At 36.2% G+C, this 144,179-nt stretch overlaps 2 pseudogenes; both read right to left on the reverse strand.

Annotated features, from left to right (window-relative positions):
- Positions 1–2,443: 2,443 nt before the first annotated feature.
- On the reverse strand, positions 2,444–99,709 carry LOC103106159 (2-oxoisovalerate dehydrogenase subunit beta, mitochondrial-like; annotated as a pseudogene).
- Positions 99,710–118,380: 18,671 nt separating this feature from the next.
- LOC100617450 (asparagine--tRNA ligase, cytoplasmic-like) lies at positions 118,381–123,635 on the reverse strand (annotated as a pseudogene).
- Positions 123,636–144,179: the final 20,544 nt, after the last annotated feature.

Genomic DNA, 144,179 nt, shown 5'->3' on the forward strand with positions numbered 1-144,179 from the left:
AAGTGAATTTATAACTTTTCTGTTTTGATAGGGTATTAGAAAGCAGAAAAATGGTGAGCCCAGGAATGTGAGGAAAGGATATCACTGAAGGAAGGAGTCTAGAGTCATGAAAGAAAAACTTCAAAAAGTTAACAATCCTCTTTGTCTATAGACAAATAGAAGCTTTATACAATGATAAAATAATAATGATGATAACAATAATTCTCACTATGTAGAACTTTAAAATTTGAAAATTATTTTGCATATTTTTGGAGCCTTACATCGCTGTGTTGTTTTACAATTAAGGAAACTGAGTCTATGAACTCTTAAGTGGATTTCCCAGCAACATAGATCTCAGAAGTATCCAAGGAAGAATTCAAACTTGATTTTTCCTTGCTCCAACTCCAGAGCTACCCAATATATACTACCCAAAACTTCCAGTCATTTGTGACCCTCTCTCTGGAGCTACGTAGAAAATGTACATCTGGATGCCATGGTTTCAAGAATAGTCTATGCATAGCTTTGGATCCCAAAAGACCCCAGATGATTACTGATTTCTTCCCCTAATCAACTTTATGACAGACACACATAATTAGGGGCCAAAAGCCGAACTGTATAAAGTCCATGCTTATAAGTTGTACTTAGCACTGCTGAATCTAATAATAAGCAGCAAGCCTAGGTCAGAAGTCACACTTGCTAATTTTTCAGTCCTTTAGGATATAAATAAATACATATTTATATTACAAAATATTATTATATATTTAGCATCTCTACATTGAAAAATTCTCCTCTGGGCTTTGTGTTCTTTTTAAATATATACAGATATCAATACTGATATATTTAAATTTGAGCAATGAAAAAAGAAATTTTAAAGACATTTTTAAAATGTAGAAATGGCAAATAAATATGAACTCCAGGGGAAGAAAGACTTGTAAGGGTTTAGACTGCCTGTCCTCTTCCTTAAGTGACTACAGATAACCATTCTTTGACTTTCTTCCTTCCATACCCACTCTGTATGTACATGTTGTCTCTCCCAGGGACTGTTTTCGTTTTGTTTGCCTTCCTAGTCTTTATCACAGCACCAAGGACTTGAAAAATGCTTGTTGAATGAATGATTGATTATTTGGGTGACACTATTCATTCTTGCCCTGTCCATGGGTAGATCTCAGATAGGTCCTGATGTAGGCTAGGGATAAACATATTTTATAATGCATGAAAAAGCCTACAGTTTTGGTGGTAGGGAAAGAAAAACTGGAGGTATATACTATGGCAAGACCCTGAAATGGTAAACAGGTCATATCAAATTGGGGTTGGTTTCTAGGGATATAGGGTGGACAGAAGCAAAAGGTACTGTCTGGATCAAAAAAAGTCTATAGAAGCATCCAGAATATGATGCCTTCAGATGCAATCAAATGGGTAATCTAAGAGGTTTAATATTAGAAGAGTAATTTTATCTAACAAACATTCCATTGATCTAGAGCTTGATGGTGACTGAGGGGTCATCTAGTTTTTTTGACAGTTGAGGAAATTGAGGCCCAGAAGCATCTACATGTATTAATCATGTATTATTGTTCAGTTTTTCAATCATGTCTAACTCTTCATGATCCCATTTAGGGTTTTCTTATCAAAGATATTGACATTGTTTACTCTTTCTTTCTCAAGCTCATTTTTATAGATGAGGAAACTGAGGCAAACAGGGTTAAATGATTTGCCCAGGTTTACAAAGCTAGTAAAAGTCTGAGAAGTCTTCCTGAATCTAGGTATAGTACTCTATCCATTGTGCCCCCTACCTCCCCAAGTAGGTACTAATTACTTATTAAATAAGGATTAACTGTATAAAGTCACACAATATCTTAATTAATAAATATATATAGTCAACTAGGAGTAGGAAATTGGAGGTAGGATGGGGATCCAGGAGTTTTCCAGCTCTTGTGTCCAGTAAAGTTCTCAGGTTATTATTTTTCCCCCAACGTTTCATTTTTATTATGACAACCAAATAACCAATTTATGCTTTACAATTTTGGGAATATGCAAATATGGATTTCACCAGAAACAACACTGGGGACAAAAACCTGGCGAGCTGAACACATTTTTTTGAAGAGAGTCCCACATCGCCTATTAACACAGAAGTAACTTAAAGATGTAAATAAGCAAGTTTATTCAATCTTAATAGTATTTATAGTATTTGGAAAATTTTATAATACCCATCTTAAACTCTTCACTTCTTTTTGTATGTGCTAATAATGTGGATTCTGAGTTTTAGCTTCTTATTGACCAATACCTGGATAAATAGTTTTTAAATAGTTTTATATGAAGTCCATGTAAAGAAAAGACAAGTTTGAGTAAATACCAAAGTTCATCAAGACTTTCATGTCTGGTTCTATTCTTCTAATCTCCAGTCAATCAATAATTGATAATTTTGAAGGGAATCATACCATTTCCATTTGTTATTAATATAAATATTTCAGAAATGTGAGAAATGGTGTATCATATCCACACACTTTGGCATTGGTGCCACAAGATTCAAGAAACATTCTTCCTGAAATGTAGAATTGATCTCTGAAACAAGGCCTCATGACTGTTCAGAAATCACCCGGTTTGGGCCACTGACTTACAAATAATCTTTAAGTAAGTTACTTCACAAGAAACTCCCAACTTTTCTTGAGCCATGCTTACCACTTGTTTGAACACTTAAAACTGAGTCCCTCAAGCAACTAGAGTAACATCACTCCCCTTTGCAGTATGCCAGCTTGGGACAATGGGATGTAATATCACTCCACAAGCACTTGTTTCTCTGCTACCCTATAAAGGATTTTAGGTTAAAAAAATATACAAGGATTGTTGTTTTCTATGCACCACAAAAGTCGTACCTTGACTTGGAAAGGGCTTTTAGGTACAGCTGCCTTTATTCCTGGACAATGAACAAAAAAGGCTTCAGGCCTATGAGAATGATGAGGTGCTCATCCATGACCTACACAGCTCCAAGGCTTTCACAATTAAAGAGATCACCAGAGTGATAATGATATTTTGTTGCTTTATTAGCAATCTGATCAAAAGTAGGGAAGATATACTGTGCAAACTGAATTTCTGTGTGGAAGTAGCTCCATTAACAGGAACTCTTATACCAAATTCAACTTGTTCATATGATAGAGTATTAAAAATTCTATCTTTGCCATATTTCTCTCATATGCATTATACAGTAGGGTCCCAGTATCCACTGATTAGATTTTTGCTGACTTAGCTACCCATGGGTAACCATGGAAAATTTTTTTTTTAAATTGTAGAATTTGGATAATTCCAGAAAACAAACAAACAATCCTGTTTCAAGCCACTCATTAGGTGAGTCCAGGTTATAACATGGTGAAGTCTATTTGCCCAGCCTCTTTAAGAGACAGAGAACAAGAGTTGTTTGTATTTTATTTTCAAAGAGGATGAATAGCATCATAGAGTAATGTCTTGTCTTGTGCACGAACTGGATTTAAGTGAGATTTAAGTGAGAAGCACAAAGTTATCAGCCGCACTCTTTTTTTCCAGAGCCTTTGAAATCCAATTGCAAGACAAAAGTCAGAATGATTGGTGATGGCCTGGGGTGCAGTGCATGACCTTGGCATCTTGGAGAGCTCACCAAGCTCTAAGTGCTCCACAGTGCCTGCTTCAATTCTCATTCACACATTCCACTGGCTTTTATATGCCTGGGATAGACAACCCTCTAACTCACCAATGGGTTTGTGGCCCATTGGTTACCCTCAACCTGGTTTGGTTCACCTGCCAAGATGGTTTTACCTACTTGGGCCTTTGCATATGCTATACCTTCTTGGAGCTACAGGCAAGAGTTGAGTGTCAGGTGGACACCAAAGGTGAGTGAGCAGTCCTGAAAAGAGTTCATCAAGCCCCAGATTAGAGGTGCTAGTATTTCTTGAATATCTATACAAACCAATATCAAGAGTATAGTACTGTATAGTAATTTACATTATACTTTATTATTATTGTATTTAATGTCAGTAATGTCACAGTGTGTTTAATGTATTAAAGTTTATTATACATATGTATAGACAAGAAAATCATATTGTATGTGGCGTCAACAGTTCCTCTTATATCTGAAGTTTCAGCAATCCAACATAAATCTTGGAACATATTCCCTGAGGATATGGCGGCCACAATGTATACTTGGTACTTTGAAGTGAGTCCTTGATCTGGCAACTATAGAAGTTTTATTTTACAAACCTTTTATATTTATGTTTTTTTAGTCTTTAATTATTAAAGTCATTTTTAATTGGATTTTTAACTCACAAATCCTTGTTACTTTAGAAACAAATCAAAAATAAGTTGAACTTGCTGGTCAAAAGTAAAATTTAGCTTTAACCTATAATATTTGGTACTATGAGCTGGTGCTTTTTCTTTTCTTTTTGTTTTTATGATGGATCCCATAATTTATTCTATTATGTAATTTCCCTTTTGTGGATAGTGAAGAAAAATTGATAGCACGTAGAAAAGAAAAGTGAATTATTAGGAGTTGAATAATGTCAGATTGACTATTACAATAGCCTAACTGATCTTGCAGCCTGGTGAATAAGAAATTCCAGTCCCTAGATAAGCAGTATGGTGTTACTGACCTTACCAGTGCCTTCTCCAACCCTATGACTAAGACCTCTAGTTTTCTTTTACTTGGGAAGCAGCAGATTAGGACTTCCAGAGGCAGAACCAAAATAGTGGAGTAAACTAGAGCCACTCCAATGTCACCATGAGAATCCTCTCCAACACATTTAAATATCGGCACAAAACACATATAGGAGTGAAAGAACCAATGAGGAGACAGAATGAAATAACTTTCAAGAAAAGAAAAACCCAAATGATAGCTAGAGAACATCTGGGGCACTGTGATAAGAGGGGAGCAGAGTTATCAAAGAGGCTGTAGCAAGGAAGGAAGAGCAAGCCAAAAGCAAGCCACACACCCTCACCCCATTCTAACCTTCTGCCCCAGGTTAGAAACCTAAGTCCAACCTAAAATTCAGGTCCTGAGATCCTGCCTGGACAAATAGTGGTTCAAACAAATCCACACCCCCTGAAATTTTAAACCTGTGGATAAGTCAAGATTCCCAGCCCAGGGCAGCCTGGGCTGAAGAGGGCTGACCTGTGTGAGCCCAGAGTGAACCCAGGAGTTTCAGTCTGGGCTTAGGATGAGAACATAGTTCACAGTTTGGGGTGGCTGATAGAACTAAGGGTGAATACTGCATGGATCTTTTTTGCCTAAAGCTCAGGGCAGAACTCTAAGACAGGGCAATCAATTAGAACAAGTACACAAAAACTTACACCTAAATCCAAGGCTACAATTTAAGTGGTTCCAGATCTAATCAAGATCAAAGTAAGAACAAAAGTTTACAATAATCTTTGAGCTATCAGGATCTCAAGGGTCATTTGAATCAGCATGGGTAGGGGGCTTTCAGAGTTCTCAGCCCTCAGACCATCACATTATCCTCCAAGAACTGAAACTGGTAAAAACTCAGAAAATAAGCTGAGAAAATAGCATCAAGGAATGACTACAGTTTAAGAGGGTACCTTAACTCCCTAGAAAACAGAGCCTACCTATAATTAGATAGGAAAAATGAGAAAACAACAAAAAAGCACCTAACCCTAAAGAATTTTTATGGAGACAAAGAGCAAGGTACAGACACAGAAGGGGACAGTAAAAGTAAACCAAATCTACACAAAGTCCAAAAGAAAAACATGAATTGGACACAGATTCTAGAAGAGCTCAAAAAAGATTTCAAAAACCAATTAAGAGAGGCAGAGGAAAAGTGGGGAAAAGAAATGAATGTGATATAAGGAGGAAGGAAAGAAATGGGTCAGACCAAGAAAGAGTTAGAAAAAATCACAAAATGTAAAATAAATAATTTTGATTACATCAAATATAAAAGTTTTTGTACAAACAAAATCAATGCAACCAAAATTAGAAGGGAAGCAACAAATTGGGAAACAATCTTCATAACAAAAACCTCTGACAAAGGTCTAATTACTCAAATTCATAAAGAGCTAAATCAGTTGTACAAAAAAAAAATCAAGCCACTCTCCAATTGATAAATGGGCAAGGGAGATGAATAGTCCATTTTCAGTTACAGAAATCAAAACTATTAATAACCACATGAAAAAGTGTTCTAAATCTCTTATAATCAGAAAGATGCAAAAGAAAACAACTCTGAGGTATCACCTCACACCTAGCAGATTGGCTAACATGACAGCTATGGAAAGTAATGAATGCTGGAGGGGATGTGACAAGGTTGGGACATTAATGTGCTTCTGGTGAAGTTGTGAATTGATCCAACCATTCTATAGGGCAATTTGGAACTATACCAAAAGAGCGATAAAAGACTGCCTGCCCTTTGATCCAGCCATAACACTGCTGGATTTGTACCCCAAAGAGATAATAAGGAAAAAGACATGTACAAAAATATTCATAGTTGCGCTCTTTGTGACGGCAAAAAATTGGAAAATGAATGGCTGAACAAATTGTGGTATCTGTTGGTGATGGAACACTATTGTGCTAAAAGGAATAATAAAGTGGAGGAATTCCATGGGAACTGGAATGACCTCCAGGAAGTGATGCAGAGTAAGAAGAGCAGAACCAGGAGAATATTGTACACTGAGACTGATACACTGTGGAACAATAGAATGTAATGGACTTTGTCATTAGTGGCAATGCAGTGATCCTGAACAACTTGGAGGAATCTTTGAGAAAAACCACTATGCACATTCAGAGGAAAAACTGTGGGAATAGAAACACCGAAGAAAAACAACTGCTTGATCACATGGATTGAAGGGATACCATTGGGGATATAGACTCTAAATGATCATCCTAGTGCAAACATCAACAACATGGAAATAGATTCTAATCAAGGACACATGTAATACTCAGTGGAATTGCACATTGTCTATGGGAAGGGGGGGAGGAGAGGGAGGGAAAGAATATGATTCTTGTAACCAAGGAATAATGTTCTAAATTGACTAAATAAAATTAAAAAAAAGAAGAAGAAATGGGTCAATTGAAAAAGGAGAACCAAAAACTTACAGAGGAAAATCAGGTCTTAAAAGTCAGAATTAACCATCTAGAAACTAATGATTTCATTGAAATGTAAAAAAATAATAAGGCAGAATCAGAAGAATGAAATAACAGAGGAAAACATGAAATACCTTACTGAAAAAACAACTGACATAAAAAATAGATTTAGGAGAGACAGTCTGAGAATTATTGGACTACCTGGATGCCATGATCAAGAAAAAACTATGGACATCATGTTACTAGAAATGATCAAAAAAACTTCCCAGAGATCTTCAAACATGAAAATAAAATTGAAATTGAAAGAATTTACAGGTCACCTCTAGAAAGAAATCCTCAAATGAAAACTTCCAAGAATGTAGTAGCTAAATCCAGAGACACCAAACTAAGGAAAAAATTCTCCAAACAGCCAGAAAAAACAATCCAATACCATTTGAGGTACAATCAGGATCACATAGAACTGAGGGGCTTCTACATTAAAGGATCAAAAGACATGGAATATAGTATTCGGGAAGGCAAAACATTTGTGTTTACAACTCAGAATTACCTATCCAGCAAAACTGAGTATATTCTTTCAGGGGAAAAAATGGACATTTAATAAGATAGATTTCGAAGCATTCCTGAGGAATAAGCTAGACCTAAACAAAAAATTTGAAGTCCAAACATGAGACACAAGAGAAGACCAAAAAGGTAACTAAGAAAGAAAAAATATAAAAGACTCCTTAAGGTCCAAATGTTTATATGTCTACATAGAAAAATGATTTCTGTAATTCTCAAAAATTACTTTCATTATAGAGAAGATAGAAGGAATTTATTCTGAAAGTGGGTGGCAAAGTAAGTTGATTATGATGATATGATATATATGTAAATATGGTGAAATATGATATGAAATGATATGTATATATGATATGTATGCATATGAATGATATATAAAAAAATCAAGGGGTAAAAGAGAGGGTTGCTCTGAGAGGAAAGGGAAGTGAGAAATAGAAAGGGGTAAATAATATAAAGTGGTGTGAAAATTCATTACAGAGAGAGGAAGATAAGGGTGGCAACAGGCGATGCTTAAACTTTACTCTCATTTTAACTGGTTCAGAGAGGTAAAACCAAGTATCCTTGGTGGGGTATAGAATTCTATCTTACCTTACAGAGAAGTAGAAGGGGAATAAGACAAGGGAAGAGGGAGTAATTGGAGGCTGGGGGAAGTGGGGGGTCACAAAAATCAAAATACTGGTGAGGAAGAACAGAATAAAAGGGAATAGAGCAGGATTCAAAAGGGATAATATGATAGAGGCAATTCACAGTAATCATAACACTGAATTCGTGAATGGGATGAAGTCACCTATAAAATTGAAATGGATAGCAGAGTGGATTAAAAAACAGAATCCTACAATATGTTGTTTACAAGACACACTTTTGAGGCAGGGTAACACACAGATTAAAAGTAAAAGGCTGTAGCAGAATTTATTGTGCATCATCTAAAGTAAAAAAAAAAATGCAGGAAAACCAACTATATCAATAATCAAGCCAACAGAAATCACATGATTATCTCAATAGATGCAGAAAAAGCCTTTGACAAAATACACCTATTCCTATTGAAAACAGAAACTAGAAAGTATAGTAATAGAAGGGCCCTTCCTCAAAATAATAAAAGTATATATTTTAAACCATAAGCAATTATCATCTGCAATGGGGACAAGTTATCACTTTTTGCATACTTAACTAAGTATGATGGTATAGTTAAAGAATCCTAGAAAATCAACTAAAAGGCTAATAGAAATAATTAATAACTTTAGCAGAGTTGCAGGGTACAAAAGAAACCCATATAAATCATCAGCATTTCTATATATTTCCAACAAAACTGAGCAATGGGGGTTAGTTAGAAAGGGAAACTCCATTTAAAATCACTTTACTCAATATAAAATATTTAAGAATCTATCTACAAAGACAAACACAGGAATCAGATGATCACAACTAGAAAACACTTTTCACACAATTAAAACTGGATCTAAATAATTGGAAAAAACATTAATTGCTCATGGGTAGGATGGCCTAATATAATAAAAATGACAATCCTTCCCAAATTAGTTTTACTTAATCAGTGCCATGCCTATTAAACTACCAATATAACTTTTTTATAAAATTAGAAAAAAAAGTATAACAAAGTTCATCTGAAAGAACAAAAAAATCAAGAATATCAAGGGAGATAAGGGAAGTAGTAGTTTAGTGTCTTTTCATTGTCCTTCCTCAGAATACTTCATACTTCCCTTTGTATTGAAACAATTTAATTGACATAGACCTGAATGAAGTCCTGCTTCTCGAATCCACTGATGTCTAATATTATATTGATTATGTAAATGCTGACTCGGCTGAATGAGACTACAGTGGCAGAAGATCTAGATGAGATAATGTCTTTCTTTTATGATAGAAAAGGAATAGGAGAGTGAACAGAAGAAAATTCTATTGGATATTGGGTACATCATGAATCTGATAATGGGGGTATGCTGATGAAACATGGTGGATATGGCATCATTTATTTACCTTAACTAAGTATGATCTAGCACCTTCTGTATAACAGTGTTCATTGAGAACATCTACCTTTGAAGGTTCAATATGAAATGATCCCACATGGTTCTTGATTTTTTTTTTCATTTGTCAGTTTGATTATATTGACCCTCATCCTTCATCAAAGGGTAAAGAAATTGCCCTCATTATAATTAAAAACCTATTCAGGATATGGGCTACAGTACCTGGTAAGTCTACCACCTCAGCAGCCATGATAAAGGCCCCTAGAGAACACATTCTTCTTTCTTTTATGATTACCTTTGATGAGGCAATGACCCATTTTACTGCAAAGTAGGTTTGGGATTGGGCCCATAGTAACTATATTCACTAAGTTTTTCATTCTCTATACTATTCCCAGGTAGCCAGTAGTGAGGATATGTGGAATGAACTTTTAATACAACAGCTTTGTCATCACACTCTGAATGCTGCGGTTCAATGCCCTATCCTACAAATACTATGTTTTTGATAATTCAAAATTATCTAAAGAAGAACTCATTTCCACCATTTTGGGGGGCTCACTCTTTAAGAGGGCTTGACCTGAATGAACTATTTTTGTATTGTCCTGTTTGATTCACTCTAGTCTTTCTTTATCTCATCCTCTAAGTGTGGGCAGATACTACTTAATTGGAAAGTTCTCTTTTTCCTAGGATGCTTTGGGCAGAAAGGATTGTGTGGAACATAGATTGGAATTGTTGGGAGGCACTTTGCTTTTTGTTACTTTGGAGGTTAAATATTTTTTTTCTAATCATAATGAGAAGGAATTTACTTGAAAAAAGGCAATCATTTGCATGTTTTGATGATATTTTAGTCTCTGGAGGATGATGAATTTTCCAAAGATTAAGTCATCTTTGAATCAATTCCTCATGAAAAAAGTGATTTATCCCTTACTAGAGGTTGCTGAATGGCCAGAATTTAGTGACATACCTCTTGTGAGAATCTTGGGAAGGGATAGTGTGTTTTGTATGGCAGGCCTGGTAACACTGAAATAGCATGATTGTGGGATTAATATCATTGTCGTATAAGGTCCTGCTACACGTGACATAAAAGACCTAAGATCCCTCCATTATTTCAATTGAAATGGTCTAGGCCTATGATGGCCAAAAATAACAATGTGGGAAACCTCACTAGTCTTTCAAGGGATTTCATTTATCTGTTACTGTGCCCGGCAATCACAAATGTTTAATTACAGAAAAAAACAACAACTTATGAACTATCCTTAATATCACATTCCTACTGTGTCACAATTTATAGATTTATAGGCTGAAATAAAATTATAGCTTGTTTCAGTCCCTATTTATAATTTTTAAGATTATTTGGAAATGTTTCAAATAGAAAAAGTTTACTTAGAAATCTTAGGGGATGTTGTTAAACAAGCTATATGGAAAGGAAAACTGAATCAAGCATTGGCATTTCTGTCACAGAGGTGGAGGAGACAGTAGTTGGAATGTTAGAGTGAAGATTGTTGGACAGCAAAGATAGTTGGAGAGGGGAGGGGTGACTTGGAGAGTGATAGTTGCTCTTGAGGGTTACTCTTTCCTGGCCCTTGGCCTGGAAGGAGTGCTCTCTCCCTAACTTGGGAAAGAAGTACTTCTATTCCTGGTTTTTTCCTAACTGTGTGCTCTACATGGAGTCCCCTGGATTATATCATCAAAAAATGGATTTAAGGGGAGTAGCTTGAACTTAAGGCTGGTCTTTAGGGCACTAGCCTGAAGAGACAGGCCCAACCAGCTCTGAAGGTCAGAATATTTTCTTCTTCTTGCTGTCTACTGCTAAAACTTTAAACTTAAAAAAGCTAGCACAGATATAGCATAGACAGGAATAAAAGAAATATTCCTCCACCAGCCTATGAGGCCTGATCTCATCTCAAAAGCTGAGAAAGACTCAAACCAATCTGTGGCAAAGTATAGGGAAACCCCTATTCCCTCTACCCTGATACCTTCCCAATTTAAACTTGTTATTAAATTCATCTTTAGTAAATAAAAAGAGTCAGATTATCTTTGTAAGAACGAAGGGACCCTGATGTGAGTAAGGTTTTTTTAGGGAAGAAGGTCCTCTGTAACCTCAAGTACCCAAATCTTGAGGTTCCCATCCATGCCTCTCTCTTCTTTCACTCGTGGTTAATATCTGTCCTCAGAAAATTTCCTTACAGATGAGATATAATGTGTTTTAGTGAGCTACTAGAATTTTTTAAGGTATTGTGTTGAGTAGTCATATTACAGGTTGTTGGCTCTACCCCTTCCCCTGAACCTGGTGACTTAAACCATATGGAGAGCTCATCATAGGTCATTGAATACTTATTCTAGTAGCTTAGGAAGGAGAGTAGTATTATAATATCTTTTTTATTCTTAGATTGTATGATTTTAATATTTACCTAATCAAGTAATTTTAATGAAGTTTTATGGCTCATGAATGCTTGTTTCATTTTTCAAAACACTGGAACTGTTAGACTATATTAAATGTAGGCTTAAAACACATAAGGAAAATATCCAATATGTATGGGGTGACATGTGAACTAAGATGAGAAAATGGTCTTAGAGTTTGAGAAGGAAGAGAATAATTTCAGCTGAGGGAAGATAGTGAAGGGCTATGGCATGTGAAGACTGAGAAGGAAGTTAACAAAGTATATGAGCTCTGAATAGAGTTTACATAACTCACAGGAGTTGGTATGTTACTGACAGGTGTTTTTAATACTTGGCACAGTTTATCCAGCCCTACTTTTCCAGATTTCTCCAAATTAATTGCAGCCATTCCACTGGGTATTACATGTATCATTGTTCAAAACCAAATAGTGAGTTATTTATCCAAAAGAATGAACCTTTGGTTTGTTGAACACTAAGTTGTTATGGACATCAACTACTGTGTGTTGCTAACCTAATCTATTTTATTGATCCACTATTCTATTTCTTAGCCAGTACCAAAATGTTTTGATGACTACTGCTTTGGTTTGGAATCTGGTATGGTTAGGCCTCCTTCCTTCATATTTGTTTCATTAATTCCTTTGATATTGTTGCGCTTTTGTTCTTCCAGATGGATTTTATTGCTATTTTTTCTAACTCTATGAAATAATTTGGGGTTATATCATTGGTATGACACTGAGGGAATGTTTAAGTATTATTTTTGCCTGAATTATATTACTTCAGGTCCTGTTGCTTTTTTTTCTAGGTAACTGGTACTATGTTCATTAAGAATCTTGAAGGTAGCCCAGACTGGAGAAATAAAAGCTTTTAGTACATTCAAAGCTGTCTGATTTGGGTGAACAATGGAAGATCCCATTATTATCTGAGTAGTTCAGACGCTTGACTCTGGTTTAGATCTAGGTAGCCCAATTTTAGGGGAAATTAGGTGGTGAAGTGGAGTCAGAAAGACTCATCTTCCTAATTTCAAATCTGACCTTAGATATTTACTAGATGGTTGAACCTGGGTAAAGCTTTATCCTGTTTGTCTTAGCTTCCTCACCTATAAAATGAACTGGAGAAAGAAATGGCAAATGACTCTAGTATCTTTACCAAGAAAATCCCAAATGGAATTAGGAAGAGTTGGACATGACTGAAATGACAATACAACGACAAAACAGCAATAATAACATCTCATTTGATCACCCAGGATCAAATCCTGGAGATCTGAAGCATATAGAGAAATCAACATGACTGACCTGGGTATTTTTCTTAAAATGGAGATCATAGGAGAAACATACCAATCAGAGGAAGGGGATACAAGGGTTGAGAATATTTCCCATTTGAGAAATTCAGATGTAGATAGTATTTACAGGGCAGGGAGCCTTCTGTATTGTAAAAGAAAAAAATAGAGAGAGTCATGAATAGAATCCAAACTGAAATCATGACCTAAGTTTTGGCCTATTCCTACTGAATCTGTATAAATGAATTCTGTGTCCTATAGCTAAAATTGTCCATTCAGATCTAGACTTTCTCTGACCTTCTAGTATTCCTAATTAGTACCACCACTGCTTCTTTGACCTCATTCTTAAACCATTCCCTTTTCTACTAAATGTATGTACTTCCTTTGAGTTCTTTGTGCCCCTACGAGATTTTTTAAAACATATTTATAATTTTTATCCTTCTAGGCTCTGTATCTCTTATCATTCCCTATTATTTGTTTCTTATTTCTACCCCTCTTCATTTTGTTTCTTTCTCTTTGCCAAGGTAAGCATCCTTACAGCTGTTTCTTGTTCCTCTCTCATCTCTGTGTGTTCTCCCCGTGCCTGCCAATCTCCTTGGTTTTGTCAGCTAAGTGACCAAAATCTCTTTCAAATCCCTCCTGAAAATCTCCTTCTTCTGTGAAGCTTTTCAATATTTTTTTCAGTGAAGATGTTTACCATGTAAAGAAAGCCACAGGGTTTCATTCATATCTCCTAGCTCTATTAGTCATCTTGTGAATTTTATATGAGTTGCATTATCTGCGTACTTACTTGCAGCTGGAGTGCACTGACTGTATCTTCCCATGCATAGCTCGAGGTTAACTGCTAATATTCAGACACTAAAAAGAAAAGCTACATTGAACATCCACAATTTTAACAGGAAGAGTCGGGTTTATAAGAATTAAAGAGCTATGTGGCAACAAGAGCATACACTGTAGCAGGAGAAAATTTGTGAGACACTAATAGAGCATATTTACATTCCTGAGTATACTTCATTTATCTTTTCCCTTTGCAGAATATAGTTCAGTGTAATAAAAATCATACTTATTGGCAATCGTGCAACAAAGGAAGCTAAGGAATCAGCAAATGATTTCTAGAGGAATCAAGAAAATAGACTAAGGGGTATTTCAATGCATTAAAAGGAGATAATACGCCACTGACACCTTTCTTGGGATGAAGTTATCAGGTTTGTTCTAATCATCTTAATCATAGTAAGGACCTACTATGTGCCAGACACTGTTAAATCCAGGGAATGCAAAAAGGAAAAGACGATCCCTGCCCTCAAGCTTCTCACAATGGAATGGGAGAGACAACATGCAAACAAATATCAACAAATAATCTATATTCAGGATAAGTCTGGCCCAATTGAAGGTTCTTAGAGAATGGAACTTTGAACAGAAAAGTCTGAGTGGAGATGTGTGTGTATAGCTGGGAAGGTTATGGGTAATACTGCATCTTGGGAGAGATTCATCATAAGCCACAAGAACAATGGAAGGGATTTTCCAAATTTGAAGAACACAATTATGTATTGACCAATAATTCCAATCTTAGAATATTATAGAGATATAATCCCGGATCTTAATAGCCCGCAAACATTTATTAAGCACCTACTGTGTTCCAGACATTGTGCTAAGTGCTGTGAATACACAAAGAGGCCAAAGACATTCTCTCTTCTTGAGGAGAATATTACAATCTATTGGGAGAGACATTTGTTGGTATAAAAGTTAGGGATAAGACTGGTTTTCTAGGATTAGTGGAAAGAAGGGAATTTTGAGATAAGCCCTGGGAAAAGATTCTGGGTAGGAAGGAATTGTGGGAGTGTAAAATTGAAAATAACTGAACTTCACTTCCTTATTGGATTTCATTTGAGCTGGGAGTGGGTTTTGTCTCTGCCTACAGTTTCAAACTGAAGGAGGAGGTTTGCTCTAAAAGATTCTCCCTGAAAAGTCAGGATTTTCGTGGAGAAAATCTTTGGCATCAAGGTAGAGGGTTTACTTGGAAAAAACAAATGTTCCTGTCTTTATCTGTCAGTGACCCATCTATTGGAATTCCTATTAGTTAAGATAATTCAAAGCTTTCCATCTATAACTTTGAGTTCCTTATTAGAGCAGCCAAACACAGAGGTTTTCCCTTTCTTTCTTTATTACTAGTGGGAAGAGTAGGGTTATGTCAGATAGTCTGGGAAATGGTTTTAGATAGCATAAGAAGGTGTAAGTGAGGCCTAAAGAAGAACAGAAGGCTCTCCTTTTACAGCAGACTTAGGAGCTGGTGGGGTAGTTTAAAGAGTATTAGGTTCATATTTACCAGGTCCCCTTATCCCTTTTGTTAAAATAAACTTTGTTTCTATAACCAAAGTGGTTCTTAATTGGTCCTGAAGAGTTCCTAGGTAGGTTAAAACATTGTATATCCCTCTGGGACACTTCCCCATTACACATTGTTCCAACATATTTGTAGAAGCAAGCTATATTCCAGAGAAATAGGAAATAATTAATGCTTTTGAATTAAGAATGATTGGAAAAAGCTTCCAAGGTGTAATTTAAGCTGAGATTTGAAGACATCCAAAGAACCTAAGGATACCAGGAGTCAGAGATGAGAAGAGGAAGCATTTGAGGTATGGAAGACAGCCATAGAAAATGTCAGGAGCCAAAATGTGACATGTCATATCATTGGATTGAAGAGTTTGTGATGAAGAGCAAAGTGTCAGAAGACTGGAAAGATGAAGGAAAGTCTAGTTTTTGAAAGGCTTCAAATGCCAAACAGAGGATTTTTGTATTTGATCCTTGAGATATTAGGGAGCCATGGGAATTATTGAGTATGGAGGTGACATGTCATATCTGCACTTTAGGAAAATCACTCTAGCAGCTGAATGGTAGATAGATGGGAGAGACTTCAAGCAGGCAGCTTGTAATGCTAAGGGTTACATTTGCAGCTGCTTAACTCTTTGTGGGTCAAGATGTGATCCTATAATAAGACACATTTCTCCATATTAGTTTTTAGTAAAAAGTTTAAAAAAGTGAGTTGTTTATTATTATGCAAAGATCCAGCAACTTAGCTTACAACATAAAGCACAAATAAATATACAGATAAGAGAACAACAGCAGTAATAATGAGGCAGTAAAGAAAGATACCTCACCGAATGGGAAAGCACCTATACCTGAATATTACAGCTGGGGAGTCTTGGGATATAGCATTCAGAGTGTCCCATTGAGGAAAACGACCAAGGCAAAGCACCCTCTCTATGGGCGAGACTCTAAAATCTACTTTCCAGAAGGAAACTCAAACCAAGAAGACTTTTTGCCAACTGTTGTTTGCATAACTGTTTCCAGGGCTTCAGTGACCTGACTAAGGGCTCAAGTTCCAAGAAACAGCCAGGCAAAATGTCTCAAAATTTAATCAACAGTCATGAAGGCAACACATTCTCTGAGACAAGGGGTAAATCTCACAGAAGTATGTTTATCTTCCAGACAGTCAGAGACCTTGGGAAGCTGCTGAAAACTCTGGGCAAAGTCCAAAGCAGTCCAAGTTTCTGTTGGTAAATAAGAGTCCTATAATAATAATAAAAAAGAAGAGATTTATTAAAATTTTCTTTAACCCTTCTCAGCTTCACTACTGTGTTATAATAAATAATCCACAGATAAAGGGATGAGAGGATCATGGCAATATCAGAGGAGAAAATAGAGATGTTGCAAAAATGAAATGATAGATCAATTTTACAGATGAGAAAACTGAAGCTGGCCTCAGGTGACTTTTCCAGGGCCACATAGGCATTAAATATTAGAGATAGGATTTGAAATGAAGTCTTCCTGATTCTAACTCTATTTATATGCCACACAGGTACTTTGGACAGAAATAGGAAGTGTAGAAGAGGAGAGTATTTGGGGCAAAAGACAAAGATTTCTGTTCTATAAACATTTTATATACACATCTACACACACACACACACACACACACACATACCCCTTTGATATTCGTTTGATCTTAGAATGATCGGTTAATTTGGAGTGATATTCTTCAGATTTGGGAAAATTCCCTCTATTGTCCCTATGACATGATATCTGAGTTTTTAGCAAAGTAGATAATCTGGCCTATCATTTCTACTTCTACTCACTCCTGAGAGTACTAATTCTGTCATGTGTATATGCATAAATGTACATATATGTTCAGCCACAGTTCTTCCTTTGAGCTTCAGTACTTTATTACCAATTGCCTATTGGAAATCTGAGTTATATCGATGAAGAAGAACTAAATGTAAATGTGTGGAAGCTGAAAGTGATTGAGGATAGTTAAAGGGAAAATAAAAAGCCTTTACTTCGAGACTTCAGAGGTGAAAATCACATAAACACTAAAAACATTATTGAACGATAATTAAAAATATATGCATGGTGCTTTTAATTCATGGTGTCTTCATGTTTTTTCTGCATGCATACCCCAAAGAACTGAGCCAAATGTTTGTGAAATTCAAGGAGAATTATAATGATATTTTAATTCCTCATTTATAGATGAAGAAACTGATAGTTAAAATAGTGAAGTGAAAAGTGGTCAAGCTAATAGAAAATTGTACTAACAAAAAGTAGGAAAATCTATTCATGGAGATGATATATCCAATAGCATTATAATCCTACACTAGGAATGGGAATGGGCATGAAGGATTGGTAACTCTCTCCAGTCAGAATACTAAGTAGTAGCAAAGATAAAAATTACAAGAAAATTGGATGACAAGACAAAGATGAGAAGGCAACCCAAAGTCAAATAATTAACCGAGGTTAGTGACCAAGAAAACTAGATGCTTTCTCTCAGTATATATTCTTGTTAAGTGAGGCAGAGATGGCAATGAAAGGCAATATTGGGCCAAATTACAAAATCATTTATAAAGCATTAGGGACATAGGATAAAAGTTAAGAGTACCATCACCTTGAAAAAAATAATGAAAATCAATGGAAGGGTGACAAAAAACCCAAAGAAAGCATTCTATGAGATCCAGCTAAGTCAAATTATTCTGAAAATGCATAGATTTCATGAGCAGGAGACAAGAAATAGATAGCAAATAGGTTGTATATGGCAGCCTTTCTCTAACAGGTTCATTTATAACATCTTATTCAACAAAACCAACACATTTGGGTTCAAATACCTCAAAGGCCAATTGGTAATAGGAGAAAATGCTATATAGAATGTACCATATGAGAAAATTAGTAGAAAATTAGGTGACAATGAGAAGGGAAGCTGCACTCAAACAAATGTACAGAGAAAGCTAAGCTAAGTGCAAAGAATCTTCAGTCTTTTGAAGGCTTGATTTTTAATATCTCAATTGGAAGATAATTAATGAGAAAAATTAAGGCTGTGAAATGTTGCTAAGTTGATATCATGAAAAGTTGTCTTCTCACAGAAACTTCAGAATTTCTCCTGATATCTACCTTTCTTATAGCTTTCTTTGTATGTATTTTTTGTATGTAGTGTCCTGCATTTGAATATAAGCTCCTTGGAGTAAGGAACTATCTTCTGGCTCTTTTTGTATCCCCAGTGCTTAGTACACTAACTTTCACATCATAGGGTCTTAAGAAATGTTTATCAATTGACTCACAGGAATGCTAGGAAATGCCTGAAAATTATTTTTAAAAGAGCAATGACAAAGAAAAAAGGAGAGAAACAGAATCTTCTTCATTTGAAATGATAAAAATAATAGACTCAATCTGGTAAAGGCTGGAAGCTGAATGACCACAGGGAGGCTAGTATAAGATCTGGTAAATTGACTTGAAATATTGAAGTACCAAGACAGAAAATGTGTCAGGGAAGCCAGCAAGTTCTAGAAAATGAGACTACACTATGTAGGTTCTCTGAAAGAAGATTCTTCAGTGCAGGAAAGAAGTCACAGGAAAGCTTGAGCTCTAGTAATGTTCCAAGTGATGGTATCAATAGATAGAGAATGGGGTTTTGCAAAATATAAACCCATTCATTAAAAAGTGGAATATTCAAAGAATGACTCCTTAATAGAGTAAATAATGTCTAAAAAAAGCTATCATTTTCTGCAATGGGGAAATGCTAAAGCCTTTTCAATAAGTACAAGGATAAAGTGAAGCTATCCATAGTCACCACTAAATATGTAATGCTAGAAGTGATAGCTAAAGCAATAAGACAAATAAAATGAATTGAATGGATAAATATTATGTGTCTTAGACTACCAAACCCACAAATGAGTAATATTAATATAATAATATTAATATAAATAAAAAGCAGTCAGTGATATTAAATAATTGTGCTTAGTATTGTGACAGAGGATGGCACATAAGAAAAGTGCCAGGCTGGAGTGTGTGAAACTGATAACCTCAATGGGGGAGGGTCCCCAGGAGGATGGAATCTTGAGGAGGAGCAGAAGGTTCCCTTGGGAAGAGTAGTTGGTCTCTCAGTTTGGGAGAAGCTGAAGAGGGAGAGGTGAATAAGACTTTCTCCTGAGGGTTACCCAACTTTTCCTGCTTGTGACTTAAAATCCTTCCCCAACATTTCCCAATTGAAGAGACTCAGTGAAGAGAAACCTGAGAAAGATATTTTGAATCTCTGTCAGAACTGTGGCCAAGGGGCCAAACCCAGAGTCAGTGAACCTGACTTTCTCTCAGGGGGCTTAGCCTGCCAAGGTCCAAGTTCCTCCCAAACTTGTGGAGGGAGGAAAAGGGTTTTAGCTAGAGAAAGGGACTCCTTTTCCCCACTATGCTTTCCCATTCTTTTCCCTGCTAGTTATTCCTCTCTGTATTACCCTGATTGAGTTAATTGACATTAAAGTAGTTATCTTATCTCCAAACTGTAAATCAAGTGTGAGTGAACAGATCAAGGGAAGAGGCATCTTACTAAGAAGAAATATTTAAGTCTCTAGTGGTGGAGAGGGGACAAGAGGGACAAGAACAAATCCTGGAGAGCAGCCATAGTTAAGGAGGGAAGGAAGAAGGGGGGAAATGTTCAAATCCTCTCTCTTCTCTCTGAGCCAACCCTAAACATCAGCTGTCCACTCCTAGATCCTGTTCCCTTTACCATCCCCAAACCTTTTCTCCATTACAGTATATATCAAAATAATAACCAAAATTAATTCAGGAATTCTAAATTAATTCACAGATTAAGAGTCATACAGATTAAGGTGCCAAATTTACTTTATAAAAGTAGAAGCAAAGCATACAGTAATTGCATTCATAACAAAGTTTCTCAAGAATCCAAAGAGAAACAGTGAAAAATAAAAGGCATGGAAGGGAACCCATCATCATCAAAACTCAAACTGTAGTACAAAACAGTAATCATTAAGTCTTTTGTGATGGCAAAAAAAAAAAAGTAAATTGATAAAAAACAGAAGATCTAGAGTTAGCCAAATAGAATTGTATTGTGTTTAATAAAACCAAGTGGAATAAGAATTAAGAACTAATGACAAAAACATCTAGGAAACTAGCACACAGTTTGGTGGAAATTAAGTTTTGACCAGTATCTCACAGCAGAGAAAATAATGTAAACCAAATGAATATATGACCTAGTAATAAAAGCTCTCACATATCACAGAGAAGCAAAAGATAAAATAACTTTCACAACTATGAATAAGGGAAGAATTATTTACCAAACAGGTATAGAAGTGGATCATGGGAAACAAATGAGTAATCATGATTATGTAAAATTTCAATATTTTTGCACAAAAAAAGATCGGTGCAGTTAGAATTAAAAGTAAACATTTGACTGGGGGAAAAGAAATTGTTGTAGTAAATTTTTCTGAAAAAGTTCTTATTTCCAGGATGGAAAGGGAATTGATATAAATACAAAAGAACAAGAGCCTTACCCTAAAGGATAAATGCTCCACACAGTTTGTAAAATAAGAAAGATAAATAATCAATAACTGTGAAAATTCTCTTTCTTTAATAACAAGAGATATACAAACTAACTCCTTTGAGGTTCCATCTCACATGCATCTGATTGAAAAAGATATTATAAATGTGGGAAGTGTTGGAGTGGTATGGGAGAGGAGGGAATTTGATATATTATTGGTAGTACTGTGAATTGATCTAAATTTTCTGGAAAACAGTTTAATAATAATTATTTAGATTTATTTTAATATCTTATATAATATTATTTTATTCAATATAGCCTATAACATTTACTTGATAATATCTAATTAATTACATAGTACTTACTATGTGTCAGGCACTGTGCAAAGTACTATATAAATATTATCTCTTTCAATCCTCACGAAAGTCCTGTTAGGTAGGTGTGTTTTTATCTCTATTTTTTTTTTACAGAAACTGAGGAAAATTAAGTTATAGTTAAAACATCCTTAAACTGTGGATAACTTTTGTCTCACTAATAACCCTAGTATTCACATACTCCAAAGAGAGGAAAAGATTTGTAGTGGTCCTTTTAATGTGAAAAATAGCACTGAAAACAAAATGAGGAAACAATTTAGGAATGACTGAAAAATATATGGTGAATACAATGCAATATTATCAAGCAGTAAGTAGTAAGTAATGATGAGAGGGATATTATGAGGAAAGCCTGGCAAAATTTCTATGAATTTAATCAGAATGAATTAGGGGGAATGAGAGTAATTTATATGATTATACAATTTTTAAAGGGAAAATATTCTGAAATATAAAAGAATTATTATCAATATAATGATCATTCATGAGTCCAGGAAACTGATGATGTGATGATGACTCATGCTTCCTACTTCTTGGTTGAGATGACTGAATTCAAGTACAGGATTTAAATATATATATAATTGTGTGTGTGTGTGTGTGTGTTGGAAGTTTAAAAAAACCCTTCTTGGTTACAAATTAAGATTTTTTTCAAGGAAGATTGAGGATATGGGTTAGTAAGGGGGTAATGTTATACTAAAAAAAGAAAAGAATGAAGAGAATTGATGAAACACAATAGAGAAGGAAGCTGAAGGAAGTTTAGAGAAAGAATGAAGCAAGAAGGACAATATCAGAAATACTGTGTTTTGTTTCATATATAATTTAAACACATATTGTCAATAGAATCCTCTTTTTCTGTATCTTGTATCAGGAAAAGTTTGTGTTTGTTGATGTAGTGCTTGTTATGGCCTCCTTTTTGCAAATGTAGGTAGGTTACATTTCCCTCTCTGATTACTAGTGGCATACCTAAAAAAAATAAAGGGTGTCTTTAATCCCATCAGCTTAAGTCCCCATGCACTCCATCAGTCAATAAACATTTATTAAACATATATTTTGTGTCAGGCTCTCTAAGTGCTGGGACTACAAAGGAAGGTAAAATACATCCCACACCTGCAAGGAAATGGCTGATATGTTTCCCCCAACTACTAATCTCTAGTGACTAATTGACTAATTCCACATAAGTAATTAATGTCAATTAGCTTTTTAAAATAGATATTTACTTTAAAGATATAGAAGGAAAAGAAATACAAACATCCCCCTGACCCCAATACCTAAAGTATGGAGGGCATCAAATCCTAATGGAATTTCCATGTAATATTTCCCCTACCCAAGGTAGGGGAAGGTAACTTCCAGATATAGTGTCTGGAAGTTACAGATACAGCATGGCAGATGGATGGATGAGTCTGCATCTCTGCTACTGCTAGACTGAGCTGGGAAAGTCACTTGGGACTTGTTCCTCACAGTCTAGCATACTGCCAGTGCCAGCATAGATTCCAACTCCCAGGCTTGATGACTCATGCTCTTAACTTTCTTGAAACTCATAAAGATATGTTCAATTCAAATCTTCTTCACCTAAAACAGGAAAAAATGTGCACTCTCCCCTTCCCAAAGTATTGTGTTCATGGGCTTCAAAGGGATTCTTTTTCCATCTCATCTCATTGGAATGCAGACAGGCAGGAAATTAATGATTGCTCCCCCTTTTCTGGCTCTATCAACAATAAAAAAACCCTTTTTAATATAATGATTTGTAGACCAGAATCAGGTATAGAGTATCTATACATGCTCCAAATTCCACTTGGGAATTACATAGGCTGAGTACTTTGCACATAATAATGAGGCTGGGATCACTGGCCAGTCAGGGCAGTATTGCAATAATATTTTCCAAATTCATAATAATAAAATGGCTAATGTTTATACACGAAGAAAAATTACATATGGAGTTATTATCAAGATGAAGTTTGTGAGAAGACATCTGCAATTCCTAATAGATAGGCCTACTTTTTCATCTCCATAAAATCATTCTGAAAATGTTGTATTAAAAGTAATAAGGGTAGTATTAATGAAAATTTGAGAAAGGAATGGACTAGTTTTCATAGGAGACTAAATCTTCACGGTTAGACATTGATTGAAAGGTTTATGAAAATGACATTTCATAGGAGATAATGTCTAGCAGTCTGCACAAAAATCCAGTGGATAAAGAATGCCTAGATTATAAAATTCAGTTGGATGGTCAGTTCAGTGGGTTAAACCATCACTACATGTGTCTTGGATGGACACTGTACGTTGTAAAAATTAAAATTAAATCTCAATAATGAAAATATTTTAGGAGATTAATTAAATGATCATTAGAAATAAAGGAATATAAGGGATACAAAATAAAAACCACATGCCCATAACTGATCAGCCAGTTCAAACACCCGCCTTACCACCACCAAGCTTGGGACAGGAAGCAAAGAGGCAAGACCCTCCACGTCCCCTTCTACAGGAAGTCCATAATGACAGGAAGTCAGTGGGCTCCTAGGAAATGTAGTTCTTTTTTAGGGTAACAGATTTTCAACTATACATTTCCCCTGAGATCCATAGAAGACAAGTCTCTCCAATGGATCTTGTAAACATAATCAATTTTGAAATTATAATAATTTGGGGATAAAATGAAAAGAGAACAAAACCAATGATTGCTAGGCATATTGGCAAAAAGTCAGTTAGGGGGCAGTCCCCTTCGGCATAAGAGTATACATACAAAACAAATGCATTCAACCCCACACAATTCAAATCACCACATCCCAAAGTTCACTCTGGATCTTCTAGTATAGTGTGTGCTTTGTGCAGGCATCTTAATGATGTCTTCTCCAAACAGTTCACTTTCTGGATTCAGAGAGGTAGCGTGTTTCTTATCCTAAAATTACTCTAAAAAAGAATTTAAACTTTGCATTTTAGAATAATAATATATTCCCTCCTGAAGAAGGTGTTGAAAAACATAGGGATCACTTAGGGATGCATGGCTAAGTTATGAGGTATATGAATCAATTGACAAGGGAAATCAAAAACATCAAAAAAATACAAATAAGAAATAATTTCTGGTTGAAATATAGACTATCAAAGTCTTATGTGTAAGAATTTTAAGTAAAGGAAAATAAACCTTTGACATGTAGTGATGGTTTAACCCACTGAACTGTCCATCCAACTGAATTTTATAATTTAGGCATCCTTTATCCACTGGATTTTTCTTGTGCAGTCTGCTAGACTTTATCTCCTATGAAATGTCATTTTCATAAACCTTTCAATCAATGTCTAACCGTGAAGATTTAGTCTGCTATGAAAACTAGTCCATTCCTTTCTCAAATTTTCATTAATACTACCCTTATTACCCTTAATACAACATTTTCAGAATTATGTATTTATCCAATAAGCATCCAGGACTACAGAAAGTTTTGCCACACAATGAAAGACAGAATAGGGACTAGATTATAGGAGCCAAATAGGAGCCAAATTTAAGATACTTGGTAGAATGAGGAACAAGAAAGACCTGCCTTTGACTTATGTCAAAACAGCCCCAACATTGAACCCCAAACAAGTTCAAGATCCTCTTGTCTTGGCTCAAATCTTCATCAATCCCATTGGGATTGGTTGGTCTCTTTGAACTTGTGCTCGATTGGCATTATGCAGTTTAACTTTGTGCTTCAATGGCTCTTTTTGTATTCCCTTCTCCTGGAATCAAACAAATCATTAAGCAAAGTCCCATATTTTTTAAACAATCAATGTCATCATTTTTATAGTCTAATGCTTTTTGAGTATGCATTAATATTAGAACAAATGTATTTTAAACTTATATTACTGCAAAATTAAAAAAAAATTAAAGAAAAACCTTCTCAATATTTTGGCATGTGCTTCAAATACAAAAAAAAGAGAGAAAAAGTAAAATTCAGCTACTATATTGCACATGCAAGAAAAAAATAATAAAAAAGTGTTTTAAAAATAAAAAATATATAGCTTACAATCATTGACATACTGTGTCAGCTAAGGAAAAGTATAATACAAAGTTTTCTCACTCAAAAATGATATTCATTTCCTTTTCAAACTTGGCCATGATCCACTGTTTATAAAGTAACAGTTTTTTTTATATAAAGAACAATAGTACAACATGTAATGCACATTCAAAGAAATACCAAAGTCCCTAAAATTCACAATAGCCCAGTTAATTATAATAGCAAACAAATCCACTATCATATTTCATATAAATTGGTGTATGACATAAAAAAACCTATGAACTGATGGATATTTGTCACAATTTTTACAGAACTAGCAAATATTTTAACCTTGGCAAACATATTTTTAAACAAAGTAAAACTTATTTGGGTCTAGAACATCATCAAGAAATCTAGATTGTTCTGGTGAAAGTAAATAAAATGAAGAGTTTTTAAGAGCTCTTTTTTTTGGCTTCCTGCTTCATAGAAACACCTTGGTAGGAACATCTCTTTGGTTATCTACCTTTAATACAACTTTCTTTATAATATAAATAGAAAATATCATGCATTCAGAAACCACTAGTTATCTAAAATTATTTCTGAAGATCCCTTAATATTACAATTCAGTTCTTAGCTCATTAAATTCTCTAAAGGTTGTTAGCCAGGTTGAGTTAATCCATCATTTATGTGACAATTAACAAATGCAAAGTAGAAAAAAAAAACTGCTTATGGGCTTTTACAATATTTTGTTTAGTAGCCATAGTGAAAAGGTAACAGAGTATCTCTAATAGTTAAAACACAGTAGATTAAAATGATTCAGTGTAACAGAACAATATTGATCAGATTAATATATGAACTTAAAACTAACCAAATGAAATTGTAAACAAAACAATCAGCAAAATACAACAAAATACAGAGACCATCATTTAAAAAACAGAGTACAAAAAGGCTTAAAATCTTCACCTCCAGTCCTGTTAAAGTTCCTTTCTCTATAAATTCAGATACCTTTTGTCAGGGCTCTGGGATTTCCCATAGGAAAGGAGAACATGTTTCTGAGGAATCCCAAACTAGATGAATCTTAGAAACTGGACAGGCCCAATTGGCAAAGGGTTGTAGAAAGATGAATTTATCCCCTGAATGTCAGGCAAGATAAATGAAAGGATCAGTGCCCTTGTGAAAAAATATCCTAAAACTGCAAGTTGTTTAAAATAAGTAATGCACTGCTCTTTCAAAGAGTGCACCATGCTTATAATTTACTTCCTGTTTGGAAAAGTAACTTCCTTCTTCCCTTCCCCTCCTGAGGTCCCCTGCCACATGGAGGCTAATTATTGCCTAGGGAAAACACACCTAGATCTTTTTACCAGCTGCCTGGAGAGAGGCTCCAAGGACTTCCAGCTTCTTGGTGGCAGCAATCAGTAGAACCAAAAGGATCAGCAATAGGGGAAGCTACCAGGTTCAGAGCCCAGGCCTGGGGCTGGGGCTGGTGCCAGAGCAGAAGGAGGAGTGATTGGGATCAACAAGGTCAGGAGCAGATAGTTGGGACAACCCAGGAGGCTGGGCTGGCAGCAGTATCAGTAACGCCAGAGGAAGCATCAAGGAACTGAGAAACATGGGCTCAAGCAGATGGGTGAGAGAGGTGACTTATCTCCTCTCCGCCAAGAGTCCCCCAGCAAAAAATAGCCCAGCTGGTAGGGAGAGTGACCAGACAAAAATAGGGAAGGAAAAAGGCAGCAGCTCCAAAGAGAGTTTGGAGTTTGAGAGGGTGGGTGGGGTGGGAGAAAAGCCTTGGCAGAAGAAACATAGCTTAAAAAAATTATCTAGGCTATCTTTTAAAAAATTGAGTTTTTTCTCATCCCTTCTGGTTGACATAAATGTAAAAATTAAAATTAAATCTCAATAAAAATATTATATTTTAGGAGATTTATAAAATGATCATTAGAAATAAAGGAATAAAAGGGACACAAAATAAAAACCACGTGCCCATGGCTGATCAATCAGATCAAACGCCTGCCTTACCACTACCAAGCTTGGGACAGGAAGTAAAGAGACAGGACCCTCCATGTCCCCACCTAATATCCCCTATCTATAAGAAGTGTGTAATGACAGGAAGTAATTGGGCTCCTGGGAAATGTAGTTCTTTTTTAGGGTAACAGATTTTCAATTATACAACATTAATAATGAGTTGAATTCAGTATCAAAGAAGAGAAAGGCTGGACATGTTTTGAAAACCTTAAAGTGATATATAAATACAAACTATTATTAGCAACATTTAGGAAGAGAGTGATCATGAGTTGCAATTTTAACATATTAGCAAAATTTCAAAGATCTCAAATAGCAACCCACACTTTCTCCTAAAAAATTATTCTCAGAGATGGGTTCAAATCTGACCTCAGACACTTCCTAGCTGACCCTGGGCAAGTCACTTGACCCCCATTGCCTAGCCCTTACCACTCTTTTGCCTTAGAACCAATACCTAGTATTGATTCCAAGATGGAAGGTAAGGGTTTAAAAAAACAAACAATATTCTCCTACTTTTTGTGTGGTTCTAGAAATACTGAAAAAGAAAGAAATTGCAGGAATGAGCATAACCAAAGAAGAAATGAAATTGATTGTTGTACAATCAACTAAATATAATCTAAGCAATGAAATAACTAACAAATTTGTAGGATGTGAAATAAATCCATGTTAACTGTTAGCATATTAGTGTAAAGGTAAAACCCAGAAGGAAGAGATAGTATTTCCACATAAAATGACTACAGAATGTATAAAATATCTTGGAGTCGACCTACTGAGATATGCAAAGCAACCTGTGACTATACAAAATTTTGTAGTAATAATAATAATAAGTACTAGATAATTGGAGAAGTGTTCATTGCTTCTGATCAGTCAAGCCAATTCAACAAAAAATACGACATTGCTTAAAATTGGTTTACTTATTCAGTGTCATATCAATTAAACTACCAAATGATTATGCTATATGATTAGAAGTACTTCATTTGGAAGAATTAAAGGTTGATAATCCCAAAATAAATAATGGGGAAAAGGGGGAAGAGAACAGGAATTGGGTAGTTCCATATCTGAAATAATATTCCAAAGCAATAATTCTCTAAAATTTTTTCAATCATCAAAAATAACAGACATTAAACAGAGGGATATGTTAAGTACATAACATTCAGAAGCATAATAAATATAATAGCTTGGTTGATTAATACAATATTCCCCACCCTAGATAGTAGAATAAGTACTCAACATTTAACAAAGAAATACTTGGAAAACTGGAGAGTAGTCCAGCAAAAGTTAGATTTTGACAGACACCTCTAAAATGTGTTAAGATAAATACCAAATGGATATACAACTTTGAAATGAAAGAAAGCATCATAAACAAATTAAATGGATATTTTTTAGAACTGATAGATTTATAAAGTGATCAAGGATTTTTTAAAATTTAAAGCGTATTATTAACTGATTGATAAATATATATTAAAATATAATTCATAACTGTTATTAACTGATGGTTATCATCTGAGAATGTCAAATTAGAGCATCTTTTAATTTACCTTGTTGAAGTATGTCAATAAAATTTATTAAGAGAAAATTAAATGTATAAAATTATTTAGTCCATTTTATTTTTTAATTTACAAACATTTATTTTTTCTTCCTCCTATCACAGTCCCAAAATGAAATAAAGTAAAAACAGAAGTGTCATTAACAAGTGTGCATAGTCAAGGAACACGAATTCTGGTGGGGTATTTGATTGATGAACTTAATGCACACCCATATTTACATACACAATGACCACAACATAAATAGAAAGAACAGTAACCACAAAACAATGAAAACAAATGGTATGAAATTATAAAAGAACAGGCTCAGTCCTCAAAAATGCATATAAGAAGATACCTATAACAGCTAATTTTCATAAGTGGATGTCAACAAGTTTGATACATTTGCTGAACTTTTTTATGTATTCCCCAATATTTATTGTAAAAAATTATTTGTCCTAAAGGATTAGTCTTGGGGGTGGTGAATAGACAGTTCCATAAATTCTTTGAAATATCTGTATACACAATTTGGAGGTATCTGTGGATTTCTAGCTAAAATTTCCTTGATACAATATTTTAAAAATATTTCCAATCCTGTTTAAAATCCTAATTGGTAACTTTTGAAATATATTACTAAAATTTCTCCCAATATACCTCTTCCTTATCTCAGAGAATTAATCTATATAATATTTTAATAATAAACTAAAAAGAAGAGTAACCATGTCTTCCTGCAAACCAACCAATAGTTTGAAAATCTGAAATACATGTAATTTTCTACACTTGTGAATGTCCATTCTCTTCAAAGGAGTTAGAAGGAGGTACTTTTTAATATCTTATTTGGTTCCATGATTGTTTTTCATAATTTGAAATATTCACTTTTAATTTTGATAGTTATTGCTATTTCTATTTGCAGTTAGAATCATATATATAACATATATATAATTTTGCTTTGAATCAGTTTACTCAAGTCTTTTAATATTTCTTTGTGTTCTTCATATACATAATTTCTTATAGCAGAATAATATTTCATTACATTGACTTACCAGAATTTCCGTTCCCAAAATAATTGCCATATATTTTATTCTTCATGATTTTCTACAACAAATTAACTATTATATGTGAGGCTTTCTTTTTATTCATAATCTTCTTGGATTATATATCTAGTAGTGGAATATGCAAGTCAAAGAATATGGACTATTTAGTTACTTTTTTATATATAATTCTAAATTGCTTTCTAAAATGTTTGTGGTGATTTTTAGCCCTACCAACAATTCACTAGTTTGCCTATGTTCCCAGCAGACATTCAACATATTCTCATCTTTTTTTCATTTGTTAATTTGTTGAGTAGAAAGTGAAATCTTAGAGTTGTTTTAATTTAAATTTCCCTTATTATTAATGTTTTGGAAAGTACTTTTATATGGCTACTAATAATTTTCTCTTCTCTGAAGAAATGTTTTTTAACATTCAACCATTAATCTGCTGGGGAAAGGCTTTTGGTCTTATATAAATCATTTAGTTTTCTATATTTCTTAGATGCCAAATTCTTATTTGAGAAATTTTACACAAAATTTCCCTTATTTGGCCAATTCCCTTCTTAACCAAAATATGTTTATTTTGTTTATTTGGAAGCCTTTCAGTTTAAAGTAAATAATCAAAATTATCAATTAAATTTTTATAATTACCATTATCTCTTTTTTGGTTGAGAATACATCTCTTACCCATAGCTATTAAGGTATATTATCTACTTTTCTTCTAATTTTAATATATGATAGTTATTATTAAGGTCATGTATTCATTTTAATAATAATAAACAACTCTGAGGTTTCCCCATATACCTTCGAAATGGGTAAATAAGAGAAAAAAAATGGTAAAATCAATGTTAGAAGACCTGAGGAAAGACAAGAACATTCATTCATTGCTGGTGAAACTCTGAGTGCTTCAACCATTCGGAAAACAATTTGAAAGTAAGCTAAGAATGTGGCTAAAATTTCCATACTTTTTGACTCAGAAATTCCCCAGTTGGATATATAGCCCAAGGAGGTTAATGAAAAAATGAAAGGCCACTCACGCACCAAAAAAATTATAGCAGCATTTTTGTAGTGACAAAAGAACTGGAAGCAAAGTAGATTTGCATCAACTAGGAAAAGGTTGAACAAGTTATTTACAATTACTTTTTAAATAATACTTTATTTTTTCCAAAATTACAGGAAAGAAAAACAATTTTTGAACCTTCGTGTTTTTAAAAGTTTAAGCCAAGTTCTTAACTTCATCCCCAATATTCTCCCTATCTGAAATGAAAAGCAATATAAATTTTGCATATATAATAATGTAAAACATATTTCCATATTAGTCATTTTGTGAAAGAGAACTTGAACAAACAAAATAAAAGTGAAGAAATAAAGTGAAATATGGTATGTCTTTGTCTGCATTCAGATATCCTCAGTTGTTTCTCTGGAACCTTTATCAGCACGTGTCATGGAGGATTCTCTTGGAGCACTGCATTGCTATGAATAGCTAAATCATTCATCAGTGTTCATTATATGTTATTATTATTACGATGTACAATGTTTTCTTGTTCTGCTCACTTCAATTTGCATCAGTACAGCTAGGTCTTTCCATGTTTTTATTAAATCATCCTTCTCATCATTTCTTCTAGTACCATTACAATCATGTACCACAACTTGTTCAGCCATTCTCCAATTCATGGACAGCACCTCAGTTTCCAATTCTTTACCATAAAAAAAAGTTAATATAAATATTTTTGTACAAGCAGTTCCTCTCCATCTTTTTTTGGGGGGGGGGATGAATTTGGGATCCAGATCTAGACATGATATTGCTAGATAAAAGGGTATGCACTGTTTTAAGGCATAATTCAAATTGTTCTTCAGAATGGTCATATCAGTTCACAACTCCAGCAACAGTGTATAATGGCAAATTACTTTTCTGTTGCATTAATATGCTATTGTTGGAATTATAGATTTGTCCAGCCAGTTTGGAACTATGCCAAAAAATCCCACTAAAATGTATATACTCATTGGCCCCATGATACCAGTATTAGATTTATACCATAAAGAGAACAGAGAAAGAGAGAAAGGATTCTATATACAATAAAAAAAAATTCCAGAAGCTCTTTTTGTGGTAGTAAATAATTGGAAATTGAAAGGTTATTCACCAGTTGGGCAATAACTAAACCTTATAGGATATAGAGATACATAAATATAGGGAATATAGAAATGTATTATGATAAAAGAAATAATGAAGGGGACAGTTTCAGAGAAACCTGGGAAGATTTGTTGTACTGATGCAAAGAAAAGTGAGCAAAACCATGAGTACAAGATATACAATGACAAAATATTTTAAAAGTAAACAACTTTGAGAGACTTAAAAAGAAATAATCTGTCACAATTCTTAAGGACTGAAGATAAAACATTATTTGCCTTTGGATCAAAAAATGATGAATATAGAGTTCAGTTTCAGGTTTATTTTTTCCCTTACAGCCAACAAGGGGATTTGTTTTGCTTGAGTATACATATTTACAATGGATTTGGGTTTTTTTTTTCCTTCTTAATGTGGAGAATGTACAGGTAAGACTGAAAGGAGTGAATTAGGATCTGAAAATAAAATAAAATTGCATTTTTAAAAATTGCTGTGCTGTAAGAAACAATAAATATGATAAACAGAACAGCCTGAGAAGACATACAGACTAATGAAACATGAAGTAAATAGAATCATACTGAAATATACATGACTACCAAAAAAATTGGAAAAACTATAAGATCAGAATAGTGATTTCCAATTTTTTGTAGTTAATTACAAAGGAATTTAATAATTTTCAAGAGGTGCATGATTAGTGTAATAAGGGATTATTTGAATGATAAGTGATAACTAAAGATCAGATCTCCTAATCTCCTCCCTTCCTCCCTCTTTCCCTTCAAACCCCTGGTTACCTCCCTCCTCCCTTCTTGTCCCTCCTTGTCCCTCCTGCCTTCCTCCCTCCTATTTCCGGTTGTTTCTTCAGTTGGTCTCTCTCAATCAACTCAGAGTGGTGTATCAAATAAATCACTCCTTTCTCTTCTATAAGATTGAGTAAGGGGGTTATTGGGAGAGAAAGGGAAAGATAAGCAATGGAGAGAAAGAGGGTTTGGGGTTTCTCTAATACTAGGATAGTTCCTAGGTAGGAGGTTGGTGGAATATAGTTCAGATTGGGAAAAAGGATTAACAGGTCTGGAAATTCAGTCACTGTAACACAGCAGAGACATCAGAGAGAGCTGGACTTTGTCCTTCTTTCTTTATGTCCCCAAGCTAAGAGACCCCTTCTCCTTTCTGTTTCCAATGCAAAGAAACTCCTTCTTCCTGTCTCAAAGGCAAAGAGACCCAGTTTTCAGTTTGTTCTGATCCATTCTCAACAGTTTTTTCTAGACATCATTCCAAATAGAATGTTCTCTTTTGAATGATAGCTCAGCAGTCTCAGCTATTGCATCTCTGTTGCAAGCTTTTCCATTTTCTCACATCCACAACATCACATTAGGGACACTCTCCTCCTAAAATTCCTCAAATAAAGTTGCAATTGCATTAAATTTGCAATATGCATTAAGAATGCTCAAGATGATGTTTTAGATAAAGTACTTGATCCCAATACAATCCTAGGATTCTGGATATATAATGAACCTTAATGGTCATATAACCAAAGGTTAGATCCCTTATAAAGTATCCTTGAAGATAGTTATCCAGCTATTGTTGAAAATCTCATCAGTGGTGAAATTCACCCTCTATTGGCGACAGGTAATTTCATTTTGGAAAGCTTTAATCATTAGGAATTTCTTATCTAAGAGAGAATAAAAGATAGAAGGACTTTGCAAAAGGGGCTAAAGGCAAGGGTTTGCAAAAGAGGGTCTGGTTACATACACACAACTGAAATAGCTATTCTAGAATCTGGGAACTTCTTAAAACTGGACACCCTGAGGCATTTGGGATCTGAAGTTCCTGTTCTTCAGGGGAAGCAGAGAGGTAACTTCCTGTTGGTGGTTCTAAGCCTGAGGGAAGTGGCTTACCTGTTTCCTGAGAGCTTCAGGTTCCTGCTTTCCAGCTATCCAGAGATCCTGAGATCCTGTCCATCCCTGTCTCTAATTTCCATCTACCTGTTTTCCTGTAAAATCCTGGGTCCTGAGAGTTTCCTGACTGCTGAGAGAGAAAGGGAGCTGCGAGTACCCAGTGAAACCTATCTGTGAGAAAGGCCCAGCCATCTTGGCCTTTGGCCTAAGAGGGTGAACTCATAAAGAGTTCAAACTATTATATATCTAAAGAACTTTTAACTTGTCGACCAGTAATTTGGAGGACTAGTAGATCAGATTAGATAGCTATTGTGGGTTTTATAGAGAGTCAGTGTAGAAATTGGCTAACTGGAAGACTTTGTAGACAGTGTCTTGGGAAACCCATAGGAATTTGGGTGGAGTATACAGATTTTAAGCTTAGGGACTCCTTTTCCTGGTCCTCCTTCCTTCCATTTTTACTTGGATAATAATAAACCTAAATTATTTTTTTTAACAAGTTGTCATCTAGTCAAATAGCGTTTTGAACTTACAAGCTGCCTCTCGGTCCTATACAGGCCTATTGGCCTATTACTCTCTGATACAACAAGTCAACAAACCTTTCCATCTATATTATCCACCTATTTCACTTCCCATTGTGAAATTTTAATCTGTATCTCCCTCACTTAGTAGTTGTACTAATTCTTTCCTCTAGACTCAAGGGGAATAAGTTCGATCTTTTTTTTCCCACATGACCAAGAACCCACAAAATTGTACTCCAAATTCCTTCATTTCAAACTACAATTCTCACAAACTTCGTTCATCAATTTAAAATATTGTCAATACCCTTCAAGAGTTCCATTGGGCACTGAGCATTGTTATGACTCTATTGAATTCATGATTTCTTATAACTTATAAGTTATGTTATTACTTATATTAGATGTAAGAAATTAACTTCTTTTTAAAAAGTATCCCTGATTAAGCTACCTATGTGAAAGCACTCTGCTGATGAGTGTAAACTTTTAAAAATATGCTTATTTAGTATCTGGGGCATTCTCTGCAGTAGTTAGACTATATCTATATTCTTTTCACTTTCTGCTCTGTAACCCATAATAAAATGTAAGGTTTAATCGTATATAAGTACATGTCCCTCACTTTAATAAGTCCATGTGTAAAAACATAAATTCATAAAATATTAATTACCTATCATTATTCACATGAATTATTCTTTTCCATAAAGGGATCATGGCAATTTTTCTTTCAAGGGCAATCTTTGTCAACACACTTAAGTTTAGATTTACACATCATTAATTGCTCAAGATCGGAGTTAGATCAAGAAGAGAAACTGGGAGATTTTGTGAGTCACTCCAAATTGAAGATCTATACAAAATTTACCTTAAATGTGGAACAGAAATAAAATTAAATGATTCAAATTATGGACATTAGAGAACTATATTTAAAATATGAAATATGCATCTAATTTACCCAACTGAAATACATTTTAGGAAGTTAGATTTTATAATTTTTTAAATTGTCTTCTAGTCAGAATTGACTAACCAATAAATATCCAGCTACTCAAGATTTGTGATCTCATTTAAGTGTTTTCTCTGGTGACATATATATATATATACACATATATATATATATGTATGTATGTATATAGTGCTTCATCTATGCTTGCCTTTTGTAAGCAACTTTTGTCCACATTCTCCATAAAGTTCACCACAAGACCCCTATTTACCCATTGTGGTGGAGGCCTTCCTCACTTTTTGAGAGTACCATTGAAACACTCTGAATATCAACTTTGCCGTACCATGAGTCAATTTTATCTTTTCATCTCATTGTACAATTCCACAACTACATCCTTTATTATTCTTCTCCAGAGTTTCTCAATCAACATCTAATCAACTTATACTTATTAAATATCTCCTAAAAGAGTAGCACTATCATAGGAACTGGAGGAGATATAAAGTATAGATAAAATACAGTAGTTGTCCTCAAGGAGCTCTGCCAAATAAGGAGATGCAACACCAAAATAGATATATCAGTCAATACCTTATGATATATACATTAGAACAGAGGTGTCAAACACATGACCCAAGAGATGCATGTGTCGAAACACTCCCAAGTGCTGCCCACATTTTGTAATAAAATTTGTAATTTTACAACAAAGATAAGAATAAAATGTTGCTGTTAAAAATGAATAATATGGAAATATGATTTGTATGATAATACATGTATAACCCAGATTAAATTGCTTGTCAGGTTAAGGAAGCAGGAGACAACGTGGACCATATAACTTTGGAAAATTTACATATATGGAAAGTTTTATTAAAAGGAAAAAAGAAAAAAATGTTATTCAGTCATTTCAGCCATTTGGAATTTTTTTGATAAAAATACTGGAGTACTTTGCCATTTTCTTATCCTACTCATTTTCCAGATGAGGAAACAGAGGCAAACAGGATTAAGTGACTTTCCCACAGTCATACAGCTAGTATCTGAGGTCAGATTTGAACTCAGGTCTTCCTGACTCCACACTGTCCACTATACCACCTATTCCTTATTATGACTAAGTCAATATGCAGTCCATAGTAATACATATGTATGGATTAGTGGCCCCCTTTTCTATTTAGGTTTGATATCACTGCACTAGAGGGTTACCCCAAACGTGCTACATGAAATCAGAGGGGAAAGACTTTCACTAACTATCTGGATTAGAGAGGGGTTTGTTCCTGCAGAGGCTATTTTAGTAAACTTTTAAAAGACAGGAGTTGAACAGGTGAACATCACCAGGAAGAAATATGGAGAACATGCACCAAAACCTGTGGAACAATTGCAGCAATATTAAAGGTGACTATTGATTCTTTTTCACTGTAAATTTTCCGGCATTAATTTAGAGGATACGAGGTATTACAGAAGTCCATGGCAACTTAATACTCCTACAATCACAGGGCTGTGAAACTCAGATCAATATCACACAGAGGCTTTAATCAACATGCAGATTAATGAATAAGGCCATATCCACTGGGGAGCCCTAGAACAAAGACTGGTTGAGCATTTTAATTGCCAAGCTACTGCTAAGTCTCAATTCCCTATCAATCTCCATCCATTATGACCACTGATGCATTACAGACATTTAGGGAAAAACAATACATAATGATTTATAAGTGTGAGGGTGCAAAAAGAATGGTTAGCTTTGGGAAAAAAAAATATGGCTCTAATTATTGTGTAGCTCAGATTATATAAGAGATCTGAAGGATCATTTCCAATTTTCATTGTTCTCAGGATCTGACCTGCCTTTTTTTTAACCCATGTTAGAGTTAACAGAACTAATAACAGAGCAAAAAGGTTATTTGAACTATCTTTTTTCCCGTTCCCTTTGAAATTTGGCTTTGCATTGTTTCTTGATGCTAATTTCTCAATTCAGAAAAAAAAATCATCACTCGGGGAAACGAAAAATAGAAATAGTTCATCAGGTCATTTCTTCTGTTATTCTTCTGACAAAGACAAGATAGTTTCTCTGATAGTTTAATCTTGTCTCCTTGATTTGGTACCAACCAGCTTTTACTGCTTGCATACTTTTATTCAGTATGGACTACTTTACTTTTGATTTATTTGCCCCATATCTCTATCCATGAACTGCTTTGGGCATCATTCCTGGAGACCTCCCTATACAGAAGGAATGCCTCCCTGCAAAAAGACTTCCTCTCAGAAGCTTTTAGATTAGTGGAAATTTCTAGTATTCTTCAATATTTCTAAATTCCAAGATTCTTCTAGTACAAACCAACCTTCTGGGTTATTCTGACCATAGCACACTTTTTTACTCTACTAGAAGCCATCCCTTAAAATTAATTTCTTTATAGAAATGCATATATAGAAAATATACAAATATACTCAGAGTAAATAGTGCTGGCTTTAGAGTCAGAAAGACTTGGAATCAAATGTTGGCCACTGAAACATATTACTTATATGACTAGGCAAGTCACCTAAACATTCTTGAACCAATGGAGCTCTCTAAAAATTATTTACTTAGCTTTTATTGAGATAACTACATAGAATATTGAGCCTGGAATCAAGAAGATTCATCTTCATGAGTTCAGATCTGACCTCAGACACTTCCTGGATAAATCCCTTACCCTTGTTTGCCTCAATTTTCTTCTCTGTCAAATGAGCTAGAGAAGGAAATGGTGAACCACTCCAGTATCTAAACCAAGAAAAACCCCAAATGGGGTCACAAAGAGTTGAACATGATTGAAACCACTAAAAAACATCATTTATGTGAATGTAACCTATTAATAATTATATCATGACTAGAGAGAGACTGTTAAGAGGGTAAATAACAGGGATTTATTTAGTAGACATTGGGTTATTAGTACCTGAAGGTTGTCTTTTGATTAGGAAATAATGCAATCAAAACAACATTTAAGAAAAATAATCTTGCATTGAAATGGAGTATAAATTGGAGCTTCAAGAGAGTAGACTTCAAGAAGCTGGTTCAAAGGCTATTTTTAACAACTTAAGCAAGAGACAAGAGGTTTGAAAGAAAAGATGTGGTGTAGATATATCTGAGATATTTTAACAGAGGTAAAACTCACAGGACTTTGCAACTGTTTGGCTATGGGGCATGAGAGAGAAAGATGTGTCAAAGATGACTGAAATGTTAATCAAGCCTAGACTGTGGTAAAAATGATAATGCCACTCATAGGAATAGAAGAAAAGTTTGGTAAACATTTTGTATAGGAAAGCACTATATCTGTGTCCCTAGCCAATGTGCCATTAACCTTAACGTACTCCTCTTCCATAAATTTTATATATGAAAAGAGGCAAAAAAGAGGGTTGGGAATTGGCACAATGTCAAAAGTAACCCAGGACAAAACTATACTAGAAAGAAAAGGACAGAGGAAGGAAAGATGGGCTAATGGTGCTGCAACCATTTATGCATGCTTCTCCTTTGGTGATGGACAGGATTGAGAGACCTGGACCTGTTGTAATTTATGCTATTCAATACTCTTCCTGAAGTAGAGAAAAATAATTTTAAAAATTCTAAGTTATTAGAAGCTGGGAGAATCCTCTTCATTCTTCATTCATTAGATCAAATATAATAAATAGATCAAATTCTATTACTAGAACTCCTGGGTTATAGATTTATTTTAGGCTGTTTTTGATTCGGGAAGAGATAGAAATACCTAATCTGCATTTCAATAAGTTGCTTTTAGTTTTTGGGGGGATTTACTCCTTTTTATGGTTACAAGTAAAAAAAAATTGTAAAATATTATTGTAATAAATTATATCATTCCCAAGTCTCTTGATCTGAAGTACAATCAACAAAGAGTAAGGAGGCATTTTCTTAATAGGGAGAGCTGAACCAAGAGTCTAGTTCAGTAAGTTTACACAGATCATACTCCAAAATTATGAGATAAGTATTTACATCCACAAAAGAGACTGCAATTAGACCATAAAGGTAGCCAGCTTTAGGAATACTTTAGAGAGCTGATATTTTCCCTAGGTAGGGGACATAACTGCCAAGATGAACAAGGCATTGCCAATGTCTGGTCCTGATTTTTTAAACAAGGTCAGGCAAGTGACTACTATTGTCTCCTGGGTTAAAATTCGATTTGTGAAGTTAGGAAAACTGATGTAATTATAGAATAGGAATTAGAAATGTGAATTAGATAGTTAAGAAATCAGATCTAGGGAAGGACATTTGGGAATCATCTACAGAGAGGTTATCCTGATGTGAGTGAAATAACTAGGTAGAGAGAATAAAAAGAATGCAACATGGAGCCAAAGAAAGGGCCATAGAATTATTTTTATTTTATTTTTTTTCCTTTTAAACATTATTTTATTTGGTCATTTTCAAACATTATTCATTGGAAACAAAGATCATTTTCTTTTCTTCCCTCTCCCCCTCCCACCACCTCTCCCACAGCTGACGCGCGATTCCACTGGGTATCACGTGTGTTCTTGATTCAAACCCATTTCCATGTTGTTGGTATTTGCATTAGAGTGTTCATTTAGAGTCTCTCCTCAATCATATCCCCTCCACACCTTTAGTCAAGCAGTTGCTTTTCATCAGTGTTTTTACTCCCACAGTTTATCCTCTGCTTGTTGATAGTGTTTTTTAGATCCCTGCAGATTGTTCAGGGACATTGCTTTGACCCTAATGGAGAAGTCCATCACCTTCGATTGTACCACAGTGTTTCAGTCTCTGTGTACAATGTTTTCCTGGTTCTGCTCCTTTCGCTTTGCATCACTTCCTGGAGGTTGTTCCAGTCTCCGTGAAATTCCTCCACTTTATTATTAGTTTTAGCACAATAGTATTCCATCACCAACATATACCACAATTTGTTCAGCCATTCTCCAATTGAAGGGCATCCCCTCATTTTCCAATTTTTAGCCACCACAAAGAGCGCAGCTATGAATATTTTTGTACAAGTCTTTTTCCTTATTATCTCTTTGGGGTACAAACCCAGCAGTGCTATGGCTGGATCAAAGGGTAGACAGCCTTTTAGCGCCCTTTGGACATAGTTCCAAATTGCCCTCCAGAATGGTTGGACAATTCATAACTCCACTAGCAATGAATTAATGTCCCCACTTTGCCACATCCCCTCCAGCATTCATTACTTTCCTTTGCTGTCCTGTTAGCCAATCTGCTAGTTGATTTGCATCTCTCTGATTATAAGAGATTTAGAACACTTTTTCATGTGCTTATTAATAGTTTTGATTTCTTTATCTGGAAACTGCCTGTTCATGTCCCTTGCCCATTTATCAATTGGAGAATGGCTTGATTTTTCATACAATTCACTTAGCTTTTTGTAAATTTGAGTAATTAAACCTTTGTCAGAGGTTTTAGTTATGAAGATTATTTCCCAATTTGTTGCTTTCCTTCTGATTTTAGTTACATTGGTTTTGTTTGTACAAAAATGTTTTAATTTGGTGTAGTCAAAATTATTTATTTTACATTTTGTGAATCTTTCTAAGTCTTGCTTGGTTTTAAAATCTTTCCCTTCCCAAAGGTCTGACGTGTATACTATTCTATGTTCACCTAATTTGCTTATAGTTTCCTTCTTTATATTTAAATCATTCACCCATTCTGAGTTTATCTTCATGTAGGGTGTGAGCTGTTGATCCAAACCTAATCTCTCTCACACTGTCTTCCAATTTTCCCAGCAGTTTTTATCAAATAGTGGATTTTTGTCTCAAAAGCTGGGGTCTTTGGGTTTGTCATAGACCTTCTTGCTGAGGTAATTTACCCCAAGTCTATTCCACTGATACTCCTTTCTGTCTCTTAGCCAGTACCAAATTGTTTTGATGACGACTGCTTTATAGTATCGTCTGAGATCTGGGACTGCAAGTCCTCCTTCCTTTGCATTTTTTTTCATGATATCCCTGGATATCCTTGATCTTTTGTTCTTTCAAATGAACTTTGTTATGGTTTTTTCTAATTCAGCAAAGAAGTTTTTTATTAGTTCAATGGGTATGGCACTAAGTAAGTAAATTAATTTGGGCAGGATTGTCATTTGTATTATGTTAGCTCTTCCCACCCATGAGCAATCAATGTTTTAACTGTGTGGAGAGAGTTGTGTAGTTGTGTTCATATAGTTCCTGTGTTTGTCTCGGCAGATAGATTCCTAAGTATTTTATATTGGCTAGGGTGATTTTAAATGGTATTTCTCTTTCTAATTCTTGCTGCTGAAATGGGTTAGAGATATATAGAAATGCGGATGACTTATGTGGGTTTATTTTTTATCCTGCATCTTTGCTAAAGTTGTTCATTATTTCGACTAGCTTTTTGGTTGATTCTCTAGGATTCTTTAAGTAAACCATCATATCATCCTTAAAGAGTGATAGCTTGGTCTCCTCATTCCAAATTTTAATACCTTCAATTTCTTTTTCTTCTCTAATTGCTACTGCTAGTGTTTCTAGTGGTAGTCTCTCAGTGACCGCAAATGACTTTTGTCTTTGTGCAGTTTCATCTATGATGTACCCTCATGTGGCTTTGGAGTCCAAAGGCTGAGGTGCACAGTTTGTGGCACATGGGGCCTGGGACGCCAGTTGTGACGGGAGGTGCGGCTGTGGCCTGGTGTCGGCGTTCACACGTAGCGGCAAGACGTCGACGTCGCTCATCTTCAAAGGTGGTGGTGGCATGGTTAATGTGGGCTCGCCAGCTGCTTCTGTCAGAGGCAGCGAGTTCTAGTTGCTTTGGTGTGATGCCAGCCCTCTTCAAGTTGGACTTTAGCTGATCCTTGAATCTTTTCTTTGATCGGTCTTGTTTCCTGAGTCCAGCTGACAGTTCACCGTAGAATACCTGTCTTGGTATTCGCTGTGGGTCCATGCGGATGACGTGTCCAGACCATCATAGCTGGGTTTGAGGACCAGGACTTCGATGCTGGTGGAGTTGGCTCTGTCGAGGACTTCCTGGTTGGTGATTCGGTCCTGCCATTGCATCCTCATGATTGACTGGAGAGAGCGTTGGTGGAATTGCTCCAGCTGTTTCATGTGCTTCCGGTACAGTGTCCATGTCTCACAACCGTACAGGAGCGAGCTGAGGACCGCTGCTTTATACACTTTAAGCTTCATTGCAGTGCTTGCACCTCTGTGTTGGAGGACTTTGCAGCGCAGCCGCCCGAGTGCCTGGCTGGCCTTTTGGATCCTGGCATTAATCTCGTGGTCTAGGGACCCGTCGTTGGCGATGGTGCTGCCCAGGTACTTGAAAGTGTTGACGCTGGAAAGCTGCGTGCTGTCGATTGTAATGCACGGCTGGCTAGTTGTCCTCCTTGGTGCAGGTTGGAACAGCACCTCTGTTTTGCTGAGGCTGATAGTGAGACCAAACAGTTTTGTTGCGGTGGAGAACCTGTCCTCAATGGTTTGAAGATGATTTTCTTGGGGGGCCATGAGAGCACAGTCATCTGCAAAGAGGGCTTCCAGGGTGAGTTTCTCTGTTGTCTTTGTTTTTGCAGTCAGGCGGCAAAGGTCAAATAGTGAGCCATCCAGCTGGTATTTGATATAGACACCCAGTGTTTCTAGTACAATGTTAAATAATAGAGGTGATAATGGGCATCCTTGTTTTACTCCTGATCTTCTTGGGAAGCCTTCTAGTTTATCCCCATTGCAGATGTTTGCTGATGTTTTAGATATATACTGTTTATTATTTTTAGGAAAAGCCCTTCTATTCCTATACTTCCTAGTGTTTTCAATAGGAAGGGTGTTGTATTTTATCAAAAGCTTTTTCTGCATCTATTGAGATAATCATGTGATTTTTGTCAATTTGCTTCTTAATATGGTCAATTATGTGGATGGTTTTCCTAATGTTGAACCATCCTTGCATTCCTGGTATGAATCCTGCCTTGTCATAGTGGATAACCCTTGTGATGACTTGCTGGAGTCCTTTTGCCAGTATCCTATTTAAGATTTTTGCATCTATATTCATTAGGGAGATCAGTCTATAGTTTTCTTCCTCTGTTTTTGACCTGACTGGCTTTGGGATCAGTACATGTTTGTGTCATAAAATGAATTTGGTAGAACTTCTTCTTGGCTTATTCTGTCAAATACTTTGTTTAATATTGGGATTAGTTGTTCTTTGAATGTTTGATAGAAGTCACTGGTGAATCCATCTGGACCTGTGGATTTTTTCTTAGGGAGCTCTTTGATGGCTTGTTGTTACAGACAAAAGAGTGGTTGCCATAAACTTTGACTGTAAAATTATGGGTTTCAAGACTGTGAGTTGCCAAGAACTGTAAGATAATTTTTAGTGTCTTGATTTAAACCAAAAATAAGTGGTCGCCATGGGAAAAATTCCCAAATATGAAATACCCAAGTCAGCTGGGTTTTATGGAGATTTTAATTAATATAAATGAAGGAATTAAAGAAAGGGAGAGAGACAGAGTAAGAGGAAATAATAGGAAGGTTATGGCCTTGGCCAATGGCCTAGGCCTTTCTTTTAAGAGAGAAAATTAAGTCAGTCTTTAATCACTCACCAAAAGATTTTGTCCAAGCAAAACTCTAGTGTTCAGAGAGTTTCTCCAGTTCAGCTCCTGAGCTCAACTAAGTTCAGCCACCGAGAGACCCCAATTCAGCTACCTAAGCTGAACTAAGTCCAGAGGCCTCTGACCTCCTTTTAAAGAGAATTTTCTCCTATGTCACCTCCCCTAAATTTTCACATCTATCAATCACAGTAGATGTTTTCCAAAGGACTGACCATTCTTAACTCACATCTTGTTATAAATTTCTTAATTTGCACCTTGTTATCACCTTCTCTGGGTAGACTAAAACTTCTGAGTATTTCACACCACTTTGCTAAGGTTGTCCCTTGCAAGTTGCTGGACCTTTTAGTGATTAATTTGACCTTCATAGGTACTTAGCAACCTTTTGTATTAGATCTAAAAATAGACCTAGCTTAAGGGCTTTTGCCTCACTATAAGTATGGGTTAAGTACTTTTTCATTGTTCAGTAAGGAGTTTTACAACTTTATCTTCCCCTTAAGGTATGCCTAAGTATGGGTGGAGTAATTTTAAAGTTCCCAATACATTCCTGATAAAGTACCTCCACTTTTTAAATGGGGAATAACCTTAAGCATAACCTTAAGATAATGTTCCAAGGTAGAGTCTGAGAATTTCTAAGATTCACATTGTTCAATTTCTTTTTCTGATATGAGGTTCCTTAGGTAATTTATTTCTTCCTCTTTTAGTCTAGGAAATTTATATTTTTGTAAGTGTTCATCCATATCACCTAGATTGCCATATTTGTTGCCATATAATTGGGCATAGTAGTTTTTAATGATTGCCTTAATTTCCTCTTCATTAGAGGTGAGGTCTCCTTTTTCAACTCGGATATTGTCAATTTGGTTTTTTTCTTTCCTTTTTTTAATTAGAGTGACTAGTACTTTGTCTATTTTATTTGTTTTTTCAAAGTACCAGCTTCTAGTCTTATTTATTAAATCTATAGTTCTTTGACTTTCAATTTTATTAATTTTTCCTTTGAATTTTAATTTGCATGCCCAATTCATTGACCTCTGCCCTTCTTAATTTGTTAATATATGAACTCAAGGATATAAATTTCCCCCTGAGTACTGCTTTGGCTGCATCCCATAGGTTTTGAAAGGATGTCTCATCATTGTTATTTTCTTCAATAAAGTTATTAATTGTTTCTACGATTTGTTCTTTAACCAATTTTGGAGAATTGTATTGTTTAATTTCCAATTAATTTTTGATTTACCTCTCCATGTTCCCTTACTAATTACTATTTTCATTGCCTTGTGATCTGAGAAAGTTGCATTTATTATTTCTGCTCTTTTGCACTTGTTTGCAATAATTTTATGCCCTAATACATGGTCCATTTTTGTGAATGTACCATGTGCTGCTGAAAAGAAGGTGTATTCCTTTTTGTCCCTATTTATTTTTCTCCACATGTCTACTAACTCTAATTTTTCTAAGATTCCGTTCACTTCTCTTACCTCTTTCTTATTTATTTTTTGGTTTGATTTATCTAGTTCTGATAGAGGAAGGTCAAGTCCCCCACTAGTATAGTTTTTCTATCTATTTCATCCTTGGGTTCCACTAGTTTCTCCTTTAGAAATTTGGATGCTATGCCATTTGGTGCATACATGTTGAGTACAGATATTTCCTCATTGTCTATACTGCCTTTATCAGGATGTAATTACTTTCCCTATCTCTTTTAACTAGATTTATTTTTACTTTGGCTATGTCAGATATCATGATTGCAAATCCTGCCTTCTTTTTTTCAGTTGATGCCCAATAGATTTGGCTCTACCCTTTTACTTTCACCCTATGCATATCTGCCTTCCTCATGTGTGTTTCTTGTAGACAGCATATGGTAGGGTTTTGGATTATACTCCACTCTGCTATTTGCTTGCTTTTTATGGGTGAGTTCATTCCATTCACATTCAGAGTTATGATTACTAGCTGTGTATTTCCCAGCATTTTGATTTCTACTCCTGGTCCTGCCTTTTCTTCTTTCACTATTTCCTTTTACACCAATGTTTGTTTATAGTCAGTCCCCCTAGTTCCCCCCCCCCTTATTTTATTTCCCTTTCTAACCCCCTCCCTTCTTATCCCTCCCTTATTTTCCCTGTAGTCTTTCTAAAATTAACCCCTCACCCCCTCCCTCCCTTGTAATGCTTCCCTCCCCACGAGTCTATTTGCTACCCTTCTACTCCCCTATATGGCACAAATCTATTCTCTGCCCCAATAGATTGGATTGTTCTTCCCTCTTTGGGTCAATTTCAAAGCATGTAAGAGTTGAGTATTTCCTATCTCTGACCTCTTTATCCTTCCAGTGTATTGATGTTCTGCCCCCCCCCCCCAACCATGAGCTTCTTTGTGACATATAAATTTACCCCCATTTGTTTCTTTTCCCATTTCTTTTAATATTAACCTATTTTTAGCTCTAGTTATACACACACACACACACACACACACACACACATACACACACACACACACGCACATACATACACATGTGGATTTATTTATACAGGCATATATCTATATACCTATTTATGTTTTGTCCTTTCATCCTATACAGCTTGTTACTGTTCCCTCTAATTGTACTTCTTTTTGCTGCCCAGGTAATAACAACAGTTTTTAAGAGTTACCAATGACCTCTTTTCTTATAGGGATACATATTATTTTAACTTATTGAGTCTCTTGAAAAAAATTTTTTTTGTTGTTTTGTTTTGTTTTCCTTTTTTCCCTCTTTTAAAATTACCTTTTGATGATTCTCTTGAGTTTTGTGCTTGGACATCAAATTTTCTGTTCAGGTCTGGTCTTTTCTTTACAAATTCTTGGAAGTCTTCTATTTTGTTGAATGATCATACTTTCCCCTGTAAGAATATAGTCACTTTTGCTGGGTAGTTGATTCTTAGTTGTAGACCTAGTTCCCTTGCTTTCCAGAATATCATATTCCATGCCTTTCAGTCCTTCATTGTGGATGCAGCCAGATCCTGCATTGTCCTCACTGTGGTTCCGTGGTATCTGAATGACTTCTTGTTGGCAGCTTTTAATATCTTTTCTTTGGTCTGATAGTTCTTGAATTTGGCTATAATATTCCTGGGTGTTGTCAGTTGGGGATTAAGTATAGGAGGTGATCTGTGGATTCTTTCAATTTCCACTTTTCCCTCTTGTTCTAGGATATCAGGGCAGTTTTCTTTAATATATTCCTGTAGTATGATGTCTAGGATTTTTCTTTTGTCATGGTCCTCTGGTCGACCAATGATTCTAAAATTGTCTCTCCTTGAACAATTTTCTAAATCCTCTGTTTTGTGAATGAGATGATTCATATTTTCCTCATTTTTTTTCATTCTTTTTGTTTTGTTTTATAGTGTCCTGCTGCCTTGTGAAGTCACTTATATCTAGTTGTTGTATTCTGGCTCTTAAAGATTGGATTTCATCCCTGGCTTTTTGGTCATCCTTTTCCTTCTGGTCTGCGGTTTTTGGAGGTCATCTTTCATCCTCTTTAACTTCTCTTTCATCTCCTTTTTCTTATCTTTCATCTTTTTCACCTCATCTTTCATTTCCTTTGCCTCATTTTCCAGCTGGTTGATTTTGGCTTTCAAGACACTTCTTTTTTGTTTCCAGATGACTTATCTTAGTTTTTACATTCTTTTCCCAATTGTCTTCAGCCTCTCTTAGTTGTGTTTTGAGTTCTTCCACAGCCTGTATCCAATTCACTGAGATTTATGATTTTTCCTTTGATGATCCCTCCCGCTCTGTTTCGTGCCCTCTTTGCTCATTACCTGTACAGAAGCTGTCTATTGTAATTTCTTTCTTCTTTTTCTGTCATTTGCTTGTATTTACCCCTTCTTTGCTCTCTGTATTTGTCTGTGCTCTTGTTCCTCTCTCTTTTTTTTTGTTTTTCTTTTGGGGCTGTCACTCTCCCCTCTTGGAGCTTTGTCAGATCTCTCGGTATAGTCTCTGGGGGAGGAATGTTGGCTTCCCTGTCCTCTGGAGGCTTTTGATCAGATTAAGTTCAACTGGGTTGGGCTGTATGTGCTCTGAGGCTGAAGACTCCTGGAAGGCCGGAGCCAAATGGAAGGTCTCAACCACCCAGTTCTCTCCAGCTGCTTCCCTGCCACCTGCATTCCATGCTCTGAGCCTGGCACAGCACTGTCTGCAAGGTACACCCGCTAGACCAGTGCCTTTGCCTGATCAGAAGTTCCTTTCCTTGCCAGAGGCCCTGCACTCTAGGGGAGAGGGGTCCTGGCCTCCCTGAGCTCTGAGGACTCCTGAAGGGATTAGGTTCAACTGGGTTTGTCTGGATGTGCCCCAAGGCAAAAACCTCCTGTGAGACTGGAGCCAGATGGAAGGACCCAGCCACAGGGCTGCAGGCTCTTCAGTATCTCTCTCTGGCTACTTCCCTGCCACCTGTGTTGGATGCTCTGAGCCTGGCACAGCCCTGCTACAAGGTATACCCTCTAGACCACCACCTTTGCCTGCTCAGAGTTTCCCACTGCCACTGGGGGCTCAGCGCTCTGGGTTGGGGGGATGGGTCCTGGGACCATCCTTCTTCCTTCCCCTTAGACCCGAGTGTTCTTGGATTCCAGCTTTTTTTTGGGGGGGGGGTGTACCTTTTGAATTGATTCCAGAAGGAGGGTTCCCCACCTCTGTTCTGTTATTACATTTGAATTTCAGTCTCCTAGGAGCATTCAGTTTGTGATCTGTAAGGAAGGGTTTTCGGAGGTCTGAACATTTGCTGCTTCTAAGGCACCATATTGACTCCACCCCCAAATTATTTTTATATGTTTCTGTTATTTTAACTTATCAACTCAATCCTTAAGCTACTATTCATTCTGGATTTGTTAATTTCATATCTTCTGCTGCATATTCATGTTACTCTGAATACAGTCTTGAAGATGGCACTAGGGAGTATCACTTGCCATCTTTTGAATTATATAGTATCCTTCCTTCATCATCCTTTCTCATAGAATTGGATTTTTGTTTTCCATTTTAAATTACAACATAGTAAATCATTCTCATTTTGTATAGTTACTATAATTCTCCCAATCTTTTAGCAAAAAACCTATCCCAAATTGGTCTCTCTATAGACTATTTGATTTTTAGACCATTTTTCTTCTAAAGAATATGTTGGCATTTTACATTCCATGTTGTATGTCCATTTATGTCATGTTTTTGCAATTATATACACACATGTATATGTATTTCTACATGTACACATTTATGTGTGCATACACATAAGTACATATTTGATCTATATTATCACTTTTCCCAGACTTGCTACACCTTTCAATTTAAGAATAAAATAACTTTTCAAATTCTTAAATTTGGGGGATTTAATTAAAGTGTTATTTATTCCTACCCTTTTTGCTGTCATTAATGAATTTGAGTAATAGAAGACTATATTTTAACATCATCCCGAAGATAATTCCCCTATTCTATGTTTAATTTAGCTTAACCATTAAATTGCATTTCTTTGTAGAAGTTCTCATTATATCATTACACAAGTACTCAGGAGTTATGAGTTTATGGGGCTCTTTATTAAATGCTAAGATTTTGCCAAAAGATTACATTTGGTGAATTTTGTTTTATTGACTTTTTTATGAGCATTGTGATTCCCAAGGATTCCTTTGAGTTAGCAACATGGACATCATGAGTACTTCCAGAAATAGTACCTTTTGAAAGGACCAAAAAGATTCTAAATTAATTACTTTCTCCCATCCCATTTAATCTAGAAAAAGAGAGGAAAAATATACCTGATGTAGAATATTTCTTCTCTACACTAGAATGTAGATATCTGAGGAGAACCCTGAAAAAAGAGGGTTTCTTTCCAGTGAATAGGCACTTGATGCCCCCCACCAGTTCCCAACACACCTTCTTTTTACATTATATTTTTCCACTCCACTAGCATCACAATAGTTCAATCAAAAAGGTAATGATGTGTAGTAGGATAATAATATTAATGAAAAAAGAAGGAATGAATTCAATGAATACTGCTAAGGTGAAATGTAAACTCTTACAATGTTTTGATCTGGCATCTACTTGAAAAAGTGGAATGTGAAGGTGAAGTAAAAAATGATTGAGGTTTTGTTTCTGAATCACTAGAATGGTGGGTAATTAGTAGAAAAAGGGAAATGTGGAAGACGTTTTGGAGGAATGAAGGCAACAAGTTTGTTTTTAGTCATGTTGAAGAGCTCATAGGATACCTGGGTAGACATATATAGCAAAGATGTGAATAAATATATTGCACAGAAATTAGTTTTAGTATCAGTGTTTGCATGTTTATTAGAATTTGACTAACTGCCTCAAATATAGACTGAATTATTTCTGGAAAGCTATGAGCTTTCTATTTATTATTATTATTTTTTTTACTATTCTTCAAAAAACCAGAGAAGGAAAAGTCTGCTTTCCCAGAGAGTTTGTTTAAAGGAAATTGTTATATTAAAAGAACTATGAGAGGGAATGTGCTCATGTATATAAACAGCAAATACAGATGGAACTTCAAAAGAGAGGTGACAAAGACTGACCTGCTTGTGAAAATGGAGTTTCAAATTATGTGGGTCCTCTACAGTCTTTTAACAAGCTCCAATAAGATCATTTTGTCCCCACATTTCAGAGCATTTCTAAGATCTCCCAAATTATAACTTTGAGTGTCTTCTCTATTCTCATATTCACCAGAATCCTAGAAACAACTATAGAGTAGTTGTAATATTCACCATCTAAACCACTGTGTTGGGACACTTGCCACTTCAATAATATAATAACAGTAATTACCATGGCTCTTGGCTACATTTCAACATAAAAATGCGATGGATGCATTTGTATTTCACTCTTGCCTGGCAAATTCTCAAAATCAAAATGTCAATTTTTCAAGGAAAACATTTTGTTTGTGGATTGAAATTCAATTTCAAAACACCAATAAATGCTTTCTAAATTCTTGATAGTTTAAGACTTCACATATTCCCTCTGCTATTACCCTCTGGCCTAATTATTCATTATAGTCATGATATATATGTAATAGTTTTGGATGCCATTTGTAATAATATTATTAATTCATTAAAATGATACTTCCCAATTATACCCCCAATTCATGTTCAAAGGAAGCACTTTGAGGTCCTGGTTGAGAGGGACTACCAACGTATTAGAGGGATTCTCCAAGTCTCACCTTCTTAAATGATAGCTCGGTAGTCTTACAAAGAAGTCTTCACTGGTAGGCTTATCATTCTGGGGAGCCAATAGACAGTGTGAGTTTAAGTGAAGACATTGTTATGGAGATAGACTGCTAAGAACACAAACCTGGAGAGTACAACTGAAAATAGCAATAGTGGAAAGAGTGGCCACACGTACACACACACACACACACACACACACACACACACACACACACACACACCAGGAACACGTCTGGTCAAAGAAACTCAGACTTCTAAGCGTTCTGGATCCCAATGTGTCTCATATTACTGGGATATCATCAAGTGGCTCTCTCTGCTGCCACATTTCTGCTGAAAAGGTCACCCCGCCAGCTTCTCTGGACCAGTTTTATTCAGTAGTTCAACTTCCAATAGTGATAGCTGGCTCTCTTCTTAAAATTCAGAGCTCAAACTCCTCCAAGTTGTCTTTTGCCTCAATTGATAGAGTCTCGTTTCATATAAATGTGCTGTCTGCTCCCAGGTGAGTTAATTGATTAAGGGTACTTTGATCAATACCCCAATATATAATTGTGCTCTGTCCTCATGTTAGGGTTGCCCATTGCAGCCTCTCTTACAAGTCTAGACTACTCAAATGTGCATCTTCTTTTTAATGTTTTATATATATATATATATATATATATATATATATATATATATATATATATATACCAGAAACCAGATATTCAAAGATAGCTATAAATAATTTTTTTATTCATAAGCCTTATTCACAAGGTAAGGGAGATCAGCATCTATTAAATATACACTATGTGCCAGGTAGTATACTAAGCATTTTGTAACATAATTTTATAATTTAAACATATACATAATTTAAACATAACATGACTCAAAAACATAATTTTAATTGGTCAATAACCCTGTGAGGAAGGTGCTATTATTTTCCCCATTTCAAATCTGGAAAAACTGAAGTAGATATAACTTAAGTGACTTTTCCATGATCATATAACAGATAAAGTATCTTTTAGAAAGAATTTGAACTCTAGTCTTCCTGATTTCTAGCCCCAGGCCTCTATCTACTGCATCACCTTCCTGCTGTCTCCACTAACAACAAAGAAGGACACCATCAGAAGAGCTACTTATGAGACAAAAAAGAGAAAAGAGGAAAAAAAACTTTTAAAAAAGTTTGTCTAAGTTCCACAAATTATGATTTTATCTTGTTTTTTGCCCTGATGATCCATGGGTTTTATCCCAACTCTCTTCTTCTACTTAGTGTACTGATATCTTGTACTTCCTTTGCTATGCTTCTACAAGAAGATAAATTGTCTATTCTCTGGTTGTGTTACGCCCTGTTATTCTTTGATTTTTGAGAAACCTTATCTAAAAGAATCTTTTCCAATCTAACTCCAAGATCTTATGAAGAGGGTAAGCTTCCCCTTTCAGTCTATACAAATGTCTCCTCTAAACCCCAAAGATATCTTATTGATATCTTCTCCTAATCCTTATTCTGGCTCATCAACTCCCAAATGCAAAATAATTTCCCCATAATTTTCTTCCAGTATAAGCAACTAGCTAAAGGTGATACAATTGAAAATATTAAATCCTAATTCTTCCAAAGGCTATCTGTGTGACTTTGGACAAGTCACTTAAATCCATTAGACCTTTATTTCCTTTAATATAAAGTATAGTTCTGGATTAAATGATGTTTTATATTCCTTTTGGTTCTAAATATATGATCATGAAACACTTCCAAGACAAGTTCATATTTACAAGTATCAGTTAAATACCTATTCTGTACTAGACACTTGAATTGCAGTTTAGGGTGCTCAGTGGTCTTTTTCAACACTTAACAGCCAATAATCACTAAATGCCTAGCTCCACTTATGCAGACATTTTCCCTGGAAGTGCTACCGAAAGTTTTGATTATAGACACAAAGGTATTGATTATTTGAATGTACATGTACATTGGGCTATTGTATATGTAATTGCATTAAAAAAGGCCCAATTGCTGAAGCCCCAAGACACTTATATGGTGGTTGCATTTCACAATTTCAATACCAAATAGCAAATTTTGTAAGCATCCAGGAGTAGAGGCTTCAACTTCAAAGGAACATTAATTTAAATAACTCAGAATGTACTCAATTGAGAAATTGCAGATAAGAATGAAATAGTATATTTTATAAAGCAAAGGAGCTTATATGGAACACAAAATAATGTCTTTTGAATATGAACTGAATCACCAATGAGAAAAGACTGAGTTTCAATAAAAGAGAAGCACTTGAGAAATTATGTTTTTAATCTCCAGGAAAAAAAATACAAATAAACAGATGGATTGAAAGAGAAAGAGATTGAGAGGGAGATAGAAACATAGAGACAGAGAGACAGAGAGACATAGAGAGACAAAGGGAAACAGGGAAAGACAAAGAGACAGAGAAAGAAAAAAATAAGTAAAATGAACAAAGAGAGATTAACCAATGGAATCAATTACTTCATGTTCATACAGTGTCATTAGTGTAGTGAGGATTTATGGTCCAGACACTATCACTTTATTAGCTATTTCCGTCTTTCTGTGTGGAGGGTATTAGGGAATTTGCTTTTGAGAGAGTCATAATAAAATGTAACTAATTCTGGTTGGCTAACTGTATGGTGAAGAAGATGCTCTCAGACTGCCTTCATTTACCAAAAGGCATGGCAGCTTTAGCAAATTCTTCTGTTTCATATTTATCTTGGAGAGCTCAGCAACTCATAATGTCTGATGAGAGACCATTGCTGTAAAGGGGGAAAACCTTCAATCCTTCCCTTTGTGGCTAGAGAAATAGAAGAAGGAAGGAAGGAAGGATGGATATTTGGTTGAAGAATGAAAGAAAATATAACAAAATTTGCCATGTCACAATGAGTCTAGGTAATAAATATTCAAGGGAATCTTAAGCAATGAATAGAAAGTAAATCTAAATCCATATTCCATGTATTAAATTCAAATCACTAATAAGTGAATCAATAACATATTAGGAAGGCCCATAATTGGGAGAAAGAGAAACAAATTTTAGAGGAAGAGTTGGAATTCCATCCCTACCTAGCCCACAAAGGATGAATAATTTCCTTCATCATTCAACAAGAATAAGGAATTTGTGGGGGGAAAGGAGACAAAATGGAGAGAAAAACTGGGATAGGGGATTGGAAAGGAGTTCTTGATCTAAAAGAGGAAATTAAGGAGTACCATTAAAACAGGGTCTCATGGTGGGAGAAGAAATCTATGTCCCAAATAGGAGGTGGAAAATTGGTTAATCTGGATGAATTGAGAAGAATAGAAAACCACAATAGTTGTCCTTTGTAGGACTGCATCTTACTCCAGGATGTGAATTACCATAAGGAACCAGCACCTGGTTGGTAGTAGGGGGTATAGAACTCCATGTAGAATAAACTGGTTTTAGAACCAATGAGTAGGACCTCATAACTTGAGATATAAAGTCATTCCCACCACATGGCATCCTTCATGAAATGATGTTTTTAAGATAGAAGTATGGAAAAGAAAGGAGTCACATAATAAAAAATAATAAATAGACAAGGGGAAGGGAAGATTAAGATCTTCAAATTCAATTTCACAGCAATGGCATAGAGTAACGATCTTCATGAGGGACATAAAGAGAATGAGGAAAGGAGGAAAAAGACATATAGACTGTGAATTGAAGGACAATCTTTTAAAAAAGACTTGAAGGGGATATAAAATGAGGATGGAGACTAAGTAAATGAAAATTTCTTTTATTTATGTCAAAAGGAAAGATATATAAGCTAATAAATTGGAATAGACAAAGTGCCCAATTTGAGCAACTTTGTAAGTTTATGAAAAGGAAGATTCAAATACATGGATAGTGGGGAAGTTGGAGAGAGAAAAAATATATATACATATGTGTATTACATATATATGCATGAATACATATCTAAAATATAAACTAACAAATTAAATTCACAGATTTTGAAAAAGGCAGGGAAATATAAGAAGGGGTGGATAGGTGGAGAAGGGCCTTTGAGGATAGATCAGTGGTATTAGCTCAAAGTAAGCAAAACTAATCATAAAAGCAATTGATTTGAAAGGGAAAGGATATTTAAATCAGTATAAAAGAAATAGATAAAAGATAACAGAATTTAAATGTGAAGAGATTAAATAATATTGAAATAAATAATTCAATTAAATTAAAAGCAAAGCCTATTAATTTAATATGTAAGAGAAACACACCTAAACAAATGGATACAAAAAGTAATTGTCTTTAAAATAAAAAATTTAATGAAAAAACGGAGAGTAGGAAAGAAAAGGCGCAACATATTCTTTTCATTGGTATATTTAAAAAAGATAAGGTGAATTTGACATAGGAGAGGAAGTGTACATAATTAGTTCTATTTTGTGGAGGATGATATGGCACAATAGATAAAATACTGAACTAGGAGTTAGAAGCACCTGGGGTTAATTTATGAAAGTTATGTGACCTTGGACAATTCACTTGTCCTCTGTCATCCCTGGTTCCTCATAAGTAAAATGGGAATAGTAAGTTGTTTCTCAAGGTAATTATGAGGATTATAGAATATGTTTAAAGTACTTTGTAAACCTTAAAGTCACATATTATTATGAACTATTATTAGTGTTTTGAGGCAAGATCTAATAATGTCCAGTTTGATGGAAAGAGATCAATTGAAGAATTTTTTTCTTCATTCATGAGATAAGCATGTACATGTTGACCTCCTATGTCTCTCTCTCTCTCTCTCTCTCTCTTTCTCTCTCTCTCTTTCTCCATTCCCTCCTTCCCTCCTTCCTCAGAATTTAGACATATGGAAAAAGTACAAAAGACTTATTTTAATATTTTATACATTTTGAGGTCTTTGATCTATAAGATGGATACTCCACAAGATAAATAGACCAGGAAATTAACAATGTGCATAGTCTCAAGGCTAGACAAATTTCAGATAAAATGGGCTCCTTTAAAAAACCACTACTACAAGGCATTCTGCTTCCTGGAATTCCTTATAATTTTAGGTTTCTAAATATTCAACTTTGAGACTTTTATATTTTAAAATTTGGATGCCTATGGATGAAAATCATATTTTGCATAGGTGTTAGGAATATGTTCATACTTGAAATATTTCTTTTTAATATTATATGTACATACATTTTATATAGATTATTAAAGTAATACTTTAACCTCATGTCATTTTAATATTTATTTTATGGTAATTAAATTTTTAATGAATATTGCTATTAGGACTATCTCACTATTTCTTTTTTGCTTTATTTGAACCATATAAGGTTTGAATTGACATTCTATCTTCTTTCCCATTGGCCTTTGGATGATATTCAAAAAAATGCTACTCATTAACAAGTTCATTAGCTTTCCAGTTCTTACCTGAAGATCCTAAAATGCATGTTATTCAGAAACCCAATCATTATTTTTTAAGTTCTTTCTTATGTCAATACTTATGACCACATTTCTCCCCCAAACTTTGCTTTTCTGCTTTTATAAATTGGCTAGGGAGCAAGCACATTGGGAGTGATTAGTGCATTTTATGATGTTTTACTTTCTGTTTGAGAAGTAGGTAAGAACTTCTGGCTCCAGGAAAAGAGAATTTTCCCAGGCACATTAGAATCTATTAACATAGCACATGGTCCAACAATCAAACAGGAGATTAAAATTAATAGTAGAAATTGTTATATTGGGAGAACAAAGAAGAGCCTAGAGAGAATGGCAAACATTTTGAGCTCTTTATATGTCTCAATATGTTTGTTCTTTCTTTTTTGAGGATTAACCTTTAAGAAATTTGAGGTTTAATCTCCTGATTTTAATCCAGACCTTTTTTAGGAGAGAAGGTAATTCTGGCCAAAATTCCTTTTAGTAGACCATTTTTCCCCTTTGGGTAGAAAGTATCCTACTTTAGAATTTTTAAAAATATTTTTCGAGGGGCAGAGTCAAGATGGCAGCTTAGACTCAGCAAAAATCCAGACCTCTCAGGAAAACCCTTCCATACCAATCAAAGACAAAATGCTTTGAAGGGACAGAAAACCAAATCTAATAACAGTACAGAGCTGGGAGACCCTCCTGCTGGATTCAACTTAAAAGGTATGCAAAATAAGACTGAATTCTTGAACTCTCAGGTTTAAGGGAAAAGAAGAAGGAAGGTCCCAGGACCCCTCCCTCACCTACTGTGCTGAGTTCCAGCAATCCCTGGAATCCCTGGGCAGGTGAGGACTCTAGTCCAGAAAGAGAACCTTGCTGGCACAGCTGTGCCAGGCTCAGGGCGTTGAACACAGGTGGCAGCGAGGCAGATGGATGAGAGGCACAGAGAGGGCAGCCTAGTCACAGCCAAAACATTCCATTTTACCCTCCCTTTCTCAAGATTTTAGCCTCAGAGCACATCCAGCTCTGCAGATCAACTCCATCCTGGCTTAATCTTATCAATAGGGCAGATAAGAAGCCTTCAGAGGCCAGGGAAGCTCAATCCCCAACACACCCTGACCCTATTGACTCCACTGAGACCCTTGCAGACTAAGTTAACAGGGCAAAGGCTATAACCACTTTTTTTTTGGGGGGGGGGGTGGAACATCACTTTATTGGTATATCACCAGGAGTCACCACCATCACTTGGATCAACACAAATATACAGGATGTAGCCAACACAGGGTCTGAGAGTCCCTCTCAGGCAACCAGACAGGTGGCCAAGGGCTGGTGGGCAAGGAAGGGATCTAGATACCCTGGGGAGAGCTCGCCTAGAGCTGACCATCCTTTACCACGCTCACATCCACTCACACACACAGCCATACCCCCCACATATATTTGTATAGTCTTATATTATACATCTCATATATAGAAAATATAGATATTTATACTATACACAGGCAGTAATGCTGCAGGGGTGATAATGGGATTGGGGACACCCCAAGGATGTGGTCAGAAGGGGCATCATCGGGAGGCAGAGGGACTGGTGCCTATCCTCCCAACAATTCTTTTAGTGATGAACATTGCCCCAAAGAAGACCCTGGGGACACCTTCTGTTTTCCACAAAAGATTCTTGGACTCAGATCCAGCCAGGACCAGGGCAGAAAAGCAAGGTCTAAGGAGGGGAAAGGGCTGGGGGCCCTTGGTGAGTTGAGGGAAGTCTAGGGAGCAGCAAGGACCTAGAGATACTTTGAAAGTGAGAAGACACTAAGACAGGGATGGTGGAAGGCAGGCCAGGAGGTGAAAACCTTGGGCTCACATCAAAGGAAATAGAGTATTGGGACATCACAGTCTTCTTGGAGAACTTGGACCTGCTAGAGGCATCCCAGGAAACCTATAAATCTGAGGTCCCTCAGAGACTCCTGGGAGCTAAGTGAGAATCCCAGCTCATTTCAGCCACCACACCTTCACCTATACCTTTAGGTTCTACTGCCAGCTGGGGAAGATCTACCTCAGGGCTCATTAACACCATCAGCCTACCCTAGTCAATCAGAATAGCAGAGAAGAAGCCCTTTCAGGACAGAATGGCCCAAACCCACAGATCTAGCAAATGATCAGAGGAGCAAGATTACAGTCAATGACAGGGGGGGAAAGAAGGAAAAAATATGAGTAAACAACAGAAAAAGAAAAAAGACATTGCAATCTATAGCTTCTATCCAGGCAATGAACAAAGAACAAATGGAACAGAGGAGGACCAAGAAACATGAAGCAAAAACATAGAAACTCTAGCAAATTGGACATATGCTTTTGGAAGAACTCAAAACACAATGAAAAAAAAAACAATTAAGAGATGCTAAAGACAATTGAGAAAAGAATTTAAAAAGCAAAATAAGTCATTTAGAAACAGAGACGTATGAACTAAAACAAGAAAATAGTTTCTTGAAAGTCAGAATTGAACAGTTTGAAAATGAGGCAAAGAAGGTGAAAGATGACCTACAAACAAAAATCAGACCAGAAGGAGAAGGATGACTAAAAAGTCAGGAATGAAATTCAGTCTTTAAAAATTAGAATCCAACAACTAGAAGCAAATGACTTCACAAGGCAGCAAAAGTCTATAAATCAAAAGAATGAAAAAATAAAGGAAAATATAAAACACCTCATTAAAAAAATTTCAGACTTGGAAAATTGATCCAGGAGAGACAATTTAAAAATTACTGGACTATTGGAAGATCATGATAAAAATGTTTTTAGACATACACATACATGCACATGTACACACACATACATGTCTGTATTCTCCTCCTGAATGAGAAATATTCCACCACACTATTTTTTTTAAAATCCTTACCTTCTGCCTTAGAATCAATACTAAATATCAGTTCCAAGGTATAAGAATAGTAAGGGCTAAGCAATTGGGGTTAAGTGACTTGCCCAGAGTCACATAGCTAGGAAGTGTCTGAGGCCAGATTTGAACCCAAGAACTCTAGTCTTGGCTCTCCATTCACTGAGCTGCCTAGCTATCCCCATCCCCACTGTTTTTAAAAATGTCATTTTCAGAGTTTTCTTTTCTCTTTCTATTAAGCTAAAGTATGACAGATTTAGGTTAAAGGCAAATCTTTTTGAGCTGAACTTATTTTCAAGTCAGAGGCTTGGATCCTGTGTCTGAGCTTATTTCCAGTGGCTGAGAAGTCTCTAGGTGACTTAACAGAAATATTTCAATTTTAAGCTGATACTCATAGTACTTAAGTAGAAGACTATAATCACTGAACACACATGGACAGTGCTTAGTGTTATCAAACAAACCTTTCAACAAAATTAATCTGATAAATATTTACGCTATGTAAAGCTGCAACTTTGCTGCATTATAATCAGTTATTCATGGAATTAGGAAGATATGCTTCCACAAACCCTCTCTTTCTCTCCACTCCTGTAGGGCTTTTCTATATAAAAGGGATTATTCTGAATAAGATTACTGAAGGGAAGATGCTTCACCCTCCTCCCTTTTCATAATATGGTCTCCATTGACTCTGAAAGAAATTCTATATAAAAGAAGTTCATTTTCACTCATAATTAAATACCCTTGAAAGGGTTAAGAAGCAGGGACAAGCAGTCATGAAACATCCTAAGTTTTGTCTGAAACAGCTAATATGTCTTGCTGTTGTTTGGATTGAAAGAACTGTAAATTTGTAGACTATAAATTTCTTGAAGGTAGGTAATGTGAATGGAGATGTTTTATTTGTCTGATTTTATATAAAATTATAAGACAAGAGCTTTAGAGCTGGAAGGAAACTTAGACTCTTGAGTCCAACACAGCAATTTCCCAAATGATAGAAGTGAGACATAGAGAGATGAAATTACTTGCTCAGGGTCACGTAGCAATTTTCTGAGATAATATTAGAATCCAAGTGTTGCTAATTCCAACCCCAGTTTTCTATACCATAAAATGCAAATAGTATTGTGGCTTGCAACTCCCACCAAGTGTTAAAAGGAAGCTACAATGATAAGAGCACATGGGTAGGCAATCTATTTTATATCCTCAGGTTCCCTCAAATTTCATTGAACTCTGAAATTGAGCTTGTCCTGACTTTTTTTTTTTTTAATTCATCTCTTTTCCATACCTGGTTGTTCCAACTTATTCCTTCAACTTCACAATGAAAATGCTTGTCATTATGTTCCATTCTTATTCTTTACCTAAGTTGTTTTACTGTAATCCTTTATAACTATGACTTTGATTTTGGACATCCTGACAAATGTCACAGCAGCTAGTGTAGTCATAAGACATGACATTGTATGTGTGCAGCTTAGCTGGGAATAAAATGATGGTAAATTTGATGTTTCTGAGCATATGATTATAATGGAAACGTCTTTTCTTTCTCATGTCATTTTTGGACCTCTTGAAGAGACTGTGAGATGTAATGGAGGAAAGGTTTCTTTTGGAATGAGGAATTAATTTGGAATGAGAGTTAAAATCCTGTCTTTGACATAAAGTAGACATTTGACCTTGAAAAAGTCATTTAATCCCTTAGTGTCTCAGGTAGCTCTTTAAGACGGTATTACCAAGAAAATGTTAATCTACTTTAGTGGAAAGAATTTCCCTGCTGGTAGTTGCCTATGTCAATGACCTCATAAATCTGAACAACAAAAAAGTGCCCTTGATTAGTAGTGCCTATATAATTTTTTTCATATTGATTATGGTTTATTATGATTCTTATATTCTTTTCTATTTTGGCAAAAATGAATATAAGCAATTGATCAATAAAGAAACATTTACCAAGAGCTTCCTGAGTACAAAACAGTGCCAACTTTAGAGATAGAAAGAATAAGCACAGCTAGTCCTTGCTCTCAGGAGCATTTTACTGGGGGGATCTAGGTGGCATAATGGATAATGCTGGTCCTAGAGTCAGGAAGACCTGAGTTCAGATCCAGTCTCAAATACTTAGTAGCTATGTAGCCCCAAACAAATCAATGAACCACTTTTTGCCTCAGTTTCCTCAAATGTAAAATGAAGATAATATTAGCACTTAATTCCCAGTATTGTTTTTGAGGATCAAATATGATAATATTTTTAAAGGGTTTAACACAATATCTGGCACATAGCAGCACTCTGAAAATGTTAGTCATTATTGTACACATAAAAGAAAAGAAACACATATACACAAAAATCTCACATTCTAATTGGACACAAATTCTGCATGTGTATAAGATGAAGTGTGTGTATATATATATATATATATATATATATATATATATATATATATATATATATATATATAAATGCAAAGATCCAGATAAGATATATAGAATTTAACCTTAGAAGGGAAGTTATTAATAGCCTAGGGGTCTGGGAAAGGTTCCATGTGAAAGAAACCAAGCATTCTAAAAGGTTCAAGAATGAATTTTACAGTTGATACTAGACGTGATAATTAGTCATTAGACTTTATCTTTTAATAAGATTGTGTATATTTATATTTTCTTGCTTCTTTGAAAACTATTTCTTAAAATCTAGGTTCATTTAATTCCCTTGATTTTTTTTTTAAACCCTTACCTTCCATCTTGGAGTCAATACTGTGTATTGGCTCCAAGGCAGAAGAGTGGTAAGGGCTAGGCAATGGGGGTCAAGTGACTTGCCCAGGGTCACACAGCTGGGAAGTGTCTGAGGCCAGATTTGAACCTAGGACCTCCCATCTCTAGGGCTAGCTCTCAATCCACTGAGCTACCCAGCTGCCCCCAATTCCCTTGATTTTAAAGAATTATTTTAGAAGCTGTTAGTGATTTAAGAATCACTAGCATTTTTTTTTCCCAGATAGTAAATGCACTTTTGGGATTTTCATACATTTGCAAAACTACCTCTTTTTCTCTGTGACCCCTTTGATCACTAGCACCAACCTTCCAATTACCCTTATGCTCTCAATCAATTCTTTTCTATTAGTTAGAGCAAGACCAATATATGTGTGTTTTTACTTTCTGATTTTCTCCTCTTAGACCAAAAATGTTCTCTAAATTAAGAAGTTCAGAAACACTTTAATTATTCATAGAAAGATATATTCAACAGTCAACCAATAGGAGGTTGAGATGCCCAATGAGTGAGGTTACCCATGGAGTCTTTTAATTATATTATGATATTCATAGAATCATAGAATTAAAGGTGAAAGATATTATACAGATTATCTAGTTCAGTCTTCTGACTTTACAAAAGAGGAAACTGAGGCCCAGAAAAGTAAAGTGATTTGGCCAAGGTCATATATGCAAAAGAATGGAAGTCTACCTCACAGCAAATTAACTCGGGTATTCTGACTCCAAGTCTGCCTCATTAAACCTAGAAAATCATCTATTCCAATAACTTCATTTAACAGAAGAAAAAAAATGACCCAGGAGACAAAATGAATTGCCCAAGATCCCACTTCCAACTGAGGTAAGAGGGAGACTGGCCATTTATCTCCAGACTCCTGATTCAGTGATCTTTTTACTATATGACAAAGTATTCAATAAATATTTGTCAATTGAGGCTCTTTTTTCACTATCACCATCCCAATGACCCCAACCTTTCAGCTTCAATGTTCTTCTTGCCAACTTTTACACATGATTGATCCCTGTTTTTTCCTATCTCTTGGCATTTGAATTCTAGCCATTCAAAATGCTCACAGAGATCTGAAGGATCTGGGGATCATTTGATATATTGATTTGATTATAATTCTGTTTTAGGTGTTATAAATATGATTTTTCTCCATTTTCTTTGAAATTGCAATGTACAACTTCCCTGTTAATATGTTACTCCAAGGCTTTTAAAAAGGTCAAATGGTTGAAAGCTCAGTGTCTCCAGAATTATTTTGAATTCATTATTTTGAATATTCTTAATGGTGGAAATTATTCTGTCTTTGAGAGCAGTCTTGACTTTTACAAATGGCCAATAGCCACTCCACTCAGAGTCAGAGTAGGTGATCAAGTTGTGCTGTACTAGATTTGACTAAGAGTGAGATGGAATAATAGACAATTGAAGCTTATTCTTCAATATGGCTCTTTTATAGGATAAGACCATACTGGTAGGGGAAATCATGAGCACAACTATTAAACAGAGTGATGTGAGTAGGAGCAGGAGGTCACAGATCAGTCCTCAGTTCATCTTCCTGACTGTGTATGAGATGCATGCACAAACCACACACACATATATGTGTGTGTATGTCTCATTTCTACTATCCTTTAAAGGATTTTTGAGCAAACATTTCCTGTAGCTTCAAAAGATTATATTGCTTAAATTTCCTTTTGCTCATCTCTCTTTAGACCATTCTTTCCCCTCTTTGTCACTTCTTTTGTCCTATCCCCCAGGAACAAGCATAAAGTTCTTTTTTCAAAATCTGGAACACAGATGGTCTAGTCCATGGTCATCATTTTCTTGCTGAAAGAATATTCACAAGACAAATCAGAGCAGATGTAATGAAACTTTTTCCTCTTGATATTTACACTAACCTCTGGTCTAATTATTCTTGACATTATAACCATTATAATCTGAGCAGAATTAAACAAATGAAATAACAGATTGTCTTGTTAGCAGTGAATATGTTTCTTTTTCCTTTTGAAAGGACATCTTTACTCTGAATTGGAGATTAAATACTAGAATTAAACTGCCACTCGTTTATTCAACAATCATTTATTCTAGTTTATTTTGTTTGATTTTTACTTTTTTAAGACTAAGTCTCCCTATTCTACCCACGTTGGAAGCCACCAAGCAGTGATTGACCCAGAAGCTTTAAACTGCTCTGTTTTTCCAAACTGGGACAATTCACTTCAGATTCAGGACTTCAGTATATTAATTTGTTCCTCCTTCGTTTCATAGGAGAACCAGTGCCATCATAGGATGATGTCTTGACTTGCCTTGAATTAGATTTAAGTATGGCAGAGTTGTACAAAGTCTTCAGCATCCCTCTCTACCAGAGTCATCAAAGTCCAGTGGCAAGACAAAAGTCACTATGATGGATGATGATCCAGGGTATAGCAGATCACTTTAGTATTTTCAATGTCTGACAAAGCTGTAAGACCTCCAGGTCACCTGCTTCAGCCACTTTCATAGCCATTGGAACAAATTATTTTCACCAATTCTGCTAGGGCTAGATATGCTTGCGGTCGATATCCTCTAACTCACCAACAGGTTTGAAGCCTATTGATTACCTTCCACCTGGTTTAGACTGTTTACTTAGATTGTTTTACTAGTATGTGGCCACTGCACATGCTACTGCTTCTTAGAGCCACAGAGGAAAGGTATTAATGTTAGTTCTGGATTCAGGGAAGGTGCAAGAATGATTTTAGCCATAGTAAAGCTCCAAACTCCCAAACTCATCTCAGCCTCCCTTAGGGAAAGGGGAAAGGAACAAGCATTTATTGAGCTTATATGTGCTGGATGCTTTATAAATATTATCTTATTTGGTAATCTCCAGTAGGGAGGATTACAGGATTTATGATATTACACCGGAAACAAATATTTATTTTAAGCATTAGGCACTGTGAATGTTTTATTTGAACTTGAGGAGGCAGAGGAGAAGTCATTACGTGGACTAGGACTTGGGCTCAAACCCTGCTTCTGACAGTGATGGGCTGTGTGACAATGGCTAAGTCACTTAACCCTAGTCAGTTCCCAAAGATTGAAGTGATGAGCCACATCAGTATAGGGAATTTTCTCACATCAGTGAAATCATAGTCCTGGAGATGCAAAGACAAGTCCCTTTCCTCAAGGAGATTGCCTTCTACAATAGGTGTGCTTGAGAGAGTTGTTGATGAGTTGGTGAGATGGAATGTCAATATGTAAACTGGTATATAAATAAAAGATATATAGAAAAAAATGAAGAAATGTTTTGAAGCAGAGCAATAGAAACTTGGGAGATCAGGAGCCCTCATGGCCCTTGGAGGAGGTGGCCCTTGAGCTGAGCTTTGAGGGTAGCTAGGGCTCCTTAGATGCACAGGAGAGGAGAAGGATGTGGATTTTACTCATGTATCACCTATGCCAAGGTACAGAGATGCAACATGAGCATGAATTTAGCACATGGCAATTTCTTTAAATCATCATTAAGTAAATTGATTCTATAAAAGAACTTTAGAACATTACAAATAAGTGGTTTGATAAGTTGAAGAACTTGGAATCACGATTCCCATTTGTCCCTTTGACACTAATCTACTGTGCTAACATTTTCTGGTGCCAATTAATAATAAATAAGGCAGTTATACATATTTTATACTAAAGGATATCTTAAAAGGCTACATCTATATAGGTAATAAACTTCTTACATAAACACATTCTTGAATTATTTATACTTATTTGGAACAACAAAATCAACTGTCATTTTAGAAGGTCAGTTATCAGACCCAACTATTAATAACATCGTCTCAAACTCTGCATTGGGGATCTGAATATTTATCTTTTAATCAGAGAGGAAAGGCAAATCTCTGCCATATGTTTAACCAAGCAGGACTTCCATCTAAAGCAGTTTAAGTTATTTTTCTTCCCAAGATAATATTAAATTGACTACCAGGAAGAAAGAGTTTCCAATAAGAGTACTCCCTAAAAATGAAGGACTGTTTCATTCAGCAAAGAGCACTTGATTTGGAATATAGAGACCTGGATTCAGATCTTGGTTTTGTTACTACCTAGTTGAGTGATTTGAGACAGGACATATCACCTCATATTTCATAAATGAGGCCTCAGTTTCTTCTTCTGTAAAATGAAGAGTATGTACTGATAATCTCTAAGATCCAGCTTTATGATTCCTAAATTGGGCTAAGCATGGAACTGGCAATCATATGCAATAAAAATACAAATAACAGTTTCTTCCCTTAGGTTAGTTTAATCTGAGATCAGATTTTCTCTCATTCCCCAAGGTGACCTAGAGTTTTAAGCATCAAATCGCTTACTTTAATTACATTAAAAACAAAAAAATACATAATCTTACCCAGTTTTGATAAGGCCTTTTTATAATCCATCTCCAGTGTAACTTTCTGGTGTTGTTTTGCATTTATTCACAGTTAAACTGGTTTACTAGCTGGTCCCTAATATCATCCTGTCCACTTATACCTCTTTATTTAACTTCTCAGGCCCTTCTCTATTCCATAAAGCCCTCCCTATTGAGACACTCTATCAAGTACCACCGAACTATCCACAGGGCAGAGATCATAGTGCCTGGTATGAAATAGGAAATTAATAAAGGGCTCATTAAATAATCATTTGATTGACTCCTTTCCTTTTTTCTCCCTGAGGAAAACATCTACCCCTCCTCCAATTTTCCTTTACCTCTTTCTCTAATAGCTTCATGTAATTCAATCATCCTCTAGTTTCTATCAAACTTTATTGTTCACATATTCTCTCCTTCTTATTAGATTACAAACTTTTTGTGGCCAGAAACTGAATTTTTTTTCATCTTTTGACCCTGAGTGTATAGCCAGAATTTTACATTTAGTAGTCTCTCTAATATCTGTTCAATCTAAATTGTGGACCATCCAGTGTAGAGGTTTTTCCAACTTTCTGGGTAGTAACTAAAGCCAATTAAAGGTTTATGCCTCCCAAAGTTTTCAGACACTTACTTTACCATTGGATCCCTACCATAAAACATATGCCTTTGTTAGATTTTAAGCTTTTTGAAAGTAAGAATGGTCTTTTATCTTTTTTTTTCCGCAGCTTTTAGAACAGCATCTGGCACATAAGTCAGTTGTTGGAGTTGTGTCCTACTTTGTGACCCCATTTGGGATTTTCTTGCTAAAGATACTGGAGTGGTTTGCCATTTCCTTCTCCAGCTCATTTTTCAGATGAGGAACCTGAGGCAGACAGGGGTAAGTGACTTGCCCAGAGTATACCCAGCTACTGAGTGTCTCAGGCTACATTTGAACTCAAGTCTTCCCAATTCTAGGCTCAGCACTTTGTCCACTGCTTCACCTGCTCGGCTGTGCCACCTAGCTAGCATAATTAATGTTTATTTATTGATTGATTTCCTTCCCTATAAAATAATTTCAAGGAATCTTCCAAATTCGGATGTATCTCCCAGGGGGACAAATTTGTGATTGAATGAAGCTTTGAAAACGGTTCAGGAATTAGTATTTTAGGAATGGTAGAGAACTGACACAGTGAAAAGACTGAACTAGAAATGATTTTAAAGGGAACACTCCATGGCCTCCTGGATGATTAATGAGTTCTGCAATAGTGTATCTCTGGTGTTCCTCATGGGACTGAGATGAGGGATGCTCGGCAGCATATTTGAAATGATGGTGGTCTCAGCTTAGTTCACTTGAAACATTTTCTAAGTTAACAATTTCCCCTGATCTCCTGGTGGAGAGATGAAAAAGAAGGAGCTACTGATGAGCTTGTGATCAGGATGGACAGGGATGCTTCTATGTGGGTACACTCGGCCTCTCAGTTCAAAACTCCTGGGAGGAATTTGTCCACACACTGTCGTTTTCTTGACTCATAGATCTACACACTGCCCTTCTATCACTGCTGCATTGTTGCAATTGCCAACTCTGTCTGTGGCAACATCAGATTTCAGCAACGTTTGGAGTCCTTTGTGATTGCTCTCATAAGCTCCCGGCTTTTACTTGGCTTGTATTTCAACAGAGGCAGGTTTCTAGCCTTTCTCTTTGTAATGTTAACCTTCGCCTCAGATGAAACCATAGGAACTTATATATTCACTATTTTTATGGTGCTTTTCTAACCTTTCTTATGGAGTTCTGTACAACAGCGAGTATAACAAAAGGAGCCCTTCTGGGTGTCTGAGTGGTCCAGTGATTTTTGCTAAGCATAGCAGTTTTGACATCATTGGACATAATACTTTGTCTTCTAGTTTATCTTCAGGGATTTCTCTGAAGATATTTTAAACAGATTACCTGCTGTTCCCCATTTATCTGAAGTAACCTACATGGAAGGGCTTTGAAATCTTAGGAGGAAAGCTGAGACATTCCTGGGAATGAGAAGAAACCATGAGTTCCTAATAGTGTTATTTCTTAATTGAGGATTATGGGAAAAGAAACACCTATCCATATAGATATGTAGAGATGTGTCTGTGTTTTCTAGGGAAAGGAGCACAAAGGAGGCTGGAATTGAGGCCAGTAAGACTTGAGTTTCAATTTCACTTTTTACTTATTATGGCATATGTCTGGGTAAACCACTGAATGTCTATCAGCCTCAGTTACTACATCTGAAAAATGAAGATAATGATAGCACCTACCTGACAGGTTATTAGGAGGGTCAAATGATAATAATAATAATAATCTACCATTTATATAACATTTTAAGTTGTATACAGTATTATATAAATGTCAGCTACATGACATATGAGTGAAGGATGAAACATAGGATCATGTACTACACCTCCCCCACAAAACAAAACAGACCATCCTAAAGTGTTTAGTGCCATTAAAAAAAAAGTTATTTTTTTTTCCAGATTACACATTGGTAGAATGTTTCAATAATTGTTTTCGGACATTCTGAGTCCCACGATCTGTCCCTCCCTCCCAGCCCTCCCTTTTCCCAAAGGCAACAGGTAATATGATATAGGTAGTACAAGTATTATTATACAATCCACATTTTAACATTCATTATGTTGTGAAAGAAGACACATATCACTTACACTAGAGAAAAATTCATGAAGGAAATAAAGAATGGTATGCATGAATCTTCATTCAGACTTTGTCAATTCTTTCTATAGCAGTGGGTAGCCTTTCTCATCATTAGTCCTTTGAAGTTTTCCTGGATTGTTATTTTGCAGATAATAGTCAAATCATTCACAGTTGATTGTCATAATTTATTGCTATTATTGCATTCAATATTCTCCTGGTTCTGCTCACTTCACTTTCCATCATCTCATATAAGTTTTTTCAGCTTTTTTTGTGATCATCTTATTTGTCAAAATTTATGGCAAAATAGTATCCTTTACAATCATATACTACAACTTGTTCAACCATTCCCCAGTTAGTGGACGCCCCTTTAGTTTTGTGAAGATGGGATTAACTTTCCTCTGCCTATTTTTAGATTTAATCACCAGAAGTATATGCACCCCATTTTATTCTTAAGTGAGGGAGGTCTGTGACCCATGTGTGCAAAAGTGGGTGACAAATCAGAAATGACTGACTTCCCCCCTGTGCAGTCCTGAGCAAAGTTAAAGGTACAATTGGTCCATGTAAAGTGGAAGGAATGCACAGGAAGTGAAGCAAAGACACATCTTTAAAGGCAGTGGCAACTTCCTCTGAGGGGAAGTTCTTCAGGCTTCATAGTTGGAGTTGGAGGCTAGTGAAGGATTTGCTTTGTGAACCTGAGACTGAAATTTGGTGAGATCAGAGCCCTTGTTTAGTTTACATCTTGGCCCCCTTTTGCTGGGGCCTCTGAAGTCCTGCCTGGTTTGAACCAGGCCACCAGAGTAGTAATTCTCTCTCTCTCTCTCTCTCTCTCTCTCTCTCTCTCTCTCTCTCTCTCTCTCTCTCTCTCTCTCTCTCTCTGTCTCTCTCTCTCCTTTAACTCTTTCTCTTTTTGTAAATAAATTGCCATAAAAAAAGTGATTCTAACTTGAGTAATATATTTTTGGTGACCGTGTTTTTATACGTTTAGTCCAACCTTTAATTTTTAACCCTTACAGTTTTGAGTTCTTTGCCACCACAAAAAGAGCTACTATTTTTGTATATGCATGCCCTTTTTCCCTTTCTTTGATCTCTTTGGAATATAGACTTGTAGTGGTATTGCTGGGTCAAAGGATCCTATGAGCATGTTTCCAAATTGCTCTCCAGAAGGTTTAGTGCCCTTTTATGCTTTAATAGTCTGACTTCACTAAAGATTTCGGGACACCCTCTATTTGTATGTGCATGTGTGTATATGTACAAAATCATATGCATACATATCTGTATAACTCTATGTTTCTCTTTCTATTTACCTATCTAGAGACATATATAGATGGAGAGACTAAGAGATATTGAAAAAGAGACAAAGATAGAGACAGAGAAAGAGGAATAAAGGCAATCCATGAAAGAGACCAGAGAGATAGAGAATTCCAGGTTTTCACACATTTTAGAAGGAATAGAAAAAAGCAAAACTTTCTCACTTTAAAGTTTACCAAGGGAATGTTTTTTTTTTCCTAGATCACTGACTAAGTCTGAATCCACTAGTGTTACAAGCACTTCTCACATAACCCAGAGAGAAATGAGGAGATCGCTTCATCATTCCAAGTATCCATACCTGACATGCTTAATCCCATGAACTTGACATGGCCAGAGAAGCATAGCCCATTTCCATGCAGGTTTTACATGCTTTATATATGCCTCTCCAGCCCCATAGTTAGATAATGAGGAAGGTGGGAGAGAAAGAGAGACAGAGACAAAGACAAAGAGATAGAATTAGGTAGAATATTTACCAAGTGCTTATTCCATGCCAGGGATTGTATGAAGTGCTGGAAATGCAGATCAAAGGAAGCAAGAATTCTTAATTAAAAGTTTCATTAGAATGGGTGAAGGCAATGTTGTTGGTTAGTAGTGTGGCATGGGGCTTGGAAGGGAAGAAAGTAGCAATGCGTCAGGCATGGAGATGCAATCTATTGAGAGTTCAGGGCTGAGTCGGTTTAGGTATGGCTGCTGACCTTCTGAAAATGATTTTTCTGAGGGTAATTACTGAAGTGAGGAGAGTCCCAGGGCAGAAGGTTACCAGAGTGGCAATGTACCAGGTGAAGAAGAGGCAGAAGCTGGAAAGAAATGACCCCTGTGCGAATACATACACCTACATATATAGTTCTCCATCTGTGGCTCTCTATTCAAATTACAGAAGTTTTGCATCTGATCCTTGTCATTGAATCCCAGTCCTTCATTCTTCGAGAAGAAAGCACAGTGTACTCTCACTAGACTGGCACTGGTCTCCATTTCTATTTTCTTCCTTATGAGGGCAGATTTGACAGTGGCCTCCATACTGCACATCTGGTCTAAAGTGTAGATTGACATGATTTAGTCCCATCTCCCCGACAGCCAGTAATAGCTAGCTACTAATCAATATTTACTACCCTATTCAATGATAGAGGTGATCACTTTCATTTGTAATGTGGTATTTGATGTTAACAAAGTTCTTATATTATTTTCTTCTGTAGAGAGAAACAAGGGGAGGGGAATAATTTCTCACAAGCTGTGGTAACTGTCATATAATTCCCATCTCATTTGGTCCTCTCAACAATTCTGAGAGGTAGGTGCAATTATTATTCCCCATTTTACAGATGAGGTAACTGAGAACAAGAAAGATTAAGTGACATATCCAGGGTCACTAAGTGTCTGAAACTGGATTTGAGCTCAGTTCTTTCTAACTGGAGGCTCCCTGTTTTCTCTGTTACACCTCTAGTGATTTTAGTTGCAATCCAGAGATGAAGATTTGAAAGAAGGTCTCTGCATGTATTAGAAGGTCCACAGTAGGAAAAGAGCTTTGCAACCTTTGGAGACCTTAGTATATTACCTCATAAATGTTAGCTCTTTGTATTACTACTGGCTATGAAGGATTTACTAAACATATCTGAATGCATGCTACAAAATTCATTTTACATAGTAGAAGCAGCTTATACTTAGAGACTATCCAACTGGTAGGTCAGAGGAACTAGGGTATGGCCATGGAGTTTAGAGAAGGCTATGAAATTTGGAGGTACTGCCAATACTACTGTTCCTCCAGGGAAAAGAATGGGGATGAACCCCAGGGGCAAGATGGTGAAAGCATGCATAAGCATGGAAGAAGAGGGAGTGGCTCCACTGTAGTTTCTGCTCTATGCCATAAAGGAATTAGAATAGATGATACTTAAGTTTTTTTTGAAGCTCCATCATTCTGTCACAACTCATTGAAGATGTTGGGGATACTGGCTTCTAACTCTTTTGTAGCAGTCCACCCCTAGCTATGGGCAAGGGAAACAGTTAGTATGTACAGATTGTCTTAGAAGAGAGCATGCTCAAATGCTCAGTCTTGCACTTGGCTAGGAAAGCCTCTGACCCTTGATCCCAGCTTCCCCCATGTTAGACGGGAAAACAGGTTTCTTTGTGTTCACCTGGTTAAGAGAAACCACACCTATACCTTGTCATTAACCAATGATAATCATCCCTATGTATTGTGTATATTTGCATATCAAAGAGATTAAATACAGCCACAGCAAGCTCCGCCTTCTCTCTTCCTCTTGGATCTCAGCTCCCACTGATGTCCCACTTGGCCTCTGGCCAAGCGCCATCTTTAATTTCTTTCCTTCTCTATCTCTCTCACCTGGGACCTGACCTTTGGCCAGGCACTTTTTTTTCTCTATTATCTCTCCGACCTGTGTGGTATTGTGTTTGGATCTTTGGATGGGTACAAGCCTTCTGAGTAGACCACTGATCGGAGTTTTGCTGTGGCTCATTGATAATTAATAAGGCCTGCATTTCTGACTCATTCCTGCCACTTCATATCTCTAATTTGGCTCTGCCACCCCCCTCGCGGTATCCAAAACTTCTATCCTTCCTCTATCTTCCTACCTTAAAGCTTCTCTCGCCTCAGGAAGCTTTATCTTTAGTCTCTCTTCCGAAACATTTATCTCTTTGTTACAGGGGTTATCACTCCATTGCTCCCTCCACCTCACCCCAATCAGACTGCCTCAGTATCAAGTAGGAAGAAATAACTGACCTTAACATTCTGTTATCATGAAGAGTTAGTAATAAGAAGATAACTGACTGTATATGATCATGTCCCAAAGTCTCTGTTCCTCTCAGGACACCTTCCCACCTCCCTTTCAACTGAAAGCTCTCTTCATGCCACTTCTCCCTTAGCAGGGTTTGTACCAAGTGTAAAAATTTCCCGTTAAGATTTTGTGACTAGCAATACTTTAGCGGTGTAAATGTTAGGAATAAAAATGCTCCCAGACTTTGCTGGATTATTAAATGAATTTATGTAACACAGTTGTATGCAATACAAACAACAAAGTTCATAAACCTCATGAGCGAATCCTCTAAGTTTATTTCCCCAGAAGTTCAAGCTGTGATTTCTCTTTGTGAACCATCACTGCTTTGAGCCCAGGACTATTTATCCCTCACTGGCTCCATGTATTGATAGATAGCCCTATATATCTTTCATAGCTCCTGGTTTATGTGTGTAAGCAAGACCATGAACAATTGTTCCTATACTTTTCTCTTTATTGGCAGAAGTCGAGAGAGGATTATTGTAGCCTCCTTATCACCTCAAGCCCCCACTTCAGCACAGCCCTCACCAGCTGATCTTTTGTCAATACTATTATCTTTTACACTTGACAATTTGATCATAATATCCTCCTCCATTGGGCCATTTCTACTAGAACAGTCAACATTCAATGTAGGTTATTTTTGAGCTCTAACTAACCGTGTTTTCACTGGTAGCAAAAAATGGATGATGATGATGATGATATAGCTCTTTAAGGCTTACAAAATGATTTACAAATATTACTTAGTTTTATCCCACAGCAACCCTGGGAGACAGGCACTATTATCATTCCATTTTGGGAGGAAACAAAGGCAAAGTTTCAGTGACTTTCCTAGGGTCACACTGGTAGCAAGGATCTGAGGCAGGATTTGAATTCAGCCATGTCTTCCAGACTCCATAGCCAGTGCCCTATACATTCCTTGCACTGTAACTGCCACATTTTTTCCAGATCAGGTGAGGCAGCTAGGTGGCATTTGCAGTGTAAAGTCTATCAGTGGGTGTTGTGATACCAGGAAAAATGATGATCTGGTCCTAGTCCTGTGGGCACATGTGATGAAGGAAACCTAAACTGTACTATGGTCCTATGGAAGTGGGGTCTGGGACAGAGATGAAGGATCAAAATGGTGGTTGGCACAGGGGAGGAATCATCTCCTACTACCCTGGGGAAGGATGCCCATGTGGTTGTCAGTGTCCTAGAGCAGAGGCACAGTGATCCTGTGGTTGTGTTTTTGTAGTTGTGGTTTGGGGGCTTATTAAGTAACTTACTAGTATTCTAGAAACAAGGGCAAGACTACATTAAAACTTTTCATTAGGACTCTATGTATTACAACTGTTTTTTTTTTCTATTTTCCTCCAGCACAATTGTTTTACTGATACTGATAGCCAGAGTCCTCCAGGATTGATGGATAGAACACATTATAAGGAGGTAGATGTGGGCTCATGTGGAGCTCCTTAAAAAATGAAATGAACTGAGCCACAAAGAAATGAAAACTCTTTCATTAAACATATCTAAGTAAAAGCCATCAGATACATTGTAAAGATCTCTGAATGAGGTGGAAATTCGAAATAGTTGATCACTAATGGTCCTTCTCCAATCCTAAGATTTTTTGATTCTTAGCGGAGTGCCAAAGAATTAAGGACAAACCTTGACTGAAATATTCTTAGCACTTAGGATGGTATCAGGCACAAAGTAAGTACTTAATAAATGTTTATTGGTTGATTGACCAATTGAAATATTAAGTTTTTTTCCCTACTCTTTCAAACTTAGACTAATCTTGCTCATTTAAATCAAGTAAATTGCTTTATTCACTCAATAAGTATTTATTAAACACATAATTACTATGTGCTATTTGGAGCCATGAAGCAGTCTCATAGTCTAGGGCAAATGTCATTTGTCATTCCATGGTATAGTAGATGAATTTGGAGGCAGGACAATCTGGGTTCAAAGCTCATCTCAGACACTACTTAAAAATTGGCTAACCACTTAAATTTTTGCCTTAATTTTCTCATTGGTAGACCTTTTTCTGATGGAACTGATGACTTCTCTGGTCCATTTCAACTTCAAATCTATGATAACTATGAGATTTCTATGTCAATCCCTGAATATTTGTAAAGTTCTGTGAGAGTGATTCTGAAAGAGTAGAGAAGGATTTCTAGTCTGTTTTCTCAAGAGGTCCTCTCTTTAACCAAAGGACACCAGGTTCATTGTTTAACTGTTTCCTCCTTGTCTAGGACCACATTCCCAGAATGTTCAAGGAGCCCTTGTATTTCTCCAGTCCGAGGCCATAGTCTATATGAGTGCCATATTGTAGCAGCAATAAACATTTTGGGTATCTGTCATTTTTTTGGTGTGGCCTATTCTTTAATGGATAAAGATCAGTTTAGTAGATAGTCTCCAAGAGTTACTATTCAATAAAATAATCACTCCATAGACAACTTGGCAATAAGCCTCCTTAAAAATAGTCAAACTATGCTTAATCCTTCCCTAAGTCAGAACTCAAAGTCTTTTTACCTTGGTAAAAATCAGCCCAATCTTGGTAGGAGTTTCCATTCCACTTGTCAAGGCATAAAGAAGCCAAGGTAATTTCTAGACATAATAATGATCAAAGAACATTAGTGGAAAATTCAAACACAACTGATAGACTTTCCATGACTGCATATGAGTATATGGGGCGTATTCAGGAATATATATGGGTTGACCTCAGAATTATACAAAGCATCCACATGGGTAAAGGGGGGGAACAAGAGGAAAGCAACTACTTGGTACCTCTATATCTACTAGCAAAATATAAAATTCTCTTTAGAGTTTCATTTTTTAGGTTAAAATTGTTTTTGTAATATCTGAGTCCTCCATCAAATATGAAATGCATTTATATTTTATATATTTATATTAAAATACTTTATATTTTATATCTATCCTTATATATTTTATATATTATGTATGGTACATAACCTTGAGATAGGTAACATTTTAAACCAGGGATACTTAATATTTTGGGGGAAATGTCATGGATCACTTTGTTATTCTGGTGAATTCCATGAACTTCTTTTAAAAATAATCTTGTGAAATACATCAAATGAAACATATAGAATTATAAAGCAACCAAATTCTATTGAAATCTTATCACAATTAAAAACAATCAAATTCACAGAGCTTAGATAAGAGACCTTGTTTTAAATCATTATCAGAGAGAAGCAGTCAAGATGATTGAGTAAAAGGAAGCAATAGGTAAAGCTCCCCACCAAACTTCTTTCACAAAGATCTAGAAAATATATCAGACTAAATCATGATCAAGAGAATCAAGAGAAAAGTCAGAGGAAGTAATTTTTTTTTTCCATTTTGGACATCAAAGGGAGAGACATTCATTAGGGACAGACTTGGGCCAAGAGTGTCCAGTGTATGGGGCATTCCAGCTCCCAGGGGATTGAAGAAGGGTTAAAAGTAGGCACAGGGGGGGGGGGGCAGCTGGGTAGCTCAGTGGATTGAGAGCCAGCCCTAGAGACGGGAGGTCCTAGGTTCAAATCTGACCTCAGACACTTCCCAGCTGTGTGACCCTGGGCAAGTCACTTGACCCCCATTGCCTAGCCCTTACCACTCTTCTGCCTTGGAGCCAATACACAGTATTGACTCCAAGCTGGAAGGTAAGGGTTTAAAAAAAAAAAAAGTAGGCACCAGGGCAGGAAGGACTATATCAAAACAAGATTCCAGGGAATCCCTGGATTACTTTAGGGTATAGGAATAGGTACCATCTGGCAGTTATATTGATCACTACTCAGTTTTGAGTCACAGAACCAGGCCATAAAGGAATAGCCACAAGCACGGATATTAGGAGAGAAGAGAGAGAAAAACAGACAGATGATACATGGCTTTTAAAAAAAAATGTTTTTTAAATGTTCATTTCATTAATTATTTTCCCATTATATGTAAAAACATTTAACAATAATTTTAAAAATGTTTCCAAATTCTCTCTCCCTCTTTGAGGAGGCAAGCAATTTGATATCAATTATACATGTGAAGTCATATAAAACATATTTTCATATTCCATGTTGCTAAAGAGAACATAAAATAAAAATAAGGGAGGTAAAAAAAAAGTTTCAATGTACTCAACAATGTAGCTCATCAGTTCTCTCTCATTAGAGTCTCTGAGTCTTTCACAATTGACTAGCCTTATATTAGTTACTGTATACAACGTTCTTCTGATTCTTCTCATTTCACTTCATATCAGTTGATATAAGTCTTTCCAGGTTTCACTGAAATCATTCTGCATGTCATTTCTTATAGCATAATAGTATTCCATCATAATCATATAATACAACTAGTTCATCCATTCCCCAATTAATGGATATACGCTCACTTTTAACATTTTGCCACCACAAAAAGAGCTGCTATAAATACTTTTGTACAAATGACTCTTTCCCCCTTTTCTTGTTCTCTATGGGATACCAATCTAATAGTCATGTTGCTAAAGTATGCACAGCTTTATAGGTCATTGGGCATAATTCCAAATTGTTCTCCAAAATGATTTTGAATAGGTTAGCTTGATAACAAATGTGAGTTCTGAAGTTCTAATCTGGCCTCGGACACTGACTAGCTGAGTGACTTTGGGCAAGTCATTTTACCCTATTGGCCTCAGTTCTTCATCTATCAAATATGCTGGAGAAGAAAGTAACAAACCATTCACTATATTTGCCAAGAAAACTTCAAATGGGATCACAAGGAATTAGATGTGCCTGGAAAAAAAAAGAAAAAAAACAACAACAAACAAGTGGCTGATGGAGTTGGAATAGTTCACAACTCTAGCAATAGTGCACTAGAACCCTAATTAATTTCTCCTTATTCCTTTGAGAATTAGTTTTTTTTACCTTTTCTTATTATCTAATCTGATAGATTTGAGATGGTATTTCAGAGTTGTTTTAACTTGCATTTCTCTAATCGGTAGGGATTTAGAGCATTTTTATCCTATGACTATAGAAACTTCTGTTTTCATCATCTGAAAAAATGTCTCTTCAAATCCTTTGTACATATATTATATGTCATTTTGGAAATGGCTCTTAATTTTACAACTTTGGCTTATTTTTATATATCAAAAAAAACTAGCTGTAAATCACCACCCCCACCAAGTTTCCTGTTTTCCTTCCAATTTTGACTCTATTAGTTTGTGCAAAAGCTTTATAATTTGATATAACCAAAATTATCTATTTTTCTTCATGTAATTCTTCCTATCTCTGACTTGGTCATAAACTCTTCCCTTATTCATAGATCTGACAAGTAAATTAGTCTACACTTAATCTGTGCTATGTTATAATGGCATATATGAATTCTGAAACACCTAAATAAAACTTTAATTTTTGAAGACAAAAACAAACAAAAAAACAAATAAATGCTAGTTGGATTGACTTGAAGCTTGAAAAAGTCCCTGGATCATTGATTACAGTGCTCAAGAAAATAAGATTGTGTCTGTTCAGTTTTGTATAGCACATGATATGTCGGAATATGTGTCAGGGGGAAACTTTTTATAATAGTTGAAGGATTGGTTCCATTTGTCCAGGGATGCTTGCCCTCTAGGTGGTCAGATTTATGGTTTTTATATTCTTGATCATGTGCTTCATATGGGTGATTCCCCAAAGAAGTTGCGAACATGCACTGAGCTTGTGTTCTAGGAGTCATCAATACTGGCCAAAACAAATAAAACTTCACTGGCTAGAAAACTAATGTACTGGAAGTTTCTGTGGATGAGATGTTACAATATTGTCTATCTTCAATAATACACACATTGTACATCAGAACAAGTGAAAATGAGTGCATTATGAGAAATCATTGTGTCTTTTAAGCTCAAAAATATGGAGACAAAAATAGAAAAAAAGAAAAAATTTAGACAAATTTCACTTGATGTAATTAAATAGTTGAAAAGAGAGATTTAGGTTAAAGATGTTTGGAAAGGGCTGGGAAAAGGGACTATTTCTTCTACAAGAATCCCCTAATGATATTCTCAAATTAGTACCTTTAAATTTCACCTAAGATCCTTTAGGACCTATACAGAATCTACGTTTATACATATGAGCAATATAAGGATTTGTTTTACTTTACCATTTGTTATGATGGCTTTGGTTTATTTTTTTCTCCATTCACAGATGGGGTGGGAGGGAAGAGGAGCAAGATTAGGGAAGAAAAATAAAAGGAAAAAGAGGGAAGAGGAGCAAGACTAGAGAAGAAAAATAAAAGGAAAGAAAGAAAGGGAAAAAAGGATTTTTGAAGCTTTTTGTAAAAAAAAAATCACCAAAGAGAGCAAAAGGAAAGTCAAGAAGAATGAGACAAGTGAGACAGTTTTGAACTTTTCATGTTGAACTTATACATTTAAAAGAAAAGCAACATTTACATAATAATAATAGCAATCTACACAGAGTTTTATGGGCTAGTTTCTTTTTCTATTATATTATGTATATGGGAATGCCCATTTTATTTAGTGTTTATAAAAGAAATCTGACTAAAGCTGAAGATTTTCAAATGAGTTTGGACCAAAAAAAAATCTATTTTCCACAGATGAGAATGATAATGATTTAACCCATTCAAAAGTAAAGAACATTAGAAAAAGACCAAGCTTTAGTATAATGAAGGAAAATTTGTTTAAGATAGAGTATGAGTGTCCAGAAATGAAATCACCCAGCTACTCTTTCAAGGGGCTGAATGTCTATGACTGTCACTGGAATATTGAACATAACCTTGAATAAGTTAAAGTTTTTAAAAGTCCCAGGTTTTTTCCCATTCTTTTTCTTCATTTGTGTTTCCAAAATTACCAGATACTTAAATTAACCTGATACCACTTTTATTTTCAAATAAGTTTGCTACTATTTGTATATAAAATACTTGACTTCCCCTTTTCCAAATACTTCCTTATTTCCTTTGAAAGCATCACCATCCTTCCATACTCTAATATTCATAATCTCAGCTTTGTTCTGGCTTCTTCATTCTTTCTTATATAAAATTGTCATCTTATATGATATCTAGCATTACTCTCACAGTTACCATCTTAATTCAGGCCCTCACTAACTCTTGCCCATATTATTGAAAATGCCCTGCAGATTGAATTCTGTAACTCAAGTCTCCCATCATTTCAGTCCATCCTACAAATTGTGACCGAAATAAAGTTTCCTCAATTACATATCTAACCCTCAACCCACTCAAATCAACTCAAATTGCTTCATATTTTTTTCTGTGAGATAAAATATAAACTCCTTTGTATAATTCTTTGTAATTTAACTTAATTTCCCCCAATTACATCTAAAACAGTTTCCAACATTTTCCAAAGAAGTCTTGGATTCACTCCCTTTCTCTCTCCCTCTCTTCTCACCCTTCCAGACACCCCTCCTTGAGATGATAAGCACTCTCATAAGGAACCTGTGTAATCATATAAAACTTTTCTTCGTATTCTTTTGTGGAAGGAAATTAAAAAATTTAAATTATAAGAAAAAGTTTTAAAAGTTTCCTTTGGTCTTGATTTGTACTATTTTTTCCTCTGGAAGCAAATGGTATTTTTTTCTGTCATGAGACCTTTGAGATAGTTTTAGAAAATTGTACTGCTGAAAGTAGCTAAGTTGTTCATTTTATAGTATTTCTGTCACTGTGTTCAATATTCTCCTGGCTCTGCTTATTTTACTCTGGTTCAGTTCATATGAGTCTTTCTAGGTTTTTCTGAGCTCCTCCTGCTTGTCTTTTCTTACAGCACAATAGTGTTCCATTACAATCAAATGCTATAACTTACTCAACCATTCCCTGATTGAGGTATCCTCTCACTTTCTAATTCTTTGTCCCCACAAAAAGAGCTTCTTTAAATGATTTTTGTAAATATATGTCCTCCCCACCTTTTTAAAATCTCTTTGGGAAACAAAGCTAGTAATATATTACTAGGTCCATTGATAGATATTATTTTATAGCCCTTTTGGCATTGGTCCAAAATGGTATTTTATTATTTTTTTTCAATTCCACAAGTATTTATTTATTAAGTGTCTATTATATGCCAAGCCTGGCCTGGGTTCAATGAGTTTCAATTGAAACCAATGGAGAGAAAAGCCACATTAATAAGATTTGGGAATCAGTTGTGGGAATTGGGAAGAAAATTTTATTGCATTGTTTGAACCTAACCTTGAGTAGATGGGAAACTGGACTACCTGGACCTGCTGTTTAGAGACTCTTTATCAAAGATCCAGGTTGCAATGACCAGAAATACAGTCAGATCCTAAGATGAATGCAATATATTTTCTCACAATTGTACACCTCAAACAATCCATATATGTCTTATCTGAAAAGTGGCCCTATATTGATCAACCAATTATTGTTTTTATGTTCCTTTAACTCTTTTTTTTTTTCATTTTAAACATTATTTTATTTGGCCATTTTCATACATTATTCATTGGAAACAGATCATTTTATTTTCCTCCCCCCCCTTCCCTAGCCAACTCACGATTCCTCTGGGTATCACATGTGTCCTTGCTCTGAACCCATTTCCTTGTTGTTGGTATTTGCATTAGGGCGCTCATTTAGCGTCTCTCCTTGATCATGTTGCCTCAACCTCTGTAGTCAAGCAGTTGCTTTTCCTCTGTGTTTTTACTCCCTCTTTTTGTACTCTGCTTGAGGAAAGTTTAGTTTTTTGTTTTTTGTTTTTTGTTTTTTCCATAGATCACTGCAGGTTGTTCAGGGACATTGTAAAGCCATTACTGGAGAAGTCCATTACGTTCTCTTGTACCACAATGTATCAGTCTCTGTGTACAATGCTCTCCTGGTTCTGCTCCTCTCGCTCTGCATCACTTCCTGGAGGTTGTTCCAGTCTCCATGGAATTCCTCCACTTTATTATTCCTTTTAGCACAATAGTATTCCCAAAATGGTAGTTTAGAATGATTGAATCAGTTCACAACTCTCCCAACAATGCATTTGTATCTCAATTTTCCCATATCCCCTCCAAATTTTGTCATTTTTCTTTTCTCTTCTAATAGCCAAACTTATGGGTGTGGGATAACATCCCAGAGTTGTTTTTATTTATGTTTATCTAATGGATAGTGATTTAGAGCATTTTTGCATGACTAACAAGAGCGTTCCTTTCTTTATCTTGGAATTCTCTATTCATTTATTTTGACCATTTATCAATTGGGGAATTATTTGTATTCTCATATGTTCAACTCATTTTTCTAAATATTTGAGAAATAAAGCTTTATATGAGAGACTTGCAAAATCAATGTACACTATTATGATTACTGTGTATTACTCTTCATCCTATTTCTCCCTCTTTACTTTCTGACTACCACCTCTCCAAATTAGCTCTATTTCCTATCAGCTCTACCCTTCTCTTATCCCCTTACCCTTCTAGTTTCCTGTAGGGTAATATAGATTTCTATGCCCTATTTATTGTACATATTCTTCACTCATTGAGCCAATTCCAATGACAGTTATATTCACATGTTCTACTCTCACCTCCTCCATCTTCCCTTCCACTGTAGAAAACTCTTTCATGTATCTTTTATTTAAGATAATTTGCTTAATTTTACTTTTTCATTCTCCCTCCTACTAATGCATTCTTCTTTCTCATTATTTAATTTTACTTTTTAAAAAAAATATTATACCCTCATAACCAACTCACACCCTTGCTCTCTGTCTATATAAACTCCTAACTACCCTAAAAATGATAAAATTCTTAAGAGTTATAAGAATGGATGTACACAGTTAAGGTTATTATCTTTTTCTCTTCAGTGCATTTTTATATATCTTTTTCTATTTGGCCAATTCTGCTTTCTGAGGAATTCTCTTCAATGGATTTTTGAGCCTCTTTTACTAATTGGTCTATTCTGGTTTTTACAGGATTAATTTCTTCAGAATTTTTTGTGCTTCCTTTAACAAGCTATTAACTCTTTTTCATATGATTTTCTTCTACCACTCTAATTTCTTTCTCCAATTTTTCTTCTACATCTCTTATTTTATTTTTAATATCCTTTTGAACTCCTCCATTAATTCTTTCTGGGCTTGAGAAAAATTAGTATATGTTTAAAGATTTTGGATGAATTGATATTGGCTTTATTGTCTACTTCTGAGATTTTTGTTTTGGCCTTACCTATCACAAAATAAATTTTTATTTGGAATTGGTTTTTGTTGTTGTTGTTGTTGTTGTTGTTGTTTGCTCATTTACCAGCCTGTTTCTTTTATTCTAGTAAAAAAACCAACACAATAAAGTTGGCCTTTGTAACTGAGTGAAGGTCTTCCAAACTTCCTTCAAAGCTGGCTCTGGGGAGCTATCTACTTTTAGTTCTAGCAAGGTGGTATGATGTAAAGAGAAATCTGTTTAATTCTCTTCTGGCCTGTGCTCTTATCTGTGAGTAACCATAAGCACTCTTTTTTTGCATTGGAACTGTGACCAAGGTCCACTGGTCCCCTGTGGGCATAAGTACTGATATGTGCTAGTGCTATTCCTCATCACATTGAGATTTCACCCCAAGACTGCTACCTAGATCTGTGTAAGGGTAGCATAACAAGAGTCTTGCATCCAGAAGCCACAAAGGAACCCCTGTAATCTCATTCTAAGTAGTTATATGGCTTCCACCCCTTATCATCTGTGACTGAAACTCTAGAAACTTTTGCTGCTACTTTAGATATGGCCAGGGCCTCTTTGCCACAGTGGATCTTATCCTGGTGCACTGCTTTGTTTCCCATCTCCACCACAGGACATAAGATCCCTCGTGCCCGCCTTCTAAGTTGTTTTTAACTGAAAAATTACTTCATCCCTCTTTTTGAGGGGTATGCTCTTCCAGAATTCTTTCTGAGGCATTATATCATAGATTTTTGGAGCAAAATTTGGTAGATATTTAATGAACCCCTGTACCTTTTCCACATTCTTGACTTTGCCCCTACACCCATATTTACATTCTTAAAATATTGTATAACATAGCCCCAATATGCCTTTCTAGTCTTACTGGAAATTACTTTTCCTATGTCACTCTACCAAGCAACCAATTTGACCTTCTCTGTGTTCTTCACCTAAGACACTATTTTTAACTCTAAACTTTTGAAAAGGTAATTTCATATACCTAGAACATACTCTAACCTTGCCTCTGCCTCATAATGTCTTTTCTTTCCTTTAAGATGAAGTATAAATGCTATTTTCTACAAAAATCTTTCCTAAGCCCTATAACTGGCAATGTCCACCCTTCTAAACTAATTTGAATTTGAGCAATTTTTATAGATTTCTATTCATTCACTTTAGATTTATCTTATGTGTATTTATACCTTTTCTCCCTTTATCGAATGTAAATTCCTTGAGAGTAAGGATTGTTTCTGTAACTCAGGCATATTCAGTTCAGATAACAGGAAGGTACTCTGGATGGGGTGGTCTCCTTTGATTGGCTGCCTGTGTATTTAAAACTGGCAACACTGAACTGGTCACTCTTTCTGGTTCTCCTTCTTCTGTCTCAGATGAGTTATGCCCAGACAAGGAAGATCCCATTTCATCCATTCAGGGACTCCATGAAGTAGACTGGTGAGAGATCTGTTCCTCTTCTGCTCCCTTTCTTTTTACAGAGTTATAGATCTGGTTGTATTTGTTTCTTTTCTGTATTGTCTGTACTCTTTGCTTTCAGATGCTAGAGGTCATCCTTACTGGACCTGGGAGTCTAAGCCGTTGGTGACCTTAAGGTCAGCTACGACTGAAGGTGGGATGATTTAGCCAGTCAGGTCATCCTTTTTCTACATGGATCCTCACATCTAGTACAATTCTTGATATATAACAGGTGCCATATAAATACTTATTCCATTCTCCTTAGTAAGTACCTTTTGACTGAATCAATCAATGAAATGATCACTCTGATCATTTTGATATTGATCATTCTAATATGCAGTCTAGGTTAAAAAGAGGAATTTTTTTTTCAACTTTACTTTCTGTCTTATAATCAGTAGTGTGTGTGTGTGTGTGTGTGTGTGTGTGTGTGTGTGTGTGTGTGTGTATAGTTTCCAAGGCAGAAGAGTGGTAAGGGCTAGGCAATGAGGGTTATATGACTTGCCCAGGGTCACACAGATAGGAATTAACTGAGGCCAAAAAAAAAATGAATCTTAAATCAAGAGAGAAGAAGGTAGAACTGTTTTTTTCTCCTTGACCTTGCTAAAGTATATGATAGAAGGAACAAATTTAAGGGTTGAACATGGTTAAAATGTACAAATTATTGCTAAAAGTGATTTGGTAGTAGCAATTTTACTATTACTATTCATCAATGTACCCTTTTCTCACAGATACATAAAAAGGAAAGCTTAGTTATTTATTTTACCAGTACTAGTAGACTTCTGTCTATATGTATATGAATATATGTAAATATATCAGTATTCCTATATTTATTTCTATGTCTAGGCTATATTCCATATCTATACCAATATTCTCTCTCTTTATATATATATATATATATGTTCAATGGTGCGGTTTTGGGGGATCTGGTCAAGGGCGCTTTGGTCAACTGAAGAAAGTGCCCTTGACCAGATCCCCCAAAACTGCACCATTGAACAACCTGATGTACCTCCTTCAATAGAGGAAGTCCAAAAAGCCATTAAACAAATGAGTGCAGGCAAGGCACCCGGAAAAGATGGGATCCCAACCGAGGTGTACAAGGCCTTAAATGGAAAGGCGCTCCAGGCATTCCACATAGTGCTGACCAGCATATGGGAAGAGGAAGACATGCCCCCAGAACTCAGAGATGCCTCCATTGTAGCCCTATACAAGAACAAAGGCTCATGAGCAGCCTGTGACAACTATAGAGGCATCTCACTACTCTCCTCTGCTAGAAAGATCCTCGCCCGTGTTATACTCAAAAGACTCCTATCATCTGTTTCAGAGCAGAACCTGCCTGAATCACAATGTGGCTTCCGACCAGATCGCAGCACCATCGACATGGTCTTCACGGTGAGGCAAATGCAGGAAAAATGCCTTGAGCAGAACCTGAGTCTATAAATTGTCTTCATAGACCTGACAAAGGCGTTTGACACAGTGAACAGGGACTCATTGTGGGTGATCCTCAGCAAGCTCGGTTGCCCAGCAAAATTCGTCAAACTGATCCAGCTCTTTCATGTCGACATGACAGGGGAAGTCCTATCTGGTGGAGAGACTTCTGATCACTTCAACATCTCCAATGGCGTGAAACAAGGCTGAGTCTTCGCTCCGGTACTATTCAACCTATACTTCACCCAAGTATTACGACATGCTGTGATGGATCTAGACCTGGGCGTCTATATCAAATACCTACTGGATAGCTCACTATTCGACCTTCGCCGCCTGACTGCATAAAGAAAGACAACAGAGAGACGCATCCTGGAAGCTCTCTTTGCAGATGACTGTGCTCTCATGGCCCACCAAGAAAATCATCTCCAAACCATTGTGGACAGGTGCTCTACTGCAACAAAACTGTTTGGCCTGACTATCAGCCTCAGCAAAACAGAGGTGCTGTTCCAACCTGCACCAGGGAGGCCAACAAACCAGCCGTGCATTACAATCAATGGCACGCAGCTTTCTAACGTCAACACTTTCAAGTACCTGGGCAGCACCATCGCCAACGACGGGTCCCTAGACCACGAGATCAATGCCAGGATCCAACAGGCCAGCCAGGCACTTGGGTGGCTGCGCTCCAAAGTCCTCCAACACAGCGGTGTAAGCACTGCGACGAAGCTCAAAGTGTACAACGCAGGGGTCCTCAGCTCGCTCCTGTACGGTGTGAGACATGGACACTGTACCAGAAGCACATGAAGCAGCTGGAGCAATTCCACCAACACTCCCTCCGGTCAGTCATGAGGATCTGATGGCAGGACCGAATCACCCACCAGGAAGTCCTCGACAGAGCCAACTCCACCAGCATCGAAGTCCTGGTCCTCAAACCCAGCTACGATGGTCTGGACACGTCATCCGCATGGACCCACAGTGAATACCAAGACAGGCATTCTATGGTGAACTGTCAGCTGGACTCAGGAAACAAGGCCGACCAAAGAAAAGATTCAAGGATCAGCTAAAGTCCAACTTGAAGTGGGCTGGCATTACACCAAAGCAACTAGAACTCGCTGCCTCTGTCAGAAGCAGCTGGCGAACCCACATTCACCAGGCCGCCACCACCTTTGAAGATGAGCGACGTCGACGTCTTGCCGCTGCGCGTGAACGCCGACACCAGGCCACAGCCGCACCTCCCGTAACAACTGGCGTCCCAGGCCCCATGTGCCACAGACTGTGCGCCTCAGCCTTTGGACTCCAAAGCCACATGAGGGCACACCGTAGATGATAATGCACAAAGACAATAGTCATTCTCGGTCACCGAGAGACTACCACTACTACTAATATATATATATATATATATATATATATATATATATATATATATATATATATATATATATATATATATATATATATGTACTTATATATAATCTCAAGGTTTTGATGGAGTACTTGTCTATCTTTATCCTTATTCTAGTATCTCCAAAAAAAGATATAATCAGAATTTAGAATCTCTTAGTCTTTCCTGACTCCTGGTAAGCTCAGGGTGAGACTTTCTCCTTTCCTCATTTCCTTCTTCCCTTCCCCTCACATTCCTGAGACTAGGGGTAGGAAGAGGCGAAGACAAGGGATTTTTTTTAGTCACCTAATACTAGTGTTTTTAGTACAGGCTCAATACAATAAGAAAAAAGGAGTTTACAGGCTTTTCATTTTAAGATTCCTTGCCTTTAATGAGATCTACTGACTTGTTAATAAAAATAAGTTATAATCAAGGTTGGCTCAATGTTGCCCTCAAGTGATTTTTTATAAATCATCAATGTAAGAGAAAGGAGGGTTCAAGTGTTTCAAATTGAAGAATTATATGTTTGTACCATAGTATGGTTCTTTTCCAACCAGCTACAATGCTGGACATCTTCATCATGCCTTCTTTCCCCAATAAACTCATCTTTGGGAAATCACATTATCTTGCAAGATTAAATCTGCCCAATTCCCATTTTCTCACCACCCTCTGCCTTTCTGAGTGAATTCTGAAGGAATAAATTCCTGGGCTCCAGGATCTCCATTTAAGTAAGGGGCATGCAACAATTTTCTCTTCATTTTTTAGGAGCTACATTGCTTTTGAACTTGTTGGGATTTTCCAATCACTCCCCAGTCTGGGTATTTCCCCTCACCCCCTTTTCAGCTTCTGTTATATGTTTTCTTCAACCATTAGAGTGTAAGCTTCCTGAGGGCAGAGCATGCCTTTTTTTAAATGTATATACCAGGTCAGAACAGTCCCTGTCACATAGTAGGTACTTAATAAATGTTTTTGGATCAACTGACTTACATGTAATATGTGATAATAATTTAATGCACCTTCCTGTTATCAAACACATACATTTTATATGACCAGGCAATAAGAATTTAAATACACATATATACCTTTCTCCATCCTTCTTTATCTATCTAGCTAAAATATATATACATACAAATATAGAGAAACAGACAAAAACAGATGGAAATAGAGATGAAGACCGAATTAGAGAGGAAATATACATACTCTATTCACTGACTCTATAACACACACATAATACACATGTATATTTGTATATACTCTTTTATACAATATACATCTATGTATACATATGTATATATACATGTATATGTGTACAAATACCCATTCACTTATTCATATGTATATAAATATTGATATATTGATAAATACTGTTTGTCAACATGATAAAGTTATAAGGAGGTAAACAAGGATTTTTAGGGTCTTTGAACCTGTTTCCCTAAGGAGAGTGGGCACTTGCCTCTGCTTTTTGAATCTAAACTATCTCTTGTCCTAGGCCTCATGCTGTTGTTCATCCTTCATACTTGAAGAGGACCAATGTCGTGAAAACAGTGGATGATGGGGGATGTCCTGGCTTGTATGTAAATTGTATTTAAGTGAGGCAGAGTGGCATAAAGTAATCAGCTTTCCTCTATCTTCCAGAGTCATCAAAGTCTAGTGAGGATCCAAAATCATCATCTGGCAATGGCCTGGGATGGGGTGGATGACCTTGTCATCTTCAGTGCCAGAGTAAGCTCTACACAGGGCATAGCTTGTCCTTTAATCGCTCTCCTCTGCCCATTTAGTTAAAAGAAGTCTTCACATATTTGGAGTAATCATCCCCTTAAACCACTGATGGGTTTAGCCCATTTATTGAGATGGTTTTATGGAGATGTGGCCCATGCACTTGCTGTAGCTTTTTGGAGTGAGAAGTGAGAGCTTAAGCCTATTAAAAGAGTGATGCTCTTTGGAATTGGCTCTTTTCCCCTCAGTAGTAACAACTCCAATAATAAGTTTGAGGCAAATAAAGTACAGTTTTTGATGTGTATGTGTGTGTGTGTGTGTGTGTGTGTGTGTGTGTGTGTGTGTGTGTTGATGATGATGCCTATATATCATCAGAGTCTTATAGAGGCTGCCTTTCCTATCCCCATTCTAAGAAATGGTAGCCATGGAGAGACAGTGGTAGATCCTCTTGGCTCTACAAAAAAAAAATGGCAGCAGCTAAGTGAAGTTACAAGAGTTCCTAGAGTGTGAATTTCTAGAGTATATGGACAAGGAATGGCATTTTTCAATTCCATATACTTAAAACCACATACACATAACTACATGGCCAAATCATAATTGGAAGGATAGAACCTTATGTACAAGTCCTTAATATTCTTGAAAACAAGACTCAAGCATAGGAATCTGAGGCATAGTTTAGTACTCTTTAGTAAACTAAATGTGTTTTCCTTTTAAAGACAATTTGAAACTCTAGTGTTGTATTATATGGCCGGTGGACTTGTATAGTGTAATATTTGAAATTAATTATGCCAAATGTAATATGTTAAATGTAATTTTTGGAAATTATGCCAAATGTAATATTTAGAAATTGATTTGAAAATATAATATTGGTTAAAAGAAATTGTTGTGATCACTTAAGTTAGAAGAATGATAGTAGCTTTTAACCATTAATTTAATATAAATATAATATAAGAAAGAAATAAGGAAGGAAGTAGAAAATTTGTTTGTTAGCCTACCACTCAAAAGTCTAGTCCACAAAATTTCACCCCAACAAGGTTCCAATCTCCCTGTGGAAGTCTGGTAGTCTCTTCAAAGCAAGTCTTACTGGCCCACAAATGTGTCTTCTGCCTGAGCCACCAATGCCAAATCGCAGAAAGACCTCCAAAGAAGAATCCAATCTCCTCTATGGTCTCATTTTTTATAGTCCTCTTTTTTTCATGTCACTTCCTTTCCCTGTGCACTAGTCTATCACGTCTCAGTAACCCATCAGTCTCTCTGCCCTGGACCTGTGACCCTTAGTTCCAGGTCATGATCCTAGGGCTCTTAACCTATGACCTTTGTTTGGAGCATTCCAGCCACACTAATGGGCTGGCTTGGACAAGCAGAAAGTTTATGACCTTGAGAGGAAGGTTCCCTTTTATACAATAGATACCCATAAATATAGGTAGGATTCACTGGAAAGGGAAAGAGACAACACTGACATTTCATGGGGTACTGTGTATATTCTTATCTTGTTCTGTACTTTCTGAGTGGTAAAATGAAAGCTATCCTGTATGTGAAATATAGTTCCTAGAGGACTTGAATAGAGTACTTGAATAGGAGATCCTTTTGCCAACATCAGTGAAGACCTAAATATGAACCAAGAAGTATGTAAGGAACCTTGGTCCACATATTGTAGAAAGCCACATATTAACATTATCTATGTTCAATCATATCTTTTACTCATTTAAAATATATATTCCCCCATTATATTTATTTATGGTCCTTAGGATTATTGCTGGCAATGTGACACAGACTGTGTGTTTAATGCTTCTGCCCTACACCAATAGCTTCCTAACTGTATGACAAAAATAATAACCACTACCCACCACCACCTTCTTGACATATAGAACTTTTTATAGTCATAAGAATTTATTTGGTACTTTAGGGTTTACAAAGATCTTTATAATATCTCATTACATTTTCATGACTATCTTAGGAGGTAGGTGGTATTGTTATTCATCAGATGACAAAATTCAGGAAGACAGAGATTAAATAGTTTGTCCAGAATTCCACAATTATTAAGTGTGTGAATCTCGATTTGATTCAGGTTTTCCTGATTTCCAGTCCAGTCATTTATCCATTGTACCATTTATTTGTCTATTGTATCTTGTATTATGTGGTCTTAGAAACTTGGCTGAAAACTGAGCATTATACTTTGTATGATGCACGGTACCTTCAGAAGAGAACAGTGGAATTTTTCATATTAGTTTTCTGATTGCTTCTGCACTCCCATATAAACCTCTTTCCCTCATAACTCTCTTGGTTCATCATGACACTTTAAAAAATCTTTCTGATGATTAATAAAAATGAAGTCATTTGAAAAAATGGTAGGAAATGGATCATTTTTGTATTTGGAGGAAGTATACTTAAATGATGCCCACTCGACATGAATACTAAGGAAACATTTTGAGTCAACATCATGATTTAGCGGACTTAAAAGGCTAATGAGTTCTTTGATGGTATTAAATGAGGTACATTACCCAGAGACATCAATAAACTGGAACATGACCAGAAGATGGACAAAACAAACTGGGAAAGAACTTTATATATCAATTAACAAACACTTATTAAACACTTACTGTTTTCCAGATACTATACTAAATGCTGAGGATGGGGTAAAAAAAAAACAGATCCTGCCCATCAAGGAGATTTCCTTCTAAGAGGGTAGAAATTGTGTGCATAAATGTGTAATTATGAAATGCATGGAGTAGACTTTAAGCTAACTTCAGAGAAGAAAGCAGCAAGAAGGTCAGGGGATATGGGTGGGAATTGGAAAAAATCATTAGAAGAAGAAGGCAAGGATTCTAAACTAGTGTGAGGAGGGACAACATTCCAGGCATAGAGAACATCTCAAGGGAAATCAGAGAGACTAAAACAAAATGAATCTCTTGCTGTGCATGTTCCCTGAAGGAAGGTGAACCACCTGACCCAAAGTGATTTTCCCTTGGGGTAGGAGACTTCCATTCCCTACTTTATCTGCATGATTTTTAGCTTCAGGTGAAAATAGGAGCAAGATCTCCCTCTGATCTCTGTGGAGCAACTTCTATCAGAGCCAGACCATGACAACTTCCACCTCCAGCTGCCAGAATTATCCCTCAACTCTGATATAGAGAAACTCCTTACAAAGAGGAATGACATTCTCTTTGACTATAGACCTTCCATTTTTTACTGTGCCTATTCCCTGGGGGAATAGGAATGTATTAAGTCATTAAGTGTTAAGTTGTAATCGAGGGGGGGGGGTCGGGTTGGCCTTTCAGTATAGAGAAGGGGAAAGGGAGGAGACACCCCTTCTCAAAGCGGGGTTCAGGGGAGACAGCTGATGTTTAGGGCTGTCTCAGAGAGAGGAGAGGGGGTTTGAAGATTTCCCCTTTCTGCCTTCCCTCCTTAGCTAAAGCTGCTCTCCTGCATTTGCTCTTCTCCCTCTTGTCCCCCCTCCACTACTCGAGATCAAAGGGTCTCCCCTTGATCTGTTCACACTCCGCTTGGGGAACAGATAACTTTCAATATCAACTCAATGAGGTAATACAAAAGGAATAATGGGCAGGGAAGAATGGGAAAAGGAAAATGGAGAAAGGAATCCCTGTCTCTAAATCCTTTTCCCTCCCTCCTTGAGTTTGGGGGGAACTCAGGCCTTGGCAGCCTGAGCCCCCTGAGAAAAAGTCAGTTTGGCTCACACCTGTTCAACAGGAGCTGAGGTAAAGTCTGCTCAGGTTTCTCTTCAGAAAGTCCCTTCAATTGAGAAGCGTTGGGGGAAAGACTTCTAGTCACCAGCAGGAAAAAGTGGGTAACCCTCAGGAGAAAGTCTTTTTCCCACCTTCTGTCTTCCAAGACTGAGAGCCACCAACCCCTCTACCAGCCAGAATCTTCTCCTCTTGTCAGGCTCCTCCCCTCATCAAGGTGATCAATTTCACACACTCTTCAGTCTGGCACTTTTTCTTTAGTGCCAGTCTCTGTCACAGGAAGAGGTAAGTGAGTGGGAAAGAGGACATCCATCTCCTGCTTTTCAGGTTTAACTTCCATTTCATGCTGCCCCAATGCATGATATCCATGTTTGAGGATTACAAAATCCCCTTATCTGACCATAATCTAGGAGCTTTCCATCTTTCCCTCTCTCTTTCCTTGATAAACCTTCCTTTTAATCCACACTGTAATCTCTTGATCCCTCAATTCCCTTTCAGGACTTTACCCCTGAAATGTGCACTGTCTCCTTTCCCTTCCTATCTTGATCCCTTGGTGTTGTTGACTGGGAAAAAACACAGAACTATTAAATAGTCAAAATCCCCTGGAAGTGCCACCATGCTAGATGAGCTCCAGGGAATAAAAGAATTTGGAGAACCTATATACCATTTGGGAAATCCAGAGACAGGGAAAAATGAATGACCTCACTATAGCTACAAAAAAAATGGGAGTGCTCAAACTACATTGACAGGATATAATTAAACTTGGGAAAGGAATCATGGCTAGAGGCTAGGGTGTAAGAGAAGAGGCTACTTACAATGGATACTAAAGGATGGTTATTGCCCAGGTGTGGATTTTCTTGGGAAAGGGTCTGATACAATAGAGGAGAAGACCTAAAACAAAGAGCATCCTTAGCATTTGCTTAGTCTCACCTAACTAGGGAATCTCAGGTTGGCAGTTTCTGAGGATCTCCCACTCCGTCTGAAACTGCCAACCTGAGATTCCCTTCAGGGTAGATTCCCATGGGAAAAAGGGAACAGGTACAACTTTGGGGTCTCCAACCTATAAGCTAGTCCTGAAACTTGGGGTTCACCAGATCCCAGTCGGCCACAAGTTTGGGATTCCTAGGTTCCATGTTGACAGTGTTCACTTCTACACAGTCCTCTTTTCTTGAGTTCATAGTCTTCTCATCATGACACTGTTATAGGGTTCAGATGTGTACTCCTGGGGTTCAGGAAGGATACCTTTTGCAAGAATGCAAGACTCCAAAACTTAGCTTAAAAACAAAAAGAGAAATTTATTAATTTAGAAAGTAATGTTGAGAATGGCCAGGAGGATAGCAAGGTGGGACAGCAAGATGGGGAGCAGTTCCTGGGAGGACAACATGAATGGAAAGACTGTTCCTCCCTGAGGACAGCATGAATGGAAAAGCTGTCCCCCAAACAACATCAGTTCTGGGGCTTTTATACTCTTTACAATAGATGTTATGTCATGGTGTTTATGTGACTTAGAGTGATAAGCCCTCAGGCATTTGGTGGGGTGGGGTGGTCATCTGACTGGGGTCTGCCTGGAGGCATAAAGATTCATCTCTTTGTCCATCTTAAATCTAGAGGACTATCAAAGAGGATAAACATCTCAGAACCCTAGGGGGGTCATTGAGTGTTTCTAGGATGCAAAGGCAAGGGAGTTTCCCTGATAATAGTTTGCCTGGGTTTCTGGGGATACAGTGCCCATGTCAACACTAAGTCTCAGCTTTTGATCATTCTCACCATTTACTGCCTTTGCCTTCTACACATGCTTCTGAATGAAGGTGCAGAAAATCAGACAACCATTCTGACTGAATCCACTACAAATTTGTCATACAATCTCAACTTGGCTTTCACCTCTACCAGGCAATTCTACTATTCTCTATTTCAACTCACTATCCCACTCTCTACAACAGCTCTTCCCAAACTTTTTGTCACTCCTCAGACCTCCCATATGTCCTTTTAGCTGAAAATATGACTTATAGATTATGGGAAAAAATTGACACCATTCATCAACACTTCCCTCTTCTACATCTCATATCACTCCTGTGCCTTCTGTCACTATATTTTCCTTTATTACTCTCTCACATGAGGAAGTGGCCTTATTCCTTATGAAGACTAACCCCTCTACCTGAATAAACAATTCATTCCACCCATCTTTTCCAACTATCCCCCCATCCTCACTCTATTACTTATTTCAATCTTTCCCTGTCTGTGGGATCATTCCCTTTGCCTTACAAATATGCCCCTGTCTTTCCATCCTTAAAACATCCTCACTTGATGCTTCCATGATTACTAATTATATCCTTATATCCTTTCTGTTTTTGGTGGGTAAATGAAATAAGAAAGTCATCTATAATACCTCTTTCCCATTCTCTTCCTAACCCCCTACAATCAGACCTCTAACCTTTCTGATCAAGCTTCTGCTCTAGTTCCAACAAAATTCCTCTCTCCAAATTTATTAATAATCACTTAATTTCCAAATCCACATGGCTTATTCTAAGATCTCATTCACTTTGACATGAGACAGTTAGATAGTAAAATGGACCTGGAATCAGGAATGCCTGAGTTTAAATCCAGATTCAGACATTTACTAGCACCTAAGTTCAAATCTAGCCTCAAATATTACTCACTAAGCAATCTTAAACAAGTCATTTAGACTTCCAGTCAAGATTGCAGCTTAGAGGCAGGGAAAGTTCAGACCTCTGAAAATCCTTCCTTACTGATCACAAACTGAGTGCTCCCAGGACACCAAAATTCAAACTGAACAACAGAACAGACCCGGGGAACCCTCCTCCTGGACCGGGATCAAAAGGTACTGCCCCCCAAAAGCCAGAACCCTAGATCACTCAGATCTAAGGGGTAGGCAGAAGGAAGGTCCCAGGACCCATCCCCCCCCAAACTAGAGTGCTGAGCCTGCGGCAGCAGCGGGAACCTCAGGGCCGGCAAAAGGGCCTCAGGGCTGGCTATTCTGAAGGACTCACCTTGAAAGCAACCTGAGCCAGTCTCTGGGGTGCCCAACACAGATGCTAGGGAAACATAGAGAGAAGGGGGAAGCTTGTAGCCCCCTGGATGGGTCCTTCCATCTGAGTCTCAAGGGAGGTTCCAGCTTTAGGGCACCAGCTAAACCCAATCCCATCAGGAGCCCTCAGAGCTTCTGAAAAGACAGAAACCTCAAGGCCAGCAAAGGGATTGCTCCAAAGGGTGCTTTTGGGACAAAAACCCAGTATTTGATAAAAACTGCTGGGAAAATTGGAAGACAGTGTGGGAGAGATTCGGTTTGGATCATCATCTCACACCGTACACCAAGATAAACTCAGAATGGGTGAATGATTTAAATATAAAGAAGGAAACTATAAGTAAATTGGGTCAACACAGAATTGTATACATGTCAGACCTTTGGGAAGGGAAAGATTTTAAAACCAAGCAAGACTTAGAAAGAATCACAAAATGCAAAATATATAATTTTGACTACATCAAATTAAAAAGTTTTTGTACAAACAAAACCAATGTAACTAAAATCAGAAGGGTAGCAACAAATTGGGAAACAATCTTCATAGAAACCTCTGACAAAGGTTTGCTAAACCAGTTGTACAAAAAATCAAGCCATTCTCCAATTGAAAAATGGGCAATGGACATGAATAGGCAATTTTCAGTTAAAGAAATCAAAACTATTAACAAGCACATGAAGAAGTGTTCTACATCTCTTATAATCAGAGAGATGCAAATCAAAACAACTCTGAGGTATCACCTCACACCTAGCAGATTGGCTAACATGACAGCAAAGGAAAGTAATGAATGCTGGAGGGGATGTGGCAAAGTAGGGACATTAATGCATTGCTGGTGGAGTTGTGAATTGATCCAACCATTCTGGAGGGCAATTTGGAACTATGCCCAAAGGGCGATAAAAGACTGTCTGCCCTTTGATCCAGCCATAGCACTGCTGGGTTTGTACCCCAAAGAGATAATAAGGAAAAAGACTTGTACAAGAGTATTCATAGCTGCACTCTTTGTGGTGGCAAAAAATTGGAAAATGAGGGGATGCCCTTCAATTGGAGAATGGCTGAACAAATTGTGGTATATGTTGGTGATGGAATTGTAAACCTTAAAATTTCTTAGACTTATGAATGTTGGAAATTTCACCATTGGGAAATTTCATACTTGAAAAAAATTTCCTACTGATAGTAAGAACTCTATTGGAATGTGAAAACCCTTGGCATGGGAGGGTCCTTCTCCTCCCTACCTAAGACTACTTTAGGACAGAAACCTTTTGCTAAACAATGGAAAGGGCTTTGACCTATGCTTAAGTGTAGAACAGGAAGTTCTTTGAGTCATGATTGATTTTAGAATTGATACAATAGAGATACTTGGAATGACAGAACCAGGTCTTGAAACTACAATCTCCACCTTACTCAGAGTAAAAGGATTTAGGAAGGGCTGCAGCAAGGATCAAGATTTAATTATTTGAGAATATGACCTTCAACAGACATGTGCAAAGGGGCAGACCTCTGGGCAGTCCTGGGTTAAACTAGAGCCACCATTGGCACAGGGAAGACATGGACAGTGATTGGTAGATGTGAGAACTGAAGGGAGGGAACTTAGATGGTTTCCTTAAAGATAGCGGGGTCTGAGGACTGGGGGAGTTCGAGAGGTTTTGCTCTGAGAGGTTGTGCTCTGAGAAGTTTTGCTCTGAAGGAGTCTGAGAGGAGGGAGGTCCTGGAGGGAGAGCTCTTGGAGAGGTCTGAGAGGAGGGCTTGCTCTGAAGGAGGCTGGAGGTGGAGGCCCCTGAGACTGTTTCTCCATTTTGGTCACGTGAGTGATAGGGACTGATCTCTTTTCTTTGCCTCAGCTATCTAAGAGCTTGGGCCTTTTGGCCCAGCCTAAACAGAGTGGGTATTTAAGCCCTATTCCCTTCTCTCCCCTTTCTCGCTCGCTCTCTCTCTCTCTCTCTCTCTCTAATACCTTTCTTCCTCCTGTTTGTAATTAAAAACTCCATAAAAGGTTGACTGCTGACTTGAGTTTTCATTTAGGAATTACATAGCTGAATTCCTTGGCGACCTTAAATTAATATATATCAGTCTTTTAAAGTGATTTCCTTGTCACAGAATACTATTGTAGTCAAAGGAATAATAAAGTGGAGGAATTCCATGGAGATTGGAATATCCTCCAGGAAGTGATGCAGAGCGAGAGGAGCAGAACCAGGAGAACATTGTACACAGAGACTGACACATTGTGGTACAAGAGAATGTAATGGACTTCTCCAGTAATGGCTTTACAATGTCCCTGAATAATCTGCAGGGATCTACAAGAAAAAAAAAAAACTATCCTCAAGCAGAGGACAAACTGTGAAAGTAAAAACACCGAGGAAAAGCAACTGCTTGACTACTGAGGTTGAGGGGACATGATCGAGGAGAGATGCTAAATGAGGGCCCTAATGCAAATACCAACAACAAGGAAATGGGTTCAGAGCAAGGACACATGTGATACCCAGATGAATCGCGCGTCGGCTAGGGAAGGGGTGGCAGTGGGGGGGGGGAGGAGGAAAAGAAAATGATCTAATGATCTATTTCCAATGAATAATGTATGAAAATGACCTAATAAAATAATGTTTTAAAAACTAAAAAAAAAAATCATGTGCAATGTGTAACACACCTATGGACAAAAGACCATCAGTCATTGTTTTTCAGACCAACCCCAATTCATTTTTAAGACTAGTGACCACTAAGCTGTGATTATATATGCCAGCCTAGCTATTGTAATCCTTCCCTCCCCTTCATCCTAACAGCATAGAGAGACAGAGAAGTAGAGTAGGACAAATACTGTATTTGGAGTCAGAGGAAATGAATACAAATTTTCACCTGTGTAACCTTGGGCAGGTTGTTTATTGTCTATGGATCTCAGATTTCTCAACTCTCAATTGAAGGCATTTTACTAGACTATTTCTCAAGTTCCTTCTAATTCTAAAACTATGGTTCTATGAACACCTTGTCATTGTGGGTGGACAAGTACGGATCTGTATTTAATTCAAATAGGAGATTCTCTAGTGGATCTCCAAATTCATTGCTTTGTCCCCCAAGGCAGAGACTAGGCCTTTGAAACTTCACCATCTCAGTTCTCCACCTCCTTTTCCAGGGACTGCCTTTAGTTCTGTCTCAGAGTCTCTAACCTATTCAACAGGATATAGTTAATATGGTCAGGCTGTGGGTCTCCTTATGGATGGTAAGGGGTAAGTCTAAACTATTTAATATCTTCTTAGTAACTGTGGAGGCTTCCTGGTTTCTCACTGGATGTGCCTGTAAATAACACCTGAAATGATCACTAAGTTACCACTATGATATTCTTTCTATTCTTTCTAGAGAGAAAAACTCAGTTCAGTGAGTTCCAAAGATTTGTTGGTACTTATATTCTCCAAATATTCAGCATAAGTCAGCACAGTGAGCATAAATTTCCCACCTCTTAGTGACATCTGCTATCAGCTTTGGTCAGTAAAATCTGTTTCCTGCTAGCTTCAGGGTCCATATGGACTCAACCCATATGGACAAAGTCGTCATGTAGGGCTGGCTTTCATGGCCATAGGGTGACATGCTCTGGAAACCACTTCCTAGTTCCATGAGTAGGACAGTCATAATCCAATATAGTACTCCATTGCATAATGCCAGCTTCCAACTCTTTCCCAGCACCTTCTGTCAGAAGGCACCTTCTGGCAATTGGAACTTGAGTCCTTCAGCATCACTTCCTTGCTTTTTCACTTTGATCACTTCTCTTATTCCTTCATCATCCATCTTCCCCCTTTGCTAGTCATCCACAGATAAGTGAAGCAACAGAGTTAATTCAGTGAAACAAAATGCACATGTAGAGCCTCCCTCAGTCTTTGCCTTACTTCTCCCCTCACATACCAGAGCATCTGTTCCCATTGGTCCCTTACAAGTGAAGGATCTATCCTTGACAATTAATTTTCATGACTTTTTTTTCTCTTGTAGCTCTCTCTCCTACTATTGAACCTTAAGGGATTTTTTTGAAGGTCACTTTAATTTGTAGTATGCTTGGGATTGTTAAGGATGGTTGCCTTTGAGCTGTTCTCTGGAGATTTCTGTTGATGCTGCCTAGAAGATGTGGGATTTTTTTAAATGCCTCAGTCATTAAATTTTGTTTAATGTAAAAAAAAGTCATTTAACTTGTTTTCCTCAGTTTCCTCAAATATATAATACTTTTAACAATACCACCTATATCCCAGGATTATTTTAAGGATCAAATGAGATAATATTTATAGAGCATTTAGTACAGGACCTGGCAATGCTTATTGCCTATCCTAACTCTTTGACACTGTTGCTTAATCTCTCCACCTTGCTATTCTTTTCTCTTGACTTTTGGGACCCCATTCTTTCCTGGTTCTCCTCCTGCCTATCATATCAGTCTTTCTCAGGCTCCTTTACTGGATCCTAATCTAGATTATTCCCTCTGAATATAAATATTCCACAGGGTTCTATCCTGGATCTTCCTCTCTTCTCTATTTCAGTTGATGATTTCTCATTCTTATGGATCAAATTACCATCTCTATACTGATGATTCAAAAATTTACCTATCCAACAGTATCCTCTCTCCTGAGCTCTAGTCTTGCATCTCCAACTTCCTTTCAGATATCTCAAATATTTATAAAGTAGATACCTTAAAATGAACAAATACAAAACTAGATTCATTATCTTTCCCCTTAAGTATTCCCCATTCTTTAACTTCTTACTATAGAAGGCAAATATGATTCCATTCACTCAGGCAAAGAACCTGCTTGTCATCCTCAATTCTTCACTTTCTCTCATCTCCCACATGCAATTTGTTGCCAAAGACCATTGATTTCACCTCTGCAACATTTCAGAAATATATCCTATTTTCTCCTTTGGTACTGCCTCTGTTCTGAGAGCAGCTAGACTTGAGACCCCAACAGGTGGAAGAATGCCAACTGGGGGGGGGGATAGGACAGAGAAGGGCTGCAAACAGTAAAACCCCCAGAATCTTGAGAGGTGGCCTCAGGCAAAAACCTCTCTCCTTAGCTCCATACACACAGAGAGCCTGCCCTCCTCACTCAGACTTCTGACTGAAAAGGGAAGGAAAAACAAGCATAGTGATGGCCAAAAAAAAAATCAATTTCCCAACACCAAGAAGAACAAGAAGAAGAATTTTACCCTGGATAATTTTTATGGAGGAAGAATTCAGACTACAGAGGAAATAGCAGAAGAGGACCTTCAAATAAATATATCCAAACCTTGCAAAAACAATGGAAATTGTCCATAAACTTGTAATAGGGAATTATTTGAGTGATAAATGATAACTAAGATCATATCTGCTAATCCCTTCCTCCCTCCTTCCTCCCTTCACCCTTCCTTCTTCCCTAACCTTTCTAGTTGATTCTTCTGTTGGTCTCTCTAAATCAACTCAGAGTGAGTTTTATGATGTCTCAAATAAAATACTCTTTCTCTTCTCTAAGATTAAGTAAAGGGTTTAATGGGGAAGAAGGAAAAGATAAGGAAATGTAGGGAAAGAGGGTTTGGGGTTTCCTTAACACTAAAATAATTCCTAGGTTGGAGAATGGTGGAATAGTTCATATTGGGAAAATTGATTAAAAGGTTGGGAAATTGAGTCACTATATAACAGCAGAGAAATCAGAGAGAACTAGACCTTCTTTCTTTCTGTCCCCAAGGAGAACTGGACCTTCTTTCTTTCTGTCCCCAATCCAAGAGACCTTTCTTCCTTTCTGTCTCCAAGGCAAAGAGACCAAGAATCCAGTTTGTGTCCTCCTTTCTTTTATATCTTTTATGGTCATCATTCCAATTAGAATGTTCTCTTGAGTGACAGCTCAGTAGTCCCAGCTACTGCAGCTATGTTGCAATCTTTTCCTTCCAAATCTTTCTTCCACAACATTACAAGCTCTTAAAGAATTTAAATCAGAGCTTATTGAAAAGATGGAAGAATATTGGCAAGAAAAGTGGGAAATAGTTCAAAAAGAAAATAACAGTTTAAAAGACAGGAACTCTCAATTGGAGAAAAAAGGCCAAAAATAAAATGAAATAATAAATGAATTAGAGACCAAAATTAAACAGGTGGAAGCCATGAAAAGTAGAATAGACCAAACTGAAAATGAAAAAAATCAAAAGATTATGGCAGAAAACAAGTCTTTAAAGAACAGAATTGGGCAATTAGAAGCCAATGATCTCACAAAACAGCAAGAATTAATAAAGCAAAATCAAAAGATTGACAAAATTGGAGGAAACATGAAATATCTCACTGAGATGACTGACCAAGAAAATAGGTAAAGAAGAGACAATTTGAAAATCATTGGTCTACCCGGAAACCCAGAAATAAACAGAAACCTTGACATCATACTACAAGAAATTATTCAAGAAAACTTTCCTGATGTTCTTGAATGAAAGGGAAAAATAGACATTGAAAGAGTTCATAGAACACTCTCTACGCTAAATCCTCAAAAGACAACTTTCAGGAATGTAATTGCCAAATTTAAGAGCTTTCAAGGTAAGGAAAAAATTTTACAAGAAGCCAAAAGGAGAAAAATTCAGATATGAAGGAGCACCAATCAGGATCACACAAGATCTGGCAGTTTCTACACTACAGGTTGGAATATGATATTCAGAAAGGCAAAAGAATTGAGTCTACAACCAAGGATCACCAACCCATCAAAACTGACTATACTTCCAGGAGAAAGTTTGGGCATTCAACAAAATAGAAGATTTCCAAGTATTGTAAGGAAAAGACCAGAACTAAGTGGAAAGTTTGATATTGAAACAAAAAGATCAAGAAAAACATGAAAAGGTAAATAAGAGAGAGAAAGGAGGAAAAATGTTTTTTAATTTAAATTTACTTCTTTAAGTTTCAATAAGATAAAATTGTTATATTAATATATGGAAAATGCTATTTGTAACTCTCAAAAATTATATTCACTATTATAGTAATTAGAAGAATCATTCATAGGTAAAGATTGGGGTAATAAGTGGTCTAAGGTGATATGCAAAAAAACAAAAGAAAAGAAAAGAAAAAGGAAGAGGGGAATAGAAGATGACACCAAGAGAAACTTGAAGGAAGAAGATAAATATGAAAATCTATATCACACAAAAAGGATCATGAGAAGAGGAGGGGAAGAATACTATTATAAGAAGGAGAAGAAGGGAGTGCTAATAGGAAATACTTAAACCTTACACTCAGTGAAATCAGTTCTGAGAGGGAAGAACATCTAGAACCACTGGGGTATAAAATTCTATCTTACCCTACAGGGAAAGTGAGAAGGGAAAGACTAAAGGTGGGGAGTACAAAAAAGGAGGGAAAGGGGCAACTTAATAGTCAATAGAGGGAACAAATTAAAAATTCCCAGATGAAAACTAAATTAGAGATCCTAAAAATTAAAGGAGAAATTAATAAAATTGAAAATAAAAGAACTATTGAATTAACAAATAAGACTAGGAACTGGAACTTTGAAAAAAAAAACAAATAAAATGGATAAAGTACTGGTTAATCTAATAAAAATAAAAGGAAAGAAGAAAACCAAATTAACAGTATCCAAGATGAAAAGGGAGATCTCACCTCTAATGAAGAGGAAAATAAGGCAATCATCAAAAACTATTATGCCCAACTACATGGCAACAAATATGGCAATCTAGCTGATATGGATGAATATTTACAAAAATATAAATTGCCTAGAGTAACGGAGGAAGTAATAGACTACCTAAACAACCCCATATCAGAAAAAGAAATTGAACTGGCCATCAAAGAACTCCCTAAGAAAAAATCCGTAGGTCCAGATGGATTCAAATGAATTCTATCAAGCATTCAAAGAACAGCTAATCCCAATATTATACAAACTATTTGACAGGATAAGCAAAGGAGTTCTACCAAATTCCTTTTATGACACAAATATGGTACTGATTCCAAAACCAGGCAGGTCAAAAATAGAGAAAGAAAACTGTAGATTAATCTACATAATGAACATAGATGCAAAATTTTTAAATAGAATATTAGCAAAAAAATCCAGCAAGTGGTCATGAGAGTCATTTATTATGCTCAAGTGGGATTTATATCAGTAATGAAAGGATGGTTTAATATTAGGAAAAGCATCTACATAATTGACCATATCAACAAGCTAACCTACAAAAAACACATGATTATCTCAATAGATACAGAAAAAGCCTTTGACAAAATACAACACTCATTCCTATTGAAAACTCTAGAAAGTATAGGAATAAAAGGACCTTTCCTAAGAATAATAAACAGTATATGTCTAAAACAATCAGCAAGTATCATCTGCAATGGGGATAAATTAGAAGCATTCCCAATAAGATCAGGAGTAAAACAAGGATGCCCATTATCCTCTCTATTATTTAACATTGTACTAGAAACACTAGCAGTAGCTATTAGAGAAGGAAAAGAAATTGAAGGTATTAAAACAGGCAATTAGAAGACCAAGCTATCACTCTTTGTAGATAATATGGTGGTCTACTTAAAGAATCCTAGAGAATCTACCAAAAAGCTAATGGAAATAATCAACAACTTTGGCAAAGTTGCCAGTTACAAAATAAACCCACATAAATCATCAGCATTTCTATATATTTCCAACACATGTCAGAAGTAAGAGTTAGAAAGAAATTCCATTTAAAATCTCCCTAGATAATATAAAATACTTAGGAATCTCTCTGCCAAGACAAACACAGGATCTTTTTGAACAGAACTACAAAGCACTATCCACCCAATTACAACTAGATCTAAATAATTAGAAAAACATTAATTGCTCATGGGAAGGATAAGCTAACATAATAAAAATTACAATCCTACCCCAAACTAATTTACTTATTTACTGACATGCCTATTAAGCCACCAAGAAACTTTTTTACTGAATTAGAAAAAAAACTATAACAAAGTTAATTTGGAAAGGACAAAAAATCAAGAACATCAAGGGAAATATTGAAAACAAAATGTGAAGGAAGGTGGCCTACCAGTACCAGATGTAATGGTGGAAATTTTAGGCCTCTGGGAGAGGGTTATAATATTGTAATGGCTAAAATATGGCTACAGGATTTATGTAATATTGAACAATGGCCGCCAAGGAATTTACTTATGAAATTCCTAAAATGAACACTCAAGTCAGAATGGAGTTTATGGAGGTTTAATCACAACGGGAGTAGGGAAAAGGAGAGGGAAAGAAGGAGAGAAGAGAAAAGGGAAAAAGGGCTACTCAACCTCTGACCAAGGCAGAGGGAGTTTAGGCCTAAAGGCCCAGGTGGAAAGAATCAGTCCTTAACTCACGTGACCGATCTGAAGGAAAGCTGTCTGCGGGTGTCCTCTCTCTCCAAGCTCCTAACACCAACTCCTCTCTAGCTCTCTCCCACAGGAAGTGAGCGAATTCCAGAGGCTGATCCCTACCTTACTTCCTGTGTCTCACAAATCCAATGGTTGGCTCTAGCTTGGCTTAGGACAGCCCAGGTGGGCAGTTAGTTATTTCTGATTTGTCATTGACTAGCACATGCCCGTGTAGTGTGGGTGTGCACAATTTTTGGGTGCTAGACCAAGATGGAGACTTTTAGAATTCACACAGACCTCAAACTATACTATAAATCAGTGGTCATCAAAACAATATGTTACTGGCTAAGAGATAGAAGGGAGGATTAGTGGAATAGACTAGGGTTAAGTGACTTTAGCAAGACAGTTTATGATAAACCCAAAGATACCAACTTTGGGGACAAAAATCCACTATTTGACAAAAACTGCCAGGAAAATTAGAAGACAGTATAGGAGAGATTAGGTTTAGACAACATCTAATACCCTACACCACAATAAACTCAGATGGGTGAATGACTTGAATATAAAAAATGAAAATATAAGTAAATTAGGTGAACACAAAATAGTATACTTGTCAGATCTTTGAGAAAGTAAAGATTTTATGACCAAGCAATAGTTGGGAAAAAATCACAAAATGTAAAATCAATAATTTTGATTACATTAAATTAAAAAGGTTTTGTACAAACAAAACCAATGCAACTAAAATTAGAAGGAAAGCAACAAATTGGGGAAAGCAACATCTTCATAACAAAAACCTCTGACAAAGGTCTAATTACTCAAATTTATAAAGAGCTAAATCAATTGTAAAAAAATTCAAGCCATTCCCCAATTGATAAATGGGCAAGGGACATGAATAAGCAATTTTCAGTTAAAGAAATCAAAGCTGTCAATAAACACATGAAAAAAAATGTTCTAAATCTCTCTTAATCAGAGAAATGCAAATCAAAACAACTCTGAGATACCACCTCACCCCTAGCAGATTGGCTAACATGACAGCAAAGGAAAGTAATGAATGCTGGAGGGGATGTGGTATTGCTGGTGGAGTTGTGAATTGATCCAACCATTCTGGAGGGCAATTTGGAACTATGCCCAAAGGGCACTAAAAGACTCTCTGCCTTTTGATCCAACCATAGCACTGCTGGGTTTGTACCCCAAAAGAGAAAATAAGGAAAAAGACTTGTAAAAGTATATTCATAGCTGCGCTCTTTGTGGTGGCAAAAAACTGGAAAATGAGGGGATGCCCTTCAATTGGGGAATGACTGAACAAATTGTGGTATATGTTGGTGATGGAATACTATTTTGCTCAAAGAAACAAAGAACCAGAGGAATTCCATGTGAACTGAAATGACCTCCAGGAATTGATGTAGAGTGAAAGGAGCAGAACCAGTAGAACATTGTACACAGAGACTGATACACTGAGGTACAATCAAACATAATGGACTTCTCTACTAGCAGCAATGCAATGCTCCAGGACATTTCTGAAGGACTTATGAGAAAGAACACTATCCACATTCAGAGGAAAAACTGTGGGAGTAGAAACACAGAAGAAAAACAACTGCTTGAATACATGGGTCAAAGGGCATATGATTAGGGTTACAAACCCTAGTGCAAATATCAATAATACAGAAATAGGTCTTGACCAAAGACACGTGTAAAACCCAGTGCGTTGGATGAAGGGGGTTGGGGAAAGGGGAAGGAAATAACATGATTTTTGTAATCTTGTAAAAATGCTCTAATCAATTAAATAAATATTTTTTACAAGTGGATATGGAGGAGTAGAATAAAGAGAGATCAGAAAGTATTCAAGAGGAAAAGATGGTCAGTAATGCCAAATGTGGCAAAGGGATGCAAAAGCATGATTTAGAAAAAAAAAAGCTATTAGATATGACATTTAAGAGATAACTATTAATTTCCATGAGAATAGGTTCCATTGAACAATGAGTTCTGATGCTAGATTAAATAATATTTAAAACAGATTAAAAGGTGAGAACAAAGAGGTCCTAAGTATAATTTTTTTTCAAAAAGTTTAAATGAGGAGAGGAGAGATGTCAGGCAGTAGCTAATGGACATGTTTAGCCAATTTTATTGTGAAGTTGTTAAGGATTGAGGAGATTTGTACATGTTTGTAGGCAGTAGGAAAGTAATCGATAGACAGAAACTGGCAATTATAGAGAAAGCAGGAATGATGTTAGGGACAATATTTTGAAAAGGAGAGATGAGATCAAGAATAAAATTAAAGTGGGGAGTAGCTAGGTGTCTGAGTCAATGTGGAGCCTGACCTAAAGATGTGAAGTCCTGGCTTCAAATTTGGATTCAGACACTTCTTTGCTATATAATCCTGGGCCTGTCATTTAACCTCCATTGCCTAGTCCTTACTACTATTCTGCCTTGGAACCAATATCTAGAATCAGATCTACCTCTTCCATTAGAGACAGGAGTGAATGAAAAGATAGAGAGATGTAATGTTAAAGGTATTTGTGATAGAAATGAGGCATGAAGAGAGAGTTTTTACTAAGGGGCCTTAGTTTTTGTTTTTGTTTTTTTTTAGTGATGTATGAGATGAAGACATCAGGTGAGAAGTCTGGAGAATAGGGTGGTGTGGGGAGATCAAGAAGAGAAGAAATGACTTAAAATAGTCACTCTCTGAGGGGAATAGAGACCAATTAGAAAGAATAGAGTGATTACTTTGCTTCAGTGGGAACTGAATGCATAAATTTGTAGTGAACTCAATCAGCCTGGCTTTGTGATTTCTTCTAGTTTACTTCAGCAGCAGATAACTGGGAATAAAGGAAACAGATGACGTGAGCAAGCCAGGATTGGACTTTGTCACAAAGTGGTAGGAGATAGGGCAAGCTAACAAGAGGACAGGGCAGTGGAGAGAATCTGCCAAGAGAATGATGTCGCCAAGGGAGTAAAATATAGCCAGAGCTAAAGTGATAGAGGAGTGGAGCTCATGCTAAGAACAAATAACAGATTAGAAAGATGAAGAGATAAGGAGATATGGAAATAGATATTACCTTCCCTTCCTTTTCCTCCTTTTTCATATAGGTTAGTCTTTATAGATTCAAATGAGATAATGGATATAAAGCACTTTATGAACACTAAAGTGCTACATAAATGACAGTAATGATGATGATGGTGAAAGTGATGGTAATAATGAAGGTGATGGTGATGGTGATGGTGCTGGTGCTGGTGGTGATGACAATTCATTCCCTTAGCCTCCTCTTGTGTTCAAGCAATATTTATAGAGTAGTAAAGGCATGTGCTAGTAAATGTGTAACAACCAGGCTCTCTGGAAGAAAAATAAAATATATGCAGACATTTAGAAATTTTAATCTTCATTTTCATCTACCATTTTCTTAAGTCTAGTCAATCATCATAACAATATATCAAGCTATGGTCTGTAGCCAGCAGATTTCTGAGGCGTAAAGACTCATGCTGAAAATTTAACAAGCTCTCAAAGGCCAGTTAGGGACAGTTCCAGCATACCTTTGGATCAGGATAAATCCATCATCAATAGCGATAGTATATATATATATATTTCTATGAGATATATAATGTCTGGATGTTGTGATAGAGGAATGATCCAGAGACTTTGTCAAATTCCATAATCAATGATAAGTATAGGAGAAATAACCACTTCATTAATGAAAATGGATACACAAATGAACCTGGTAGTAGCTCCATTAAGATGTTTCTCTGTGAGAATGAAATAGTGAATGTAAACAGAACAGGTCACCGATTAAAACTAATGTGTTTGTTCACCCACTGAGACATGTATATTCTTATTTTCAAGTACCATTTATAAAAAGCAAACCTTTGTGCATTAGTATAGCCAAGATGTATCAGTAAATAGGAAGCAAACAATGTTCATTTGTGTGAGCTAAAATACTTTGTGTGACTAGGATACAATATACAATTAAAGTTGGACCAAACACTAGTGATGCCAATAGCCTTTGGAAGTATAATAATTTAAAATCTCTTTGAGGTTTCAGTCTATTAATTTAAAATGGCTTGAAAATACTGGAGGGCTCTTATAAGCAATGACAGTAAATGTCTCAATGGAATTCAGTAGCCTCAATGAAAAATTAGCCCTTCCTATGAAGAAATCTTTGATGTAAGTGTTGCTCTGGGTGAAACTCTTTTGAATTCAAAGCTGTTTTTTTCCCCTAACAATCTGCACAGACCTGCAGTTGACATAAGTGGTCTCACAGCATAAAAGAAACATTTTTAATCATAAGCTTTGCTCTTTCTTTTCAATCCTTTAGACAAGATATTTGCTGATTGCCCAGCCTGAAAATCAATATACTAGATGCTATGGAATATACTAAGAAGTAGAACACAAGGATCCCTACCATCAAAGAATTTGTTATTTACTTGGAAATATAAGGCATAAATATAGAAGCATTTAAGTGAGAGTAAAAAGAGGGGCTTGTATAAATAGCACATGATCATTTGTTAGATAAGTGGTATGGACATAAATGCTATGAGCTGAAAAGATGGAAAGATCACTGGGGTAGAGAAAGAAGGGAGATGGGAAGACTAATCGACGAGAGACTTCAGCTGGTCCTTGAACCCAAACTCTCTATAAAAGCAAGAGTCAGTTGAATTCTTGTAAATAGTGCCAGATTGATGCTGGTGGAGCTAAAAACCTGATATTTTTTAATGGAAAACCCATTTGTTGTATGTAGGATCACTTTTGATCATTATTATGGGAAACTGTCAATGAGGAAATCAATTGATGAGCAATCAATCACTGAGGATTAACACCTAATCTGTAATTTATTATCAGAGCCAGTGTTCTTACCATTTGGAGTTGTTTTATGATTTTTTGTTTGTTTGTGTGTATGTTGGACTCAACTTTGGAATTTGAGTAAAATGTATGACCCCTTTCTAAGAATAATGATTTAATTTGAAAAAAAAAACACAACAAACCCATGAGTGTCAAAGAAAACTAATAACCTTGAAATATAGTTTGAATAAAAAAAAATTTAAGCTCATAGTCCCCATGTTAAGAACTCCTGTGACTTAGAGTATTTTTTTGGTCACTGATGGATTAATCGCCTTGCCCAGGGTTGACAATCTAACATGTATCAGAGGCAGAGTTTGAACTCAAATCATTTTTATTCCTGGAATTGTTATGCCACAGTGAAAAGAAATAAAGTTATGTAGCATTTCAAGATTCACAAAGCATTATGCCCATATGCATATGTATATAATATGTACATAAGAATACAGTTAAGATTATACTTGAAATCAACTAAGTTTACACACTTGTACTTTTATGTACACACATGTGTGTATAAACATATGCACATATAAAACATGTATATGTAAGCTTATTCATAGTAAATGAATTCATAGAAACAAAACTAGTGCATGTGTGTTTATATACATATATGGATGCACACATGGATACTTATAAATTCACAGACAAGTAAACTCATTTGATTTCTATTCAGGGTCCAGTGACAAGCTGAGGAGTCCCAATCCCAATTTTTTTATGCCACTGGCATGTATTGCTTAATAAGTCAATATGGCCAAAAGCTCAAACCTTTATTTCTTTGATTATTTCAGATTTTAAGCATCACACAGAGGTCTAGACTTCATTATTCATTTTAACATCAACTCTGTATCTGGGGTCTTCATATAACCAACTCATATAATTATTTAATTGAAACATAAATATATATTATGAAAATATATTGAGAAAAATTAGATTGTAATGTTCTTGGGAGAAGGGAGCAGATTTAACAATTTGCTCTCTATCTTACTAGGTATTCAGTTGGAAGCAATCAGCGCGATAGCCATCACGAACAAACATTTATGGAAAACTTCCCATGTGCAAAAAATTGTTGCAGGTATTGGGGAAACAAAGAGAGATAGAAGACATGACCCACTTTGCTCTATGGTCTCAATATCTTTTTATGGGTATTAACCAAGCATTAACCAAAGACAAAACTATCAAAGGAGGTAACAGTCACTGATAATTAGTCTACTATTTGTAGGCGGCATTAATCAATTTTCCTACTCATCAAATACCTTTTTGTGAAAGGCAGCTTCATGCTTAGAAAATATTAGTGACATCCCTTGAGAAACAAAAGCACTTGCCCCTATCTATATTTGTGGCTCCCATTGGGTTGTCCTACTTACCATAATAAAAATTCACAAGCAACTTGTTAGACTTTAGGAAAGCAAGGGACTAGGACATATGGTTGATGACCGACCCCTTTTTAGTGAGCAGATGTGGCATATGTTTTCTCAGGCTCCTATCTATTTCTCTAACTAGGCCCATGGTTCCCTCAGGCCTAATCCCCTAGTTAAATGGCAGCCTTGTTGGAAGCAGCTATCCCCAGAAAACCCAGTTCTGCCAGTAGACACCTGTTCTCTGAGGCTAGTCACAGTCTGTGTCATAGTCATTATTTCTGCCTGAACATTCTCTAGAACTGTTCTATGAGATGAAATACAATTATCCCCTCAGATTTCTCTATTATCTCATATCATTCTCTTTCATATGTAAGGTTCTACCTCTTTCATATTCACTTGTTTGGTTGCTGAAATGCGTAGAAAAAAACAACACCTTTTTCCTTTTATTTGTAGGATGCAATCAACTTAGGAAAAACATAGTTTCTCGGTTAAAATATGAGAAGATATAGACTATTATGACTACTGGATGGAGAGGAGTGAGAGGAAGAATTTAGAACTAGAAAAACAATGGTGATGCTCAGTTCATTTGCACGTGACTATTTCTTAGAATTTAGAAAATTAAAACACAAAGTGGTAAATAAAGTCATTTTGAGGCTATGAAAAAATTAAGTTTGTTGGTTTCATAACAGACAGAAAGGTAAATTTATGATTTTTGCCATGTAAAGGAAAGATGAATTACTCATAAGGAGACAGATTTGAACATAAATTTAAGGCAGTTATTAAGTTATCAGGAGCAGCGGGAAAACCCAGTAGGAGATTTAGTTGATAAAAATGCTTCGGCTTCTTCTGGGAACCTGATGATCTGAAGAGAGCCAAACTCTTCTACAGTTTGAGTCACTGATCTCTTCTATACTCTTTTTTTTTTTAAACCCTTACCTTCTGCCTTGGAATCAATACTGTGTATTGGCTCCAAGGCAGAAGAGTGGTAAGGGCTAGGCAATGGGGGTTAAGTGACTTGCCCAGGGTCACACAGCTGCGAAGTGCCTGAGGCCAGTTTTGAACCTAGGACCTCCCATCCCTATGCCGGTCTCTCAATCCACTGAGCCACCCAGCTGCCCTCCTCTTCTATACTTTTGACATGGGATGGCAGGGCACAAGCTTTGCATCTATTCTCTTGTGAAAATAGACTTGCACCTGAAAGGTGATTGGGCAAAATAAAAACCTGTTGAATAAAGAGATGCTTGGTCTGCTGTTTATTGCTCAGAGACAAGGGCAACAGAAGAGAAACAGCTCTGGGTGATGTTGATGGTCCTTGATGGTCCCAAGGATGAGGTGTGTACACCTGATTGTCAGTTGTTCCAAGTCCAAGAATTTTCTTTGCTCAGGTGCCTAGCTGCAACATTTTATTAGCTGCTTTCCTATTCTTCCCCATGGATGTTGGTTGGAAACTGGGAATAATGTTTATGACTAGAATATGATTTATTGATTGTCACCATGTTTACCTTAGATAAGTAACTGAGATATTACAATTATTATTGTTTTTCTCTTATCATTAAGTAAATGCTTTTGTGGCTGATGGAAAAATGATGTCTTATTTTGTTTAAAAGAAAAGAACATTATTAAGGAAATACTATGGCAAGTGGTAGAAATGTATCATGCTTATAGTACAGTTACTCCTGGCACACCAAAAGAATTTGAGTCATTGCTAGGTTTTTTTCAGAACTCCAGACCTGTTGGCATGAGGATAGGTTCAGGGTGAGCAAAACATCCTAGAGAATGAGAGGGACTAAAGGGGGTAAAAGAATAAGCATTTGTTAAGTGCCTCATAGATATCACTTTTATAAATATTATGTAGGATCATATCCACACAGGACCTACACACATATTGTATATGTCTCCCTACTTAGAATTTTCTTCATTCTCCATTTTCATCCCGTCCTTTCCTGTGTCATTGCTCATGCCATTTCATTTGCTTGGATTATACTCACCCTTAGACTCCCTGTCTGTTTCTCATATGTATACTATGAAGAATAATAGCCCTACCGTTACAAAATCAAGTGAAATTACAAATGTAAAGTGTGTTACTCACCTTAGAGTGTTCTATAAATAATAGAGATGCTGATGGTCATGGTGATGATTATGATGTTGCAACTGGTTTTGATGACACAGGGATGTAACCCATTGACTCCCATTAACTTTGAATTGTAGAAAATTTTCATGGTAAATCATTTGTCTGGCTTACTTTTCCCTATCTGATTAGAAAACCAGAAACTTCTAAAATGAACTCTGGTTTAGGTACTCAACTATCTATCTCCATGTTAAGGAACTGCATTGAAATAATAAAACATTTACAGTGGTACCCTGATACTTGAGCACCTTAAGTCACAAGCAATTTGAGATATGAGTAGTCACGATCGGAATTTTTTGCTTTAAATCAGGAGTGGATATTTGAATGACAAACTTCCACCCATGGGAGAAGCCCAAGATGGATAAGGTATTCAGTACAAGTGAGATCAAGGAAATGTTGAAGATCTGGGACAAAATTAAACAGTTGACTGAAAAGACACACCCAGAAAAAGCTGCACAAGTTGTGTGTTGGAGCTGTGTGACGATACTTGTTTCACAGATTATCAAAACATTCTGAAAAGGGGGGAAGAAACAAACTTCCATGGAAAGGTTTCTGTTGAAACAGCCTCTAAGTGAAATGAAGGAAAATGTGGCAAAACAGCCAAAATTCAATGAAGAAAATTATAATAATTAAGTAAAGTAAAAAAATAGCAATTAAGTTTAGCAATAAAGTTTCATATCATAAGTAATGTTTAAGGTCACTTTTGCATTTAAATGTAACATTATGTGTGTAGAGAGTAAGTTATGTTAAGCCATAGCACATGAAATGAAAACCTTATCTGCCAGTATCTTCACCTGACCTTGAAGGTAAATAATATTTCATAAGGTTTTTGTTTCATGGAAGCTTGTTTCTTCCTCAGTTTAAGTGCTTCTTAGATACTTACAACTTTGTGACCCTGGGCTAGTCATTCAACATTTTTTCTAAATAATAAAATGGGACATGTACACAGAGACTGATAGGTTATGGCACAATTGATTGTAATAGACTTTTCCACTAGGAGCAATGCGATGACTCAGCATAATTCTGAGGAACTTATGAAAAGGACACTATTCACATCCAGTGAAAGAACTGTGGGAGTAGAAACACAGAAGAAAAACATTTGCTTGGTCATATGGTTTGATAGGGATATGATTGGGGATTTTGACTTTAAATGATCACTCTATTACAAATATTAATGATATGGAAATCAGTTTTGAACAAAGATACATGTAAAATCCAGTGCAATAGCTCGTTGGCTCCAGGAGGGGGGATGGAGGAGGGAATGAATCATGTAACCATGGAAAAAATATTCTAAGTAAATGTAAATAAAATAAAATAAAATGGGACAGTAATGATGATACCTCTTTCCCATTGTTTTTATAAAGACAAAATAAGGCAATCGAAAAATAGTTTTCAAATCTTAAGACATCATGTAATTGCTAATTAATATTATTATTAAAAACTTTAAACATTCCTCAGACAAGATAATTATCCACCCCTCTCCCATATTGAACTTTTAAAAATTCTAGAGAAAATTATACATAAATTTCACCTTATAGCCTTGGATCATTGTTTTAGAATTTTTAAATTCTGAATCTATCATAAAACATTTTACTTATACTTGCTTTCTCTTATCATCTAAAAATCTGAGAATCATGTCAATAATGCCTTCTTTCAAGTTATTAATAAAATTATCAAATAACAAAAAGTAACCAGATATCTGTAGTTACTCTATTAGAGATCAATTTCTATATTGAAATTTACCCATTAAGTATTATTCTTGGGCTTACTCATTCATACAGCTTAAAGTCTCTCAAACTATACTTTAATCAGTCAATATTCATCACTTACCTGTGCTGTGCTACTAATTCATCTCTACATATGCCATGCCATAGAAACCTCTTCACCCTAGAAGCTCACTCTATACTTTGCCTATTTCTCATAATGGAAGCACTCAGAATTAATCATTTCTGTCTTTGGGGTAGATAGCATTTTTCATCATGAGTTATGACATAACTTGTTAATGGTGAAACTAGATATGTGAGGCCCCTGTGAGGATCTCTTCTGTTTCTAAATGATTACTACAATCCTCTTTAATAATATATTCTGCTGTTTTGTGAAATTCAGTTAAAATCACAGGCATATCATCTAAAGACTATATTCTTTCTTTTTTGAACACTGGACCTAGGAGGGCAGTTCCCTGATTGGTTCCACCAACATTTCTAGAATCAGAATATTTATTAAGGTAAGCTGAGAATTATAAACTACTCTCTTTGTGCAAGAGAGAGAAAACTCCAGCAAAGGCTCAGATAATTCATATTTCTATCACTATTATTGTGCCTCTTAGGCATATTTGTGATGATTCCTAAATTCTGCATCTATTTCCCTTTTAATTCAAGTAGTCTGTAATACAGACTAATAACAATAACATTTCTGCTTCTGTTCCCATTAATTTTTAACCAAGTGTTCTCTATGTTGTGTTCAGAATAGTATATCTTCTTTACAAGGATACTCTGACTTCTGCATTTTATTTAATCTGTTGCCTTTTGAATGGAAATTAAGGAAATAGGTCCTTCAAGGACCACATTTCAGTCATGGATCCAATCACACCAAGAATCAATTAGAATTGTGTGTTAAGTTTGCTTCCTTTTGTTAGGAGCTCTAATTTACCCATCTTTTTTTTGCACATTTATTAATAGACTTCTGAGGCATAGATTTCTCAGTATTTCTATCTATCTTAACTTGTACATCAAAAGTAGATAGAGGGACTGAGGACTGGAAGTCATTAAAGTTGATGATGAGAATTTAGTGCTTTTCATTACTTATGCTGGTACTTTGCTCCATAATATACATCAACTATGTGATTATATTTTGCTTTTACTTTCTATGGGTCTTCCTTCATAATTATAGGCTTTTGTTAACTACTAAGAAGTATTTATTCCAAATTGTATGTATACTACTACAAAGCCTGGAAATTATTTCAACTTTGACAGTTAAAAAAAAATCCTTTGACCTTTCTCCTAACCATCTGTGCAGATGGTGATTTCTGTTACTTCTCTATACCTTTCTTTTCTTCTCTGGTCTAGTCAAAATAACCTTATCTTTGATTCCCCCCAAAGCCTTTTGATTTCTTCTTCCTTTATACTTTGTGGGATTTACATCATCCCCTTTCCTTTTGCCATGATTTGTTTGCCTTTCTTTCCTTCTCCCCTACTTCATCACCTTTTGCTTTTTAAAAACATTTTTATGGGGAAACAAACTTAAATCAACCACTTGGAAAGCAGTTATCCTCATCACAATGCCATGGCATAGTATAATACCTTTAAGCTTGCACAAAACTTATTTGAGAAACTTGCTAATTACATGTGCTTAGAGATTTTTTGAAACATTCTCAGTGTGTTTGAAAAAAATTAAAACTTGTTAATTTTTTCAGGGTTAAAAATAGCTGCTCTTCTATTCGTTCTTCTTTTAATACTGCTGTTTTTGGTTTCCATTGTGATGATAAAAAATGAATCCCATAATTACACTTGCTAGCTTAACAGGGTTGATTTTGGCTGATTACAAAATTGTTTAAGATCATTTTCTAGATGGTAAAAATCAGCTACTAAGCTATGTACTGTTGGTATTTTCCACATGGTAACCATATTATTTCGACTTTTTGTCTATAAGAATGATTCTTTCAGAAATAGATTGTATTCTGATTTGATTTAGTTGAAATTAAAAAAATCAATTAAGTAGTTAGTATATACAAAATATAGAGACAACCATGCATCAGGAGACTTTCATGAAATGCTCATTAAAATATAGCTCTCTATTTTGAAATATAAACCTTTATTAAAAACAAAACAAAACAGAATGAATGAAACAGTGGATAGAAGGCTAGAGGAAGGAAAATCTGGGTACCAGGCTGACTTCTTCCCCCCCAACCCCGTGTCATTTATTGATTTCTAAGATTACAGTTAACTTAGTGTTTGTAATATGCATTTTTAATTGACCAAATCTGAACTGAAATAATAAGTACACTGTGAATGAAGAAGATGGTCCGGATTAGAATCCAAGATATAATGAGAAAGTTCAAACAACTACTTCTATTAATTGTTAATTACTATATTACTACCCTGTCTTCAGATTCTTTGGGAACTCATTTATTCCAGATTATCTATGGAAATGCCAGAAGAAAGCAGCCTGACTCTTCATCAGAACAAAAGAACAGAAACCCTGCCAATTGTTTAACTATCCCCAAAATAGTGTTCTTATTCTTTTCTCCCTTTTGACCTCTACTAAACAATTTGATAAATTCTACAATTTTTTTTTTCATTTCTGTAGTACACAAAATTGTTTAAATGCATGTAAACTCTGGAAAGCTTATCTGACAATAACAAAGGGGACACATAGCTCAATAAAATGATTCATTTTATTCTACTATCTCTAGCTGAATGGCATTTATATTGAAGCAATCAAATCTAGTTAATCTAATTGGGTATCAATTTTATTCCAAGCTTTTGGTTTTTAATCCACTGAAAGAATAAGGTGCCATAAACCACAAAACATAGAATTTCAGTTATAAAGAAAAAAAATTTTAATTACTAGGATCAAAAAGAAATACCGGGTATCAGTTGTAAATGGTATATGAGACACATAGTCCTGAACAGCCCATAATCAGAGCTGAAATACATTAGTAACCACATACTAATATAGCACAATATCTCTTGCCTAATATATAGTGTCAATTATTTTTCTAAAATTGACACATAAATATCACTTGAAGATTTGGGATATCCCAAATAATTATGACCATTTTAGGGCACAACAGAAGCAGTGACATTCCAATGGAACAAAAAAAATGGATCATTTCCTAATGAGAATTCATGTCTTTTCATATGCTTCCCTATTACTGTCATTCATTGGACAATTGGGCTTACAGCACTGGGCGAAGCGTGGGTACAGACACATATCTTGTATGTGATATCTGTTCAAAATTCAAGCTAAGAATCATTCCCAGCTCAATCCATACCCTCCATGAGGGCATGTAACATATTTTCTCTGGTCAGTGTACCAGTAGTAGGGAGTGGCATCAACACCTTCCCTTTTATATCCCTTTAGCAGTTCTTCACTATCCCAGATATGCATGGAACCTCCCACACCAACATTGGACATCAACACTTCTACAGATTCAGTAAGCCAGGAATCCTTAGGACCTCACTGCATGTAGAAGGACTTGAAATCTACAGGAAATTACAACAAGATTGGTTCATTAATAGTGTCTGTCATCAGTCTCTCAAAGGCTTCTGGAATATCCTCTCCAAATTCATAATCGGGACCATCCTCTTTCTTTACATCATGTTCCTTTAGCCACACAATGGCATCCAAGTAGCTCATCCACTTGAAAGGTCCTTAGGGGATGTGAAGGTCAGGTTGAGGTAATATAATTAGCTTGCTGCAGAAGATTTTAAGATCCTATCTACTACATCAAAAACCAAGTCTTCCAAATGGTTTAGGGGATCATCAAAAGTCAATGTGAGTGTATTCTGCTAGGTGTCTTCAGGTTCTATTCTGTTCTGCTCTGTATGACTGAGAAATACAAAATACATCTCCTAAAGCTGGAAGACATGTTTCCAAATATAGCTGTGATGACTGGGTTAAAAATGTGTTTTCTCCAAAATAGTCAAGTTTGAAAAGGGTGGCACCACCTTTCACCTGTGTTTGTATTAATATTGGAGGATTGATTTCATAGTATCCCCTATCAAAAATGTGATTTCTAAAGCATCTGGTGACCACTGAACACACTTTCAATATTTTGGACACATTCTCTCCTCAGATCCTCATATACCTATTGTTAAGCTGGACATCTACAATAGACTCTTCATTTATCAGGTTATCAGCTTCTCCAGCAGGGACCAAATCAATCAATTCCCAATAGCCACAGCTTAATGATTGGCTTTCTAGTGCCTGCTTGCCTGCAGGTGTAAGATTGAGTGTTCCATACACTGCAACAATATTTTCTGTAGACAAAACCACTTCATTGTAACACTGACATGGTTCATATAACAAGACACATTTAAGGTATCCTGTACCATCTCTTAATATAAGAAACATTAAATTCTTCCCTGTAATCTGTGGACCTAACCAAACACTTTCTCACACACTGGCCTCAATGTGCTTCTAAAGCACAAATCTTGACTTCAGGGGATAGAGCCACGTTGGAGGAATAACTAGGGCAGCAGCTCACTGTTTCATCATGAAAATCCTCTCGGACCAAGAGTAAAATATTGCCACAAAACAAAAACAGGAACAAAAGAACCAGCAAAGAGACAGAGGGAAATAACCTTCAAAAAAAGAAAACCACAAAAAGTAGGCAAAGATCATCTGGGGAACTGAGGTGAGAAGGAAGCAGAGCTAGTGAGGGCATAGAAGTAAGTGAAGAGCAAGCCAAGAGTAAACCACACCCTCACCTACCCACACATCTGCTTTCATAAGTTCCAAATTTAAGTCTAAGCTAAGTCAAACCCAGAGATCCTGTGAGTCAAAGAGGCCCAATCCAACTAACACCCCTTGAAAATACAAACTTGTGGAGAAGTTCAGAGTCCCAGCCCAAGGTAATCTGGGCCAAAGGGGACCAATCCACGCGAGCCCAGAGTGAAGCCAGGAATCCCAGACTGGGCTTGGGTGAGGACATAATCCATGGTTTGGAGTAAAGATACATTTCTCAGGGGGGAGTATCTCCAGGAACTTTTTGCTCAAAACTAAGGGTGGAACTTCAGCTCAGAGCAATCAAGGGTGTGCTTGATTGAATCAAAAACACCTTAAGACCAAAAAATTTGAGCTTAAGCCTGGGTACAGACTGAGATCAAAAGCTTACACCCAAGCCTGAGGAAAGACTTTAAGCTATCAGCATGTCAAGGGTCAACTGAATCATAAGGGGGAGGGAACTCTTAGAAATTTCAGCCCTCAGACCATCTGGTTAAACTAGTAACAACCCAGAAAATAAGCTAAAGATAACATCAAGGAAGGAATGAAATTTAAGAGGGTACCCCAACTTCCAAGAAAACAGAACCCACCTATAATTAGATAGGGAAAAGGAACAATCAAAAAAGCAACAAACTCTAAAGACTTTTATAGAGACAAAGAGCAAGTTGTAGACACAGAAAGGGATAGTAAATGCAAAGGAAACACACCCAAAATCCAAAAGAAAAATATGGATTGGATACAGATTCTGAAAGAGCTCAAAAAACACTTCAAAACCCAATTAGTTGAGGTAGAGGAAAAGTTGGGAAGAGAAATGAAAGTGATGCAAGAAGAAATGAAAGTGATGCAAGAAGAAATGGGCCAATCACAACGGGAGAACCAAAAACTGACAGAGGAAAACCAGGCCTTCAAAATCAGAATTGACCATCTAGAAACCAATGATTTCATGAGAAATCAAGAAACAATAAAGCAAAATCAAAGGAATTTAAAAAAAGGAATACATGAAATATCTTATTGAAAAAACAACAGACCTAGAAAATAGATCTAGGAGAGACAATCTGAGAATTATCGGATTACCTGAAAGCCATGATGAAGAAAAAATCTTGGATATCATATAAGAAATATCAATGATGACTGCCCAGAGATTCTTGAACAAGAAAATAAAATTGAAATTGAAAGAAATCAAAGATTGCCTCCAGAAAGAATTGATAACTTCCAGGAACGTAATAGCCAAATTTAAGGGCCACCAAGCTAAGGAAAAAGTACTAGAAAAAAAAATACTAGAAATAAAGTATTAAAATAGCCTGGAGCTACAATGAAGATCACTCAGGACCTAGTGGCTTCTACATTAAAGGATCTGAAGGCATGGAATATGATATTCAGAAAGGCAAAAGATTTGCGTTTACAACCCAGAGTCACCTATCCAGCAAAACCGAGTTATTCTTTCAGGGGAAGTAATGGTCATCCAATAAGATAGAAGATTTCCAAGCATTCCTGAAGAATAAGTCAGACCTAAGCAAAAAAATTTGAAGACCAAATACAAGACACAAGAGAAGCCCAGAAAGGTAAATAAGAAAGAGAAAATTTAAGGTACTCATTAAGGTCAAAATTTCTATATGTCTACATGGAAAAAGGATTTCTATAATTCTCAAAAATTACTCTCAGTAGTAGAGAAGATAAAAAGAATTTATTCAGAAAGATGGTGAAAAAGTAAGTTGATTATGATAATATGATATATATGTAAATGTGATGATATGAAAGGACATGTATATATGATATGATATGTATGCATATGAATGATATGTAAAAATCAATCAAGGGCTGAAAGAGAGGATTGCACTGAGAGAAATGGGAAGGGAGAGAGAATGGGGTAAATTATATAACATAAAGAGGCAAGAAAAATCAATACAGAGAAGGGAAGAAAAGGGGGAGGGTGTGACAGGCGATGCTTAAACTTTCCTCTCTTTGTAACTGGCTCAGAGAGGGAAAAACAAGTATACTCAGTGGAGCAACGAATTCTATCTTACCCTACAGAGAAGTAGAAGGGAGGAGAAACTGGGAGCAGGGGGTTGACAAAAAGCAAAATACTGGTGAGAAGGAATAGAGTGAAAGGGAATAGATCAGGATCCAAAGGGGATAATATGATGGAGAGCAATATATGTAGTTAGTAATCATAATGCTAATGGGAATGGGATGAACTTACCCATTAAAAGGAAGTGGATAGTAGAATGGATTAAAAACCGGAATCCTATTATATGTTGTTTACAAGAAACACATTTGAGGTAAGGTGACACACACAGATTCAAGTTAAAAGGCTGGAGCAGAATATATTATACATCTTCTAAAGTTAAAAAAAAAAAAAGGCAGGAGAAGCAGTCATGATACGAGACAAAGCCAAAGTAGAAATTGATCTTATTAAAAGAAATAAGGAAGGAAATTACATTTTGCTAAAAGGTACTATAAACAACGAAGTAATATCATTACTAAACATTTATGTTCTAAATGGTATAGCATCTAGATTTCTAAAGGAAAAATTAAAGGAGATCAAGGAGGAAATAGATAGTAAGACCATACTAGTGGGGGATCTTAACCTTCCCTTTTCAGAACAAGATAAATTGAGCCAAAAAATAAATAAGAAAGAAGTAAGGAAAGTAAATGAAATGCTAGGGAAATTAGAGTTAATAGATATCTGGAGAAAACTGAATAGGGATAGAAAAGTAATACACATTCTTTTCAGCAGTATCTAGTACATAATCAAAGATTGCCCATGTACTAGAGCATAGAAAAATATTGCAAACAAATGAAGAAAAGCAGAAATAATAAATGCCATTTTTTTCAGATCATAATGTGGTAAAAATTATAATTAACAAGGGTCTGTGGAAAGGGAAATTTAAAATTACTTAGAAATAAATAATTTAATTCTTCAAAATAGGTGGGTCAAAGAAGAAATCATAGAAACAATTACAGATTTCATTAAAGAGAATTATAGTGAGGAGACTTTATAACAAAACCTGTGGGATATAGCCAAAGCAGTACTCAGGGGAAAATTTATGTCACTGAGTACCTATGCCAAGAAAATAGAGAGGGTGGAGATCAATGAATTGGGCTTGCAAATTTAAAAAAATTAAAAATACCTAGATAAAAACTAAATTGGAAATCCTAAAAATTAAAGGAGAAATTAATCAAATTGAAAGTAAAGAACTTTTGAACTAATGAATTAGACTAGGAACTGATACTTTGAAAAAACAAATAAAATAGATAAAAGTACTAGTCAATCTAATAAAGCACAAATCTTTACACAATTTGCCTCTGGAAGACTTGGATCTTGTTTAATGGTAATTCTCTTTGCTTCTTCTAGGTTTCTTTCTAATCTTAAATTGTCTTCTGTCTCTCTTTGCTTTCAGGATTCATTCTTCATTTGTTCCCTGTGCCATATTTTTTTAAATGTTCTTCAGCTGTGACTTCGAAATAATATACTGTCTCTCATTTTTTTTTTGTGAACCCACATACATGGTAGGAAATGGCTCCTTTCCTGCTGTCATCAAAGCCTTTAAACCTGTTTTCAAATTCTTATATTTTGTTCCATCACCAGTTGCATCACTTCCCTCTGAATCCGAGACACAGATTTCTGCCAGCTGGGTCACCTCCAGAGCCATTTCTGCCCAGCTTTGAACCCAACCCACAGTGTGTAGCAGAGATTATACCTTCCTGGATAACCACAGTTCCCATGTATTGCCACCAGGATTGCTTCTGAAATAGACTAGATGCATAACTGGGAAAATTATGAAACATTTCAGTGTTCTAGGTAACTCTTTGAAGTTATGTAATTTGCATGACCTAAGATGGCAGATATAATGTAGAGATTTACCTGAGCTCTCCTAAATTCTCCTCCTAACACTTTAAAATAATTCCCTTAAATGAATTTAGATTGGCAGAACCCACTAAGGGCTAGGTGAAACAACTTTTTAGCCTAATACAACTTAGAATTTTGTCAAGAAAGGTCTATTGCACAGGGTTGAGAATGGTGTGCTAGGGTAAGACCTATTTTGACAAAGGCTTGGGGACAACTGAATAAGCAACAGTAGCTTCTGAAGCTCTCAGCCCATAGATTGTATGGAGATTATAAAACTGGTCAGAAGGAAATTAAAGGGAAAAATTCTGGAAAGAAATATAAAGAAATGCAAAGTGAAGTGAGAAGAATTAGGAGAATATTGAACAAAATAATAGCAATAATATGCAATAATCAACTGTGAATAACAATTATTATTGATAAAATTTCTAGGAAGATGATATTTAGGCTCCTTTTTTAATCATGATTTTCAGGTATGCCAATACTTTTAAAATTATATTTGCCCAATCTATTTCCCAAGTCAACTGTATTTTCAAAAGATGTTTCATGTTTTCTTCTATTTTTTTTAATTCCTTTGTTTTTCTTTTCTTATTTCCTGATGCCACTGGATTTATTAGTTTCCATTTGCCCAATTCTAATTTTAAGAAACTGTTTTCTTCAGTGAGATTTTTGTACCTCTTTTTCCATTTAAACAATTCTGTTTTTAAAGAAATTATTCCCTTCAATGGATTTTGTACCTCTTTTATTATTTGACCTATTTTGTTTTTTAGAAACCTTGAATATTTTAAGTACTTTAAGTATCTCAAGCACCATAGATATCTTAAGTATCTTAATCAACACCTTTACAGGTTTGAATGATGTTGTGTCATTAGTATGAATGGTGTTATGCCATTTGGCAGCTCCTGGGGCAGCTCCCTAATCTTCTATTTTGTTGCCTCAGGCTATATGGAATTGTGTAGGAATGACATTGGTATGCCCCTGGTCTTGGTTTTTGTTATCTCGGACAACATGGGAGTTCTTTGGTCTGTTCTGAATTCTTTTAGTTTATCTGATACTGTACTCACTGCACTACTCTGTCTTCTCATCTGAATAAGATATGTTCTCCTGCTTTCCTTTGTTTTGAGTTTCTTAATTTTCTATTTTTATTTATTTGGAGGTTAGATGAGCTGTATCCCTCAGGCTGACAACTTTGCTCCCAGCATGAAATACCCCAACATATACTTTTTAAAAGTTTTAAGCATTTTCTTGAGTTTTTTTTTTTGTTCGTATATGGTTTTTTTTTCACAACATGAGCAATGTAGAAACAAGGTTTACATGACTGCACATGTACAACATGTATCAAATTGACTGCCATCTTAGAGATGGGGGAGGATGAAGGGAGAGAGTTTAGAACTCAAAATTTTTCAAAAATTGAATGTTAAATTTTTCTTTGCAAATAGTTACAAGAGTAAAGATTCTCAGGGGGCTGGCTGAGAATACCACAGACTTACTACAGGGAGCAACAAGATTTTGGACCCTAGGAGGCTGAGATTGGGCACAGAGATGGGGCAGAGAGGGGCTGCACACAGTGGATGTAGCAGAGACTGAAAAATAGCCTCAGGCAAAAAACGCTCTATAGCTCAATATGCCGAGAGACTGCCCCCCTCATTCAGGCTTCTGACTGGGAAGGGAAGAAAAAAAACCCAACAAAGCAATGGCCACCACCATCCAAGAACTACAATCTAAAACTACCAAAAACAAAACAAAGCAAAACAAACAAACAAAAAACAAACAAACAAAAAAAAAACAAGAAAAATCTCTGACTCTGGATAATTTCTTTGCAGGAAAATTCCAGACTTCAGAGAAGATAGCATAGGGTGACAAATGAGTAAACACCTCCAAACATTCTAAAAAAAATTGAAATTGGTCACAAGCTCCTGAGGAGCCCAGATTTGAGATGATGAACTTAGTGAGAAAAATATAAGAAACTTGGCAAAAAAAAGTGGGAAATAGTTCAAAAAGAAAATAACAGTTTTAAAGGCAGAATCTCCACCTTGGAAAAAGAAGCCCAGAAATCAAATGCAATGATAAACAAATTGGAGACCAGAATTGACGTGCTGGAAGCCATGAAAATCAGCATAGACTTAACCAAACAGGAAAATCAAAATATCATAGTTTCTAAGCTAAGGAGAATATATTGGAAGAAGCCAGAAAGAGACAATCCAGATATCAAAGAGCAGCAATTAGGATTACACAGGATCTGGCAGCCTCGACTCTAAAGGACTTCAAGGCTTAAAATATGATATTCAGAAAGGCAAGAGAATTGGGCCTACAACCAAGGATCACCTACCTATCAAAACTGACAATATACTTCTACGGGAAAGTATGGGCATTTAACAAAATGGAAAATTTCCAAGTATTTATAAAGAAAAAGCCACAACTAAATGGAAAATTTGATGTTCAAGTACAAAATTCAAGAGAAACATGAAAAGGTAAACAAGAAAGAGGGGGGGGAAATTCATTTAAGTGCTTCAGTAAGGTCAAATTATTATATTCCAATAGAGGAAAATAATATTTGTAACTCTCAAAAAAGATATTTACTATCATAGTAGTTAGAAGAATTATCCATAGGTAAAGGTTGGGGTACTAAGTGATTTAACATAGATGATATGTAAAAAAAAGAAAGGGGAGGATATAAGATGGCACCAAGAAAAACTTGAAGGAATGAGAAAAATAGGATAAATTATACCACATAAAGAGGCTCATGGGAGGGGGAGGGGAATAAAACTCTTATAAGAAGGAGAAGAAAAGGTGCTGACAGGTAATACATAAATCTTACTCTCAGTGGAATCAACTCTAAAAGGGAAGAACATCTAGATCCATTGGACTATCAAATTCTATCTTTTCCTACTGGGAAGTGGAGAATATAAAACTTAGGGGGAGGGGAATGGAGTGGGGAGTACCAAAAGAGAGGGATAGAGATGGGGGAAGAATTCAAGTGGGGAAAAGGGAGGGGAGAAGGGAAGTTTAAAAAAAGGGTGGGAATTGGGGGACTGATTAAAAGTAAAACACTGCTGTAGAAGGAAATAGTGAAAGAAGAACAGGCAGGACTAGGAGAGGAAATCAAAATGATGGGGATTACACAGGTGGTAATCATAACTGAATGTGAATGGGATGAACTCACTTGTAAAACAGAAGCAAATAGCAGAGTGGATTAGAAACCAAAATCCTTCCAAATGTTGTCTACAAGAAACACACATGAGTCAGGTAGACACACACAGGGTAAAGGTAAGAGGCTGGAGTAAAATCTGTTGGGAATCAACTGAGAAGAAGACAGGAGTAGCAATCATGATATCTGACAAAGCCAAAATAAAACTATATCTGATTAAAAGCGATAGGGAAGGCAATTACATCCTGATAAAAGATAGTACAGACAATGATGAAATAGCAGTACTCAACATGTATGCACTAAATAGAATAACATTCAAATTTTTAAAGGATAAACTATTGGAGCTTAAGGAGGTAATAGATAGTAAAACTATACCAATGGGAGACCTAAACCTTCCTCTATCAGATCTAGATAAATCAAACAAAAAAATAAATAGATAAATAACAAAGAGGTAAAAGATGTGAATGGAATCTTAGAAAAACTAGAGTTATTAGATATATGGAGAAAAATAAATGGGAACAAAAAGGAATACACCATCTTTTAAGCAATACATGGTACATTCACATCGATTGACCATGTACTAGGGCTTAAAAACATGGCAAACAAATACAACAAAGCAAACATAATAAATGAAAATTTTTCAGATCATAATGTAATAAAATAATAAGAGTACATGGAGATGGAAATCAAAACCTACTTAAATGGAAATTAAATAATATGATTCTCCAAAATTGGCTGATTAAAGAACAAATCATAGATACAATTAATAATTTCGCTGAAGAAAATGGCATTGATGAGTCATCCTTTCAAAATCTATGGGATACAACCAAAGCAGTACTCAGGGGAAAATTTATATCCCTGAGAACATATATTAACAAATCAGGGAGGGAATAGGTCAATGAATTGGGTATGCAAATTAATAGGCTAGAAAGATAAATTTAAAATCCCTATACAAAAACTAAATTAGAAATCCTAAAAATTAAAGGATAAAATTGAAAGTGAAAGAACTATTGAATTAATAAATAAGACTAGAAGCTGATACTTTGAAAAAAAACATATGAAGTAGATAAAGTACTAGTTAATCTAATAAAAAAGAAAAGGAGAAAACCAAATTAACAGAATCAAAGATGAAGAGGAAATTAAAGTAATTATTAAGAACTATTTTGTCCAATTATATGGCAATAAATATGGCAATCTAGGAGACCTGAATGATTATTTACAAAAATATAAATTGCCTCAATTAGCAGAAGAAGAAATATAATTCTTAAATAATCCCATATCAGAAAAAATACGTTCAACAAACCATCAAATAACTCCATAAGAAATTATCCCCAGTGCCTGATGGATTCACAAGTGAATTCTATGAAACATTTAAAGAACATCTAATCCCAACACCATGCAAACTATTTGACAAAATAAGCAAAGAAGGAATTCTACCAAATTCCTTTTATGACACAAATATGGTACTGATTCCAAATCCAGGCAGACCAAAAACAGAGAAAGAAAACTACAGACCAACCTCCTTAATGCACATAGATGCAAAAATCTTAAATATAATACTACCAAAAAGGCTCCAACAAGTAATCACGAGGATTATTCACTATGACCAGGTAGAATTCATTCCAGGAATGCAAGGATGGTTCAATATTAGGCAATCCATCCACCTAATTGACCATATTAACAAGCAAACTGACAAAAATCACATGATTATTTCAATAGATGCAGAAAAAAACCTTTGACAAAATTCAACACTCATTCCTATTGAAAACAACAGAAAGCACAGGAATAGAAGTGCCTTTCCTAAAAATAATAAACAGTATATATTTAAAATCATCAGCAAGCATCATCTGCAATGGGGAAAAATTAGAAGCATTCCCAATAAGATCAGAAGTTAAACAAGGATGCCCATTATCACCTCTATTATTTAACATTATACTAGAAACACTAGCAGTAGCAATTAGAAAAGAAAAATAAATTGAAGGTATTAAAATAGGCAATTAGAAGACCAAGCTATCACTCTTTGCAGATGATATGGTGGTCTATTTAAAGAATCCTAAAGAATCAACTAAAAACTTAGTGGAAATAATCAACAACTTTAGCACAGTTGCAGGATACAAAATAAACTCATAAATCATCACCATTTCTATGTATTTCCAACACATCTCAGCAGTAAGAATTAGAAAGAAAAATTCCATTTAAAAACACCCTAAATGAGAAAAATTATTTAGGAATCTATTTGCCAAGACTAATAAGGGAATTATATGAAAACAACTACAAAACACTTTCCCCGCAATTAAAACTAGATCTAAACAACTGGAAAAACATTAATTGCTCTTGGGTAGGACTAACCAACATAATAAAAATGGTAATCCTACCCAAATTAATACACATATTCAGTGCCATAGCTATCAAACTACCAAGTAACTTTTTTTTTACTGGATTAGAAAAAAACTATAACAAAGTTCATTTGGAAAAACAAAAGATCAATAATATCAAAGGAAATGATGAAAAAAATGTGAAGGATGGGGGCCTATCAATACCAGATCCTAAAGTGTAGTATAAGACAGTGGTCATCAAAACAACATGTTACTGGCTAAGAGATAGAAGGTTGGATCAGTGGAAAAGACTTGGGGTAAATGACCTCAGCAAGAGAGTATACAATAAACCCAAGATCCCAGCTTTTGGGACAAAAACCCCCTATTTGACAAACACTACTAAGAAAATTGGAAAATAGGATGGGACAGATTAAGTTTAGATCATCATCTCACACCCTACACCAAGATAAATTCAGAATGTGTGAATGACTTAAATGAAAAGGAGGAAACTATAAATAACTTAGATGAACATGGAATAATTTACTTGTCAGATCTATGGGAAAGGAAACGTTTTAAGACCAAGCAACATTTTTTGTAATATATTACAAACATAATATATTTGTAATATAAATTTTTTGTAATACATTAAATTAAAATTTTTGTGAATAACAAAACCAATGCAACCAAAATTATAAGGGAAGCTACAAATTATGGGAAAAAATCTTCATAACAAAAACCTCTGACAAAGGTCTAATTACTCAAATATATAAGGAGCTAAATCAATTGTACAAAAAATCAAGCCATTCCCCAGTTGATAAATGAGCAAGGGACATGAATAGGCAATTTTCGGATAAAAAACTCAAAACTATCAGTAAACACATGAAAAAGTATTCTAAATCTCTTATAATTAAAAAAATACAAATTCAAACAACTCTAAGGTACCACTTCACACCTAAAAGATTAACTAATATGATAGCAATGGAAAGTAATAAATGTTGGAGGGGATGTTTCATTGCTGATGGAAATGTGAATTGATCCAACCATTCTGGAGGGCAATTTGGAACTATGCCCAAAGGGCTTTAAAAAGACTGTCTGCCCTTTGATCCAGTCAGAGCACTGTTGGGTTTATACTCCAAAGAGATCATAAGGAAAAAGACTTGTACAAAAATATTTATAACCATGCTCTTTGTGGTGGCAAAAAATTGGAAAATGAGGGGATGTCCTTCAGTTGGGGAATGGCTGAACAAATTGTACCTGTTGGTGATGGAATATTTTTGTGCTAAAAGGAATAATGAGCTGGAGGAATTCCATGTGAACTGGAAAGACCTCCAGGAATTGATACAAAGTGAAAGGAGCAGAACCAGGAGAACATTGTAAACAGAGACTGATACACTGTGGCACAATCTAATATAATGGACTTCTCTACTAACAGCAATGCAATGATCCAGAACTAGTAGGAGGGACTTAGGAGAAAGAATGCTATCCACATCCAGAGAAAAAAACTGTGGGAGTAGAAACTTAGAAGAAAACCAACAGCATGATCAAATGGTATAATAGGGATATGATTGGGGATATAGACTCTAAACAATCACCCTAGTGCAAATATTAATAATATGGAAATCAGTCTGGATCAATGAAACATGTAAAACCCAGTGGAATTGTGCATTGGTTATAGGAGGGGGGTGTGTTGGAGGAAAAGGAAAGAACATGAATCATGGAACCATGGAAAAATGGTCTAAATTAATTAATTAAATAAACTTAATTTAAAAAAATATTATAAGGAAAGTCTTTCATAATAAATCTTAAAACTTTTAAAGAATCAATCCTTAATTTCTCTGACTCTAGAGAGATAAAAATAGTTTAAAAATTAATAGATTAAATAAACAGACAATTCTACTTGTCAAAAAATCATTATATTCTATATAACTGCAAAATTAAGTAATTTAAGTGTATCCTCTTCATCGTCTAATTTATGAAATTCTTTACGTCATGCTTTTCCTTCTCTCCTTTCCTATTAATCGTTTAGTCATTTCATTGATCCCACAACAGAATAGACAAGAGGAACTTCAAACTGTGGGAATCAAAACCATCATATATTAGTACAAGAAAGAATTTAAAACTAATAGCTAAAATAAAGTTTTGGTATTGTTCATTACAGACTGCTTCCCACTACTACTAAGGGCAATCAAGAGATCAAGATATGATTATGATTATAATGCACATGAAACTTTTTTTTATCATTGGTATACATGTACATCAAAGTTAGGAAGATGGAAATAGAGCCATAGGAAGGAAAAAAAGATTTTGGGGGTTTTATTTTTTTTTAATCTAAAATGAGAAACTGCAAGTATCATTCAGAAGGCCCAAGAACTGGTGCTTTTATTTTTCTTTTTTAAAAATTAACTAATTAAGTTTTATTTCATGTTGATAAAAATTTAAATATTTGTTTGATTTTCATTTATTGAGAAAAATCCTTAACTTTTTTCTTAGAATCTATACTAAATATTGGTTCCAAGGCAGAAGATAGTAAGTACTAGACAATTGGGGTTGTGACTTGCCCATGGTCACAGAGCTGGGGCATGTCTGAGCCCATATTTGAAACCAGGACCTCCCACTTCTGGGCCTGGATTTCTATTCCCTTATCAAATTCCTTTTTCACATGCTTTCCAGTAAATATGAAAACTTTGAAGTCTAAATGTAAACAATACATAGGTTTTACCAAAAAAAAATAAATCTCATAGATAAGTAATCAAAATGTTGATGTTTCAGATAGAGACATTTTTTTTCATTCTTTTCAAAATATTTTCTTCATAACTTTCAAACAAGCATAAAAATAATTTTTATAAGACATCTTTATATATAACAATGGAGGTGTAAAACCATACATTAAGTTTTTTTTTCATATAGTTTTTCCTTGATGGTGTAAAGAATTCCCAACATTTTGCTCTTTCAGTAGATAAGCTCTTTCCATATGAATTAACATTTAAGAGTTGTCTAAACTTCCATACCTACATCAGGCCACTGAGTCACAGACTCATTTATATTTAGAACTGGAAGAAACATTAAGAGTTCATTGAATCTTATCTTCTAATCTCACAGATGTAGAAACTGAAGCACAGAGTTATTTTCAAGTGCTTTTTAGGGGGCAGCTGGAAAGTTCAGTTGATTGAGAGCCAGGCCTAGAGATGGGAGGTCCTAGGTTCAAGTTTGACCTCAGTTTCCAGCTATGTGGGCAAGTCACTTAACCCCCACTGTATAGCTCTTAGCACTCTTCCACCTTGGAACCAATACACTGTAAGGGTTTTAAATTTAAAAAAAAAAATTTTTTAAGTGATTTGTGGAGTCACACAGCAAGTCATGTCTGAGGCAGGATTTCAACTCTGATCTTCATGACTTCCAGACCATTATCTTCCTCATATGAAGAAACTAGAAAATAGGTGATGAACTAGAATTTGAGCCCCACATAATCATTATCATATAATTTTCTTTAAACATGCAATTTGAATAAAAGGGAGAGAACATTGATGTCAGAGGCAAATTTCTGCTTATTTCTTTAAAAAACAAAACAAAACAAACCTTATCTTCTATCTTAGAACTGTTATTAAATATTGGGTCCAAGGCAGAAGAGTGATAAGGGCTAGTCAACTGGGGTAAAGTGACTTGCTCAGAGTCACATAGGTAGAAGGGTCTGAGGCTGCTTTTGATTGAAGGATCTCCTGTCTCCATGTTTTACTCTCTATCCACTGAGATCTCCAGCTGCTTCTGGCTGTATCATTTCTATTCAAATGTGGTTCATAATTTTTACAATCAGGTCTCATTCAGTGTATTCACAGGAGATATGGTCATCTGAAAAACTTAATACCTCTTTGTTAAAACAATTTTAGATGTTAGCCCAAATAAATTAAATAATACCTTGATACTCTTTAGTATCTAACATATATGGCTGAAATGAATCAGTTCTTTTAGCATTCATTATGGGGCAAATGGAGTTTTCATGGAGGACTAGCATCTCTGATATGGGGGCTTTCCATGCCATTTTGAGGACTGTTCATCTACTCTGGGATGCACTTTCCACCCAACTCTCTCTTACCTGCAATTCCAAGAAACTATAGAATGTGTAGTGGCTCTACTTCAGTAAAACTCTCTTGGCAGATTGGGTAAGCCAGGCTGAGGGTAAATGACCTGCCTCACACCTATCAGTGATTTAGGCGGATGTCTACCCCAAGCATGTGAAGACTTCCCCTGGTCAAATGGGAGGTAGAAAATAATTTGTTCCAATAGTCATGAAGGCAGCTGAAGCAGTCTCTATGGAGCTTAAAGTTTGATCCAACACTGAAGATGTCACAGTCAGGCACTGTACCCCAAGCCCTTGTCCATCGCCCTAATTTTTGTCTTGCCACTGAACTTCAATGACTGAAAGAAATTGAGGCTGATGATTTCATGCAACTCTGCCTCACTTAAATCCAATTCCTTGATTCCAGTCCAGAAATCATCGCCATGATGTCATTGGTCTTCTTTGAAAAACAAAGGACTTCTAACAGTGTAACAACTCTCAATTATGTCAAACAGAAGTTCCCAGCTTCTTCCTTAAGTTACGTTCTGCTTATATATTTAAATAGGTAGATTGTTTTCACACAAGATGGTACATAGGTGATGAATAATGCAAAAAAAAGGCCAAAGTGTGTGTGTGTATATATGTATATGTATGTATATATACATATATGCAGATAAAAAATAAGATAAAAAGTAATGAAAGCAGAGATAGAAAAATAATGTCACCAGATGTGATGGATGGAATTGTAGGATTGGAAACCCAATTGTTAAGAGGCAAAATGAAGACCAGCACTATAATTTCATTGACATAAGGAACTCCCAGGTATGAAAGACCTATAGAGATTAACAACTTTTCTGCAACTCAGAATTTTAAAAATGATGCCTCCAGCACTGTGAGGATATGTGACTTTCCCAGGGTCACACAATCTGAGACACTATGTTTCAGAGTAAAATCTGAACCTTGGTCTTTCTTGCTTATGAGGCCAGTTCTTAATCCATAGACTACTTTGGCTTTCAGAAGAGAGAAGCATCAGAAAACAATTAAAACAATTAAAACAAAAAAAATCTATTTTTTAAAAGTGTGCATATTTTATCATCAGGCAGAATCACTTACTTGGTTTTCCATAATTATCAGATTATTTCTTTTCAACCACATTCCCAGAAAGTATCACTTTTCCTCTGCTTTCTCACTTTCCACTCACTTCTCATTCCTTTGCAATCTGGTTTCCAAACCCACCACTTAATTTAAATAACTTTCTCCAAGGTTACATGCGACCTTAACTGCTAAATACAATAAATTTTTCTTAGTTCTTACTCTACTGATTCTCAGAACACGTTTTTGATAATGCCAAAGATGTCTTCCACCTGGATATTTTTGTTCTACCTTCGTTTCCATGAAACTCTTTTGTCTTGATTCTCCTATCTGTGTCAGCTCCTTCATCTTCTTTCACTGATTATTTGCTTCCTTTCCTCTACTAAGTGGAGAAATTTCCAAGGTTTGTCATGATTCCTCTGGTTGCATTTTCCACCTTGCTGATCTCATAATTTCCCACTTATTCAATTATCATCTCTAAGCAGAATTCTATATATCTAGTACTATTTCTTCTGAAATTTTATTTCATATTCCAACTACTTGCTGCATATACATACTCTCCTGGGTGTTGCACATGGAACTCAATATATTCCATTTTGGAATTCATTATATTTTCCCCAAATATATTCATCCTCAAAATTCTCTATTTCTTTGGGGGGACACCACCAACTTTCCAACTACCTATGTTTACAACCTTGGAGTTCTTCTTTACTTTTTTCCTTCTTTCCCAATCATCCTCCTATGTACAATCTTTTCAATTCAGTTTTTAAGACAAATGCTTACTTGTGTTATTTTAGGAAAGTGATATTGAGTGTTGCTGACCTTTATCCAATAAAATTATAAACATATAAGATGGATAAGAAACTAGATTTGATGTTCTGAGGTTCTTGACTATAGAAATCAAACAAATTTTCATGCCATCTCTTAAATCAGATACCAGGTTATATCTGGAAATCTTAAAGCAATATATTGAGACATGTGAAATTGTTATTTAAGCTCTAGCTACTGTTTTCCTCCATTTCTCTAATCACTTCTATTTTGTTTCTTTTTCTGGATCATCATCCATATCACAGAATTCTAAAGTTTGAGATTTGGATGAGATCACATTTGAGATTGGGAACTACTAGACACACTTCTTGCCCACTGCCCTGATCCCCTATTATTTCTTTGATATTGCTGACCTTTTATTGTTTCAGATAAATTTCATTATATGTTCTAGTTCTACAAAGTAATCCTTTAGTAATTTGATTGGCATGATACTGAAGAAGTAATTAAGTAGGTATTTTTTTTTCTTTTTTGTTTTGCTATCTTAGCCCTCTATCCTCTCTACACATTACACCCCTTTCTCTATAATAGGAGCCAGATAAAATGGCATGTTAACTATGCCTCACAAATGACATTCCACTCCCTGTCTCCATCTATTGGTGGTTTCTAACTCATCACACCTGAAATTCACCCTTCTCTCTACAATTCTTTATTTTCTTTTAGTTTATGTGCCATCTTCTACAATGAATTGTTCTATATCTCTTCAACTGCTAGTACGCCCCACTCCCATCATGTAGTATCTGTTTTGTATAAACTAACCTCTGAAGGCATTGTCCCCCTCTGCTAGACTGCTGTAAGCACTGGAAAGATAGAATGCTTTTGTTATTGAATTCTCAATACCTAGCAAATATCTAGTATATCATAGTAATTTAGTAAATGCTTATGAATTAATTGATGAATAGATTATTTGGGAAATTCTCCCCCAAACATCATGGCAATGTTCCATTTCCTTGATATTTATATATAATGAAGCAGCTTTGTTGCACAGTGGGTAAGAGAGCAGGATTTTAAATGAGAACCCAAGTTCTCTGATATTTATTATCTCTGTGGTTTGAGGCAAGGGAATGTACTTCTCTTGACTTCAGTTTCCTTATTTGTTAAAATGAGGATAATAATAATAATACCTATTTCCCAGGGTTATTGTGAGGATCAAATAAGATACTGTTATAGCACTTTGCAAACATTAAAGCACTATGTCGTTTTGGTTGTTCAGTCCTGTCCAACTCTCAGTGGTCTCATTGACTGCAAAGATACTGGAGTGGTTTACCATTCCTTTATCCAGTTCATTTTATAGATGAGAAGTTGAGAACAACAAGGGTAAGTGACTTGCCCAGAATGGCCAAGCTGGGGTCTGTGGGAGGATTCAGACTCATGAAGATGAGTCTTTCTGATTATAAGTTCAATGCTCTATCCACTGAACCACCTAAATGCCCCCTTCAAAACACCATATATACTATTATCATCCTCTCCTCCTCTGCCTCACTTAAATCCAATTCCTTCATTCCAGTCCAGAAATCATCGCCATGATGTCATTGGTCTTCTTTGAAAAACGAAGGACTTCTAACAGTGTAACAACTCTCAATTATGTCAAATAGAAGTTGTCCTTATCATCTTCCTCCTCCTCCTCCTCCTCATCCTCCTCATTTTCCTTAAATTGACCTGAAGCCCAAGTGAGATAAGAGACCTAGAAACTTTTTTTCATAAAATTTATAACATGTGCATGGCATGTGACCCAGGGTTTCCTTCCAGACACCCCAAACCCCAAAGGTTTTCTAGGTCAAAGGGGACATAAGAATTTCCTTTCTGCTTCCTGAAAGGAGCACCTGCACCCCTCTGGGACTTTCCCTTAGGTCTTTCATTGATATAGTTATGTACCTCCCAGTTCCACTTGAATAAGCATCAGGTGGTACTTAATCTAATCATCTTTTGGATTCCAAGATCATCCCTTATAACCCAACCTCAAAGAAATTACCTCATTCCTGAATCACCCCAGCCCCTTTTATTGTCCTGCAACTCTATCTCCTGGAGGAGGCAGTGTTCTACCTGTCTCTTGGCCTCTTAACATGACTTCCAAATTAATACATTTCTCTTGTTATTTTTAAGCTAAGTTTTGGAGTCTTCCATTCTTGTCCTGAAGCTGAGGTTTCACCTCAAAGCTCTCCCATCACACACACACACACACACACACACACACGTAAACCACACATATACATACATCTCTCATGATGCCAATTTTACAGCAGGGGATCCCCAAAAGTTTTGCTGCTGGCAAATTCACTTTGGTCCCCTTGGCAGCATCTCATCTGCAAAGTTCATTGATAGTCCATGATGGCATTCCCTAGGGACTGACAACATGAGAACAGCATAAAAAGAAAAATATTATGGTTAAATAGAAAACCAACTCAGCACATTAGGGTGCTTTTAAAAGATATTAAAGATATCAATTTGACATGTGGAGAACTGTTGTAAGGACAGGGTACCTCAGCTTAATTAAATACAGTTTAGCATTTGTCCTGAATCTGCCTATCAAAACTATTTGTTTGAAAATCAGGCCCTTTTAAAACTCTCTGAATATGCAGTGAATTCTTTTCAATCAGTAATACAATAGATTATTATTGTACCACTTGAGGAATCCTTTAGTATTCATTAGGGTTTCATTATAGAGTTAAAGAGAAATGGGAGAAAAGGAATTGCTTTCTGTCAAAAGAATATGAGCTGTGCTTTGCTATGGGGAGACTGATTGCTAAGAGAAAAAGGGGAGAAAATGTGATTTGTTAATGATAACCAAACACCAGTGTGCACAACCTCACCATTGAGGGATTCTTTATTAGATTGTCATTATTCAATGCTGAGAATGTATTACATTATAATTGTAACACCCACTCGCACAGAGCTTATACCCTTCCTTTCTACAGCACCTCCTCCTTTCACTGGAAACTATGATTTATTGTCAAAATGCAGTTGCAATTAAATAATGTCCTGACAAGTAAATATTTGCTCTAGCTGAAAAACAGAAACTTTTCTTGACTTCTTTTTTCCTCTTTATCTTAAAGCTGCACTAAGGTTTTTGTTTAGCTTGAGTTTCCCTCCTCAAATTTCTCATAATGCTTGGTCTGGACCTCTCAGTTTTCGTACATTCCATTGCACCCCATCCCACTGTGAAAATGAAAATTCTGTTGAGGCTTTTGCTCTTATAAAAGAGTTAAAACTTAGGAAAAGAAAATGAAAAAAATGTTTATTAATAAAAAGCATTAAAGGAGAAAAATATTGGCAGATGTTCCATAAGGATCAACCTGGGATTCAAAATGGAAATGGCTTTTCAAAGCAACTTTTTGAAATAAGAATAAGACCATACTAATAAATCCATGTCTACAAAGGGGGACCAATCATTAAGTCTCAGTCCCTCCTCACTTCTGCATCACAGGAAATAAGATTCAAGGTAAGGGTGTTGGGATGGAAATCCATGTGAATACAGGCTGAGGAGCAGGTAATAATACACAGGAAAGGGAAAATAGAATCACAGTCCGTGCAGACTGGCTGAGTCTTCTCTCAACAGACTGGTTAATGCCAAGTGAAAAAACTTCAGTCCTATCCTATCACATCCCATTTGATCCATAGGGAACTGAGCTAAGAGGTGGGAAATACAAGTCAATCTAAAATCGTAAACAACCAGTGTCTTCTCAGGGAGTTTCTGTTCACCAAGGGATGCAACATTGGATTCTGCTTTCTATCAAGCTTATTTGCAGTCTCATCAGATTTTAAAAGCTTGGGATGTACAGGGTATTCAGGGAAGAACAATACCTTTGGTGGGATGGCTTGCCTTTTCAAAAAGGGATGCAACTCCTTTTACCCAACTCTCACCTGTGGCTCCAAGAAGCTATAGCATGCACAGCAGCCAAAATCACGCTATACAAGTTTTAGGGAAACTGACAGTCCTCAAACCTGTTGGTAAATTAAGGGGTAGAGGCGTCTACAGCAGTCATGTGAAGATTACCCCTACCTGAAAGGGCAGATGAGAAAAATTTGTTCTAATACCATGAAGGAGGATGAAACAAACTTGATCAGACATTGAAGAAGTTAAGGTCATCCTTGCATCCCAACCCATTACCAGTCATCTTGGCTTTTGTCTTGCCACTGGACAATTGCTGACACTTTGTGCAACTCTGCCTCACTTAAATCCTATTTATGTGCTAATCAAAAGATATTGCCACTGATGCCATTTTGGTCTTCTTTGATTATGAAGGACAACAAACCAAGACCTTGGAAGATAGGCAGAATGTCATATTTTATCTTTCTCTTCCAAGTGCCCAGCATAGTGCTTTCCTCATCATATGTATTGTCAACATGGAAATCTAGAAATCCCCAGTTTATTTAGTTTAAGTATAGAAACCCCAGGTTTTGACCTTGTCTCAGGAGAGGTTTCCCCCTGAGGGAAGGTCCCTCTTCACCAGACAGTGAACTTCCTGGTAGTTTGGGTGGGAACAGCTAATCCCATCCAATATTAAACATCCCTTTTGTCCCAATGGTTTCTTCCCCCTAGGCTAAGTCTTTTCCCTTTTGTGTCCATTGTAGGGCCCCAGCCCCTCACTATTATTCCTGTCTGGAACTCTTCCTTTCTCACCATTGTAGGGTCAATCAACTGTCCCTCTAAACCTAAAGCCCCCAGGTCACCTAGAGTGGTATATACTTTCCCCGAAGTTCTTTTGTTCCTTGGAGTCCATCCTGAGTCGGTGGCACTCCCAGGGGCTGGTGACCAGGGCGTCTTGACTCCGGTGCAGTCTTGGAAATCAGCTCTATTGTCGTAGTAGTAGCGCTAACCCCTTTTCCCTTGATTAAAGAGTGATTTTAACTATTTAATAGTTCTGTGTTTTTTCTAGTTGACAGTATTTTTGAATTTAAATTTTTCCCAGATTACAAATTGATATAATTTTAGCAATCATTTTCTAACATTCTATAATCCATGTTCTCTGTTTCCCTCCCAACCTTCCCCACTCCACAAGAAGGCAAGTAATATGATATAGATTGTATATGATTATCATATAATACATATTTATCATGTGCTCACCATAGACATTTAAGAAATATTTGCCGAATTGAATAAATAATTTTATTCTAGGTAGTGGATGGTAGATGGAAGATGTGGAAATGGGATTTGACTGACTACTGCTTTTCATTCTATAGAAATTTAACATTTTACCTTATGTCATTTGGATGTTAAAGTCCTGTTCATCAGTTCCCAGTTACCAATTAAATGACAAATAGAGTTTGTGGAAAACAAATGCTTTTGAGCATGGTTCATGACTCGCAGGCTATTTTCAGAGGTCAAGTTTAAAACAAAAAAAAAAAATCCTTTCTGAAAGTAAATGAGTATGTTAAAAAATGCCTTTTAAATCCTCTTTTCAGAACTAACTGCAAAGGTATAAAGCATGTCTAGTAATATTGAAAGTAAAAAATGAAGAATTAGTGTATTCTAGATTTCAGAATGTGTGAAGCTGAAATACTTATCAAAAACTGTTTCCTTCTTTATTTACCAAAGACCACTGGTTTTCCATTCCTTTTTCTTCTCTTTATAGTACATATTTTTCAAATGACTTATCACCCAGTATGAATTCTTACTTTTTATTTGATGACCAATTAACACATTTCTATGTAGCACTGAATATTTATCTTGAAATTGCAGTATTTTTGTTTCCTCTGAATATTATATTCAAAAATCATCTATTAGTCATGGACAATGGAAACAAAAATTAATATATTTCCAGGAATCAAAAACAATATGTAAGACAAGCTTTGAACTTATAAATTATTCTCATGTTGTCAAAAAAGAAGAAAAAATGAAGTAGATAATAACTAATGGCCATGAGGGTCCCAACCAAAGAGTCAATGGCTGTGTGTATGTGTATGTGTGTGTGTGTGTGTGTGCATGTATATATACATATACTGGCACTTCCTTTTTTCAGTACTAAGCAATGAAATCATTCATTTTCTGATATTGGTGCAATGGACCTCTAATAATCTCTTTTCCCAATGTTTTACATTTTAATACACTACTTCTACAATGAGTATTAATAATCAATTAATAATCAATACATTTATTAAGTATCTACTTTGTGCCAGTCACAGTTTAAAAAGTGTTCAAGCATAGGAAACAGCCAGAGAAAATGCCCAAAGACAAAGGATGCAGGGTCTTATTTACAAAACAACCAAGAGCTTCATGTCTCTGAGTAGTGTGAGATTTAAAATGGTTTAATCACTGTAGTGATTAAAATGGTGGAAGATATAAATTGTGATAGAAATAAGGGAGGGTGAGTAAATTTGACCGCAGAAAATATGTTTCACTACAGTGTCTTGGTTTTTAAATCAAATATAAGGTGGTCGCCAGGGAAATATTCCCAATTATTCAAATACCCAAGTCAGTTGGGTTTTATAGAGATTTTAATTAACAATACAATGAGTAATCAAAGAGAGAGAGAGAGAGAGAAGGAAAGGAATAAGTATAAAGGGCCTCAAGCCAATATGGCTTAGACCTGAGTCTTAAGAGAGAAATCAGTCAGTTTTTTAACACTCACCACAAGGTCTGACTAAACAAGGATTCTAGTAACACCAGACCAGTTCCATCTCAGCTGACTTCACCAGAGAGCCTTCCAGCCAGAGACTGTTGCAATGGGCCTCTCTCCAGAGCCTCCAGAGGGACAGAGTCCCCTTAGAGGAGCTCCAGGGAGACCTCCTTAGAGATTGTCCTCCAAGAGTTTCCCTTCTCCAGAGCCTCTCACAAGAGATTCTTCCCAAGCAGTCCTCACAGAAGTCTTTCAAAAGGATTTCTCCAAAAGGATCTCCCCTCAAGAGATTCTGCTTTTTCTTATATAGGGGTTTTTCTCCCATGTCACCTCCCCTAAGTCCCTACATCTACCAATCACTGTAGACGCTTTCCAAAGGACTGCCCATCTAAATTCCTGCTAAGTCGACCAATCTCCTCAGTAAGTCTGAATCAGAAAAAATGCTGCTGTGTTGACCAGATCTCCTCAGTAAGTCTGAATGAGAGAAAACACAGCTGAGTCAACTAATCTCATCAAGAGAAAACTTGCCCGACCCTTTTAGGTACCTAGAATACCATTGTATCAATTCTAAAAACAGGCATGGCTCAAAGAACTCCTTGCTTTATTATAAGCATGGGTCCAAGTACTTTCATTGTTTAGCAAAGAGTTTTTTTCCCCTAAAGCAGTCTTAAGTACGGGTGGAGTAGAGGTCCTCCCATTTCTGATCCTGGCGAGTTCTCACATCAAAATGGGGAATGTTTCTCAGTAGGGAATTTGTTCCAATGGAGAATTCCCTGATGGGGAAATTTTTAACATTCACAAGTCTGAGAGATTTCAAGATTTACAGTAGAAGCACTTGTTGTGGAGTAAGGTATAAGAAGCCAGAAAAGGTAACAGGGAGCTAGGTTATGAAGGACTGAGTGCCCAAAGCAGCATTTTATACTTGATTCTGGAAGTAAATGGGAAACATTAGAGTTTCTGGAGTGGGTGTGGGGGGCAGGGATGAAGGAGGGGTGACACAATCAGACCTGAATGTTAGGAAAGTCACTTTTGTGATTGAATGGGGGATAGATTGGATTGAGTTGGTGGGAGAACTTCAGGCAAATAGATTCATTGCAATAATACAGGCATAAAGTGATGAAGGCTTGCACTAGAGTGGTGGCAGTGGCAGAGGACAGACTAGAGTCTATTTGAGAGATGATGCAAAGGTGAAATTGAAAGATCTTGGGAGCAGCTTGAATATGGCGGGAGGGATTAGAGATTTTGAGGAATCTAGGATGACTCCTAGGTAGTGAGCCTGCAGAAGTAAGATAGTGTAACCTCTCCAATAATAGAAAAGGTAGGAGTTAGGAAGAATTTAAGGGAAAATGAGAAATGTTTTGGACATATTCAGTGTAATATGTCTACTGGCTGTCCAATTTGAAATCCAATATTGGAGTTCCACCTGAAGGTCAATTTGAGAATCATCAGAATAGAAATGGTTAATTAAATCCACAGGAACTTATGAAATCACCATTCGAAGTAGTATAGAGGGAGGACAGAGAAGGGCCCAGGACCAAATCCTGGATGATTTATATAAAGTCCTTTGGGAGAAGAGAGTGAATATAATTTGGTAGTTAAAGTCTCAAAAGGTTAGTCAACTAGAATACTCTGAAGAGGCTCACTTTTCAGTACAGGGATCTATGAATTTCAAAATAGGGGGAGGGAAGACACTTTAAGGGAAGGATTTGCAAGTAAATCTTTTGAAATTTCTATTGGTCTTCCCTCTAGCTTTTCCAATGAGGAAGAGAAGAAACAAGGATGATCTTATAATATGTACTTGTCACTTTGCCAAATGAAAAGAAACATCATGTTGTCCATGATTTGGCTTCTATCATTTGTCATTTCATACATATATTCATTTTCTTCTCTGAACATTTTGTTTGATTTTGCATGCCAGAATGGCTGAATGCCATATCTGGAAGGTGGCACATTTGAATTGCTTGGCTAATTTGTGGGATTGCTTAGGAGTACTATTCTTTATTAGATCCTTGGCTCATTCCTGGATTTTCCTAACATCTGTTCTTTGACAGGTGTTTCACTCAATATTTGGAAATACTTAGAGAAAAAGTAAAGTATACTGATGAATTTTCTCTTAAAGATAGACTCAGATTTTTTAAGGAATAGAACAACTATTTCATAATTCGAGGAATTATATAATGTTCCACAAGTGCTATAATATTACTTAATCTTATTTTATCTCAATGAATCATTACAAAGAGTCTTTGGGAAGGTCTTTTGTCATAAAGTTTTAAAAGAGTTTAGAAAGTAGGAATCAAATCATCATCAATATTATAGTTGTTTTTATTCTTAAATTTCATTATCTAAAGTCATAGCTCAT

The sequence above is a fragment of the Monodelphis domestica genome, chromosome 5 (genome assembly GCF_027887165.1).
Source record: "Monodelphis domestica isolate mMonDom1 chromosome 5, mMonDom1.pri, whole genome shotgun sequence".
NCBI lineage: Eukaryota > Metazoa > Chordata > Mammalia > Didelphimorphia > Didelphidae > Monodelphis > Monodelphis domestica.